Here is a 136,451-nt window from a genome sequence, read left to right on the forward strand (position 1 = left end):
TGAAGGGGACTAAAAACCACCTTGTGGGCAATGCCCAGGCCCATGATCACTGACCACTGGCTTGGGGTCTCAGCAGGACTCTTCCACGAAGAGAAAGGGAGGGGCCCTGGAGCTGTGGGTTCAGATTTGGGATTTGTGGCAAGAAGGGAATTTTCATAATCTCTGATGGAGCCACAGAGGATCGGGCTGTGCTGCAAGAGATGTTTGGCTGCATGTAATAGAAAGCCAGCCAGATTACAACCTTAAATGGAAAAAATTAGATGGAGCCTCTAACAAGAAATTATATCTACCCTCTAACATGCAATACACACAATACAAAATGCAAACAATACCTAAACTGTACAACACGAAACGTGCACGTATGCTGAAACTAAAATAGGCTCTTAATGTTTTTTCTTTGTGCAAAATTCTGACTGTGCCTGTGGAGGCTGAACATCTCCCTCCCTCCCGCTCTCTCTGCCCCTGTCTTGCTGGCCCACCAAGAGAAGGGAAGCCCCCCATTTGATGGAGTCAGGTGGCTGTGGGTCAGACACTATGTGGTGGCAGAACAGCAGTGCGGTTCGGTGCAATAGCTAGGAAATCGCGTTGCTGGTTCAAATCCTGTCTCTTTCCTTTAACATCTCAAAGCTTCTTGGCTTTCTTTTCCGAGATGATGAACACCGTTGTCTGTTTGACCCTGAAGCCCAACTTGGCTCGGAAACCTCTGTTAGGCTCGCTACACTGCGCTGCAGTTCTTAATGATGAGCACGAGGTGGCGCCACTGCTCCAAACGTGAGGGAATCTCATGAATTGGCTCTAGAGGCCCGATGCAGGAAAATTCGTGCAAGAGTAGGCCTTCCTTCCCCAGGCTGCAGACACTGGCTTCCCTCCAGCCGTGGCTTCATCAGGAAGCATTTCCAGAATGATGTTCGGAAGACATCTGGTCTAATTAGCATATTACCCTTTCATCATATATATACTATTCTCTGACTCACCACAACAACAGCTATTATAAATTAAACCTTTACTACATGCCAGGCCCTGCACTAAGCACTTTACTTGCATTATTTCATATATTCCTTACAACAGCTCTATGATTTGAAACTGTATTTTACAGATAAGAAGCTAAGAGTCAAAACCAGGTCTGTCTGCTCATCTGTCTTCAAATCCCATACTCTTTTTTAATTTTTAAATCCTCACCTGAGGATATTTTTCCATTGATTTTTAGAGTGGAAGGGAGGGAGACAGAGAGAGAGAAACATGGATGTGAGAGAGATAATTGATGGGTTGCCTCCTGCACACGCCCCTCCCAGGGCCGGAGATTGAGCCTGCAACCGAGGTACATGCTCTTGTCCAGAATCGAACCTGGAACCCTTCAATCTGCAGACCGACACTCTATCCACTGAGCCAAACTGGCCAGGGCAAAGCCCATACTCGTGACAATGTCTTCAGTGGATGGCACAGACTAGAGGCTTGGAGGCTGCATTTGGCTGGCAAACTTGTTTTGGCCAGCATGGTGCCTTAAGACACATTGGACTTAAAGCTTGGGGCTGTGCAGACACTCGCCACTTAACAATAGTCCTCGCCTCATTGGTCCAGGAATGAGACCAAAGTTGGAGGGAGAGCCATCTGTCCCTCTTCAGACTGGAAGGGTCTACCTAGGGCCAGCATAATGAAAAAGACCCGCCCACATGATTTCAAGACTTAACAAATAGAAAGCTAAGAGCTACCAGAGAGAGGGAGAATGCAAGCAACATGCCAGGAAGAGGGGAACAGGGCCGCATTAGATTTTCCAGCAGCCATTGCAGAAGCTAGAAGGCAGTGAGGCCTCAGCATTCGCAGAGAAAGTGACTTTCAGCCCAGACATCTTCGCTGGTCAAACTATCAGCCGAGTGTGAGGGGAGAACAAACACGCCAGAAGACCTGCGCATTTCTTTCCCATCCGCCTTTTCGTAGAAAGCTACCCCCAGCTGTACTCCGGCACAACAGAGGGTCAAAATGAGAGAGAGGAGAAGACGGGACCAGCGAGAAGACCCTTCGGGAGAGAGGAGCAAAGGGATTTGCTCAGTAGCATTGGAAGGAAGTTTCCGGCGATGGTGGTGAGGCTGTGAGAAAGCGGGAAAACTGGGCATCGAGTGTCAGTCCATAGGCAGAGTAAGTGCCTAGTGCTGTGAGATTTGGGGACAAAAGAGGGACACAGGAAAATTACACACGAGAAGAACAAAAACAAAAACTTAAGAGAAAAATATGAAAGAACTCAACTTGGCCCATCAGTAAACATGAGTTTTACATAATAATGATGTCAACCTGGAGTATTGATTTAACCACACCTATTAGGGAGCTTCGTAGGGAGGACAGGGGGAGAGGAAGCAAAGAGGGAGGTGTATGGGCACTAAATCCTTTTTTTTCCACAAAAAGAAGCGAGTAAACTTAAACTGATGTGTCACAAATGAGTGACCTATACCCATATTCCTACCAGGAACACCAGCAGCTGGGGTCTGGAGCAGGCGGCCTCCTATTTACAGGGTGAGCCAAGGTACCAAGGGAGGCCCTGCCCAGAGCCCACCATCTCCCTCCTCCTCTCAGAAGCTCCTGCAGCGGAGGGGCCATGGGTGTGCCTGTGTCCAGACCACACGGTGTGCACGCCCAGCTCCGTCCACCTCCCTCTGCACGCCCAGCTCCGTCCACCTCCCTCTGCCCTGGACGACACCGTAGCCGCCTCTCAGGGGCAGGAAGACACACCCCAGCAGCCTGGAGAACTGGCCGCAAGCCCTTGTGGGCCCTGGGAAACGCAGTGTGGCTCAGAAAGGTGGAGTGCTGCAGGTGGCACGACTCCTCGGCTCCACGGACCCCTAGCCCTGTAGGGAGGGCGTCAGACAGGACGGGACCCCCAAAAGGCAGAACCTTGTTTCCTGGTCTAAGGCAGCAACCGAAAGCCCAGCCAAAGTTTCTGCGGCATCTGTGGTTCTCAGCTGGGGTGGTGTTTCCTTCTAGAGGTCAGCTGGCAACGTCTGGGGAGATAGTTGGTTGTCGCCCCTGGGGGACCGGGTGCTACTGTCACGTAGCACGGAGCGGCCAGCGATGCCATTAAACTTCCCACGACGCACAGGATAGCGCCTCCCGGCGCCCTCACTCCTCCCAAACGAATTACCCAGCCCCGCTGTCTGTAATGCCAAGGCTGAGAAACCCGATGTGTGTGTGTGTGTGTGTGAATCTGGAGGCCAACACACTTGGGGTCAGACTCTGGCTCTGCCACTGACTTGCTCTGGGACCAATTGTCCCATCTCTCTGTGCCTCAGTTTTCTCATTTGTAAAATGGGGTGAATGGCTTTTATATATCAAATGAAACGGACTTGATATATAAAATGCCCAACACTTAGTAGGCCCTCAGTAGTGTTGTAGGTGTTCCCTCAGATCAGCGGTTCTGAACCTGTGGGTCGCGACCCCTTTAGCGGTCGAACGACCCTTTCACAGGGGTCGCCTAAGACCATCCTGCATATCAGATATTTACATGACGATTCATAACAGTAGCCACATGACAGTTATGAAGTAGCAACGACAATAATTTTATGGTTGGGTCACAACATGAGGAGCTGTATTTAAAGGGCCAGAAGGTTGAGAACCACTGCCTTAGATGGAGGATAAAATAGATGCATAAAGAATGTGAATCAAGAAATAGCAGATGGAAAGAGACTTGGGGTGGTGATCACACAATACAATATACAGACGATGTGTTATAGAATTGTACACCTGAAACCTATATAATTTTATTAACCAATGTCACCTCAGTAAAAAATAAATAGGATATGCATATTTATTTGTTAAATAACCGAGGAATGAGCTTGAGGAGTTGAGTGTGTGGTGAGCTGGTGGAGTCGCGACGGCGGAGGACAGCGTGTCGTCGTAAGCTGCGTGACACGGCTGACTTTTAAGCTACGCACGTGTAGTACTGAGGTTTTTAAATTGAAGTCAAGGACCTTGGACTTTAACATTCTTCCTCCCATGTGGATGCTAATTGCTGTTATAAAACAGCATGAAATGACTGTGTCGGTGCCCCACGGCACGATTTCACACTGCTGAGCCCGCGGTCCTGCTGCTCCGGGCGCCGCGGGGCCCTGCCTCGCTCTCCCGGCCCCTCCGCGCCCTTGCTGACTCGCAGAGGAATCGTTCAGCTCAGGCGCCATCGGACGCCACAGGCAGCTTCACCAACAGGACACGCCTCACAGTCCGGAGGCGGGATGCCCAGGATCAGGGTGCCACGGGTTTTCGTGAGAGCTCAGGTGGCAGATGGCTGTCTTCTCCGCGTCCTCACAAGGCAGAGAGACAGAGAGACAGACAGAGAGACAGACAGAAAGAGACAGAGAGAGAGAAGCTCTCTGGTGTCTCTTCTTATAAGACAATGGTTCTCAACCTTCCTAATGCCGCGACCCTTTAATACAGTTCTTCATGCTGTGGTGACCCCCAATTTCATTGTTACAAATTGAACATAGTTAAAGCATAGTGATTAATCACACAAACAATATGTAATTATATATGTGTTTTCCGATGGTCTTAGGAAAGGGAGCAGGCGGCCTCCTATTTACAGGGTGAGCCAAGGTACCAAGGGAGGCCCTGCCCAGAGCCCACCACCTCCCTCCTCCTCTCAGAAGCCTCCTGCAGCGGAGGGGCCATGGGTGTGCCTGTGTCCAGACCACACGGTGTGCACGCCCAGCTCCGTCCACCTCCCTCTGCCCTGGACGACACCGTAGCCGCCTCTCAGGGGCAGGAAGACACACCCCAGCAGCCTGGAGAACTGGCCGCAAGCCCTCGTGGGCCCTGGGAAACGCAGTGTGGCTCAGAAAGGTGGAGTGCTGCAGGTGGCACAACTCCTCGGCTCCACGGACCCCTAGCCCTGTAAAAGGGTCGTTCGACCCCCAAAGGGGTCGCGACCCACAGGTTGAGAACCGCTGCCCTAGCACATCCTGACTAGTACATAACACAAGAAACTTTACCTTCTGGGTAGAGATTAAATAACACGACCATAATCACTGTTTTAAGAACTCTGTGTGTGTTAACTCATAGTTACAACAACCTTTGAAAAGGAAACTGTTACCGTCCCCAAGTTACACACGGGGACACAGAGGGTAAGGAACTCGCCCGAGGTTATACCACACAGTAGGCAGCAGAGTTGATATTCCCTGGGGCCGGCTGCGCCCTAAGCCTCCCTCCCTCCCTCCCTGCCTCCTCACCCTGCCCCCCCCCCCAGCCCCTTCTCAATGAAAGGTTGCTCTCCAGCATCTGGTGGGTTTGGGGTTATTAGTTTCAGGCAATTTGGGGAGCAGAGCTAAGAAACAACTGATGTGTTGGGCATTTTTTAAAAATTTGAACCTGTAATAGCATGTCAGATCTTTTCTGCATGTGAGTTCTTTCAAACTTCCTGGTGGGATGTGGAAATTCGTATGGGAGGGATGATGGCTGGGTGATTTTAGGGTTATCCAAGCCTTCCTCCTGGGGCGGACGGCTCGGCCTTTACCCATGCTGTGCCTCCTGTGAGGGTCCCCAGGCCTGTGTGGGGGGAGGTGTGAGATGAGGAATTGAAGCAGGTGCCCTCGACGGGAAGGGCACGTGGTTTTGATCCCTGGACCAGCTCCGTGGACCGTGGGCGGTCTGCAGGCAGGACCTGAGGGCCCCGCAACGTCAGGGGCACCGTCAGGGCCAGGCAGGAGCATGTGGCCCTGAGGTGTGGCGGGCCCAGGCCACAGCCTGGCCTTGGCAGATGGGGGGTGCCACGGCCGCAGTGGTACCTGGTCCTTTATGAGCCTGTGGAACCCAGGGTGTCAGCTTTGGAAGCACAGGGCCCGGGGGGCGGGGGGCGGTGCAGGGGGGCCATCTGTGGCAGAGGCCTCAGTGCTTTCACGGTGGGTGTGGCACTGGGCCCTCGCGGCTCCCTGGGCTATGGCCATCACCGGCCCTGGATGGCCTAGAAAGGAACCTGCAGACCCTTCCCAGGGAGAGGCTGCTTTGTGAACATCCCTCGGGCCAGGTGTGGGCTGGTTTCAGGGGCGGAGTCTGTGTTTGCAGGTAGGGCCCGAGCCAGTGAGAGAGGGACATTGCCGATGACATGGCCCCACTGCGCTCTGCTGGTATCACAGTTTTCCCCAGAAATAGGCAGAGCCCAGGCGGGGGTTCTGGCCAAGTGACTTACCTATGGGGAGGGGCGCTCAGAAGGCGAGGGAGGAGGCAAGTGGCCGCAGCCTGGCCCTGGGGGGCTCTGGGGCGGGACTGGCGCCGTGGAGTTGGCTGCTCCTTTGCTTGGTCACGAGCTGGGGGCAGCGCTGGGGGAAGGCGTCGAGGGCAAGGACCGGACAGAGTGGGCAGCTGTGCACAGTGAACGGCCGACACGCAGGAGCCGGGACGGGCACTGGCGATGAAGGGGTCTGGGTCGGGGGGCGAAGTTTACTCCACGGCCCCCACGTCAGCGCTCTCGGACTTTCCACGGACCCCTCGCTCTGTTCCCATTTCCTGGGCCACCGGACGCACCCACTTGGCAATCCCCTGCCCTCTGTAGGCAGGGCATTCGGACGCAGCGTGGGCCTCTCTGAGCAGCCCTGGCAGCGGAGAGGCCAGCCTTGGCGCCTGGACGTTTCCAAAGGACTCCTGGGCTCCGGGCGAGGCGCTGGGGGGCCGGCTCTGCCTGGGGGCAGGAACCCAGAGCCCGCATCGTGTTGCTTCGGGCTGTTCCTCCAATGCAGAAGCAGGAGTCGAGTACAGTGGGCCTTGACTTACCAGTGTCCCGACTTACGAGTTTTTTGGGATACCAGCTGTCTCTCGGCGGATTTTTTGCATTGAGTTGGCAGAGTAAGTTGAGTTAATGAGCTCCTTAACGAGCTTGGTCTCGGAACGAATTAAACGCGTAAGTCAAGGCCCCCTGTATTAAACCGTCTAAGGCGTCACCACGTTCCTGACAAGCTCCTCAGAGGAAGGGAATTGTAACCCCATGAAATAGTTATGCTTCATGTTGCAAAGATGTTACCGCCATGACAGTGTGTTGCTTTGTCTGTTGGTTAGGTTTTCTTTTTTAATTTTTAGTTTTAGAGGCAGAGAGAGAGAAACATAAATTTATTACCCACTTATGTATGCATTCACTGGTTGATTCTCTCTTGTTGTTGTAAATCCTCACCAATGGATGTTTTTCCATTGATTATTTTAGAGAGAGTGGAAGGGAGGGGGAGAGGCAGAGAGAGAAACATCGATGGGAGACACACACATCCATTAGTTGCCTCCCACACGTGGCCCAACCAGGGCTGGGGATTGAGCCTGCAACCAAGGTACGTGCCCTTGACAGGAATTGAACCCGCGACCCTTCAGTCCACAGGCCGATGTTCTATCCTCGGAGCCAACCCGGCTGGGGCCATGGGTTGATTCGGGTATGTGGCCTGACCAGGGATCGAACCCTAAACCTTGGCGTATCCGGACAACGTTCTAACCAACTGAACTAACCCGTCAGGGCTGGTTTTTCTTTTTCCAACGTGGATTGCAAAATGCCCTCCAGTGAGGAAAAGGCTCACAGAGAAATTGCACCCCATTTGGGGCTGAAGGGGGGGGGTGTTACGTGATTGGAGGATGGGAGGCCCCGAGAGCTGCCAGAGAAGTGGGGGCTCCTCTGTCTAGGTCACCTCAAAATAGCTGTGTTGGGCCCAATACCCTCAGCCTCCTAACAGCCCCTCCATTCCAGGCATTGCTGTTTGTTCCAGGTACAGCTAAAGTGACAGAATTATTACTCTTTTTGAAGTAGCACTACCTGTGTGGCCAGCACCCTGCCCACACCCATTTTCATCACCACAGGAACCCTATGTGTTCCCACCCTTATCATCCTCCTTCATTGATGGCAAAACTGAGGCCAGAGAGGCCCCGTCATCAACAGACACCCTCGGGGGCGGGTGAACGGGCAGGTGAGACTGTACCCGAACCCGACTGGCATCAGGGGCTCTGTCCTGGCAGAGCCACCGCCGAACGCCACACTTTGGGCGGCCTGGCCCTGGCTCACGAAGCGCAAGAAGAGACAGACCCGTTTTCAACGTTTCAGAAGTTTTATTATAAAGGAATCTGAGAGAAGCACTGGGCACTGAGCCAGGCGGTCGCCAGGGCCAGGAAACAGCTGCAAACACGAGGAACCCAAACCCCCACCAAGCCCCAAACCGCACACACTTTCTGATCAACTGCATTTCTGTCCTCAGGTCTTCTTCATAAATAGACAAACGTCGTCGCTGGCAATTTTAAATAGACGGGCGTGTGGTTAAAAGAAAAAGCGCAAAGCCTCTGAGTGTGGCGGGAACGGCCGGCTCGTTGCTGCACAGACGACGGAACGGTTTGGCGGCCGCTCTGTGCACGTCTCCCTTAAGATAAAACTTAAAAAACATGTGCTAAGGGTCATAGAAAACGCTTTTGACCTTAAAGGAAACTACTTTCCTCCCCCCCGCCCCAAAATAATCTTACAGATGTGTTCAGCACAGCTCTAAAACACGTAGTCAACTACTCACACAAAGCCAACAGTGTATGGGTTCATAATCTCCTGTTCAGGCTGTCACACCATATGTGCGCGTCTGTGGCCGGGCTGGCCCTGCCCCGGGCATCTGGGTGGGTGTCTGTTGGCAAGCGACCCCTACAGGGGCAGCCCACATGAGCTGGGCTGGGCCCAGACATCCAGACATGGGGTACGGTGTGCAGGACGAGGAGTGGGGTCCACAGTAGCCCTGGAGCAAGCGGTCAGGGGGCAGGAGGTGCCTGCAGGTTCTTTGGGCTGGCGGCGGGCGTTGGGCGGCCTCTGCAGAGTCTGGTAAGAGGTCGAGGAAGAGACTCAGCCGTGGGGCATTAGCGTGTCACTGTTCTCTCTTCGGGTCCCCTGCTTCCTGCCAAGGCCTCTTTCCTGCTGTGGCCCCTCCGGCAGCCTCAGGGAGGAGAGGGAGGTGGGGTTAGGTGAGGTAGAGAGATTTATCCCTGGGGAGCAGGCTGTGGGAGAGAGGAGGGGCTGTCAGAGCTCACGTGACCCCACCCGGCGCCACGGGCTCTCGGGGGGCCTGGACACTGGGCCAGCTGCTCACCTGCCCTGTACCCCAACCCTGGATGCAGCCCTCCTGCGATCCCAGCAGCCCCCCCCCCCCACCTCAGTGCTGGGGAGGTGGAGGCAGTGTGTCTGTCCTTCTAACACCACCATCACTCTAGGTTAAGTCAGTGTTTCTTTTGTAAATTTCAAACAGAATTAAAGGCGAGCAGGTGCTTTCTGTGTTTTTTAAGTCGGGCCCTCATGCCCTGATCGGGCTGCTCAGTTGGTTAGAGCACCGTGCAGTTACACCACGTGTTACACCCGGTCAGGGCACAGGCAGGAATCAACCAATAAATTAATAAATAAGTGAAACAACAAGTCAATGTCTCTCTCTTTCTGTCTCTCTCTCCCTTCCTCACTTTCTTAAATAAAAAAACATTTAAATTTTTAAGAAATATGTTAAAATAGGGCACTCATTCACGACAACATAGATGACCCTTGAAGGCATTATCCTCAGTAAAAGAAGTCAGACGAGGAAAGACAAGTGTCATAGGACCTCACTTATATGTGGAATCTAAAAATAACATCCCCCAAACAAAACAAAACAAAACAAAACAAAACAAGCTCATAGATACGCAGAGCAGACCCGTGGTTGCAGAGGCTGGGTGGGTGGGCAAATGGTGGAGGGAGTCAAAAGGCGCAAACTTCCAGTTATACGAAGGTGCTGGGACGTAACGCACGGCACAGGGACTACAGCTAACAATGCTGTGCTGCATGTTTGAAAGGCGCTAAGAGAGTAGATCTAACAGTTCTCATAAAGAAAAATAAATTACAGCTGTGTGTGGTGACGATGCTCACTGGACTTATGGTGGTGACCATTTCACAATACATGTAAATATCGAATCATTATTGTACACCTGAAACTAACAACGTTATACATCAATGACGCCTCAATAAAAATGCAAGCATAAACCAGGGCACTGCTGGGGTCTGGCCTCCCTGTCGGGGGGAAGCTCGGACATGCTGTGAGGGCCCACTCAAGACCCCGCCCCGCAGTGCTCTGGCTCTGGGGGAGGGCTGAGTGCGAGGAGCTGTACCTCTCAGGGTCGGGGAGGGCATCACTGCTGAGCTGCCAGCCCACCCAGGTAGACCCTCTCACCAGGCACAGCAGAAAGGGGGGCACATGCCACGTCTGCTTGCTCACCAGAGGGCATGGCAGGGTGAGGACCGGGAGGCGGACAGCTAGGGCCAGGGCAGTGGGCACCGGCAGCTAAGAGGGCCACCTGTCCACCACATCCCTCCCGGCTCTTTCCCGTCCCGTCATCCCAGGCCTAGGGCAGCACCCACGTGAACGGGGCGAGGACCGACCTACAAGTGCTGATGCCACACTCCCCGCTGGCATAACTGCTGTCCCAGTCTCCGCTGTTCCTGGGGTTGGATGGGCCAGGGGAGCGGGATCCGGAACCGCCGGGGAACTCGGAGATGTGAGGGAAGTCCTGGCGAGGAGGAAGGAGGAGGCAGGTGAGCGAAGGAGAGAGGACGGGTGCATGTCTCAGGCAGCCAGGGTGGGACGGGGACTGCCTGTGCCCGCGGTGTTCACAGGGCACGCCCTCCACTTGCACACGTCTCCGCTCTGCCGGGCATGGCATGCTTTTCCTTTTCCCAGCGGAGTGCCTTTTAAAGAATTCAGCCAGGTCCTGGCTGCACCATGTGGGGGAAGGATTTTGCACTCAGGGCCTTTCCTTTTTTGGGGCAGTTTCCCAATCTGTTCCTGGGCTGAGTGACCGCACGAAAGTCTTGGAACAGTGTCTGTGGCACCATTACTGGGGTCAGGCCTCGAAGGCTTTGGGGAGAGCCAGGGCCAGGGCTGACCTGGCAGAAACCGCCGTGGCCGCAGCCCCTCAGGCCAGACAGACAGCAATAGACAGAGGATGAGAGGAGGGGGGCCTGGAACATCTAAGGATCCGAGCAATCTATCTGGCAGCTTGTCAACTCCCTGCCCCCGCGAGTCCATGACAGATAAGGAGCACCAGACCCATTTCACTGACATGGTAACTGAGGCTCCGAGAGGTAAGGTGCCCAGGCTGTGGTTTACATAGCTGGTGAGCGGTGGGGCTAGTATCTAACATCCTGAGCTGCCCGCCTCCACAGGGACCCCGGAAGGGCAGGTTTCTACTCAGCCCTGCTTACCTGTGGCCCTGGTGGTGAAGGGCTCATCGCCAGCTGCACCTGGAGTGCCATGGGAGTGGGCAGGACAGGAGGCTGGGGTGCTGGGGACATGCTGACAGGTGGGCTGAGGAGGGCGCCCTGGGCGTGAGGGGGCAGCGGCAGCTGCTGGTGCAGCGGGGGGCTGAGCGGGAAGGAGGGTGGTGGTGGCGGGGATGCGCTGAGGCCTGGCAGCAGCGACTTGGAGCCCAGCGTCCGGGCGAGGCTGGCGGGGGTGGCCCCGCTGCGGAAGGCCTGCAGGTCCGAGGGCGTCAGGAAGGAGGCCAGGCCTGGCATGGCGTACATGGGCTGCTTGGGCGGGAGCATTTTGGCTGGCGGGTTCACCTGGGCGCTCTTGGTCTCACCCTGGTCCGGGGAGCCCTGGAAGGGAAGAGACACCGGTCACTCTGGAGAAGACGGAGAAACCAGACTTGGGCCGTGAGACCAGGAGGTTCTGCAACCCACTGACATGACCCCTGGCTGGCTTTCTGGCCCCTCAGGGGATATCTGTAGAGCAGTGGTCTCAACCTTCTGGCCCTTTAAATACAGTTCCTCATGTTGTGACCCAACCATAAAATTATTTTTGTTGCTACTTCATAACTGTAATGTTGCTACTGTTATGAATCGTAATGTAAACATCTGATATGCAGGATGGTCTTAGGCAATCCCTGTGAAAGGGTCGTTCGGCCGCCAAAGGGGTCGCGACCCACAGGTTGAGAACCGCTGCTGTAGACTAACAGAGATAATTCTGAGCGCTTAGTGCACTTAGCTCTAACCATCCAACCAGCCCTGTTTTAATCCTTGGGGCTCCCCTGCCGATGGGGGACCCATGCTCTGCAGCCTGGCCAGTGAGGCCAGCATCACCCAACGGGGCTGTCCTCTATTTTTGCTCCTGCCCAGCCTCTGTGCGTTCGCATGTGCTGTTCCCTTGACTTGGAGCACCCTCTCTGCTTGGCCCTCTGTGACGTAGCCCAGTTGCCATGTCCTCTGTAATAGCTTCCAGAAACAGCCCTGCCCCCACTTGGGCCACATGTCCACCGCCATCCTGGGCCTCCTGCCTGCAGTGCTGGTGTTGACCGAGGAGGCCGACAGTGTGGTCAGGGGTGAAGGCCGAATTTGAAGAGTGGCCAATCGGTTTGACTCTTAGTACAGCAACCTAACACACTGTATAATTTCAGGCAAGATGCTTCACCTCTCTGAGTCTTGGATTCTTGTTGGAAGAATTAAATGAAACGAGATACATGTCAAGTGGCCAGCATGAGCCCGGCACATAGTAGGTGCACTGGAGAAGTGACCTCGGTGTCCATCCTTTCCCGTGGGCCTCAGTGCCTGCTCCACCCCTCAGTGGTCCCGCACTTTACGGGCTGTGCCTAGGATTCCAGGGGTTACCTTGGAGACCAGGCTAGCCCGGTAGGCTGCCAGAGCCTTCAGATATTCCTTTTTCGCCGCTTCGGTCTTCCTCTTGTAGGCCTGAAAGATCCAAGACATGAGCAGCCAGGGGAGGGGTTAGGTGTTCAGCCTCAGGTCACACTGCTGGGGGCCTTTGCCTGTGAGCTCGTTCTACTCCCAGTTTTCTCTGGAAGCCCCTGAGAGGGCCCCAGGCACGTGGTCAGGGGTATAGGAAAGCCCTGGTCTGACCCCAGACTCTGAGAGCTGGAGGACAAGATGGACTGGCATGTTCTCGCTTACCTAACAGATAAGGAGGCAGGGGCCCAGGACAGTTAAGTCGCCAGGGAACACAGCTGGGAAACAGCAGAGTTGGAAGGGACCTAACTTCCCATCTCACAGATGGGCAAACCAAGCCCAGCAAAAGCCCCTAGTTCTAGGCTTCTCAAGTCTGTCCTTGGCTCTGGGACCCCAAAGCCTCAGGGCTACGGCCCCGAAAGAGATGGAGACTCACCTGCTTCTGCTCCTCTCCCAAGCTGTCCCACATGGAGGCCACGATTTTGGACACGTCCCCGAAGGTGGCGCTGGGGTTCTGTCCCTTTATGGCGGCCTGAGTGTCTCTGAAGAAGAGCGCGTAGGCGGACACTGGCTTCTGTGGCTCATTGGGGTCCTTTTTCTTCTTCTTCTTTGGGTTCTTGGCCTTTTTTCCCGGGTCAGCTGAGGGTCTCTTCTCTCCCGACATCTGCCCGGGTGAGAGGAGTCAGAAAACTTGAGATGTCCAGGGACTCCTGCCAAAGGGGCCCCGCCCCAGCCGCAGGCTCAGCAGGCCCACTCACGGGCGGCAGGCCCTGCTCACACACAGGCACTGACCATCCCAGGTTTGAACACGGAAGCTTGGGCCACACTGCGGGGCCAATCACTCCCCAGGTTGGGGAGGCAATGGACAGGCAGACAAGACAGACAGACGGACCGACAGACACACATTCTGGACAGGAGCCCTGGACTTTCTTTGTTTAACTCATTAATGACAATCAGCATGATGGTAAAGTTGATTCAGAGAGAGAGAGAAACTGGTTAGTGCCCTATAGGTAGAGTAATAAAAGGATCACTTTCAGGACTTCGTTTCATCTTCTCTGCTGGACAGAAGTCACTTGCACCTCTACAGGGAAAAATCAGTCCGCCTTGTAATCAGACAGAACTCGCGTACGCCCCCATCGCCTTTTCCTTGAGTTAACCTTTACCGAGGATAAAATATCCCAGTCAGTAATGAAGAATAAATCAACATAAAGTGACTTAACCTCTCCATGCCTCAGTCTCCCCACCTGCCAATGGGAGATAATCATGGCACCTGCCACAGGGAGTTGTGAGGAGGATCACATGCGTCAATACTTACGCGCTTAGAACGCTGGCCCACGGGAACTGTTTTAGAAATGTTTTCTCAATAAAAAAGAGAAGGAAAACCACCCCTGCCTGGCCTGTGGTAGAGACCAAGTTATCGTGGTGATGGAGCTGGACCAGGATCCAGAGGTGCCCACCCCAGCCAGGAGGTCAGGGTCTCTGCCAGATGGCGTGGGCGCCATGGCTACTGCCCAGGCCTCTGCGGGGCCACCACGTGGACAGAAGAAAGAGGCAGGACGTGTGGGATCAAGTCTTGATTCTGCCACCAGCTCGTTGGGAGGCTCCCAGCAAGCACGTCCATCGCTGGCCCTTCTGGGCCTGTTTCCTGCCCCCGTTCCCCCGGATGCTCCCCAACAGGGAGGGAGGCTTGGTCAGTGTCAAAGCCTGGCCAGGGCCAGAGCCTGGGCAGCTGGTGAGCTCACATCCTCACGTGTGCAGGGGTCATGTCCCCAATGGAGGGGTCATTTTTAGAGCCCCATCCCAAGGTCAGTGCTGCCCAGAGGCGCCCTCTGCTGGACCACACATTTTTGCCAGAATATGCCACTGAAACGGCCCACTGGCCATTTGGGAATAAGACTTCATTTCCTCCCCAAATCCTCTACCTCCTTGTTTTCCAGCAAAGGGTCTGTTTAGACTCTTGCATCTTTTCTATTGGTAGGTGATGCCTGTTTCCATGCAGGGCCCGTCTTCCTGCTGACGGGAGGGCATCCCAAGGCTTTGCATGGCCACCCTACCTACCTTGAAATGCGCTTCCGATTCCTCCTCCTGAGTTGAGCTGGAGGGAGAGGGAGTCGCTGACTTGCTCCCTGGGGGCGACGGGGAGCTGTGGGCGATGCCACTCCGGATGCCCATCTGAGAAATGAGCTGGGACTGGCTGAGGGCACTCATGTGGCTGGCCAGCATCGCTGGGCGACCGAGCAGGGGCCCTGGCCGGCCCGAGTCATAGGCAGCAACCTCTGAGTGGACCATCTCCTGGATCTGAGAGAGGAGGACAGGGCATTTTGAATTAGAAAGGACCCGTCCTGCCCCATCTTCATATCTGAATTGCGGGGGCCCCGGGGAGGGGCATGTAGGTGAGAAGTGGAGGGTGGTTTCCCAGTGGATCCCTCATAGGTGAGTGCCCTGCAAGATTTGGTGCACCCATGGGGGGGCCTGGCACCTTGACAGTTTGCCATTCTGCTGGCATTCAGCCTGGACAGAGGATCAGCATTTCAGCCCTCGCTGGAGCGCTCGGTCCAGCTGACAATGAATCATTTTATGAGACTGAGTCTTCCCTCCTGGCACATGGTACGTCTCTGCATTTATTCACTATGCAGCATGATAGCAAAGGACAGGCCCTGGAAGCTGACCTGGTTTGGGATCCTGGTGCAGTCACTTATAAGCTGGGTGACTTTGGCCAAGTGGCTTAACCTCTCTGTGCCTTGGTTCTTCATCTGAAACGTCTGGGTAATAATTAAACCTACCTTTTAGGGCTGTGAAGGATTAAATGAGCCTAGTACATAGTAAGCCCTACATTGTATGAATAAGGGTTTGTTAAATACATAGAATAAAAAAAATCCCCTTAATGAGTTTTGCATTTTTCTTCCTGTAGCTCAGTAATATTTGTATTAATTATTCCCTATGATATGTTCTAACTGGTTATTTTGGGGATACAAGGAAGCTACTGATTTTACATGTAGGCACTTCTCATACTAAGTACATGTTGAGAATAGTGTATACCTTTTGCTTTAACACTAGAGATACCACACTGTTCAGCGAGGCATACCAATTTGAATATTCTTTCAATTGTTTTTATTTTCTCTGCATCTGCGGTTATTTTCTGTCTAATTTCTCATCTCAAGTATCTGTGTTTTCCTCTCACTTTTTCTCTACTAAGCAGGCTCATGGGTTTTCTATTTTATGATGTAGGATTTCCATTTTCTCCCCAAAAGAATCAAATCTCACATTTTTTTTTGATCTCTCTAATCCTCCTCTGTTTTCTATTTCTTTAATATCATTTTAACCTTTATTGATTCCTTTTTCTAATTTTTAAAGATTTGTTACTGTTGCTTCCCTCTCATTTTAGTTGTACTTTTAATTCAGTTCTTTGCATGTGGCTTCTCAGCTTTCAGGTCTAAATTAGAATGAAGCCTTCCCTGACCACTTTGTCTGAAAATCCTAACCCCCTAGCTTTATGTTCCATCATCATATTGTTTGTTTCCTTCCCAATTTCAAGCTACAATTATGGTGTCTGTCTATCTGTTTGTCATCTCTCTTCCCCTCTGGAAACTCGATGAGCAGAGGACTTGTTCACTACTGTATCCCTAGTGTCTTTGGTAGTGCCTGGAACGCAGTAGGGCAGTACTTTAGAAATATTTGTTAAAGGATGGAAAAAGGGAGGGGAGGATGCCGCTCCCCGTAGGTAAAACTCCCCAGCTGCCTCTTTTCTTGAGAAAGTGATGGAATGAGAGTTGTTTATGCAGCAGCACAGGGCACAACTGGCGAGAATTGGAGATGTGACATTAGTTGGCTATTTCCTTCTTTGATTGAGACTTGGGATAGGACATAGTCATTCCCTATCGAGTCCACAATCTCCTAAGAGTTTAATGAGCAAGATGAGATTCGATCTTCTCTGAATCTTTTTTTCCTCAAGTTTCCTTTACCTTCCTAGCAAAGAAAGCATAAATAACACAAATAATCCAAATAAAATCCCCCTTGAAAGTACAGAATAAAATGGTAGAAGAATAAACAAGGATATGTAAGTAAAACAGTTTCCAATGTATAAAAATATCGTTTAAAAATCAGAAAATTTAATCCATTCATATCATATATATAAAAGGCTAATATGCAAAGTGTCCCCTTGGGAGTTCGACCCGGAGACCAGGAGTTCACTCGCTCGCTATGATGTGCGGTGTGCTGACCACCAGGGGGCAGCGTGGAACGAAGGAAGGCCCCCGCAGGCAGCTGGAAGGCCCCAATTGGCCCTGATCGCCAGCCAGGCCTAGGGATCCTACCCATGCACGAATTTTGTCCACCAGGCCCCTAGTTTATTATAAAGATAGAATCATTTGTTCATAGATATTACAGTTTGTTTTTTTGATTCTTTGAGTTTCCCCGATCTTTCCTTTGTTGATCAAATTTTATCTAGTGATTTTTCTCTAATTCCTCATGTAAGAAGAAAACTTAAGCTTTTAATTTTTCTCTCTATCAGTGGTTTAGGTTCCAGATGAATGTTTTTTTGCTTTTCAGTAAATAATTTATTTCAATCATTATTCTGACAGTTATATTATGTTTCATACCATGATAACAACAGTACTTTGACATTAACTTTGGATTTTGCTATTTTCATTGCTCACACCACTGCGTTTTTTTATACCATATATCTCCCATATTTCATCTATTTTAATTCATTTCTCAATCAAAGGTAATTGCCTAAGTAATTTTTTTAACCCAAAGCTCCTTTGAAATAAGAAAAATTTGCATGAGGCTATTTTTGTATGTAGGCCGCACTTATTTAATTTTGTCTGATGCTTGGTAAGCTCTTTTGAGTTGAATAATTCCCACTTTTTTCAGATAAGTGATATTTTCTATGGTTATTTTTTGGATTATTGCCCCTTTTCCACTGGCCTTTTAAAAAGAATTTTCCTGTTAAAAATCCATTTTGAATCATCAGGTCTTTTATCTTTTCGGTCATAATTTTGAGCTCTTTAATGTCTCCCTTGGATTGGGGGAGAATATCCTGTTATTTGATTATCGGTTTTCACTGCATTTTAAAGTCCAATAATCACATATCTTACCTAAAAACAATCTTTCCTGATTTCAAATGTCTCTCCTCACATTGCACGACGTAACTGAAGTCTGTAACTCATGAGCGGTTCCCCCCATTCACTGGAGCAGGGGCTTCAGAATGGACCCCCTTCAGAACTATCGTTTTTGTACCTGTATCTATTTCTATTTCTAATAACTAGATCAGCACCTTGCACACAGAAAAATCAAATGCTTGTTGGTCCTGTTGAGTAAAATTAAAGAGAGAAGAGCGGAACTGGGTGTGATCTGGGAATGATGTCAAATTTAGCTCAGTGAGTCCAGGGTCACCATGGAGGGTGGGTGGGACTCTGGGCCACTTCACTCCTGGTTACAAAAATATTCTCAATAAATGGGCGTCAGGCCTTTCATGAATGTCTGCTCTGTGACGGACATAAGCAGACAGGAGAGCTCTGGGAATGAGAGAGCCCCCCTGCCGCCCCCCCCCGCCCCCCCCCCCCCAAACACACAACTGCTCTGCAGGGCCTCACAGCTAATTAGGGAGACAGGCCCCTACATAAAGAGAATATATGGCTGGTTGTTAATAGATACAATCCAACAAGACATGGGTACAGCCATTACGCATCCTAGATTTTCTAGGGCATTGAAGATTTTTATCCTAATCTCCCCAAAGTAGAAAACATGCCTCTGATGTGAGGTCTGAGGATATCACCGGCGTAGGCGCTGGAGGGCCCGGCCCAGATCCTCTCACCGTGCCGCTGCGCCCATGTGGCCCCATCCCCTTCTCCAGACAAGTGTCACTGCCAAACGGGAGCTGCCTTCCTCCAGAGGCTATGACACCCCACACCCCACGCCCCACCCCGCAGCAGACCTCAACCCCTGCTGGACTGACACAGGGGCACAAAAATCCTTGCCCGCGGTGCAGGTGAGCCCCAGAGCTCCCCACGCCCAAGGCCAGTCCTTGCTGGCTCCTTCCTCTGTAGACCCCGATCCCTGCAGCCCCCTTCTCCTGAGAGCGCTCCCTCAATAAACAAAGTCCACAAGAACCCTCAGCTCGGGGTCTGCCCGAGGGGCCTCACCTGTCATCCTCCACCAGGCCCACTGGTTCCCCCGCTTTCGGGGACTGCATCCCACCAGCACCCAATCATGCTCACCCCTCTCCTGGCTTTAAGTGGAAACCTCCCTTACTTCCACGTCTAACAACTTCTGTCCCAACCTTCTTCCGTGCAGAACCATCATCCTCACTGCCCCCGGGACCTCCCTCCCATCAGCGACTCACCTGGCGCGGGTCTTCAATACCGTCTGTACCACTAGAATCATCTTCACCCTCCTCTCCACCATCCTCCCGGGGGAGCAGTTTGTATTAAGTACTTAATGTGTGCCAGAAACAGGGCTAACTGTCTCTATTGTAACACTGATCGCTAGGAGGTAATACAATCACCCCCAGGTGAGGAATCACATCTCAGAGAGTTCAGCACTGGCCCATGGCCACAGGGCTACCGACGGGGAAGCTGGGTTTCTCCAGGCCACCACACTTCCTCTCTCAGCGACTCTGTCTTCCCCGAGACACTCCCTGGTCCTGGACTCCTGGGCTTGCTGCCTCCCCTCACAGCCCTCTTCCCTCTGTCCAGGGCCAGCTCTTGGCTGTGGGCTACCTCTCTAGCCAGTCCTTCTTGGTCTCCTGCAGTCCACCCTTAAGCACTGGCATGCCTCAGGCTCTCTCCAACCCCCTTCCTTTCTACACCCCCAGCCCGCACTCACCACCACCTTGAGTCTGTGGCTGCTGCATGGTAGGGGGCGATGCCTGGTGATGCCTTTAAATTCTGATCTCTCACCTAAGAAAGTGTTTCATTTAAAGCCAATGTCAGGCTTTAAAAGACAAAAAAGTGAGCTCACAGGATGGATACACAGAAGTGGCCAGACAATGGCCATCCCTTCACACATTCTAGAACAGTGGTTCTCAACCTTCTGGCCCTTTAAATGTTGTGACCCAACCATAAAATTGTTTTTGTTGCCACTTCATACCTGTAATGTTGCTATTGTTATGAATCGTAATGTAAATATCTGATATGCAGGATGGTCTTAGGCGACCCCTGTGAAAGGGTCGTTTGACCCCCAAAGGGGTCGCGACCCACAGGTTGAGAACCACTGTTCTAGAACACCTCTTAGCTCATAGAACCCCTTTCCCAATTAGAACCCACCCTGCTCTGCCCAGCACGCTCAGCAGCCATTGACTTTTTGCCCTAACCAGCCATAGCTGATGCTGTTTATGTCCTGCCCTTTGACCTTGGAGGACCCCGATTCCCTGCAGAGGGTTACTGCACCTGTTGATGGCTTCCTGCCTCTCACTGCCGGGAATGATGAGCAATTAAGGCCCCAGGAGTCACCCTCAACCTCCGCTTCCACTCCCCTCAACGGGACAATTCTGAGTTGTGATCCATATGCCTCTTGGAGGGTCTGCAGCAGGATTGCATCCCAGTTGCCACGGTGATCACAACTCATCAATCCACCCCCTACTGGCTTTCTTCCCTTCCAATCTCACCTCCCTTCTTCCTTCACCGGGCTTCCTGCAGACTCCCCCCAAACAAAATACTTGCACCCACACCTTTGTGTCAGGGTCTGATTGAGGGGGATTCCAAAGAGACGCCAGCCCTCTCTCAGCCTCCTGCATGGCTTCCCTGAGCCCAGGTGCCATGCTGGCCACCAGAGAGCCCTTCTGGAGAATGAAAGGTCTCCCCGCTCAGAATGTTTCTGTCGCTCCCCAGTGGCCGCTAGCCTTGTCCTCGCCTTGTAAGACACCCACAGAGATTCGTGCCGTCTCGCTGGTCCTACCTCTCCAGCCCCTTCCCGGAGCTCCCGGGACATGCGGGCTTCTCTCTAGGCGGAGCCTTTGCCCTGCGGCTCACTGTTCCTTTCCTCGGTGTCATCCTTTGAGACTCAGCTGAAATGTCACCTCCTCAGAGAAGCCTTCCCTGACCTCTCTCTCCTCTCTTCTCCTCTGGCCACTGCCTCTTCCTGAGACTTTCCCAGGGCTCAGCATGGTGGGTACCAAGCATCTGCTTATGTGCAGACACATAACGTGCCTCCCCAGCCCTGGGCAGGTTGCCTGGCGCACCGCTGGCACTAACGAGATGTCTGGTAACCAACTGCACCACGCCTCCTGCTTTCTCCTGGAAGCATATGGACACGTCCAAGAGCCACGCGTGCACCCTCTCCAGGGAGGATGAAACAGAGGAAACAGTAACGAGGAGCCGCTGTGAGCATAATTGGTTCGCCTGGCTTAATAGACGCTCAGGGTTCAGGAACACCAAGGGGCTTTCCGCCAAGTCCCCATCCGCAAGCCCTGTGGAGAGCAGCCCCGGGTGCTGCAGGCCCCCACACAGTAGGGAGAGAAGGGGAAATCGCACCTTTCTCTTTCCCATCTTCTGCAGGTTCACAAAATGAACACCCTGCCTGCTTCCCCCGAGGCAGGACGAGGTGTCGGTGGACACAGCCTCACACTCGGCCTGGGAATCGGAACGCCTCTCCGGAGGCCACAGCGGTTCTGCTCCTTGTGGCCCCTCCCTGAAGGCCCTGCCTCATTCCAGAGGGTCCAGAAACTTCTCCCGAGCACAGTCAGATCCCAAAGGAAAATTATCAAGCCACTGAGAGCAGTTTACCGTCCCTTCCACTGTCTCAGAGCAGACCTTCCTAATAGGTCATAGCCCTTTTGGTGACACTAGTAATAACGACAATAATACTTGCTATCACATTTAGTGAGGCTCACTGTGCGCCAGGCACTTCATGAACAAATCTCTGACAACAGCATCGCCCCCATTTTACAACAAAGACACTAAAACTCAGAGAGGTTAGCCACTTGCCCAAGGTCACACAGCGAGGAAGTAGGAAAGTCAGGATCCTGGCTGTTTCTCAAGACTGGGGTCTCCTCCCTGCACCCACACAGACCCTCACGGCTCTCCTGGAGGGAAAGGTCAGGACACACAGGGCAGCGGTGAGGATGCAGCGAAAAGGTAAGTTAGCACAGAGCCCAGCACATAGTAGGTGCCCAACACAAGGAGGTTTCCTTTCCTTCATTCAAACCTCCTGAAGGTCTGAGCTTGAACCTAATCTCAAATGGGCTACGAAGAGGTGACAAATGCTGGAAGTTTCTAAAATACGAGAGAAGAGGGAAACGAGGAGGAAAGCTCCAATGATGATAAAGATGACAGCACAAGCCTGGCACAGGGGTGCTTCACAACCTGTGTTACATTTATTAGGTCGGTAATTGGCAAACTTCTATAAACGACCAGGTATAAGATATGTTGGGCTTTAAGGGCCAGATGGTTTCTGTCATAACTACTCAACTCTGCTGTGGTAGCGCAAAATCAGCCCTAGGCAATACGTAAACCAATGGGTGTGACTGAGCTCCAATAAAGCTTTATTTACAGAAACAAGCAGAGGGCCAGATTTGGCCTATGGCTATGGGTTGACAACTGCTGTGTTAGTCAACTGTTGTCAAATAAAAAGAAATACTGGTTGAAGCACTACCTTTATTTGGCAATTACCATCTGCCGGGCACTGATCTCCGCACTGTTCTCCCGACCACGTTGAATTCTCAGCCAGCCATGGGACGAAAGGTGTGTTTATTATCAGCATTTTACAGACTAGGAAGCTGAGGTTCAGCAAGGGAAGGAAATGTGCCCCAGGCCTTTAGAGCTGGGATTCAAATCAAGGTCTGTCTGGTTCCCACCCATGTCCTCAGGCACTGTATCCCCAGGTGTGCTGCCCCTCAGCTAAACCCCGCCCTGGACACCACTGGGCCCTAGCTCTGGCTCACACTGCAGCCTCTCTTGAAAATCAGAAAGACCTGGACTGGTGACAGAGATCTGGTAGTTGGCCACTGAACTCCAAATCTGAGCTTCCGTTGCTGTCTTGAGCCTCCTTCTCATGCCCTTCACTGGGCCTCTGCCTTGAGCTGCTTTCATCAGAACGACCTCTGTGGTCATTTGAGTTCTCTAATCCTCTCGGGTCCCCAAGACTGCTCCTGCTACTCATTCACTCATTCACTCATTCATTCATTCATTCATTCATTCAAAAACATTCCCTAAGAGCTCTTATGCCTGAGATTCTGGGCTAGATGCAGGAGACCAAGATTAGACCAAAAGCACCCACCTGAGTGCAGTCTGATGGAGGAGGCGGAGATGTGCCCACACCGTTGTAACCAGTGCAGCAGCACAGGTGTTCAGAGGGACCTCAGCCAGCCAGAAAGGGGTCAAGGACTGGACAGCCAGAAAGCCTTTCCCTAGGGCAGTGGTTGGCAAATTGTGGCTCGCGAGCCACATGCGGCTCTTTGGCCCCTTGAGTGTGGCTCTTCCACAAAATACCACGTGCAGGCGTGCACATACAGTGCGATTGAAACCTCGTGGCCCACGCGCAGAAATCAGTATTTTGTGCAAGAGCCACACTCAAGGGGCCAAAGAGCCGCATGTGGCTCGAGAGCCATTGTTTGCCGATCACCGCCCTAGGAGAACGCTCTGAGCTGACTCCTGAAGGGGCGGTTTGCAGAACAAGACGGGGTTGTAGGGTGTTCCCTGGAGCAGGAGCATATGCACGGGCACAGAGGCATGGAGCCGTGTGAGGGTTAATTTTATGTGTCCACTGGACTGGGCCAAGGTTGCCACGACATTTGGTCCAACTTTATTCTGGGTGTGTCTGTGGGGGTATTACTGGATGAGATTAGCACCTGACTCCATGGACTGATAAAGCAGGTTCCCCTCCCCAGTGTGGGTGGGCCTCATCCAGTCAGTTGAAGACTTGACTAGAACAAAAAGGCTGAGTAAGAAGCAACCTCTGCCTCGGCTTCTCCTGCCTTCAGAATCGGCTCTCCTGGGTCTCCCACTTGCTGACGGGAGATCTTGGGACTTCTCGGTCTCCGTAATCAAGTGAGAAAATTCCTTTTAATATCTATCTACCTACCTACCTACCTAAACTATTTGTCCTGTTTCTCTGGAGAATGCTGACTAATATAAGTGGCATGATGAGCTTTGCAAGCTGCCCATCATAGCCAGGAACAGCTAGAGTGTCAGGAAGAGTGGGAGGTGGGGAATTAAGGGGTCCCCAAGGTTAGGACTTGGGGGGCCGGTGTGTTCAGCAGAGAGGGACCGTGCCTGCAGGTGCTAAGGGGATGGCCACAGGCTTCAAGCAGAGGGTGTCAAACCCAGGGCTGTGGCCTGTGCCGACAGCTGCCGGGCAGTTCTGGGATCTGCAGCAGAACCACCTCCCTGGGGAAAGTGGTCTCAGGCCCCTGGGAAGCAGCAGAGACACTGTGTTAGCTTCCTATGGCTGCTGTAACATGACAGCACAAACCCAGGGGCTTCAAAGAACGCAAACTCATTATCTTCCAGTTCTGGAGGCCAGAAGTCCAGGCAGTCTCAGTGGACTCCAAGGGAGAATCTGTCTAATTCTGTTTGTTTTTTGATGGATGCGGTGCTTGTGCCTTATCTCCTGGCCCCGCATCACATGGCCTTTCCTTTCTCTGCTTCCATCATCACATCAGCTGCTCCAGGTGTTGGACTTGTGGGCAGTTAGACAGACATGCGCAGAGCAAGGACGATGGGCCAGGTACAGGAGGTCACCAGGGTGAAAGCCCAGGCTGACTAGCAGAGGGCAACTGTAGGTGGGAACTCACCCCAGGAAGAGCTTTCCTCCCCGAGCATAGCACCGGTTTGGACCCCCTGACCTTTCCTCCCTAGAGATAACACGTAAGCCTCAGTTGTATTTCAGCTCCAGGCCCAGAAAAGCAGCAAAACTAGACAAGAGACACCATGGCTGACCTCAGGACCAGCTGCACTGGATAATGACCCCGCCCTGGCGCCGACCAGTTAATCAGTGGAGACCCTGACCCTGAAAAGACACACCTGGAAAGCTGCTGAATATTCTATTGAGATCTTCCCCTGGGACCTCCCCTAAAGTCTCTGCCCTTAAAACCCTCCTGGGAGCACACCTGGGCCTCTCTCCCCCCCCCCCCCCCAGGTGCGTTACCATTACCCTCCTCACTCCTAAGTTCCTATGGCCCTTCCTTTGTTTTTATCATTTGTTTCCTAAGCCCAGATCTCTACGAATTACTTTTTCCACCTCTGTGATTATATATATAATTGGAGAGGGAAGGAGAGGGAGACAGAAACATCAATGATAAGAGAGAATCATTGATCGGCTGCCTCCTACACACCCCCTACTGGGGATAGAGCCCACAACCTGGGCATGTGCCCCAAATGGGAATTGAACCCTGACTTCCTGGTTCATAGGTCGATGCTCAACCACTGAGCCATACAGGCTGGGCGCCTCTGTGATTTTATAAATAAAAGTTCTCTTGCCGAAACCGGTTTGGCTCAGTGGATAGAGCGTCGGCCTGCGGACTGAAGGGTCCCAGGTTCGATTCCGGTCAAGGGCATGTACCTTGGTTGCGGGCACATCCCCAGTGGGGAGTGTGCAGGAGGCAGCTGGTCGATGTTTCTCTCTCATCGATGTTTCTAACTCTCTCTATCTCTCTCCTTTCCTCTCTGTAAAAACTCAATAAAAAAAAAAAAAAAAGTTCTCTTACAGTTTGAGTCTTGGCTCTGAATTCTTCCCTAGCCAGAACTCAAATATCGAGTTCTTGAGTCTGGTCTGACCCCACCAGTCTAACACCTGGTGCTCTTTGGGCCGACAGCAGACTCTCCAGTCCCCTCTTATGAGGACTTGTGATTATATCACTGGGCCTACCCAAATAGTCCAGAATAATCTCCCCATCCCAAGAATTTTAACTTAGTCTCATCTGCAAACTCCCTTTCCCTCTGTAAGGTAACATACAGGCCCAAGGGATTAGGGCGTGGGGGACATCTTGGGGGGATTATCCAGTCTTCTGCACCCCAGCTACCCCTCCACGCCAACCTTTCCAGGGGCGCACTGCTCTGGGTTTCCTCGGGCTTTCAGAAGCAACTATTTGAAAATCATTTTCCTTTAGGACGAAAAATTCCAGCACAAAAGAGGAGAAAAGAAAGCCAATAGGAAGCCTTTCCCAATGGGAAGCCTTCCCTTCGCCCAGAATCCTTGCAAGTATTTCTAATAAACTTTCATGCTTGGCGAGAGATTCTTTGCACGCTGACAAATTTCTCCTGAAATTTGAGATGTCTTGTTCAGAGTAATAGCTACAGCGCACAGGTGCCCAGCTGCTATTGTAAAATCAGTAAGCATTTAATTGAAACAAACGACTATAATAATAGTACATTATCCCTGCAGGCCAAGCGCCATCACAGTTTTAATTATTGAGTTAAGAGTCAGACTAATTTATCCTTTAACGCAACAGCCCCATTCCTGGTTACGCTGATCATCCTGTTATGAATATGTAGGCACCAGCAGGGAAGGACGTGAATGCAAAGCAATTTGTCCCCTTCTGGCTGGTGTTGTGTTGGAAGGAAGGTCTGCAAACACTGGGCGCTGAGACATTGGTCTGGGGTTACCTGCCTCGGGGTGAGAGATTTCCGCTCAGGTTGGGATGGGGCTGTGTCCTTATGCTTCCCACCTCTGGTGCACAGGCCCACACCTCTGCTCAGCGCCTGCACCAGCTCCCTCCTTCACTCAAGAAGATGCCTAAGGCCTTACTAAGCAACAGACACCTAGAACAACCGTCCCCCCCCCCCCGCCCCCCCGCCACCTGCTACCTCTCTGGCCTTCTCCCCTCTGTTTCTCCACCCCCTCCACTCCACACCAGCACGCTCACCTCCTTCTACCCTTTAACCAAGCGTGTCATTTTGCCCTCTAGGGGACACTTGGCAGTATTTAGAGACATCTTTTGGCCGTTACAACTTGGAGATGCTACCGGCATCTAGTGGGTAGTAGACCAGGGATGTGGCCAAACACCCTACAATACACAGACAGCCCCGCCATGGAGAATAACCCCGCCCAAAATGTCGACAGTGGCGAAGGGTCTGATTTAGGGGGATCCCAGAGACCCCAAGCCCTCTCTCAGCCTCCAGCACTTAACCACACACTTCTCCCCAATCTTTGTGCACTGGCCCCTTTCTCCGTAACCTACCAATGACAGATGTCCTGCGGCCCCTTCCATCCAGCTACCTTCCCAGTTCCTATTGAGGGTTTAGTACAGCGGTTCTCAAGCTGTGGGTCGCGACCCCTTTGGAGGTCGAACGACCCTTTCACAGGGATCGCCTAAGACCATCGGACAACACATATATAATTACATATTGTTTTTGTGATTAATCACTATGCTTTAATTATGTTCAATTTGTAACAATGAAAATACATCCTGCATATCAGATATTTACATTATGATTCATAACAGTAGCAAAATTACAGTTATGAAGTAGCAATGAAAATAATTTTATGGTTGGGGGTCACCACAACGTGAGGAACTGTATTAAAGGGTTGCGGCATTAGGAAGGTTGAGGACCACTGGTTTAGTAGGAACTTAAGACTTTGGTTTTTTGGTGTGTTTTTTTTTTTTTTTTTAACTGCACAGGTATATGCATTAGAATCCTTACAGTTTTCTGCTAGTGCTCTGGTTACAAAATTGTATAGACCTTGAGAGGTTTGCCCCAGCTCCATTTTTTTCTGTAAGCTCTGTTATTTTTAGTATTTTGCAGGTTTTTTAGGACTGCATCTATCTGCATTGTATTTATTAAGCTGTTGCCTTGTGTCAGGTGCTGTGCTGAGCACTGGGATTCACAGTGAATAATGCGGGTGAGTCCCCATGGAGCTCACAGTCCCATGAGGGTGCAGACACCGATCAATTCCACACCCAAATCCACATGTGGTCACAGGGGTGAGTCGTGCTGGGAGGGAAGCCACCGGCCACTGTGAGGGTGTCAAATGCAGACTGGGGATCCAGAAAGGATAGTGGATGGGGTGAGGAAAGGGGGAAGGATGAGCTTAGAGAACCAGGCACAAGCCAGGCTGGGCAGGGCCTGAGTGCCAGATGAAGACCTCTGGCTTCATCCTGAAGATCACTGGGAACCCAGAAGGGTTTTAGGCAGAGCGGTGACTTGAACTTTAGAAAGGCCAGCTTGGCAGGTGGCAGCTTCCAGGTGAGAAGTGACGCAGCCATCACTGGAGATTCAGATGGAAAGAAAGAGATGAGTGTGAGAGATGCCGTGGGTTTGGAACTGGTGGTCATGGCAGGTGGTTAAGGATGACACCAGGTCACTGATGACATCCACAGGCTGGTCCAGGGAAGGAGAGACATGGCCAGCCATGTCGGGGGTGGGGGGACTGGTCAGCGGTGAGCAGGCTGAGACTGGGCACTGCTTTCAAGTGGGGTCGGCAGGTGGGGATGGTTGATTACATGGTCCAGTGCCCAGAGGGGGACCAAGAAGTGGAAACTGACCTGGGTCCCCAGTGGTACCAACCATAACCGTGGAGTCAGGCAGAGAGAGATGCAGGAGGGGCCTGCAAGGAGGCCAAGGAGAGGCGGTCTGAGAGCAGAGGACACCAGGAGCATTGAAGCACCACAGTCACATCAGGGTAGCAGAGGAGGGGGAGTTTCAGGAAGAAGGAGGTGGCCGGCTGGTCTAATACAGCCAAAGGTCAAGTGTGATAAAGGCAGCATGTGCCCAATGCCTTTGGCAAGGAGGCCACCAGGGCCCTGAGTGGAGCCGTTTCATCGTCAGGGGCGGGCAGAAGCCAGCGTGAATGGAACGGGGAGGGGGGGGAAACACAGACAACCGGGACCGAGGACCTCCCTGGAAGCTCCCCTGGGACCCTCAGGGCTGAGATGGGACAGCAGGCAGGCGTCCAAGGACAACTTTCCACTCGATGCTAAGGGGAAAGTACTGTCGTGGAGGGCGGGTGCTCCGGTCACAGAAATGCCCCCAAGGGACCTTAACGACAGCACTGATGGCCACAGCCTGGCCACGATGCTCACGGCCATTCTTAGCTTTGGTCTCCTGGGAGGCAGCTGCTGTTCTTCCCAATTTACAGCTGAGCGAATGGCGTCTCAGGGAGGTGACGTCCACTGGTCCCTGTCCGCAGCTCATGCGGAGCAGCGCCAGGTCCCAACTCGGGTCTGCCTGACCCCAGATCTGAGCTCTTTTCCCCACTGAGGGCATCGGGGTGCGGTGTGGGCCGGGCCGGCAGGGACAGAGTGCCCGAAAGGACAGTTATCACCACACAGAGTCGGCACAGCGTATCTGTCCTGTTTTGACTACTGCTGAACTCTTGGGGAACTGTTGGACAAAAACAAAGGAACTGGCTGTAAGGCAAGGCTGGGGGTCCTGAGTCAGCAAGACGTCCCTGAGTGTTGGGGCGGGGGGCGGTTCTAGGACTTCAGGATACATTGCGGCCAAGGCAGGGACGAAGCTGGGGGAAGCACCAAGGGAAAGATCACAGGGGATGAGGGTGGTCCTGCAGAAACTGGGGAGCCTGGTGGCCATGAGTGGGGGTGGCCTGGCAGGTCTCCTGTGCTCAGGGTCAAAGGTCAGGAGAACTTGGCGGCTGTGATGGGCCAGGGTGAGCTGAGGAGGTGGAACTAGCGCCCTTGGTCTCAGAAGGCAGATAACCAAATGACCTGTCTGAGCGTGAATCCTCCCTCTTCCCAAATCTGACCTTCGGTTCCTATTTGGAAGTGGGGAGGGGAGGGCTGGTACCCTGGCCCATGGGTTGGGATCCTGGCGCTGCTCCTGCAGGGGCTGAGACACAATCTGGGAGGATGCGTCTGCTTATCTGGCAGGAACCTTTGCCTCTCCATCTCAGTGGCAGGGAGGGTGTATTTTACTCCTTTATCTCGTTGTCTGTCTGTCTGGAATGTAAGGCCCATGGATCAGGGATTGTCATCTGCACGGGGCCTGGGAGAGCACGTGGTACAGAGTAGGGGCTCAATAAACGTTTATAAAATAAATGAAAAAGCACATGAATGAATCTTGATGAGGGGAAGCTGAGAAACTTCATGTCTTGCTCAAGGTCTTGTACCTTTAAGCACCAGAGCCAGGGTTTGGGTCCAGAAAATGGGGGGTATTTCCCCTCCAGCTCCCCATACACAGGCACCTCTTTCCTATTACCAGTCCAGCTCCCCACCCCTCAACCCCCAACCCCCGCCAGGCCTCTGCCAGGGACTGCCCTAGACCCCCGTCCTCAGCATCTCTCTCTCTGCGAGGGGCAGCTCTGATGCCCAGCTGGCCCAGCTCCCTCCTCCTGGAACCCAGTTTGCCTCTCTAACCCCTACTCACTTTTCAGTCCTCAGCTCAAATGTCACCACCTCCAGGAAGCCTTCCCTGGCTCTCCTACCTAAACCAGGGTCCCTGGTTATTGCCTCTCATGGCATCTTGTGGTTTTTTATTGACCTTGACATCACTGCAATTATACACTCACCCTCGTGTGAATGATTCCAGTTGTGTGCTCGTCTAGGAAGGAGGGGACCTGCTTTGCTCAGGGCCACTTCCCGGGTGTCCAGCCCCAGGCCTGCACACAGCAGGCACTCAATAAATGTTACAGGAATGAGCCTGATAGGCCTCCCCAAGCTCCAAGTCAGGCCCATGGATTCGAGCCCCTAAGTGGGACTTGCCTCCGCCATGCCCCTCTCCAGCCATGCCCCTCTCCAGCCATGCCCCTCTCCAGCCATGCCCCTCTCCAGCCATGCCCCTCTCCAGCCATGCCCCTCTCCAAGGGTTTGAAGTATGGCATGGCCAGACTCCTGCTTCCTTCAAGCCTCCTCATCCTGCTCCTTACCGGCCATCCACACACTGCATGCTGCTGCCTCTCTGCCTATGCTGTTCCTTCTGTCAGGGCTGCCTCTCCCGTCCCCACACCTCGCCTGTTGTGCCTCTGGAGACCTGAACGACCTTGACCAGCCACTCCATCTCCTGGGCTTTCTCACTTGAGGGGCTCTACAAGGGGCAGGAGTGGAATCAGATTTGCATTCTGGAAGCTACACTGGAATGAACAGCTCACGAATGAACCAGAGGGGACAGACAGAGCAGGGAGACCAGGCCAGGCTTCTGCACCAGCAGGACTGTGACAGGATGTCTGAGCTGGATGGGCAGTGGGCCTGGGGCGGGGCGGTGAGGCGGGAGGGATTCAGGAGGCAGGCTCAGCATGGCTCAGACTCCTGGCAGGTGTTCAGACCCCACATGAGAGGGGAACACAAGAAAAGGGAAGGGTTCCTCACCTCCTCCCCTTAACGCTTAACATTCTCCATTGTGAATTAGCACACACGCTAATTAAAACCATCTTTCCAAAGAATTTATTATAGGATATTCCAAGCTAATTATAAATTCTCTGTAGCTGATCCCGAGCAGTTGGCTAATGTGGTGCTGAAATCTCTTTGGCCACCCTCGTTTGAATTATTCATCCAGCCCTGCAACAGTTGTGAACTGTAATTTAAACAGTCAGCTCATGAATATTCAATCAGCACAACAAACACTGGTGTGTTTTACTGCCTGGCCGCTCAATAGCTCAATATTTTGTATCCTTGCCCGTGTTTACATGTGTTCATGAACTCCCGAGAAAAGCGTTGCCTATTGCAGTCCCTGGTTAAGCCGAGATTGAAATGCCCAGGAGAGGACTGGAGGCTGCAGGCCAATATCCAATATCCTTTCTTAGAAGGGCTGCGGGTGGTCAGGCCGGAAGGGTCCAAGGATGGGAGGCCCCAGAGAGGGTAAGGCCTGGCCTGAGGTCACACAATGGATCCAAGGCAGACAGGATTCAGAGTTCTGAGGTGGTTCCCGCTGCCTCATCGGCCACAAATTAATTGGTGCAGAGGGCTGGGGACATCTGTCCCGGAGACAGTGTTAGGAACACAGAGGAAGCCAGGCATTCCATGCAGTCCAGCCACTTCAGGGCAATGGCCGGATGCTGCCAGAGCAGGTACAGCGGCTCTGGGCAACAGGCTGTTTTAGAATCCAGGCTGATTCCAGCCTTAACAGTCAGAGTTCCCACCCCTCCATGGCCAGCTCAGAGGGATACGTGTCCCCTCTCCCGCTGTCAGCATTAGGACCCCCACAGGCTGTAAATAGTTTCAAAGGCTCCACAAATAGATCCTCACTGATTCTCACACCCCTCCTCTGAGGCGGACACTAGGATGAGTCGCCTTGTTACAGACGAGAAGACTGAGGCTCAGAGGGCTAAGAAACTTGCCCAAGGTAGAGCTCTCCTCTTCTCCCTCTCCTGACAGCACCCCCTCAAGAAGTCATTTTCACAACTTTTAAGGAACTCATCCCAAGAGAATTTTATAATAGAGGAAAGTCAGACACAGCCTAAATGTCTGCCAATAGAACGTTATTTACATTTACAACGAAACATCCATTGCGACATCGGAATGTTATGCAGACCCTAAAAATAAGGGCATGAACTATAATTACCGACAAGAAAATACACCCATTACAGACTTGCAGACAATGGGCAGGTCTAGAACAGACAAGAGAGCACAGGAAAAGGCACCATAGCATGGTCCCATTTATGTCAGGTATATGTGTGCTAGTATAGTGCACAAAGGTCTGAGGGCAAAGATACTTAGCAAGTGGGTAGCTTAATCCTGGTTATTGTGGATGGTGAGGTTTTAATGATCTTTTATTTATTTATGTTTACTTTTTTTATTACAATGAACAGGTGCCATTTTTAGAAAAATCAATAAAGCTATGTTTTTGGAAGAATTTTGTATTCATTTCAAAAATTATAGAATAAAGGCAAAGCCATACTCCAAAAAGATGTACAGCCATACATGTTTTATTATTAAACAATAAACAAAAAAAGTGAACTAAAGAATCTAAAATAAAACATTTACACATCTACAGAAAGAAAGATTAATAAACACAAAAGGAGAAATGAATAAGTTAAGAAAAAGAGAAAAGTAACAGAATTGAAACATAACTCTGATGGCTGGTTCCCCGAATAAAATTAATAAAGCAAAGTAGATAAGCGAGTAACAGGGATAAAGCTCTGGTAAAAATACACATGAAATAAGAGAGAAATTATAATACACAATTTTAGGGATATGAGTGGGGAATAAGCCTATAAAAATTATAAGATAATACTATATATAATTCAATGGTAATAACTATAGATCTCAGTGTAATAAACTTCATTTTATGAAGATGGTATAACCTGTATAATGGTTATGTAGATTATAGTATAACCTGTATTCTGATACAGAATTATGAGAAAGCTATCTTATAAAATGAAAACTATAGATCTATTTCACTAGAAAAATATAAAAGAAAAATATTAAGTTAAATAATAGGACATTAAATCCAGCTTCATATTAAGAAGTATATATGTATATGTATGTTTCAATACGTAGGTATACATGTATCCCATAACCAAGTAGAATATATCAATATTGGGGAATCTATTAATAAAATTAATCACTTCAATATACTAAGGAAGAAAAACTTTATGATCAGCTCAATACATACTTAATAGGCACTGGCTAAAACTCAACAAAAAATTATAGGTAAACTGAAAGATTAAGAATTTTTTTAAAGTATGCTTAAGAAACTGGCTTCAGCCTGGCCAGCATGGCTCAGTGTTTGAGCATCAACCTATGAACTAGGAGGTCATGGTTTGATTCCTGGGCAGGGCACATGTCCAGGTTGCAGGCCGATCCCCAGTGTGGGGCATGCAGGAGGCAGCTGATAAATGATTCTCTCTCATCATTGATGTTTCTCTCTCTCTCTCTCTCCCTCTCCCTTTCTCTCTGAAATCAATAAAAATATGTTTGTTTGTTTGTTTGTTAAAGAAACTGACTTCAAGCTAAGGTTGGATTTCATTCCCATTAAATTGGGGGAGAAGCAAAGATCACTGGTCACTGAGCATCACTAGTTAGTGAAATCTGACCCAAAGCAGTGAAACAAAAAGCAACGAATTACAACCACTAGAAAGCATCTATATAGATGTGATAGAATTTCTAGAAACCCCCAAAGCCTCAAATTCTAAGAAGTTAGAATTTGAGACAGTCAAAATAAGTAAAAGGAATACATTGATTTCTTATTTACTCATAAAAAGTTAGAAAACAGAGTTGAAACATTCTAACCACAAAGCAATGCAAAAATATAAAATTCTAAGGAATAACGTTTATAAGAAATATGTTGGATCCATGTAACTGTAAAGAGAGGCAAATTTATTTAAATAAATGGAGATTCACATAGTGTTTCTGAATGGGACCACTCAATAGTAGGATGACATAAAATCTCCCCATTTTATTGGTGGATACAATGAAATAATTTCAATATAAAAAATGAACGGTTTTTGTCGAAGTGACTTAAAAATTCATCTGGAAGAAGAAATGAGTGAGATTTGTCAGAAAATAGTTGAAGAGCAAGAACTGTGGAAAAGTTGTATTGCATACTTCGAAGCCAGAGGAGTTTAGACAGTGGTGTAAGGACATGAAAAAAGAAAATAACGGAAAAGTGAAGAAAACCCATGTATTTTTTTAGAATATTTCTGTAGCATATTTATTTAGTAACAAATCAAGTCAGTGGGAGAAAGGATGACTTTTAAGTAAATGATATTGATAACCACTTAGCATTTGGAAAAACAATATTAGAACCAATGTGGTATTTTATTGGAAAAGGGCTTCCTAGGTTCTGGAAAAGGCAGAAACCATAAAAAAAGAACACAGATTTAGGTAAAAGAAAACGTGGAAAAGATTTAAAATTAGAACAACAACAACACCACCATTAACTAGATGAGAAGGAAATAAGCTGAGAATAAATATTTGCAATATACATGACAAAAGGGATGATATCCTTAATATATAAAGAGCTATGCTAAATCAATAAAATTTCACAAACGCCCCGATGGAAGGTTGGACAGTGTGAGAGAAAAGACCAACCACAAGAGAATAAATTAAAATGTCCAGCTCCTGTGCTGGATGGATGCCATTGCTACAGCAGATTAATAAGGCCTGGGTACATGGTACATGACCACTGATGTGGAAAATGCAACAGAGTCAGTGTGGCCCAAAGGGGACTTGGGAGCAGAGATCGCTTGCCTGTGGTGGGTACCCCCTAAGGCCCCCAGGGAATTGACCTTGTCCCTCAATACTTTGGCAGATGAATACCTTGGGAGGAACTAGGAAGGATACAGAGTTGTCCATGTGGGTTGGCAGGGAAGAAAAACAAAGGCAGCTCATACACAAAGTGCTTAGAGACAAATAATAGCATTGCTACAGCGACCGTGCTGAGCATTTTATAAGCATCACAGCATTTAATTTTCAAAACAGCCCCTTAAGGATTATTAACATAGCCATTTTACACATAAGAAAACTAAAGTTCAGAGGGGGTGGATAATGTGCTCAACGTGGCGAGTAGCTGGAGGAGCTCGTTTCAATTCAGGTGCCCAACGCCAGCGACATTAATTCTGGCAAAGTGCTGACCCCTTTCAGCAGGGCAGTGACACCACGTGAGTGTCCACAGTAAGGGGCCACTGTGGCAGTCATGCCCAAAAGAGCACTGTCTCGTGTCACTGGCTGGACACAGGTCGCCAGCGCTGTTGATAACGGCTCAAGTTGCAGCCTTCTGCCCCGTGCTGGGGCACAGTGGCCACGGTCCCTACCATGCTTGGGGATCGCTTTGGAGGAAGGAGTGGGAAGACACAGCTCCAGTTTAGACCAAGGTCCCCATGGTGGACAATAGCAGGAGGATGTGGCCAATTTGCTGGCTACCAAGTAAGACTACGTCATTCATAAGGCAGATGAGAGAGCAGGGAAGAGGGGTCTCAGGGGCAAGGACATGGGGGCCGAGGTACTGGTTCCCAAGGGAGAAGAGGAGACCTGTGGGATGGGGAGTGACCGCCTCAGGCTGACCCTTTGGGCCCAGATTCTCGGGTGGGGGCCCCACCCTCGGCTGGCACGCAGAGATCCCAGCGATCTCCCTGTCCTGGGTTTTCTTCTCTTCTATTGCACTCTTTCTAATTCTGCACAGTGACCCACGAAGCCTCATAAAGATGAGATGTTTTACAATCAAGGGAGAGATGACCTGGCCCCCTTCTCACCACGGGCTGGGGACGGTCATGCCAGGCTGTCTGTTTCAAAGCCTGTGCCCATAGGAGGCATGAGGGGCTGGGAGGAGTCAGGAGCCACAGGCAGAGCTGTGGGCCCTCTGGTTTCTCTGGGGGGAAAGTTTGCACCTGCAACAGATGTGCGGAAATCCTCAAGGCAAACAGGACACAAGGGGCAGTTCCGTGAGTCCTGAAAACGTTGGAGAGTTCAGGACTCAGCTGAGGGTGACGGCCGCCCCGGGAGCCTTGGTTAAGCCTGGAGCTGGGCTCGAGGGTGGGGCGTAAGAAGCCGTGTCAGTCACAGGTTCCCAGGTGAGGGGGACCCTGCTGGCCTTAAGACCTCATTTTAGATGCAGATGCTGCTGGAGTCCCCCAACCCCCACCCAGACCAATTCCTGGAAGTGCTGGCTGTCAGAGGCTCACAGCTGCCTCCCTCTCCAAGAACAGCCCTTGGCCAGTGAGAGCCGTCTTGCCTAGAGAGTCTTGTAGCAGGCACACTCCCATTCCAGCCGGTCACCCATGACTGACTCACACCTCACACTGGGGACAAATGCCGGCAACTCTGTGGTCTAATTCATGCCTGAGAGCTCCCTGTGGGACCAGGCCCACCTTCCCCTCCTGCACGGATCTGAATACCGTCCGGAATAGCTCGTTTACTCCTTGCAACAGCCCCCGGGGGGCACTGTGGCACAGAGAGGTTAAGTGGCTTGGCTAAGGTCCCACAGCTGGTGACACATGCAGCTGTCTGGCCCCGGAGCACTCCCTCCCAACCCACCAGCTCTCCGGACCTGACCATGGCTCTGATCTGCCACCCCAGTGACAACAGCCCCCTGCAGGGCCCATCCATGAAATGCCTTAGAGACCTCTCTCCCTTGATCTCTACCACTCTCCTTGGTAATCGGGGCTTTGTCCCATCAACAGATGAAAGAGTTGAGGTCGGGAAGAGAGAGTGCCCTGCCCTGCACAGTTGCTAGTGTTGGCAGACAGGACGGGAACCCAGGTTTCCCGACTCCAGTCTCTCCATCCGTTTCTGGAAGAACTAGCAACGGCTTATTCAGGACTCTTCAGGACGCCAGCATCCCAGGCCCACACTCCATCCAACAGACCAGGGGCGGGGTCTGACTACTCACCCCAAACTCCTCCCCTTTTCCTTTGCTACCAAGACTTTGGGAAATGGCCATCCAGGCTAACGTTTTTGCCCCTCCCGCCTATCTCAGTGAGAGCTCTGACCACCTCACACTGGACGGACGGAGGGACAGCGGGACAGGGAGACAGTCCCACCTCCCGGCTCAGAGGCCCGGGGGCGGGGGTGAGAGCTGCCTCTGCACCATGAGGGCGTAAAATACTTGAGGTCAAGAGAACAAGGCCCTCCTGTTCCCTCCACAACTTCCTGGCTGCGGTCTCTGGACAAGCCCCTTGCCCTCTGCGTCTCAGGAACACATCTGGAGCCCAGGGTAACCCCATCTCCTCTGAAGTCAGCGGGAGGGTTAGATGAGAGAAGGTGGATGCTACTCTAAGACAGAAAAGCCTATCCAGCACCCACTGGCTTACCTGCCAACAATGACATAACAGCACTCTAGTCTGTGACGTGTTCTCAGAGGCAGCCTTTATTTTTCATTCATGCATTTGTGTGTTCCTTCAGTCAGTCTGTCAACAAACTCCTCTCAGGCACCTGCTACATCCCCGACACAAAGCTAAGCAGTATTTCAATAGCACAGCCACCCTGTGGGTTAGATCGCATCTTACTTAAGGCTCAGAGAGAGAGTAATGGCCAGGATCAGCCAGCACGGCAGGATAGGAACCCCAGGACTCCAGGCTCCGGTTAAGTGCCAGGGCGTGGACAGCAGGCTGCCACCATCACAGCCGGGCCATGGCCCGACCAGCTGCTGTGCTAACGTCTCCCAGAGGACGCGCCTCTCCTCGAAATGCTCCTGGCCCAGCGGTGCATGGACACCGTCTTCGGCAGCTTTAACATGTAGATGAGCTTTATTTGTCTTGTTGGCGTTTATGAAGACACCGGGTTCCAAATGGACAAAGCCGCAAGATGAGAGAAAGAGCACCCGAGACTGGCTTTTTATTATCCAGCCGGAGCAGAGGGAAATGACTCCAATAGATCTCAAGTTTATGTGCTCCAGACACTCCACGGAGCCAGCGACGGTCTCTCAGCAATGCCGGCGGTACATTAAAAGCTCATTTTCCCCAACATGGCACTGAATATGCAGTCGGAGCAAAGAGCCATTATACAGGGTAATATCGGAGCTGCAGCTGACGAATGTTGCCGCGATTTTTCCTGAATCCTCCCTCATGACTCAGGAGCCAGTCTCAGAGGGAAAGGTTCTGGGCCAAGCTTGGCACCTCGCCCAGAATGAAAGTTAAATGTCTGGCCTGTGCAGCCTTCACAGCCAGAGGGTCAGGACTCCCATTAGGAGCCTGGCAGGGGGTTGAGAGGATGGGCACCAGAGGGCGCCGAAACCTTCATAATACATCACAAGCTGTTCTGTGAATCCCAGCAGAAAGGGTGGCGATTGGGTCTGAACAAGAAAGTGTAGGCAGGTATGATGCTCCCTCCTCTCAGGCTTCTGCTGCTGTCCTCTGCCTTCGAAGGCTTGGCCCCAAGGTCACCACCTCCAGGAAGCCTTCCCTGCTACTCTTCACCTCTGAGCTCCTCAGTACTCATCTGTTATTCATTCCTAGCAAGCACCTTATGCTTCATGCTGTGGTTACTTATGAATTTGAATGGCCTGACTCAGAGTCGGATAAAGTGGGTCTCAATCCTGGCCTAATCACTCCCTTGCTCATTCATGCTTTCGTTCACTCATTCATTTGAAGCCTGTACAGGTGAGCTATGGGGTACATAGGCTGGGTAGTCAGCATGCCTGTGTTCGAATTTTAGCGCCACCATGAGAGTTGTGTAATCAAGTGGTTTACCTCCCCATGCCTCTGATTCTCCTCTGTGAAATGGCCACGATGACAGCTCCTCCTTCTCAGGATGAAGGTTTAAATGAGATACAAATAAAAAGGGCTTAGGTGGATGCCAAGCACATAATATGTGCCAAATAAATGTTAGCAAATTTTAGCTGCTGATAATTCATCCATTCATTTAGGAAAAGTTCACCAAGAGGATATGGGGTCACACAGGTGTGGTCTTTACCCTCCAAAGATCAAGATACTGTGCCACAGTGAGCATGGGCAGCGTTCCACGGCATGGACCTCACAGTTCTATTCTTGGAGACGCTCTGCTCTTGCCTGGCATGAGGGTAGTGAGGCTGAAGTGAGCCAAGTAGACACTTGGCTGCCGTTACCTGTCCCCCTCCCCCAGACTGAGTGCCCAGGACATCTTTGAATCCCCCGTGGCTTACGCACCACGCTGCAGGCAACCTCCATTCACACGGAACACAGCCTGAAGGGTGCAGAGAGTACTGGGCTTAGAGTCAGAGGCCCAGGTTCAAGTTCCAGCTCTACTTTTTTTCTCACTATGTGACCTTGGACAAGTCATCTCTCTCCTCCCATTCATTCAGTCGATAAACAGCCACTGAGGGTTATCTGTTAGGCAGGCCCTGCGCTAGATGCTGGTGCCAGAGACAGACATAAAGCATAGACCTAGCCTTCAGGCTGTCCCAAGCTGGCAGCACAGACAGGAATCTAAATGGACAACTACCGGTTGTCATGAATTCAGGCTGATCCCACCTCTATTCAAATTTTTTAATTTACTGTTCATCATGGCTTTTTGTGGTAATTTTATTTATAAAAATACTATATGAAAATACTATTAATCTTGATTACTGAGCGTTTTGGCACTCCCTTAAGTTTTGTGATCAAGTCCAGTGTCTCACTTTCCTCACCTTCCTCCCTGCCCAGATCATCCAGACAGCCTCAGAGAGAAGATGACTTCTGAACTGGGTTCTGACGCAGGAATAGGAGTTCACCAGGTTGACAAGGGAGAAGAGCCCTTCAAGCACAGGGAACAGCAGGCAGTGGTTCTCAACCAGGGGTAATTTTGTCCTCCAGGGGACATTTGACAATGACTGGAGACATTTTAAATCTTTATTTCGACTGGGGGAGTGCTTTTAGGGCCCATGAATAGCGGGCAGAGGCCTGGCTAGCCTACAATGCACAGGACATCCCACAGCAGAGAATTATCCCCCCCCAGAATGTTGATAACGCTAAGTTGAGACACCTCATGCCAAAGCACAAAGATGTGAAACCTCATGGCATCAGGCTACCATGGGATGATTCCTTGGCCTCTCGAAGCCTCAGTTTCTGCATCTGAAAAATGGGGATAACAACAGTTCCTACTTCAGAGGGTGGTTGACAAGAGGCAATGATACCAAGTCTGTGCACAGCAGGTGCTCAATAAATGTCCTTTTTTGAACACACACTTCAAACTTTAAACAGTTCTCCAAAGAGACAGCATCCCAGAATTCCAAAGGAAACTGGGACATGGAAAAGAACACATTTTGTTCTTTTCCGACCTTTCTCTTAGTGAAAACCATGAGTCTTATCTCTCCGCAAACGCAAGCCTGTTCACACAGAGCTGGCCTGTGTTGGCTTATCACTGGCCTGAGTTTTAACAGGGAGTGAATTTTTATGACCAAGTTCTAAACCTTTGCAAAAGCCATTTTTAAACTAAAAAACGCTGACAGGTTCTTAACTACTATAGCTGCTAAATTAAGCATGAGGGAAGGGGGAAGGGGGGGTGGGCATGTGAAAGAAAACAAAAGTGCCCTAAAAGAGTTAGTGGAGGTAAAATAATGTTCATTAAAAATAGAAAAACAAACACACAAAAAAACCCTTTTGTGTTCAACTTCGCACTCGTACATCATAATGTTCCAGTAAAAGGCCATTTCCCCCTGAGATAATAAAAGAATTGAATTTTTCCTTATCGGTCATCTATTTTTCTAGCTGAAGCTATTACTCCCGCTCTGGGGTTGCTAGGCAACAAGAAATATTAATAGCAGCTTTTATTAGCTTAGCTTTTGCAGCCGAGTACCAGAATGAGAAAATGGGAAACATAAATGTGTTACATAAATCTTTCAACCTTTCAGAGCCGGTGTTACTCTCTGTTTTCATAATGATTTATTGAAGTGATGGTTCATTTATGAGAAAGAGGAGTGTAGGATAAGAAAACGGAGCAGTCCCCTGAAGGAGTGTTTGGAAATAAATAATTATAGCAGGGGAGCAAAAGCTGTTTAAAGTCATTTTTCTGAGTTTTATAAAATGTAAAAAGACATATTTCTTTCGCTTACTGCCTCTGAAAAACGGGAGGGGGGAGGGAGTTTCATCTGGACGCTGCCAAACATAAAGGAACCTCCAGGCCTGGGGTTACCCCCACTGGGGCCCTCAGAGGCCCATTTGGGAGGTGAGCACTCCCAGTGCCACTCCCAGGGGGCAATGAGACAAAAGCATGGCACCCAGGAAAAGGCCAAGCAGGAAGTGCCCTGCGGACCCCTGCTTTCGCCAAGGTGGTCCTGCCCTTTGGTCACCCAGCAGGAGGAGTTGGGGTTGGGACCTTCTCTTCTTCGCAAGCGGGGGGACTATCATTCTGCTGTTGCCCTCAAGCTCCGCGCCCCGACCGAGGTCCTGGTGGACTTCATATGCCCTCCCCCCCCGCCCCCCAGATGGTGCCCTCTCCCCAACCCCAACCACCTCGGTGTCTGATCCACCTCTGACACCCACCTCTTGCTTGGACCAGCCCCCCACTGGGGAGCCAGCCTGACCAACTGCCCCCAGCAAAGCCGACCCCCAGCAGGTCAGGCTGGACAAACGAGACTGAAGCCACACAAACCCTGTCAGTAAAATGAACCAATTAATAAACAGAGTAGTTTACATTTATTGAATGCCTACTGTGTGCCAGGCACTGGGCTGAGTACTTTTCCTACAGCTGATGACTGAATCTTCCTGAGTTCCTATGAGGCAATAATATTGCCTCCACTTTACAGATGAAGAAACTGAGGCTCAGGAATGGAGGGTAACACATGGTGCAGTGGGTTTGAACTTGGGTTGGCCTAACCCCAAAGCCCATGTTCCTAACTACTAGGTGATGCCATACGTCAAAAACAAAAAACAAAAAACCACACAAAAAAGCAAAACTTTATCACAGTAGATTACAAAAATGGCTACACATCCCTGCCTCCCTGCCATGCCCTTCTGCAATATGACTCTTCCATCAAGAGGTGGGGTCCATTTCTCTCCCCCTTGAATCTGGGCTAGACATGTGACTTGGCTAATGGGACAATAGCAAGTAAAGATTTGAAAAGTGCTTGCATATTGGGGCCTACTCTTTCTTGATGCTCTTGGAAACCCTGTGATCACAGCCATGTGAACAAGCCCAGGCCACTACGAGATGAAAGACCTGCAGCCAAGTCATCCCCATTGGCCCCAGTGGACATTGGGCCAATTGCCGAGATGTGAACAAGGCCATCCTAGACCCTGCTGTCCCAGCCGAGCTGTAAGCTGACTCCAGAAATCAGCCAAGCCAGTCCAGTTCAAAAGAACTACCTTGCCCTAGCCGGTCTGGCTCAGTGGCTGGAGCACTGGCCCTCAGACTGAAGGGTCCCGGATTCTATTCCTGTCAAGGGCATATACCTCGGTTGCAGGCTCAATCCCTGACCCTGGGTGGGGTGCATGCAGGAGGCAACCAATGCTGTCTCTCTCACATCGATGTTTCTCTCTCTCTGTCTAGTCCCCTCCTTGACACTTTAAAAATAAATAAATAAATGGGAAAATACCCTAGGGTGAGAACTAACAAAACAAAACATAACAAAAGAGCTACCTTGCTGCCCAACAGAATCACAAAAAATAGTCAAAGTTCATGGTTTGCTTTAAGCCACTAAGTGTTGAGGTGGTTTTGTTACACAGCAAAAACTGATACAATCCTAAGACAAAACAAAACAGAAAAATTAAGGGCAATAAAATGACTGGGTTTGATTGTGGGGATCTCAACTACCACCAAGTGCTGAGGGTCTTTGGTCTCTTTTCCTCAGTCTTGGGAGGGGATCCTCCCTCATCTCAACCTGTGAGAATCAGAGATAGACCAAGTCTCCTGGGGGGAAGAGGGATGAGGAAGAAGAGGGGGGAAGAAGAGGAGAGAGAGATTGGAGGGGAAAAGTAGAGCACAGGCAGAGAAGAGGGTAGGTTTTAGGGGGAATTTAAAGGAGCTCCCAGAGTCAATACACAGGCTGCGGCCCTGAGCCCTGAGCCCTGAGCCCTGAGCCCTGCCCCCAGGCGCCAAGCCCTAACCCAGGCTCGCCCATGGGAACCATCTCTAAAGCAAGGGGTGAAGAGGAACTAAGGTACTACCCAGCCCTCTCCCACAGTCTACCCCAGGAGACCAGCCTAGAGAGACCCCTTGCTTGGCATGGGGGTTTTCCTGGGCCACGGCCCCTGCCCTCTCCCAAGGACCAGTCCTGGCAAGATGCTTTGGGACAGGGACCCAGAGCACAAAGGGTCTGCCAAAGGTGTAAGGTCCCCAGGGAACTTGTCTGGGAGCAGCAAGCTTTGTCCCTTCCCAGGATAACTCCTCTAGCACGCAGGGCTTTGACCCAAGTTCATAAGATGTAAACGCCAGGTCAGAGGCACGTGCGATCCTGCCAGTGGAAGGTCTATCTGACCTCACACCCATACACTTGTCCAGCGAGTCAGAGCTGACAAAGCCACTATTCCCATTTTTCTAGGTGTGAGTTTGCCAGAGTTGGAATCCCAATTCCCATTCCCTAGATGGCAAAACGTGGGCTGGGAGAGAAGTGACTTGTCTAAGATCCCAGAGGAAGCAGGCAAAGCTGGAGGAGAAGGTTTGAATGACAGCTGTGACCGTCCCCTGTATTAATCGAGGCCAGAGACGGGACCACACAGCTCCAGTGACCCCAGGGCTCCGCCTTGGGAAACCCGTACTTCCCGAATCACCAGGACCCACGGCTGGTGCAGGGAGAGCTGTGCCAGCACTCATTTCCCGTCAGGCCCCGTCTCCACCTGCCCCGGGCTCTCCGGGGTTTCTCTGGTCCTGCAGGGGTGCAAGGTCCCCGGGGAACTTGGCTGGGAGCATCACGCTTTGTCCCTCCCCAGGATAATTCCTCTCCCGGGTAAACCAGGACTATAAGCTTGAACATTTCCCAAGGACAACTCCAAAATAAATTATTTCAGACTTACCAGAGGCCCCTTAATAAATTCCACTCTTCTGGTTTCTTTGGGTATTTTAGAAGCTGATTTATACATACAATATCTCTCTCAAAATGAGACAATCAACACAGGATAAAATTATTGAGTTATGAAAATAGGGGTCAGATGGAGGTGCAGCGCTTTAAATTAAACCGGCAAAATATATCTTTCATACTAAATTGACTCTTTTTGTCTTGGAAATGAATGTTTAATCAGTTAAGACACAGAAGTCGAGGGAGAAGCCTTCAGCAGATTTAATTCTGTGAAGGGGCCCTGTTCCACCACTGTACAGGATTCCCGCCCACAGCCATACCCTTAGAGCAGAAGGACCGACTCCCATGCAGGTCAGGAGGCCGCTAGGGCCAGGGCAGCCTCTGGGTCAGAGCCACAGGGACTCGGCATTCATGAGATGGATGTCAGACGCCTTAGCCCCACCCACGTCTCCAGGGACAATATGCATTGCAGTCTGTGCAAACAGTGTCTGTGGCATCCTGCCCATTGGGGCACCTCGGTGCCACCTGTGGCCCCCCCAGCCCAGCTGCTCCAGCCCTCAAATACCTGGTAAAACTGAGAGGTGCATGGTAGGGGACAGAGCTGGACTTGAATTCTGTTGGTTTTTGTGTTTTTTTTACTTAATAGTTGTGTGACATTCATTCATTTATTCATTTATTCATAGAGCCTACTGTGTGTCAGGCCATCACTTCCTAAAGGTGCCCCTTCTGGGTACACATAGCACCATACACTGATCTCATCGGAGCATTTACTACATTTTCAGAAATGGAGTTTTCACTCATCTCTCCCCCGGCAGGAGGAGTTCTTTAAAGGCATCTCATAGGCCCGGGCTCAGGACAATGCCTGGTCCCTAGTAGGGGGTCAATAAAGGCTGCCGCACAGCTGATCACCGGTAGGTTGAAAAATGATCCCCTAAGCACATCAGGTCCTAATTCCTGGAACCTGTAACTGTTACTGTATTTGAGGGGGAAACCCAACAGTCTTTGTGCGTGTGATCAAGTGAAGGCTCCAGAGCTAAGGAGATTCTACTAAATTATTCCTAATGCCATCACAAGCATCCTTCTAAGAAAGGCAGGGGGAGATTTCACTGACAAGAGAAGGTGACAGTGACGTGAAGACAGGTTAGACGGATGCGGCCACAAGCCAAGAATATTGGCCACCACTAGAAGCTAGAAGCAGCACGGAACAGGTTTGCCCCAGAGCTTCCAAAAGAAGCTCACCCTTCTGACACCCTGATCTGGGCCCAGTGATACTGAGTTCACCTTCTAGCCCCCTGAGCGATGAGAAAGTCTACTTCTGGTTGTTTTAGGCCATCAAGTTTGTGACTATTTGCTAGAGCAGCCACAGGACACTGATACAGTCACCTACCTGGTCGGAGCCTCCATCTCCTCATTACAGTAATACCTACCTCACTCGGTTTGGGGAGCATTATGTGAGAACATGTTTGTAAAGCCCTCTGCATGGTGCTTGATTCCTAACAGGTGATGACACACATTCCAGCATCACCCACACAGAATGCACATCCATCCACGCACAGACACACACCTGCTTCCTGCAGCTCTGACAAATTTAAGAATTTGTCTTCACGGTGCTTGTCTCTCTTTGCTAGAGTCCCGATAGACAGACATGTTCTTACCTGGCTTCCTAATTGGTCCAGGAGCCCTTCCCTGGGTGAAAGACTTGGCTTATCTTTCATTACTTAACAAGGGAATATAAAACTCAATGGGCTCTTGAAAACGCTGCCTAATGGAAGAATTAAAGCAATCTGAATTTGTGAAGCATCTTTAACATGAGCTTGTTTGAAAGAAATCTGGAGAATGACTGCAAAGTGGCTATTTGGACCGAGCCCAACAGAAGCATTTCCTAGGAGGAGCGATCAGGGGGTCATCTTTGATAAACAGATAACATCTCTTGTAATTATCAGAGCTATAATAACCAGGTGACCCTACAAAGTACCCGAGAGCCTGTTCCTTTAGCTAAATGCGACTGACAGGCACACACTACCATTTAGTTACAGTGGGAATTCACTTTTATTGATACTACTACTAATAGCAAATATCCCCCGATGGTTTACTCAGTGGCAGACATTGGCTAAGACTTTGCCTACGTTATCTCAGGTACACTTTACAGCAACCAGGAGGTGGGCACTATGATGATTCCAAGACCAGGGAACTGAAGTGTGAGAGCGGAGCTGAGATCTAAGGCAAGTCTGTAGGACGCCGGAGCCCGCGCACGGCTCCACATGGTCGCCATCGATCACCCAAGGCCTGTGACACCGTGGCCCCAACCACAACCATCCTCACCTCTGCACTCACAGCCCTACCCTGGCTCGTGTTTGCATAAATCCCCGAACTGGGACAGTCTAGTGGGGGAAGCTTTTGTTAGGAAATTGGCTGCCAAGCAGTTCAGGTACAAGCATTCTGTCAAAGTGGAATGAAAACCATAAGGCTGTGGTATCTTTAGTTCTCCTAGAGAGAGAAGAGGAAGCTCAGGCCCTGCATTATTGATGGGCCCACAGAAAACTGTTCCTCAAGAAATGGAGCATCAATTTCCACTGAGCTCTTTAGCCAGACCTCCAACATTATAAAATGTGGATCTTGAGTTGGCTTCTTGCCTCCCCCCTCCTTTCTCTCCTTTTATTTCTCACTCAGATTTAAAAAAACAACAACACAAAAACATAAAGTGGATTGTATTGACAGTTTCACAACTTGGATATACTAAAAGCGACTGAATTGTACACTTTAAATTGGTGAATTATAAGGCATAGGAATTAGACCTCAATAAAACTGTTAAAAATAAAAATTCAGGTAATTTATACTATTAAAAAGAATACAAAGAATGCTAAACAGGGTTCCAGAAGTGAGCAGGGTGAAGACATCCACTTTCCTCCATGCCCATCCCCATAGTCTGCAGATGCCCATGCAAGCAACCCAGAGCCCAGACCCTGCACACGAGCACAGGGTCCTCATCAAGGCACTAACATTCTGCTTCCCTGCCAACCCGCTTCCCCGCTGGAACTGGCGGGAACTATGGTGAAACAGCAACTCACCGTGGGCAGCTGGCCCGACAGCAGGTGGCTGTCTTGGGCCAGCATGTTGGACACCATGATGGCCGGAAGGTCCATGGCCTGGTAGGAGTAGGCAGGGAGCAGTCCGTTGGGCGCGAGGCTGTGGCACAGCGAGTGGTAGCCAGCTTCGTGGTCCCCCAGGTGCAGGAGGGATGGTTCTGGGAGGTTGGGAGGTGTTATCGGGGGGATCTCATAGTCTTCGTTGCTCTCGTTCTGGCTGTTGTAGGTCTAAAACATTCAAAGGGCACGTTGTCAAGCGTCAGTGACTTACAAGTGCAGGACATGCTCGACAGCACCAATAACAATGGTGATAACAAGATGGCCCCCTGGTCAGACTCCTGCCCCGTCCCCAGATGGGTGCAGCCTCCTGCTAGAAGGTCTGTGTACCAACACCTGCCCTCCTGGCGGGGCCAGCTCCTGTTCACCTGCTCTGTTTTCCCACCAGATCTGGCCACGACAGCCCACCATGAATCCATTGTCCCAGCCCACCTATTTTACACATGGAAGAACTACGCATCTCACCATCCACCATGGAAGGACAGTGGCTCACCCCAGGTTAGTATATGAGTTGGAAATAAAGCTAAAGTATCCTAACTCTGGGCCTGTGGTTTTCCAGGGCAGCAGGACGACTTTCTCTTATGTGCTCCCAATACTCGGCCCAACTGGGTTCTCTCCTGGTCTTTCTCACCTTGAACAGTACAAACTTTCTCCTCGAAGCACAAGCTAGGGGCCATACTAGAAACCTCCCTTTCTGATCCTGATTTGTTCATTTTCCCCCTCATTGCTACTCAGACCAGGATGTCCCAATACAATGTTGGAAAGAAATGATGAGCATTCCCTCTACTGGAAGATCTGCCCCACCCCTTGCTCCCCCTTCATCTGGCTCATTCTTACTCATGCCTCAGCAGGTTGGTGTGAATGTCTTCTCCAAGACTCTCCAGAGTAGGTCAGATCCCATAGTACATCCCCAGGTTGCCCTGCATTTCTCCTTGGAAGCACTCATCGACCTTGTGGCTAACTAACTTCTTGTCTAATTATTTGTTTAATGTTTAACATGAGTTCTGCCAGGACGGCCCTTGTATGTCCTGTTTTCCAGAACCTGGCACAAAGTAAGAGCTCCAAACCAATTAGTTGAATGGATGAATGAGCCAGTTCCTAGGGCAGATGCCATAAGCACGCATGTCGGCATCCCACCTATCCCTCATGATGCCCTGTTGTTCAGGAGGCAGCATGGCGCAAGCGGTTAAGAGCCAGAGAGCCTGATTTGAATTCTGGTTTCTCTGCACTAGCTGTGTGACTTTGGGCAAGTCAGTTAACCTCTCTGTGCCTGTTTCTTCATATGTGAAAAGAGGGTAATAACAGTACATACCACAGACTTGCTATCAAGAGCAAATAAATCAGTACGTGCAAATTGCTCAGGACACTGGAACATAGCCAGCTCTCTCTGTTGGTTGTTATTGCTGCTGTTGTGTTTGCCTGGAGTTTCAGAGATGTTAAGAAACTTCTCCAAGGACACAGAGTGAGTACACAGCAGCCCATGCACTTGTTTTCCCCGCTGTGAATGTTCCTAACGCCTCACAACACTGGTCTGTGCACCAAGAGGTGGTCTGCCTTCAGCCTAATCATGGAGATAGGCTGGGGCTGATTCTCTTTAGATGGGACTCAGCCACCAGCATCGTATAACTCAGAAAACAGGAGTTCCAGGAAGCCCTCCTCAGCCCCCTACCCATGTACAATAAGACTCCCCTCCTCTCATCCCCCCTTGCAGCCCGCTGTATGTGCTCCCTATAGTATCATTGCCTCCTGAAATTATGTCTGATTCTCACTTACCTTCTGCTGCCTCCTGTCCCCCAGATCTCTGGCTCCATGGGGGCAGGGGTTAAGGCTGTCTTGTCACCAGTGTGCCTGGCACACAGTAGGTGCTCAATTAGAAGGTGCTGAATGAGCACATGAAATGGGGAAGTGCACCAGGCTTTAGATTTAGACCTCACCCATGTGTCTTCAAATCTATCCCTCCTGACAGATCCTAAGTCCCTACGTGACCTATTGTTCATGTTTGTCAGTGTCCCACCTTCCGCTCTGCCCACCAGCACCCAGAACAGGTGCTGGCACATAGCACGTGTCCCGTGGATACTAAATGGCCGCATAAGTCCATTCCTTTCACTTCAAAACCAAAACCTCAGCACACTGGAACCGGCCCAATCAACCAGAAGCCTTTTGCAAATGTAAGCATATGTTGTATCAAAATATTGGAATAACACAGTTATGACAATTCATTTAAAGAGGCAATTAGCACACTTAAAAATAATTAGACATGCAAACACGTACATGCCTCCTTCGAATGCAATCAAACTCTAAATACGTGACAACTGAAGACCAACCCCTTCTGCTACGGACTCATACTGAACGCCTACTGTGTGCCAGGCATCAGACCTGGCTTTTCGACATGCACTGTCCACGTAATCTGTATGAGTTCTGCAAAGAAGTGGTGATTCTCTCCATTTTGCAGACAAAGATGAAGCTTAAAGAGTGGAGGTGTCACAGAGCTAGTGAGTCTTGGGTGGGATTCACACCCAGGTCTGTGACTCTGAATCCAGCATTTTCCCACACTCCAAGATTCCCACTTCGCACTTCCCCTGAGTCAGAGACGGCCACACAATGGTGCCTAATTTGCTCTCTGGCACCAGTGTCCTCATGAGAATGAAGAAAGGGATCCAAGTTGTAAGAGTTCTAGAAGCTAAAATTATTAGCAAAGCCTTACAGGGAAACCTCTGGAAAGAGCCGTCTCTCCCTTCCACCCGCTTTCTCACAAACCCACTGCAATCACATCTTCATCCCACCGTCCACCAAAACTGCTTGGCAAGGTCGCCAATAACCCCTGTGTTACTAAATCCAATGGTCAGACCTCCGTCCCCACCTGACCACCTTGATCTTCTTGGCAGCATTTGACCTAGCTGTCCACCCCCCTCCCCCTGGGAACAAATTTCTTCACCGGCTTCTGGGGCACCACACATGTTGATCTTCCTAAATCGCAAGCCATTTCCTCTCCATGTCCTTTGCTGGTCCCCATTCTTCCCCCCAACCAAGAGTGCTGATGTGTCACAGAGCTCAGATTCCAAACGTCTCCTCTAAGCACACTCCGTCCTTTGTGCTGTCATTCAAACCCCATCGATGTGCTGCTGACTCCCCAGCTCCCACCTCCAGCACGAACCTCTCCACCGAATCGCGGATTCACATAGCCCACTGTTATCTGACACCTCTGCTTGGCATTTAATAGACTTCTCAAACTTAACGTGTCCAAAAGAGAACCTGCCCATCCATGGTCCTCCCTTCCTCAACTAATGGCAAGTCCAGCCTTCTGGTTGCTCAGGCCAAAGGCCTTGGGGCTATCCTGGACTCCTTTCTTCTTCTCACATCCTACACCAATTCTTTCAGGAAATCCTACTGGCTCCATCTTTGGAATAAGTATTAAGGTGTGACCACTCTGGCCGAAGCCATCATCCTCTTTATGGGAGTCTCCTCTCTGATTGCCCTGCCTCACCTATGCTACGGTCTGTTTTCACCCAGGGGCCAGAATTCTCCCGTTAACATGTAAGATCGCATCGCTCCTCCGCTCACCACCCTCCAGTGGCCCCCTTCTCACTCCCAGTACGAACAGGGTCTTTAGAATAGCTACCTGGTCTAGTGCCCCCGCTCCCACCTCTGTGCCTTTCACTTCCTTCACATCACCTCCTACTACTCTCCTTGTTCATGCCACTCTGGCAAACTAGGCACGCGTCTGCTTCAGAGCCTTTGCATTGGCTGTTCGCTCTACCTAGAGCAGTGGTTCTCAACCTTCCTAATGCCGCGACCCTTTAATACAGTTCCTCATGTTGTGGTGACCCCCAATTTCATGGTTACAAATTGAACATAATTAAAGCATAGTGATTACTCACAAAAACAATATGTAATTATATATGTGTTTTCTGATGGTCTTAGGCGACCCCTGTGAAAGGGTCGTTCAACCCCCAAAGGGGTCGCGACCCACAGGTTGATAACCGCTGCCCTAGAGCATGCTTCTCGCAAATATTCACACAGCTCATTCCATTGCCCCGTCAGGCCTTGAACTCAAACATCTCCTTCTCAATGAAGTCTATGCTCACTGTTCAATTTAAAATTGCAAAACATTGGCCATGCTCTAGTATTTCCTTTTTATCAACTGTCATCTTCTAACATTCAATATATTTTGTCTATTTATTGTGTTTATTAATTATTATCTGTTTCCCTCACTAGAATGTCAGCTCCATGAAGGAGGAGGTTTTCATATGGTTTGCCATTGCTTTATCTCCAGTTTCTTCAACAGTGCCTGGCATGTAACGAGTGCTCAAAACTATTTGCTGAACGAATGAACTAATGAATGAATGAATGAATAAACAAACGATCTACTCACCAAATGCCAGAAGAAATAGTGGTAAGAAAATGAATGGATTGGCTGACCATGAAGATCCCCTGTCTAGGAGAAAGCTTATTCTTGACTCTGGCCCAAGGGTAAGACTCAGATTGTTTGATTCAGTCCAGCATTCCTCACTTCATGGAAGTGGTGCATGAAAAACTATAACTGACTGTTCTTTGTGGGAGTGAGTTGGGGGGGGGAGGGGAGGCATTGAGGCAAATGTCAGGGCCAGGAGGTTGCCAACACGCAAGGTGGTAGAGAGCTCCATACCAAGCAGATATGGGTTATGCGGCTACTACAATAACTTGTTCCTCAATTCCTCCATTTGTGCTTCTCTTTCCAAATCAACTATGGGATTCAAAGCAAAGCAACGTGGCTGGGATCGAAGGGGACTTGAGAAGGAGGCTATTGGGTTTTTCCTGCACCAATCCAGGGAGGGAAGAATGCTGGATGGATTCAAATGGCCTGTGGCTTTCCCTTGGGTCAGAGAAGGGTAAGCCTTCTCCTAGAATTCCTAGGAGGAAGGGTGTTAATAAAATATTGAAGGCAGCCTGGCCAGTGTGGCTCAGTGGTTAAGTGTTGACCCAGGTAACAAGAGGTCACCAGTTCAATTCCCAGTCAGGGCACATGCCCAGGTTGCAGGCTACCTCCCCAGTAGAGGGTGTGTAGGAGGCAGCCGATCGATGATGTTTCTCTCTCATCGATGTTTCTATCTCTCTATCCCTCTCTTTGCTTCTCTCTATAAAAATCAATAAAAACATATTTAAAAATATTGAAGGCAATGACTCCTCAAGGCATGGTAGAAAATGGGCAGAGGGTAGCCCTTTCTCTGTTCCTGGGGAGGTGGTGGAGAGGAAGAAATCTGAGAACATCCAATGGACCAGAAGCGTGTTGCAGAGATAAGTGTATGTTCTACAAAATTCTCAGAATAAATTCATTCACTTACCACAATAAAATAAAATGACAAAGGAATAGAAAAATCAATGCTAGGAAGTAAAAAAATACATAAATTCTTTTAAATAATTATTTCTGAAACAAATACTCAAAGCTTAAACTTCGAGAAAAAAACGTAAACCCAAGAGATTCCTAGGAGTGGTGAGCTGAAAAAATCAGCTGTTCCTAAGATAACTGCAGGATTTAATGTGACAATTTTATAGATTCCTAAAATAGAAGAGGTATGGGATTATAAATTTAATAATGATCACAAACTAAAAACCTAGAGGATTTCAGCTAGAAGTTGTGCCGTTCTTAAAGGAGAAAATTACAGATACTGACCAATTATTGATATTGCAAGGAAAAATATAAGTTTAAATACATTTGTTACCATTTCTTAAGGTAAAATTTACATTAAATAAAATTTACCATTTTAAAATGAACACCTCAGTGGCATTTAGTACATTTACAATGTTTAACAACCATTATCTCTATCTAATTTCAAAACATTTCATCATCCCCAAAGGAAACCCCACACCCATTAAGCAATTTCTCCCTATTCCCCTGCCCCCCAAATCCCTGGTAACCACCAATCTGCATTCTGTCACCTATTCTGGATAGTTTACCTATTTTGTGTATAAATGGAACCATACAATCTGTGACCTTTTGTGTTTGGCTTCTTTCGCTGAGCATAATGCTTTCAAGGTCCATCCATGTTGTAGTATGCATCATTACTTCATTCCTTTATATGGCTAAATAATATTCCAGTGTATGTATATACCACAATTTGTCTATCCATACAGCCATTTATAGATATTTAAGCTGTCTCCAACTTTTGGCTATTGTGAATAGTACTGGTTTGAGCAAGTATGTACATCTGAGTCCTTGTTTTCAATTCTTTTGGTTATATAACTAGGAGTGGAATTGCTGGGTCATATGGTAATTGTATGTTTAACTTTTTGAGAAACCATTCAAATTTTACATTCAACCAGCAATTCAGGAAGGATTCCAATTTCTCCACATCCTCACAGACAACACTCAGGGCCCACTGTTTTCATTATAGCCATCCTAGTGAGTGTGAGGTGGTATCTTGTTGTAGCTTTGACTTGTAGTTCCCCAGTGACTAATGATGTTGAACATCTTTTCATATGTGTCTTGGCCATTTGCATGTCTTCTTTGGAGAAATATCTATTCAAGTCTTTTGTCCATTTTTAAATTAGGTTGTTTGTCTTTTTGTTGTTGTATTGTAAGAGTGCTTCTTGATGTATTATAGGTACTAGACTAGACCCTTATAAGATATAGAATTTGCAAATATTTCTCTCCCATTCTGTAGGCTGTCTTTTTACTTTCTTTGTAATGCTCTTTAATGCACAAAAGTTTTTAATTTTGATAAAGTCCAGTTCACCCATTTTTTCTTTCATTGTTCATGCTTTTGATGTCATATCTAAGATCCACAGCCAAATCCAAGGTCATGAGGAATTACTCCTATGATTTCTTCTAAGAATTTTATGATTTTAGCCCTGAGACTTAGGTCATGGGCCCATGTATATGGCATGAGGTAGAGTACAACTTCATTATTTTACATGTTGCTATCCAGTGGTCCCAGCACTGTGTGATGAAGAGCCTGCTCTTTTCCTATCCAATGGTCTTGGCATTCTAAGTTCAATTGACCTTAGATATTACGGTTTATTTCTGGACTCTTAATTCTATTCCATTGTTCTAAATGTCTATCCTTATGCCAGTACCACACTGTTTGGAATACTGTAGCTCTGTAGAAATTCTGAAGTGTGAGCCATCCAACTTTGCTCTTCTTTTTCAAGATTGTTGTGGCTATTCAGGGTCCCTTACAATTCATATGAATTTGAGGATCAGTTACCCCATTTCTGCCCCAAAAGGCTGGTGGAAATCTGATAGGAAATGCATTGAATCTGTAGATCACTTGGGTAACATCACCATCTTACCAATAGTAAATCTTTCAATCAACAAATATGGGGTACCCTTCCATTTATTTAGGTCTTCTTTAATTTATTTCAGCAATGTTTTATGGTTTTCAGTGTTCAAGTTTTTCACTTTGTTGGTCAAATTTATTCCTACAGATTTTATTCTTTTCAATGCTATTATGTATGAAATTGTTTTCGTAGTTTCCTTGTGGGATTATTCATTGCTGGTGTATAGTAGCACAGCTGATTTTTGTGTATTGATTTTACACTTCAAACTTCGCTGAATTTATTAGTGATTTATTGAAATTTTAAGGGGAAAAAGAAATTCCACACCACTGGAGAGAGAAACAAACAAACAAACAAACAAAATGAAAGGGGAAAAAATAGAATCTAATCAATCTAACAAAAATCTGAAAATAAAAATAGTAACGAACTATGAAACATGATAATAAAAACCTTCATAAAATGACAGTACTAACACTAAATATTAGTAATAACAATAAATATTGATGTTTTAATTCCATTATTAAAAGAAAAATTAATATTTTGATTAAAATAAATGAATCTACTACATGAGATTTATAATAGCCACATATAAAATAAAATGACACAAAAGGCTAAAAATTAGCAAATATATCAGGCAAATAAAAAGCAAAAATGGAAAATTTAATAACAAATTAAGTACAATTCAGGGCAAAAAGCATTTCAGAGACCAAGTGGAATACTTAAGTTGACAAATGATATAATCCACTAAGAAGAACTGAAAGACAAAAATTTTTATGTTGACTAATAAACCACAGGAATATAAAATGTAAAATACTTTTAGAAGTATAAAGAGGATTTAATAAAACCACTAACACATCTCTGCAAAAATGGACAAATTAATCAGATAAAAATCAGGAAGGATAGAAGACTTGCATAACATAATTTCCCCTCTTGATCTGTTCCAATATTTAAAGAATACATATTATTTTCAAATGTACATGGAACAGTTAAAACACATGATCATGTACTAGATACACAGATCATCTTGAACTTTTCAAAAGGTTGAAATGATACAGACCACACTCTAGGCCAGTGATGGCGAACCTTTTGAGCTCGGCGTGTCAGCATTTTGAAAAACCCTAACTTAACTCTGGTGCCGTGTCACATATAGAAATTTTTTGATATTTGCAACCATAGCAAAACAAAGACTTATATTTTTGATATTTATTTTATATATTTAAATGCCATTTAACAAAGAAAAATCAACCAAAAAAATGAGTTCCCGTGTCATCTCTGACACGCGTGTCATAGGTTCGCATCACTGCTCTAGGATCTAAATGCACTAACCTAGTTTTTAACAAAAAAACAAAGAAGGTAGAGCACAAAGGAGCAGAAAAAATAATGAAGGGAGGCAGATGCTCCTAAAAACTTAGGTGCTTTAAGAGCAATCTTCTAAATAGCTTTGGGTTACAGAGGAAATCACAACTGATATCACAGATAATGAAAACACTGCCTGCAAAACCTGTGAGAGATGAACAATGGAAAGTTTATAACTTTTCACCTAAATACATTTACTAGAAGATAAGAAATACAAAATAAATGAGCTCAGCACTCAACTCAAAAAGCTAGAAATAGAATAACAAAATAAACCAAGTGTCCGTTGAAGAAAGAGCAATAAAACAGAAAACACATTTTAGATAATCTAAGGAAGAGCTGCTTTTTTGAAAAGGCTAACAAAATAGTAAACCACTAAGAAGAAGAAGAAAAAAGCTCTTTCATTCTTCTTTAGATACCCTAAAAGGAATGAAAGATATATTGATTCTTTGAAAATCATTGAGTTCTTTTGTAACACAGTATAAGGCTAATTTGCCTAAATGTTTATTATTTCCAGCTTAATTCTGTTGTTTAAATCTTCTACATGACCATTCATTTTCTTTCTCTGCTTGATCCATTGGTTTCTGAGAGAGGTATGTTAAAAATGTCCACCATGATTGTAATTTTATCTATTGCTTCTTGTATTTCTGTTCAATTTTTTTTTGCTTCATTTATTTCAGACCTATGTTATTAAGTATTTACAAATTAATGATCATATCTTCTTGGGGAAATATAATTTTCATTATTCCATGGCTTCCTACTTTATCCCCATTAATGGTTACTACAAGGTTCTCTGACTGACACTTTGACTATCCATTTCCATCACCCACCCCAACTCTGTATGAGAGCAAGGCAGACGATTCACTGAGGGAACTGTAGGAGGGTGATTTGACTTTTCTCCCATCCTGGCCTCCACTTTAAAGTCAAGTGAGAAAGGCCCCAGGAGCACAGCTTGTGGGGACTCTGAGTACAGCACAAAAAGGAAGTGGCATCGCACTCCCTGGCAGAGTCTGGTGAGAGAGCCTTCAGGAGCAGCCACCTTGCGTCCCCAGAGTTGAGAGGCTCAGGAGTCAGGAAGACACCGTCGCTGGGAGGTTTTGGAAGATGGAGGATAATAGGAGCTGCCTTAAATGAAGAGAGAGACAGAGATAGAGAGAGAGAGAGAGAGAGAGAGAGAGAGAGAGAGAGAGAGAGAGGCAGAGAGCAATCTGCACGTACATGGGTTGCCAAGCAAAGAGGTGGGAGTTGCTGAGGGGCAAGTGAAAGCTAAGGAAGACAGGCAGCTGAAGGCAATCAGAGGGCCCCACTCAAGACAGTAGCCTGATAGGGTTGGGGACCTCAGCAGCAGGAGGTATGTCAGCAGAGTGAATCCCCAGTTCAGCGTGCCTCGTGGAAAAGAGCCAGCATGAGACAGCCTGCTCTATCAGTGGGCACCAGTGTGGCCATCAGCGGCAGGCCATCAACAGTACCAGTCGGCAAAATGGGTGACCCTGGTCCTTTAATGACACTGCACCCTGTCCTGATCCCAGGGTCTCCCGCAGCTGCAGAGGACCACCCCAGTCCCCACTGCGGATTTCCGAGACCACGAGCTGAGGGAAGAAGATGCGGGGGTGTGGTGGGGGGCTCCTCTGCTTTCTTGTACCCTGTGGAGTCCAGCCCACTGAACAACCAGAAGTAACAGCGGCAATACCTTAAGTTCACACAGGATTTATGGGTTCCAAATGCTTTTAAGTATTTCAAATATTTTCCCCCCAAAAGCTTGGAGATTCTTAGAATTCATAATCAGTGAGTACTATTTTTTGGATCTGCAGAAAGAATGGAGGGCCTGAGGGAGTGTCAGTCCTGACACTTACTTGCTGAGGGACCTTGGGCAAGTGATCCCACCTGCTCACTCCTGACAGCTGAGAGTCACTGGAGGAGACAGATGTGGAGACACATGACAGGCAGTCACCACGATTCCCTCCTCCCTACCCAAGGAAGGGAAGAGAAGACCTGAGGTGTAAGCAGAGGTGTTCAATATCTCTTCCATTTTGAAAACTGAGGTTCAAAAAGGCAAAATGACGTATCCAAAGTCACATGAACAGCATTTATGGAAACAAGGACCAGAAGCCTATCCAAAGCCAGCGTGTGCTCTACCACTATTCACACATACCGGTCCTCGTCAGCCCAGGACACTCCTGGTTTTTGCCTCTTGTCCCAGGGTATTTTTTAAAAAATATGTTTGTATTTATTTTAGAGAGAGAGAGGGGGGAGTGAGAGAAACATCAATGTGAGAGTAAAACATCGATCAGCTACCTCCTGCACGCCCCCTACTGGGGATCGAGCCCGCAACCTGGGCATGTGTCCTAACCGGGAATCTAACTGGCAACCTCTCGGTCCATGGGACGGTGCCCAACCAACTGAGCCACACTGGCCAGGGCCGAGGGTGATTTTTAATAGTGCCCTCTTTCACTTTAAAATCGTCCTGGTTTGGACAATAAATAATATAGCCACCCTACCATCCTACCATTTGAACACATAAAACCCATGCCCTATAGGTGAACATCTCAGCTAAGGGACTGTCCTTCAACTCAGTGTTTTCTGACTCTGTTTCAAAACAAGGAAAATGGTACCTTATCCAAACCTGAAACCCAGTCCAATGGAGAGGGCACCCAGCACTGTGACTTATTACATGTACAGTGATTTTACAAATTCAGCGGGGAATGAAATGCAATTTTGTCAGGCTCGTCTGTGTCCATAATAACCAAGGCGAATTAATCATCTTGGATAATACCCTGGTGTCACCCGTCCCAGAGATGTTTAATAGAATCTGATTCATGCCTCGCTGTGCATCAGATCGGCAGTATTGCCACACTTCTGAAAATCAGTACAGTTATGCCTTCTTGTTGGGCTGTCATTTTCCTGCTCTAAAAATGCTTCTTAAAAAAAAAAAAAAAGTCCTTGCCATACATAAACGAAACGGGAGTGAAAACACCATACTGTTAGAATTACATAGGGATGCTGGAGGAGTGGGGGTAGAGAACGTACTACCTTTTAAGCCTCTGTTTACAGGCAGAACCTCCCGGCCGTGGCGATATGGGTCAAGGAGGCCGTATAATGCCTTCCCGTTACCGAAAGGACCCGGACATGCTTGCATCAGAGCAGACGGAGGCATCAGACTGAGACAATGACAGTCCCCTTAGACATGCGTTTTGTTTACTAAAACGGTATCTGGAACAAACGTGATAATCCCCCTGTGTTCTTGCTCAGAAAATAATCTGAGTCCTTTTAAGTTTCAGACAGCGTCCCGGACTGATGCCCCGTGGAGGGAGGAGGTCTAGAAAAATGAGCGACTGACCGTGGGTTTCCTACTTTAGGAGGACGTAATCCCAGCAGAACTGAAGGAACAAGGCAGGGGATGACTTGGGGCACAAAACTGGAGTGCGGGTGTGGTGTGAGCACCAGGCAGTACCCTGTTTTACAGAAAAAGAAGCTCACTTTTCCAACTGCCTCTGTGACACTTCCCCTTAGATGTCCTAGAGGAGAGAACTTCTTCTGCAAAGGTCCAAATAACAAATGGTTTTGGTTTTGTGGGTCAGTCAGCTATTCAACTCTGCCTTGTAACATGAAAGTAGCCATAGTCAATTTTTAAAAAATATATTTTTATTGATTTCAGAGAGGAAGAGAGCGAAACATCAATGATGAGAGAGAATTATTGATCAGCTGCCCCTGCACACCCCACACTGAAGATTGAGCCCACAACCAGGCACGTGCCCTTGACCGGAATTGAACCTGGGACCTTCCAGTCCGCAGGCCAATGCCCTATCCACCAAGCCAAACCAGCTAGGGCCATAGTCAATATTTAAACTAACAGGTGTCGCCGTGTTCCAATAAAGCTTTATTTACAAACAAATAAGAGGGCCAGATTTGGCCCATGGGCCATAGCTTGCTGATCCCTTCCTAGGGCTGCTTTTGCTTCCTCATATAACTTTTACCATCTAAAAGGAAATATACTTGATTTTAAAAATACACTTATTGCCTGTTCCCTTTACTAAAATATAAATTCACTGTTTGGTTGCTGATTTTCCCAAGGGCCAAAGACAGTGCCTTGCACATAATAGGCCCTCAATAAACATTTGCTAAATAAAATAATACATGAATGACTCATAGAGGTTTTGGACTACTGTGTTCACAGTTATATCCAAGCACCCTGAGCACTGACCAGCACACAGTGAGTACTCAGTGAATATGTTTTGAGTAAATGAATGAATGAATGAATGAATGCACAAATTCATTGATTGGTGCTGCTGTAGCACAGGGCCGGGTGGGCTCTGTACCACCTTCTCTGTAAGCTCTAAGAAGCCAGGGAAGGTCTGAAGTGGCCTTCCCCTCAGAGATGCTGCTCAGTACGAAAATATTCTAACTTGACTTCTGAGGGTCTCCTGGTTCCTCATAGAAATCATCTCCCCATGAAGGGTTGAGCCCCTTCAGCTATGCCCCTGAGGGACTGTGACCTTGGGACTGGGCCTCAGTGACGCCATCTGTGAAAAGAGGGAGTGGACCAAGGGATTTTAGTTCATGTCTGTACCACTGGTTTGCAGGTAAACAGCCAGACACGAGGCAGTGCTGATGTTAAAAGCATTTTAAAATGATGAGTAGGCTCTCCAGTTGTTTCCGTGCTAAAATAGCTTCTGGGGGAAAATTATGTCTATTTGCAGCTTTTTTTTCCTTTTCCATTTCCACCTTTTGAAAACTACAGAAGTAGCATCGCCTAAAAATACGCCAGGCCAGCTGCCTAGGGATGAAGGTGCTGAAGTTCTCAGAGACGGCCTTTGTGAAGTCCTGTGATCTGTGCTGAGCAGGGAAGCCCCCAGGCCACGCTGCTCTGGGGACACTGGCCTGCTCAGACCCTTCCAAGGCTCGCTGCCTTCGGAGCAGCGTTCCAGTATCTGTCTGGCAACCAAGGCCTCCTGGACCAGATCCTGCAACGTCACCTGATGCCAGGCACAGTGAGCCCACTGCAGCCCCCAGACACTGCCTGCTCTGGTATCACCGGGTATCACCAGGTCCCTGAGTGTGCCTGACCCTCTGAGTGAGCCATTGTCCTCCCAGGTGATACCACTCACCCTCAGGACTGTCACAACACCCTTCTGCCTTCCCAGTTGGCAGCACCAAGGACTGGGCTCAGGACTCTAAGCCTGCTCTGAGCAGAACGGAGAAGGCCTCCTCCTACAGCCTGAACCCCATGCTCCTATTAATATGCCCCTGAAAGTTCTATCAGGAAACTGCCATCCAGACACCATTCACTCCTTAAGGTTTATTGATCCCCCTCTGTGAGCCAGGCTTGTGCTATCCTGCTTCTGTGCAGCTTTGGGGGGAAAATAGTAACATCAAGAATTTATATAGCACTTACCATGTGCCAGGTAAACCCCTGCTTTATGTACTTTCAACATGAATTTATTCATCTTCACACCAACTCTATGAGCCAGGTGGTATTATTATAAGCATTTCACGGAGGAAGGAACGGGGACACTAAGATGTGGAACTTGCTGAAAGTCACACAGCTAGGAAGGGACAGAGCTGGGATTCCCACTCAAAAGCCTAGCTCAGGGGATCGGAATCCTGCCAACAACTCCACATGAGCTTGGAAGCAAATCCTCCTTCAGTCAAGCCTGCAGATGAGACCACAGCCCATGAGCAACACACTGGCTGCAGCCTCACGGGAACTCTTGAGCCAGAGGCACCCAGCTAAGCCACACCTGGATTTCTGACCCACAGGAACTACAAGACGATTAATACGTGTTGTTTTTAAAGTAACAAGTCTCCTCATGAACTGGCACTCTTAATGACGATGTGATTCTGCCTCTTTATGACCAGGAGGTTCTGACTGAGGAGGTTGGGGCCGAGATGCTGCATGTCCAGCACGCCCCTGGGGATGCTGCCGGTCCCTGGCTCACACTGGACAGCAAGTCCTCAGGCCTTCAAAGCACAGACTTTGACAGACATACCATGGTTCACACTCCAGTTCTGTCACATCCCAGCTAAAAACCCCTGACCTCAGAGAGGTGACAAGACCTACTTACAAAAGGTCACATAATAAATTAGAGTTACCTGAAGCCACAAACAGAACCTTGTATTCTGACTTCCAGTCCAGAGCCTTGAAACTGCAGCTAAACCCACCCTCCTGACTCGTCTAACTAGTCTAACTAAACTACACTACTGGGCCTGCCGCGTGTTGGGTGTGTGTGCATGTATATCCCCGTATATGTCTATACACGTGAGTGCATGTGTCTGCAGACAGGTACAAACGCTTGTACCAATGTGTATGTGACTGTGTGTAAATGTCAGCACGTGTGCCAGTGGATTTGCAAGAGTTGTTCATTCATTCATTCCCTCCCTCCTCTCTCACCAAGTATTAATTCAGCTCCTACAATGCCAGTCTAAGAGGGAGGCGGCCATTAAAAACATAACACAAATAAAAATCTCATCTGTGTATGTGTGTGTGTGTGTGTGTGTGTGTGTGTACTGCTCACAACAACCCCAGATCCAGGTGCTATCATTACCTCCATTTCACTGAGGAAACTGAGCCCTGAGTAACTCGCCCAGAGTCACGGAGTGATGCTTAACATGCGAACAGGTGTCTGTCAGCAAGCATGCCTGTGTGAGCATGACGGGGATGTGTGCTCATATGTGTGCACGAACGTGTTTGCATACAAGCTAGTGTGTGTGTGTGTGTGTGCGCACTTTTCCAGAGACATCTTCAAATATTCCATAATCAAGATTTTCTGGCACCACGACATTGTGTCACAAACACACACACCCAGGCACACACACTTTAATTTTAGGTGTTCATGTGGTCAAACCTTTCTGAAAACTCTGTCCACAGAGAAACGGGTGTGAAGGTCAGAGCCTGCAGAGCTGAGCAAACCCGGGAATCCCATATCACCTGTTTCCCAAGGGGAAGCCCGGGCTGGAGCAATCTCACAGCTCGTCATCCCTTAGGAGGCTCACACCATCCCTCCCCTCCCAGCAAGTTCAATAAAGTGCGCAGGCTGTCAAGGGCTGGTCATCCACACCGGGAGTGAACACACTGATCGACACAAGATGCAAATGAGCTGATCTGGCCAGGTCCCCTTTCCCACCCGCCACACCTCAACATGGAGACACTTGTACAAATGCCTTAATGAGTTTTTTACTCTTTATTGAAGCAGAGGATGCCAATAGAAAATGCACAAGTCATAGTGTACAGCTCAATGATGAATCTTGCCCAGGCAAACAGGCTTGTGTAAACAGCACCCAAATGAAGAGAGAAACCCCTACCAGCATCTCTGAGGCTCCTCTAGGCCCCCCAGTCCCCATCCCACCGGCATAGCCACAGTTAGAGTTCTGTCACCGTGGGCCAGCTTCACCTCTGCGTGTGCCTTATGTAAATAGAACCATCCAGAAGGTGCTGCATTGGTGCCTGGCTCCTTCCCTTCAACCTGGTGTCTATGAGACTGGTCCGTATTATTGCGTGTGTTATAATTCACTCATGCTCATTGCTGCATAGTATTCCACTGTGTTAGAATATTTTGCAATCATCTACCCAATCTACTGTTGATGGACACTTGGATTTTTGCAGTTTTGTGCTTTATAAAAAGTGCTGCGATGAACATTCTTATATGTCTGGTGAGCAGATGACTGCATTTCTGTTGAGTGAACCCCTAGGAGCTGAATTACTGGGTCACAGAGCTTTAGGCAGTTTTTCAAAGTGGTCATACAATCTACCCAGCAGTGTGTGAGGGCATCAGCCACTCCACATCCTTGCCAACTTGGTGTTTCTGCTCTGTCCCATTTCCTGCATTGTGGTGGTGGTGGGGGGGGGGGCATTTCAGAAATCAGAATGCTCCCCACCTTCTGCTGCTCGTCCCCTCCCATTGCTACTGCTGGTCATTGCTGATTGAGTCCAGCAGCAGCAATAAAATTACAGCTGCTCTGCGCTTACTTATCGCACAGATACACCACCTGCCCTGAGGGCCATCCCAGCACAGTGAACGGCCAGAGTGGCACAGACCCCCCCCCCCCCCCAAAAGACCCTGAGCTGTTACACGGAGCTTTAAGGTCTTCTTGCGGGGACTTGGATGAGGACAAGCCCAACTCAGTGCAAAGCAAGGCTTCCGCAAGGCCCTGCTTCCCCATCTCCCTCCCACCTGTCGTTCCCATGGTCCCTCTCCCTGCCCTTCCCCAGCTGACACAACCTCCCCCCGGGCTATGCACCCCAGCGCTCCCAGGACACCCAGCTCCGTGCCCCTGGGCGATGGTTCAGACTCTGCCACCAGGCGAGACCCCAGCCTTGAGGGTTCCTGGGCTGGATTTCTATTTCCCTGGCATGCAAGCCCCATCTCATTCATTCCACCCCAGCGCTGTATAAAAAATGGCCACAGAAAACAGGAGCTACCAGGCATTTTCCTCGCTCCTCCACGAATGTGTTTCTCTTCTCTCAACTGCAAATTGTTACAACAACAAAAACTTTATCAAGCTCCTATCATAAGCAGCACTGTCTGAACTGGTTACTTAATACCCACTTAACCAGTCCTCTTAACTAACCTACACTCACCTAACTAGTCTAACTAAACTACACTACTTAATTAAATTGTGTCCACTTCTGGTTTTCTTAACTAACCTGCAAGGGAGGTAGTGACACTCCCATTTTTACAGAGGTGGAAAGCGAGGCCAAGGAGGTTAAGTAATTTGGTTGAGGTCACACAGTGAGAACAAGGCAAAAGCAAGAGTCCCCTGGAGCACAGATCCGCAACGGAGTCCCTCGCACTCCACACTCCCACGGGAGCTGGCAAGAAGGATGCCAGGTCTGGCAGGGCAACGACCTCAGGCCTAGACCTTTGTTCCCATCAGAGCCACGGGCTTTGAGTATATAAGAGACAAGAAACTGGCTGTCTGGACCCCATGAAGGCCTTTTCATGTTAATGAGAGTGAGCTATGCATCAAGGGGGCTTGGCAAGCCCAGCTGTTCCCTGAGCGCTGGGCTGGAGGGTGGTCAAATGGGCAGAGGGGGTGGGAGTGAGGGTGGCACATCTTCAACAGGCTGAGAATGATCAGGAGGGGAGGGTGCGTTTCTTGGCACATTTTAAAAGCAAGACAGTTCCAATATCATCGTTCTCATTTCAAGCCTTAACGTAATTTGATTTTCATGAGATAGAACAGCTGAGTGCCCTCCCCTCTGCTGATGTTTCTGATGCTGCATTTGACTCCCGTGCCCACCACGTCCCGGATGGGTGGCCTTGGCAGGTTGTTTGATCACCTGAAAATCAGTTTTTCATTTACAAAACGGATACTTTCACAGACCTCATGCCAACTACCATTTGCCAGGTACCAAGCACTACAACGTTGGGTATTAATGTATCTTACTTCTCCCCACATCCCTTTGAGGAGATTCTAAAGACAAAACGGAGGCTCAGAAAAGTTGGTTCAAGGTCACCAAGCCATGAAATGTCAAGATCAGAATGTGAGCCCAGGTCTGTCTGTCTTCTGTGTCCTCCTTATAACTCACCGGACCAACAACACCTCTTTGAAACCTCCCCTCAGAGCCTCAGGGCCGCCCCTCAGCGCCGGCTCACCCAGGTCGGGGAGTCAGTCTCTGGTCTGTTGGACAGATCACTGTCCCTCCCTGGGACTCAGGTGGATGGAGGAGGCCAATCCCTTGGCCACAAGACATAACCTAGAAGGTCCTGCACCCATCAGCCCCCATTCACAGATGCAAAAACCAGGGCTCAGAGAGGGCAAATGGCCCACCCAGGGGCCCACACAAGAGGCTGAAGAGGGCCAGACCCAGGCTCTTGATCCTCCAGAAGCTAAGGACCAAGCACCGTTCCGGACAGGCCCCGCCTCTGGCCTCCTCTCTACTCCTGGGTCACATGTGTGGTGATGAGTAAATGTGTTCAATCAGGGACTCTCCACCCTCCCCAGCCTAGACCCAGGCCCGGCAGAAGATGCTAAGGTCGAGATGGCTGGGCATGGGAGAGGCATGCTGTTTTAAAGAAAATCCTTGAAATCCCATTTCCACCTCACTGCTGCTCCCTCCCCCACCCCATAAACTTCCTGCACCATCTTCATTGTTTCCATTCCATTTAGAGAGAGTGAATGTTTCCAGGGATTCAATTTCTCTCATAATAGTTGGAAGGAAACAAAACTATATGCTGTAAACATTCACTGCATTGTATGAAAAATGTCTTTATGGCGGGGGAGGTGCAATAAATGCAGACAAAGGCCCCCCTCCCCCAAACCTGCCCCCTGATGCCTCCATGCCTGTGCCCTCAAATATTTCAACATCTCATCTCACAGCCGGGAATCTAGAGCTTTAAAATAAATATATTTTCCGCCACTGGAATGCAAAATTAAGATTGGTGAGGTGTAAGTGCCAACTCTTTCTCAGCACTGAAAACCAGAGAGGCTATTCCATTTTTCTGAGCCCGTGTGTAAGGACTGATGTGAGGAAGCTCATTAGTTCAGTCTGACATCTACTCAATTCTTTCCATATACATAGGAGGATGGGGTTTCCCCCTCCTCGCATTTTATCCTCCAGCTGCGCAATGATATTAAATTTCATCAGATTTGAGCAAAATCTATGGTCTTGAAACCGTTTCCTTTAAGGCCCCTCATATTTATTCAGAATTCATGAATCATGTTCCGATAACACAACCATAATTATTTTTAAAGTGTGATGTTTGTGGCTTTAATAGGAAATGCTTGCAAAAGGCCTTTTCTGTTTGATTGTTTGTAATCTTAGCAGTAATCGCTGCTGTTCCCTTCTCTGCACCACAGCAGGCGAAACACAATTTCATTTTAATATGAATCGCGAGCCCTTCACCCAGGTTTTAATTAAAGCAACAAAAGCCATGTGGTCTTTGCCCTTTAGGAGGTACACAGACTCAGAGGCCAGAGTTACCAAGCCTAGAATCTTAGATTTCGACAATGGCAATGGCAGGAGAGCCTCCTGCCTCTCAGCACATTGGATGGGAAACATTTTTGTTTGTTTGTTTAAAAAAGACTCCATCACCAACCTTGTCTTTTGTGTTGCGGTTTCCTCATCTGTAAAATGGGAGAGCAACAGTGTTTACCCGATAGAGCTCACAGGATGCAATGAGACCAGCTATGGAAAACATTTAGCCCCAGTGCCTGGGCCCAAGGAATTGTGCTGTACATGTCATTATTGTCGGCCTCATTACTATTCAGGGTTGGAAAAAGCCAACACGCCATCTACCCTCATTATCTGCATGAGGAAACTGAGGCTCAGAGAGATACCAACACAGGAAGAGGGTATAGAGTGGAGCTGAACCTGAACTCGGCATTCCCGGCTCTTTCCCCATTCTGGGCATCTTACACTGCCCCCTGCTGGAAGGAGGATGCGCCTTCAAGGCCACAAGGACAAGTGCCCAGGGGCTGCAGGCCTAACTCTGACCAGTTCCTGGTCTTCTGGCCTCGTGATTATACCACTGACCCCCTGTAGGTACGGAAATCTTGGCCTCTGGGATACGATAACTCCACTCCGGCACATGTTCTGCTGGTATGCCTAGGAAGGGCCCATGCTGGGCACTGCTCACACCTGGCAGTGCTCCTAATGGTGGTATTCACCACTCCATAGGCCTAGGATTACCCAAGGAGCCCCCTGAACCTTACACCCTACTGAACAGTACCTCTCCCCTAGCACACAACCACTGGGGCCACTGGGACTCCCACTCTAAGAACAACAAGTCCCCTATTTCTCCAGATGCTTCTTAGAACACACCTTCCCCTCCATCTCCTGCCACAGTGGGAACCTGTCTCCTCCACATGTTCTGGGGTGAGCTGCCCATTCCCCACTGCCCACGTACCTCAGGTGGGAAGGCAGGACTGATCCTCCTCCCTCTCCGCTGCCCCAACCAGACCACTATCACCTTCCCTGCAAATCCACCCCACCCCACTCAGCTCCACCAGCATCAAGCCACTCACGCTGCCCCCACATCTCCTCCTTGTCCCCTTTCTCCATCGTGCTTCCGGCCATCAGCTCTGGGCTCCAGCTTCTCACCCACCCCACGCCAGCACCAGCCTGGGTCCCTTTAGCAGCCACCATGCTGCTGCTGGGCTCTTGGCTCCTCCGCTCCCAGGAGCTTCGGCTCCGCTCTGTCAGCTCCCCTCTCCCTGGACACACCCAGGAGCCCGTCAATGCCCAGCCACAGCTGCTCACCTTTGAATCACCACCCCACGTCCACTCTGTGACTAATGTGTCCTCACCATCTGGCTCCCTCCCTCTTTCTCTCCTTACCCCGCCTAGATTCCCTGATCCTTCACTTCAGTCTCTCTTTGGGGCAAGAAAAAGCTTGTGTCCTTTGGGTACCATGCCTGGCAAGTTCCCTGCCCTGGATTTGCCCAACTGTCTGCACCCACAGCCCCTGCACCAACAGCTCAGTCTCTCATGTGCCACAACCAACATCCCGGACCTTCTCCGCCTCTCAGACCTCCAGGGCCAGCCCATCAACCTCGCTGAGGAAGCGATGCTTTCAGATGCAGCCGCCCTCTGCTCTGAGCCATCCCATCTACAAAGGTACTCTGTCCAGCTCTGAGCAGGACCCACCCACTCCCACCTTCTCCCAAATCCGAAACCATCAAGTAACCCTTCCTCTCTTGAACCCTGAGCATTACCCTCTCTTTTGGACTCCTTCCATCAAAGATTAAACATTCTGAAGACCCTCTTGTCCTTCAAAAAAAAAAATCTCTTCTAAGGAGTCCTCATCTCATTGAGTTAAGGCCCTCGCCCATGTCCTGCACAGCCAGACTTCTCACAGGTTGTCCATACTTAGTTTACATCCTTACCTCACCGCTCCTCCACCCACACAACATCCTCTACCCATCAAAATTGCTTTTTTTCCAAGGGCTCTCTTTCTAGAGCATACCCATGCCTTTCCCCCTTAGGGATGTATCTCTTCTCTCCTCCTAAATTCTAAGGGTCCCCACAAGGCTTGCAACTAGGGGAGCAGTGGGCAGAGGCAGCTCGTCCCGGGCTCACGCCTTGAACCTGTCTCCCAGGGCCCTTTTTCTCTGCCTTTGAAGTCAGCTAACAGCAAGCCCGTCTTGGCTCACTTCTGTCACAATGACTTTTATTTCTCAGTGAGTTCATGCAGCTCATGTGGCCTACTTCTTTCTTATAAAGTTTCTAAAAAGCCAAAGAAGCCCACCTAGGCTCTCAACTGTTGATTTTTTCTGTCCTAAACCCTTCCTTCATTTCACTGTCCCCAGCTGTAACAAACATACTCTCAAAATCGCCTGGACTTGTGGTGTGAACTCTTTCCTGCCTCAAGTCAAGAACCCACACACTGCCGCCTGGCCAGAGGCAGACCTGCCCCTGACCCCATCTAGCATTAGAAGATAGTTTGAAAGTAAGTTTTAATTTTTTAAAATTGAAATAAGTTTTAATTTTTTTCAAAAAAAGAACAAAAATAAACCTGCTTTCTCTGTGGTCCTGGGTAGCTTCCTTTTCCTAAAACTATTAGACACATTTTATCTCAGCCAATCCCTCAGAAGCATTTGAGCCTCTCCTTCTTGTTTAAATTTTACATAACTTTTTGAAATTATAACAAATCCCTATGGTTTAAAACCCCTGAAATGTAAAAAGGTACAGTGAAAAAGTCTCTTTTCTACCCTGTCCACCTGCCCAGTTTCCACATCATGCACACACAACATGTACAAACACACACAGAATTTACAAAGCCAATGTTACTAGTTTCCATGTGTCCTTCCGGAGTTGCTTTAATCAAATCTAAGCACATAGAAATATACATTCTTATTGCCCTTTTTTTGCACAAGTGGTAACATACTGTACTTATTGTCTTCAACCTTGCTTTTTTCAGTAAATAATGTATCTAAGGAACTTCCATATTTCTTCCATTTCCTCATTCTTTCTGACAGCCACACAGTATTCCACTTGACAGACGTACGGAATTTCTTTAATTAGTCCCATATTATTGCAAATTGGGTTGTTTCCAATCTTTTGCCATTATTAACAATACCAAAATGAATAATCTTGAATATGTCATTTCTCATGTGTGCGAAGGTATCTGTAGGATATATTTCCAAGAAGGGAATTGCTGGGTTAAAGGTTAATGCATTTGCAATTTTGATAGATGTTGCCAATTTGCCCTGCATAGGGGTCACACCAACTTACTTTCCTTGCGTTATGTATGAAGTGCCTGTGTCCCCACAGGCGCTCCAGCAGAGTGAGCGTGTTATCAAACCTTTGGATTTTTGCCACTCTAATGGGTAAAAAAAAAAAAAAAAAGTAATTTTGTTTCTCTTATAAATTGTTTTTAGCATCTTTTCATATATTTAAGATTCACTTGTTTTTCTGTAAATGCTTGGTACATATCTCCTGCCTGTTTTTCTACTGGGTTTTGAATTGATTTCTAAGGACTTTTTACATGTTAAAGAAATTAGTCCTTTGACTATATTGTGAGTTGAAAATATTCTTGCCCAATTTTTCATTTGTCTTTTGATTTACTTACGCTGTTAAGGCCATGCAAAAGTTGTTTTTCATTAATTTATGGTCAAATTTTTAAGTCTTTTCTTCTAAGACTTTGAGGCATAAAAAATGTCTTTCCCACCCCGAAGTTGTAACATATACCTCAAAGGCTTTATTTCTGGTGCCTTTATAGTTTCCTTGAGCACATATAAACCTTTCAATTACTTAAAGTTGATTCTTTGATAGGGAAGTAGCTGTGGCTCCAACATCATTTCTCCCCAGATCCCTTCCTCCTTCTTGGAACAATCTGCCCTCGGCTTCTAAGACTCCATGTTCTGCTTGGCTGGCACTGCTTCTCCACTTGTTTCACGGTCTTCCCTTCCTCCTCCACTTTGTTTTTAAATGTGAGAACCCAAATGTAAGGGTCGTTGGTCCTCTGCCCTTCTCACTCTCCCCTCTTTCTGCAAGTTTCAGCCTGTCAAGGTTTTAATACCTCCAAGTTCACTTCCCACAGGAGCTCCAGAATCTGACAACTATCTACCTCCTTGGACAAGCCTCTCAAATGTAACATGTCCAAGTCTGACCTCACCAAACCTGCTCCTCCCCAGCTAAGAAAATGGCACCACTGTGCTGGGAAATGGGTCCACGCTGGACGCCTGAGTGAGAGGCGCCCTTTCTCCTCCGTTTCTCTGTCCCTCCACATCCATCATCGTCAAGACCTACCAACTTGATTTCCAAAACGTATCTCAGATCCAACCACTTCCTTCCATTTCCTCTACCACAATCTAGGACACATCACCCTTTCACTTGGCCTATTACACACCCTCTTGTGTGGTCTCCCTGTATCCACCTTTGCCACTGAGAGCTTTTAAAACTGCAAATCTGATCATGTCATTCAATATCAATCTCTCTCTTTTCTCCTTACTAACAAAGCCTAGTAACTTGCTTTGACTAACTGAATGTGCTAGATATAGTCATGTTCCAGTTCTCTCTCTCTCTCTCTCTCTCTCTCTCTCTCTCTCTCTCTCTCTCACACACACACACACACACACACACACACACACACAGAGTTTTTTCAATAACTCCTAGGACAAAGTCAGAAATCCCTAGTAGTAGTATTTAGAGCCATGAGAGTGGAAACTCTACCCACAGCCAGGAAGGCTGTACTGAGGAGGTGGCATTTGCGTGTCCCTGAGAGAACAAACAGGCATGTGCTGGGTGAATGGCCAGGGGATGTCTAGCAGAGGAAAGAGTGCACACAAAGGCTCAGAGTTAGAAATGAGCACCAGAAGTGAGCAGAGATTTGTCTTCCGCAACCAAAGTATTGTTTATGGTAATAAAAACAACAGAAACAATAAAGTGCAGCACAGGAAATATAATCTATAATATCGTAATAACTACGCATGGTGCCTGGTGGGTACTAGAAATACTAGAAATAAATTTCTTTACAATATACTTTGTAAAGTATAGGATTGTCTAACCACTAGGCCAGTGATGGCGAACCTTTTGAGCTCGGCGTGTCAGCATTTTGAAAAACCCTAACTTAACTCTGGTGCCGTGTCACATATAGAAATTTTTTGATATTTGCAACCATAGCAAAACAAAGACATATTTTTGATATTTATTTTATATATTTAAATGCCATTTAACAAAGAAAAATCAACCAAAAAAATGAGTTCCCGTGTCATCTCTGACACGTGTGTCATAGGTTCGCCATCACTGCCCTAGGGTGTACACCTGAAACTAATGCACAATAATAGGAATGTAAACTGTCATTGAAAAAATTTTAATGAAAAAAAATAATAAAATCACATCCTCAAGTAATTTAAAATGATAGCAAATTAAGTTACAAATAATTTTTAAAAAATAATTTAAAAAAATAGAAGTAAGTCCTCAAACAGAATGTCAAACTACAGCAGGAAGGCTGGGGAGGGTTGGGGGGGGGGGGCAGTAAGAGATCAACCGAAGGACTTGTATGCATGCATATAAGCATAACCAATGGGCGCAAGACACGGGGTGGGGGCCGGGGGGAGAGCATGTGCGGGGGTGGGGGCGGGTAGGGGAGGCTGGGGTAAGGTCAATGCGGGGGGAAAAAGAAGACATATGTGCTACTATTTGTAATACTTTAAACAATAAAATAAAATGCAAAAAAGAAGTCCTCACTAGTTTTATGGAACTACTTCATAATTTCATGGGTTGGCAGTTTGGTTGGGTTCAGCCAGGTGGCTCTTCTGGTCATGGCTAGTGATGGCTCAGGAGACTTGGAAGACAGTGACTTACTGAGAAGTGACTTGGAAGAAAGGAAGGGCGAGGAGCAGTATGGGGCAGGAAGGAGCTGAGCGAGGACGTTCCGGGAGAGCTACAGAGTTGGTCTCCCCTTGAGACAAGGGGCCAGGTCTCCCCACAGCCCCTCGGCTCATGGCTCCCATTCGGCAGAGGCCAATTCTCCAGAGAGGGGGCACTTGGGAAGAGCTGGCCTGGCCTGGTGAAGGGAAACGGGGAGGCACAACAGAATTCACAACACACACCTCATGGACCTCTCACAACAGCCTCAGGGCGGGTGTGGCTCTTCCCATTGGACAGGAAGCTGGCATAACTTACCGAGGGCTCCTGGCTGGGCTGTGGAAGAGCTGGGATTTGAGTGCGGCCTGCTGAGGTCCCAGGCCAGTTCCTTTCCTCTTTCTACGCCTCCCAGGTCACACAACCAGGAGCTAGGAACCCCTGTAACTCCTGCCGGCTCTGCTCCCAACTGGGGAAGAGCTGATCTCTACCAGGCCCTCCACCCTCCGAAGATGCTGATGGGCCAGAAACCATGCCTGAGAACAGCAGCAGGTCTCAGACCACCCAGGCAAGTCTAGTACAAAAGAAATGCAAGCTCCGGGGAGGAGGAAAAAGTGATCATATGTAAACGCTAAAGCTGCTATGCAGGAATTTTGTGGAGACTTGCAAAAGCCAAACAATGGAGCATGAATTTGCAAAAGAAACTTCAAGCCCAAAAGAGCTGGTTTGAAAGTTTTTAGAGGAGGATACAGTTGGCTGATGTATATCCTGTCAGAACCTCTGTCTCAGCTGCAGTTTCTAAATAAAGAAGATGGGGTTTCAGGAAGAGCAGGTTTTCAACATGATGAAAATGGATGTTCTAGAAGCAAACATCTCCCAGAAATGGCTTCCAGCTGATGTCCAGAGCTTTGCACATAATAGCTGCCCAATAAACATTTGCTAAATGGGTAAACATTGTACTTAACTGTATTTATAAACTGCATTTTATGCCATTTAGAGTGTTTATCCTCTGAATCCTCTATTGGCTACAAAGACTTTCATTTTGCCACATGTTTATGTCAATCCTTCAGTAGCTGGGAGAACACATTTCCTGCAGTGGATGAGGCAACACACGGTGATTGCATGTTTGTGTGCAAATGTCGTGTGTGAGTTCAAGCAAGCACTCCAGGGAAAATACTGGAAAGAAATATACAGAATTTTTGCCATTAAGAACTAGAGGCCAGTGGAGCCCAACCAAGCCACTGGGAGCTGTAGGTCCCAGAGAGTCCATTATTCCTCAGCAAAACAGCATGAATAACATGCCACAGGTTTCCCATGTGCTAGTTTGTGGAAAGACCACAATACTTCGCAGCACCTCCCATTAACAGGTGGAGTCTCTTTCCCCATTCCTTGAATTTAGACTGGCCCTATGACTTGCTTTGACCAATCGAAGGCACTGGAGGTAGTCATGTGCCCGCTCTACGCCTAGACTTCAAGAGATCCTGCAGCTTCTGCTCTTCCTGCTCTGGGAACCCTTCTCCCACTGCATGAACAACCTGGGGCTAGCCTGCCGGAGGACAAGAGACCATCTGAGTAGAAGTGAGTCCCTCAGACTAATCAGCTTACAGCTGACCTGGCAGCTTCCTGCTGCCACTTAAATGATCCTAGCCAGGACCAGAAGAGCCACCTGGCTGGACCCAACCAAACTGCCAACCCATGAAATTATGAAGTAGGTAAATATTTACTGTTTTAAGAAACTAAATTTTGGGGGTGCTTGTTATGCAGCAAAAGCTAACTGATACACTATACGAAGTCTATATTATAATCACCAAATCTATTCACAACAAGGTTGGCTCCTGCCACCAGGTGGACTTAGTCAATCTCAGGGGATCCTGGTGTCTTCTTTACAAAGTTCTAAGTTAAGAAGACTCTCTGAGTGATGGCTCAGGAGACTTGGAAAGACCCTTGTGAGTCCAACCACCTCATTCCACTGTTAGGAAAACTCAAGTCAGAGAAAAGAAGGAGCCACATCTACTCATTATGCAAATCTTTCTTGAGTGCCTTCTATATGCCAGGCTTTGTGCTGCAATGGAGGACACACCGTGAAAAAGAGAGACCAGACCCTGCCCTCTTGGAGGACAGGGTCTGGAGTGCGAATCAGATGTTAACCAAGTCATCGCACAAGTAAGCAGACAACCACAAACAGTGGCAGATGTCGTGAGTTAAAAGGACACAGTGCCATGAGAGAGAATCATGTGGAGGGGACCTAATTTGGATTTTGGGGTCACCAAGAGCTCTCTAAAGAATGACATTTAGGCTGAAACAAGTTGGTGGCAGCCTTGAGGTGGGACTGGAGCTCTCCACATACACAGCAAGGTAATGTGTGCAGCTCTGAGTCCCAGCTATGCAGGTTCAAATGCCAGCTGGACTGCTCCCAGGATGAGTCAGTAAACACCCTTGAGCCTCAGTCGCTTGATCTATAAAACGGGGTTAATAATAATGTCTCCTCCTCCTCAAGACAGCCTGCAGCGAGGGCCCTCCCCGGAGTCCCAGCCTGCAGTGAGGAAACTCCCGGCATCAGACTGTATGAGGATGCTCCCAGCTGAAAAACACCTTAATCTTCAGAGACCAGGCTTTCAGTGGAAAGTCAAATCTCAGCAGGAGAAACCCACGTGCCTTTGCATGAGGTGTACGCCTCCACGCCAACGTATGCCCCCATGGGTGCTGTGTGGTGGCAAGGGTCCGGCAGCACCAGGGAACATGTGACATCTCTATTCAGTGCTGCTGAAATTTTCCCCTCTGTGCATGGGGAATACGGACAACACATTTGGAGTTTTATCCTATTTTTAGTAATGGTAGGTGATTTACAGAAAACACTGTAGTCCTGGTTTATCATCCCTTTTAAGGGGAGTCAATTGATATTCTTAATTATTCTGCAAGAGGACAGTGGTGGGCTGTGCCCCCACTCTGTACCCCTCCCACCCCAGAGCAGCTTGGCTCCAGCCAGCCCAAGGCTAGACTCCCCCCACCCAACTCAGAAAGGACGGCGCACCCACCTGGCTGGTTGATAGAAGCTCTGGGTTCCCGTCACTCATCCCCACGTAGGCACTGTCACCATCGAACTGGAACACAGAGAGAGAAGAAGCTCTGAATAGAATGTTCTCAGGAAGGCCCAGGAGAAGCCAGAGGAGGCCAGGGGACTGGATGCTCGGAGGGGAAAGAAGCAAAGACGGAGCCCAGGCTTCCCTGTCAGCAGGGATCCCTCCAGGGTGGAGCAGCAGCCCCAGCTCCCTGAGGGTGAGCATCATTCATCACACGTAGGACGAAGTGAAGAGAACCTTTCTGCTCTTTATACCTTGTCCACAGAGGTGGCAGCCTGCCTTGCCTGATACTGAGCTCCCCATCTCTGGAAGTATGTAAATCTCTCTCTTGGCCAAAATGACCACAGGCTACCAGCGAGAGTTGGAATTCCACATGATGGAGGGAAGCTGAGGTCTCCAGAGCTTTGGTGTCATGACAGCCTGCCCGAGATGTGCCCTCCAGGTCTTACCATCCTAAGTTGCTCTGCCCCCTCACATTTGCCCCTTAGGCCACCGCTGGCTGCAGGCAGTGAGGACTGTGGTAGGAACCATGTAGAGGAACTACAGTCCTATGTTCTGAGAAGCTGCCAAGCCTGGATTCAGGAAGAGTTCTGTGCAGAGGGAGCAGGTGCAGTGGGAGAAGCGTGGGCTCTGGGGCCACTGGCTGCCCTTTTCCCTGATGTGTCACCTTGAGCTGGTGACAGAACTTCTGAGGTTCCTTATTCATTGAACGGGGATAATGAGAGTCCCCTCTTCATGGGATGTTGCACTGACACCAGCAGAGCACCTGGTTCAATTCCAGGTAGTTCCCTTCCCTTAAGACAGGTGACTTGGACCATGTTCCCTAGAAGCAGAGCCTGAGTCAAAAATTCAAATGCATGTGGTTTGGGAGAAGTACCCATTAGGAATAACCATGCAGGGAAGGAGGGAGGTAGGACAGGGCAGTGCAAGGAGCTAAGCAAAGGATGTGGTCTCTGCTGGAGACTTGCTGCAGCCTGATCCCATGGGGAGCTCTGCGCATGAATTGCACCATCCAGTTAGTCCCAGCATGAAGAGAGAGGCTGGCCTTTTGTAGCTCCACTGGCTGTGGGCTGCCCCTAGCAGACAGGTGGAGGCATAGCCTTCTGAGTAGGGCGGCCCCTGTGTGGCCAAGGACAGCTCGCCAGAGAACTGTGCCAGCTGTGAGCCATTTGCAGCCAGAGCTCACGACAGGTGGGTGATGGCTGTGCTCGCTAGTGAAGTGTCTGGGTGGGGCGCCAACAGCAGCTGGCCATTTTCATTGGAAATTTCATTTTATTCCTTAGGTCCATGGTCGGCAAACTGCGGCTCGCGAGCCACATGCGGCTCTTTGGCCCCCTGAGTGTGGTTCTTCCTAAGCCTTAGGAGTACCCGAATTAAGTTAATAACAATGTACCTACCTATATAGTTTAAGTTTAAAAAATTTGGCTCTCAGAAGATTTCAATCGTTGTACTGTTGATATTTGGCTCTGTTGACTAATGAGTTTGCCGACCACTGCCTTAGGTGATAGGCACATGGTTCAAAATTCCCAAAGTACAAAAAGCAACAGAGTGAAAAATCTCTTGCCACCCCACCTCCCAGCCATCCGTTGCCTCTCTCCAGGGGTAGTCGCTGCATCTATCAGCTTCCTTTATATCCTTCCGGAGATGGCCCGCATGTATACATTTCATAGTCGTTTCTTTCACACACATAACAGCATATTATACACACTGTTTTGCACCTTATGTTTCTCCTAGCAACACACCTGGGAAGCCTTATTTTTATTTTTGGAATATGTTTTTATTGATTTTTTTGAGAGAGAGAGGAAGGGGGAGGATAGAGAGATAGAAACATCAATGATCAGAGAGACTCATCGATTGGCTGCCTCCTGCATGCCCCCCATTGGGGATCAAGCCCGCAACCCAGGCCTGTGCCCTGACTAGAAATCAAACCAGCAACCTCCTGGTTCATAGGTTGACGCTCAATCACAGGGCCACGCTGGCTAGGCTGGGAAGTTTTTTATATCAGCACACAATTCTGTCTTCTGGTACTTAGTACCCCACGGGAGGGACGTACCATATACATGGAACTGGTTGGGCACAGGGCAATTGAGTTGTTTCTATGAATAGTTTTGTGCATCCATCACTTCGTCTGTGTCATCGCTGGGTCCAGCTGTGTGTGCATTTGTAACTCTGATAGACATTGCCAAGCAGCTCTCATGGAGGCTGTGAAGGTCCACACTCCCACCATCAGGCACAAGATGTCAGTCCACCCAGACCCACTTCAGTCAGAGCGGCTTTCCTCACAGCCGGCTCAGAGGCCAGCCTCCACCACCACCACCACCAGCCCCAGGTCCCCTTGCCGCCCTGCTCCTCCCTGTTCTTTGCTCCATAGGCCCCTTTATCTTCTAGCATCTCCATAATTTACCAAGTTCACTGCTTATAGCTGGACCCTCACACACATACTAAAATGGAGGCTCCCGGACACCTAAAATAGTGCCTGGCACACAGGAGATAATAAATGCTTATGGATGGGTGGGTGGGTGGATGGAGAGATGGATGGAACACATTATCTTTACCAGGGCAGTCTTCCCATCAAAGGCAGTGGAATTAGTGGTTACACCGAAATGCCTTCCCAGCACAGGGACAGGCAGAGATCCTTCCGTGGCTGCTGAATTAGCTAAAGAAAAGGCCATGTCATGCCTAGGATCCGGGCAGTGACTCCAAATGCATAGCTCCGTCTACACACTGGATATAGAGCTCACGCTTCAAGGCCCTGCTCAGAGATCACCTCCTCCAGGAGGTCTGCCATGCTGTCACCTCCTCTGACTTACAACATAGATTGTCTGCACGTCTGTCTTCTGCCCGTGTGGGAGCAACATCGAGGCTGGCACAGTGTTCTGGTCATCTCCAAGTCCCAGCACCCGCCACAGGCTGGCATCAGAAATGGGACTGTGCAATGGGCAGGGCAGGGAGCTTTCAACAAAAGCTCCTGGGTGTCACCTGGGCCATCTATTACTTTGATAAAAGTGAAACTTTTTTTTAAAAAACCACATATAATTTACAGGTATGTTCTAAAAGAAAGAATGGAAATGGAGGGAGATGACGTTTAACCAGGTACTTGAAACATTTGATAAACAGGAATCCAACAGTGCTGTCTGGGTTAAAAACATGGGCGTATGTACTGAAGGAGAAGAGGGAACGATGACCCCAAAGGCCCGTGTGGTGGCCCATCCGTTAAACGCTGGCCGGGACGGGGCCACCCTGAAAGCAGGGGCCTGTGTGCGTTCTCCCTCGATGCACACAGCAGGCACTCATCAAACCCGAGCGTACCCACCACCGAAAAAACTCTCCGTCAAGGTCTCATTCAAACCTGCAACAACCTAAAGCAGCAGGCGCTCTCTTCCCCGCTGAAAACCGAGGAAACGGGTGGAGACCATAAGCAGTTGCCCGATGGCGCAGGGGGGGAGAGGCTGGACTTCCGGGGGTCTGTCTGCCTCTTCGGCTTGCTCTCCGGCTGGGAGCTCCTGGGCAGCAGGGACCAGGCTTTGCTGCACCTGCACTGCATAACCGACGATCAGCTCGGCCCTGGCACACGCTAGGTGTGTGAGGAGGATGTGTTAGTGGTTCGGGAGGGAGGACTTGTCTGCAGTGAGCAGCGGGGAATGGCGCCGGGGATGTGAGCCAGAGAGACCCTGGATTTTGATGTGTGTGCTGGGGGTAGGAAGGCGGTCGGGCAGTGGGTCCCCTGACATCACCAGAGCCTGCCTCCAGTGGGCTTACTCTTTCACGCGTCTCCTCCACATGTGGCAGTCAAGCCTGCTTCCTGCTTTTAAGGGGCACCTGAGGAGTTGGTGGCAGATCTCAAGGCAGGGCCTGGGTCAGCCTCCATTTGGTCACCCCGGAGCCTGGCATGGGTGCTGGGAGCACACGGGGCTCGGGACCTGGCTACTGAGCAGCCATGAGCAGAGCCCTGAGATGGGGGGACACCCTTTCTCTGTTCACCTCTGCCTAGGGTGGAAGGGGGGAAGAAAGGAGAGGGGGGGACCCCAAGAGCTCCCAGGCTTCCCAGGGCTTGTCTCCAGGGCACTAAGGCCTGGCTTACCCCTCAGCCTTCCCCCTGAAGGGTCCTTTCTGAAAGAAAGAACTTACAGGTCACAGGGAGATATCACTAAGCCAGCCTCTGTGCTCACAGCAGGGCCACCTCCTTCTCTGTGTGCACAGGCATGATGGGAACACCACATCCACAACCACCACACAGTGAGTGCTCAGTGTGTGTGTGACCACAAAGGTATACAACGTATACAGTGTGCCCAAGCATGGTGACCGCATATGCACCACAAACCAGCGGGGGCCCATGTCACACAGAACACAGCGTTCAACGCAGCACTTAGTCACACATGTACCACATCCATGGGTTACACAAACCAACACAAACAGGTGTGTCCACAGCATAAGCATGAGTGTGCACATATCAGAGACCATTTACAGGCCTGAGTACACAATACACAGCATGCACACATGGGAAAGAGGGGAGGCCCAGGTGTGTGTAAATACACCATGTGCAGCCGTGTAAATATAACTCACATGGATGTGCACCCAAACATGTACGGCTTGAGCAGGTAGAGACATACAAAGCAAAGATGCACATGGACTTACAGTCTGTGCATAGCTCACAACTCATCAGTCCCTCAGTCAAAAACCTCTCTTCACACCACACAGCCCTCTGTATGCTTTAAAGCGTGAAAAGAAAAATGCAGAGGGACAGATCAGTCTAAGAATTTCCATGAAGCGCCAGAACCATCCTCTTCGCACTGACTGGAATAGATTAATTTTCCCCGTTTCATATTCTAATTATAATTCCTTTTCCCATCGCCATCCTCAGTCCTCATTACAGCTGGAAGATTGTTCTGCAAAAGCCAGGCCTTCATCTTCTCTTCCCAAGAGTTTTGTCATGGAAATGAGTTTTGGAATCTGAAAGAACCCACATTTTTGCAAACATCGAATGTGGGATAACCCTTTCATGACAGCCACCAGGGACCCAGTTCACAGAGGCTTCTAAGGGGGCTTTCTCTCCCCACGCTGTGCAGTCCCCTTGGCCAGAGGGGCTCCTGGGCCCCTATTCCAACAGCCCCCACCCCATCTAGATCCCTTTTTTAAAAATCTTTATGGAAACTGAGCAAACAGGCAGCCAAGGTGAAAGGTGAGAAGCCCCGATCTTAGTCAAATGATGCTGGCTCTACCTGAGCCACGTCCGGCAAGCTCCTTAACTGCTTGAAGCCTCAGTCTCCTCATCCTTATGGCCTATAGAGCCACTTATTCATAATAGGTATAAATTAAATATCTGTGGGATGAACAAATATGGTAAGTGGGTGGATGAATAGATGGAAGGAAGGGAGGATGGATGGGTAAATAGATGGATGGATGGTGGATGGTATAAATCACTGTAAATAGAAATACAATTCAAGCCACATGTGCAGTTTTAAATATTCTAGTAGCCACAGTGCTCAAAAGTCACATGTGGCTGGTGGTTGCCATAAGGCAGGAAATAATAGGAATGGATAAAATGAGTGAATGCATGGTCAGTAGGTATATGGGTGGTTGGATGGATGAATGGACAGATGGGTGAGAGGGGAAGATGAATGGTTTGGGGAATGAATGGGCGAGATGGGCCAGTAGGTGGATAAAGAGGTGACACCACAGCTGGGTAGATGGAATCAGAGGATGGGATGGGTAAGTGGAATAATGGATGGATAGGCAGAAGGGTGGTTGGGATGTGTGGATAGTTGGGATTAGAGGGATTAACGGGTGGCTAGTGGATGAGATGGAATGGCTGGGTGAATATGAAGAAATAAGTGGATGGGAAGAAGATTGAGATGGTGGGTGAGATAAACAAATAGATGGCTGGGATGTGTGTGGGGGCTGCCTGGGTAGATGTCTGGGATGCCTGGGTGAATGAAATGGGTTGAATGGGTGGGTGGGATGAATTGTGGGTAGATAAGTAGGTCTGATATTTCCTCCTCACTCTATTCATGCTTTCCCTGGACAATGTCATGGTTTCTCTGGGCTATGACATGTCACTGACTCAAATGTTCATCTTTAGTTAAGTTCATTCCAGATTCCAAGATACAGTTTCCCCTGGACATCTACCCCATTTGGTCCATGAGCATTCTAAATTCAACACACCCAACACTGAACTCATGACATATGTGTAGGCCTGCTCATTTTCCAATGCTCCGCCATCATAAGAGAAGGGGTCACCTTCCACACAGTGCCTCAGGGTGACTCTAGACCCCTTCCATCCTACATCCTCCTAATCCAATCACCTGCAGAAGATTTCTGCTCAGCTTCTCTCCGCCCCCCCCCCCCCCCAACACCCAATCCATCTTCCACCCTGGCTATCACTAGGGATCTTTTGGCAATCACTCCACTGCTCAGATCAAAGCCCTGCAGTGCTCCACATCATGAACCCTGGCATCCAGGGAGCTCCATGACAACGGCCCTGAGTCTCAGCTCCTACAGCATCCCCAGTGTCGCAGGAACCTCCAGCACCCCTGCCTTTACGTTGTCCCATCATCAGCCTGGAGCACTCTACTCCTTCTCCTTTCCTCAACCCACTGAAATCCAACTCTTCTTAGGTCTGTTTTTTTCTTTTCTGGCAATGCACTCCAACCTTAACAGTCTTGCTTGCTTCTATAAACCCATATTCTTGGGCCCAACCTTAAAGCTTCTATCCCAAGTCAGCTTTGGACTTAATTCAACTGCCCGGTCTAGTGTGAAATACTGGGCAGCACCACTGACTGGCGAATCAGAGTATGGATTGGTTCCACGACTTATTAGCTGTGAGTGACCATCTCTTTGCCTTAGTTTCCTCGCCTGTAACAGGGTACTGATGGCAGTTATTAATTCCTGCCTCATAAAGCTTTTTATATCTGTTATCGGATATTAAATATGAGTTAATATCTATAACATAATGCTTAATAATGGCAATTACTTTTGACAGGTGCTTAATAAATGTTACCTATTATTGTTATTATGTGCTAAACTCTCATCCCCTCATCAGCCACATTCCCTCAGTCTAGCAGAGGACCATGTCTCCTATGTCACTGAGCCCATCCAATACCCCCTGCCCCAACTCTCTGCCCGTCCCCACATTATAGCACACCCACCCTGACCTCTTTTCCTTTAGACTGAAAAGGTAGAGTGTCTACCTCCTGTTCAAGGTCAGCTCTTTCACCTTGACCCTGTCCCTCCCATGTTTTCCCCTCATTCATTCCCACCCTGGGTCCTGGTCTAAGAACTGAACAATATGAAATCAGTTGGTTCCCTTGTTGTATCAGGTACTAAGTACCTACAATGCACTTCGTCACATGCTCCCAAGCACTGGGGATTTACAATAAATAAAGTTTGTCTCAGGCACTGAAAAGCAAAAACAGGAAAGGGGGTGTGAGGTTACAAAGGGGACTCCCGACTGCCATTGTTCGCTGACTATACCTAGCGACTGCTTACTATGTGCCAACACTGGACTGGCCCCAGGCATACTGTCAGGGTGATGACACAGCCCCTGCCTTGAGCAGCCTCCAGTCCTCTGAAGCAGCTTGGGAGAATGAAATCTTCAAGTCCGAGAAAGGAAGACAGGCCAGCCTTTGGCCATAGTCCCCATACTAGAACGAGTAACTGCAAAACCTGTGTGAAGCCCATTCCCATTGGTCAGTGATCACTAACAGTCTTACTTCGATAGCTACGTGTCCACACCTGGGGGTCAGCCAGTCTCAGGCCTCCTGCTTCTGAAAGTCTCCCATCCCAGGACCCTTTGCTTCCCCAAATGCTGCAAAGATCATCTCTTGCTTGATTTGGAGGGACTAGCTTTGCAAAGCAGCAATGAATTCAGCATCTTGTTTCAGATATCGAGTGATGCCAAACCTCTGACATCTCTGACAAACGTGACCATGGCAGGATGAGGTTATCGCAGGGGAGTGGAAGCAGGGAGGAGGGCCTTTCAGGAGAGGCATCCAACAAAGGTGGCTTGGAAGCTCCATGATGAAGCTTGGAGGACACCCAGGAGTTGGCCAGGTGAAGAGCAGGGAACATGATACCCAAGGCTGATGTGAGCACCTACTGTATACCAGACCTCAGGCCAGAGCTGTGACTGGCTGTCTCACTGGAGCCCTCCCAGATCCCAAGGTTGCATGACCAGCCGATTGTAGAGACGAGCAAGGTGATGCTCAGGGTGGTGGGGGAACTTGCCCAAAGTCACACAGTCTGTTAGGAACCTGGCCTTGACCCCAAGTATGAAAGCAACAGTTGTTCTGTAGAAGCTGCTGCCCCTCCCCTCTGCACAGACACACAGATCAAAGACCAAGGCTGCACAGCATCAGCCCAGCCAGTCACAGACACCGAGAGATGAGCCTCACGAAGATCTACAGAGGAAACAATCAAAGCCGCATACACTGCTCCCTCCAGCCCCCACAAGGGGCCATGAGAACACTCATTCTGCACAGATAAAACACGGTTCAAAAGATAGAGGCAGCGAATGTGCAGCTGCACGCTGGGCCCTGCCGAGAGTGCGGTTTTAGGTGGAAATCTCACAGAGATACACATCAAGACCAGAAGATGTTGGGGGAGGGGGGCAGAGAGGCGCTGCACAGATGGAATGGGACAGGGATAGAGCCCCAGGCTCAAACCTGGACCAGGCCCTGTGTGCTTAGCCCCAGGCCACTAGCACCTGGGGAAGGATGATAGCACAGCAGTTAAAACATGGGCTATGCTGCCAGGCTGCCTGGGTTTAAATCCCTGGCTTTTCAAGCTGTGTGACTTTTTAGCTAAGCTACTGTGTCTCAGTTTCCTCATCTAGAAAATGGGTATAACTACCCTTTAGCCTAAATACATTAATATCCAGAAAGTGCTTAGAACATTGCCTGGTACAGAGAAGCACTTAATAATTATTAGCTATTACTTATGCTATTATTTAATCCTCACAACAACCCTATCAGGGTGCTATAATTGCCTCTCTTCAGTAGATGAAGAAACTGTGGGGCTTCATGCAAACTTTTAAGGTTCTAAGCATGGAATAGACTTCTGGTGCCTCTAGCCGCCATATATAATTTGAAATAAAATTCATAAATTAAAATCTTCATAAGAGAGTCCAACTGAAGCCTGATTTTCCCCATGATGATGACTTCACGCTTTCTTCCTGAAAAATCAAATATCAATTTCTTTCCCCCAAATAAAGAAGTTTTCTCTTTATTGGTGGTCCTGCTTTGTCAGATATAACACACTTTCTTAGTGTGCCTGTTGAGAAATATAATCCAGTGTGATGACTGAGGCCCAGAGAAGTTAGGCATCTGCCCAAGGCCACACAGCCAGGACATGCCCAAGCTGAGTCTGCAGCCCAGGCTGCTGGCCCCTCCATAGCCCACACTGGCTTCTCACTCCCACCATTTGCAAGCTAGTGACCTCACCACTCTGGGCCAGGGGCTCTGTGTACCTGCGAGGGGGAGAGCCTGCCGGAGGCGCTGGGAGCATGCCTCCTGAGCAAGCCCAGCATGTGGCCACTGCAGGGCCCCTCCCCATGGCTGAGAATAGCCTCTGTGAATGGTGCCACTTGCTTTAGTCAAGAAAAAACACTGAGAGAGTGAGAGTAAACGCCACTGATCACTACAGCTCTGGTGGCAGAGGGCTACCAGGAGGCTCCCCAGGATGTGGGAGTCACTGTCCCCATATTACGGAGGAGCAAGCAGAGCCCTCCCACCCGGCTCCAACCACATCATGCTCCTTCTAGACCTGCGCTGCCTGGAATGGTGGCCACCAGACACATGTGGCTGCTGGGCACTCAGAACGTGGCCAGTCCAAACCGAGATGTGTGTAAGTGTAACATATACATCGGTCTCAAAGACTTATTACACCAAAAGTGTTAAAAAGAATGCAAAATACCGCATCGATATATTTCTATTGAATATATGCTGAAATGATAAGATTTTGGATATATGAGGTTAACTAAAATATATTATTAAAATGAATTTCACCTATTTCTTTGTCCTTTTTTTAATGTGGCTACCAGAGCATTATAAGGTCCATATGCCATTTGCATTATACTTCTACTAGACGGAACTGATCTAGATGCCGGCCCAGCCACCCTCTGCTCCACACCCAGAACCTTGGAAAGAGAAGTGTCCACATCAGCAATAGCTGAATCCAAATCACCTGATAGACATGGGGAAACTGAGGCCCACAGAGGGAGCGGGACTTGTTTCAGGCAAGAGTCTGGTACAAGGCATTCACTCATTCAACAAATGCTCATTGAGTTCTAAGCGCTGGGACACAGCAGAGGACAAAATAGGGAGCCACAACCCAGCACAGGGGTGGCATGGTGATGACGCCGGCTTCCTCACCTGGCCAAGTCCCCCTGGGACCAGAGCAGCTGGACTTGGCACCAACCTCTCACCTCCCCACAGTCAGCCCCGATCACAGAGCTCACAGACTGCAGCCCGGAGCTCCAGCCCTGACCCAGTGCAAACACACCGCAAAGGCCATTATCCAGCTGCAGCCGCCAAGACGGCCGGAGGGCAGGACTGCCCAGTGGGCACAGCATGGCCGCCTGGCATGCCCGTGTCTCTACCTACTGTCCGCATTACCGCAGATTTATGGCAAAAATTATCCTCTCTCTCGGTTCCATTTAAAGCCATTTGGAGCTCACTCCCATCCCCGATTATAAATCTAATTGCACATTCCAAACAGACAAGTGCTCATTAAGCTTTAATTATGCACATGTTGTTTTCAACAAACATTTTCATTTGGTCGCTCTGAGGGGGAACGGTTCCAACGGGGCTGCCTGCGCTGGCAGGAGCTGGGCCTGCAAAGTGGGTCAGGGCGTGGTGGACGAGGCCATCCAAGGGCAGGGCCAGGACCCCTTCAGATTTGGTTCATGACTTTAATGACCCTGCGCCGCCTGGCTCCTGCTGCAGGAGATGCCAATGTGTGTGTCTTCTCAGCTCGTCCCACCTGCACCCACAGTGTGTCGAGTCTCGCCTACGCTGGTGCTAGTGGGCCTCTCCGGGGTGGGCAGGAGAGAGGATAGGGACCCACACTCCCAGCTCTGACCCATAAACCCATTCCCACTGGAGCTGGCTTCTTCAACGCCTTAGGGCTTTTCCCTGCTCCCACCTGCCCACTCCTCCCCTGCAGCTGAAGCCATCTTTCCTCAGAACAATCTTCCATTCCCATTCAGTCATTCATTCATTCCACAACTATTTGGTGAGCATAGACTTGATCAGGCAGTGAGGGGCCAGGGGGGATCACGACAGAGGAGGCCCCTTCGGGCTCTGCCCAGGTCCCTCTCCTTCAAGCCCCAACTCCCCGCCTGAGGAAAAGTCCCAATTCTTTATTGTAGCACTCAATGCGCTTGGGAGCCTGCCCCCTGCCAACCTGACCGGCCAGGCTGGCCGCCGTGCCTCTTCCACCCGCCCCTGCTCTGCCTCTCTGAGATGTCTTGGGATCGCTGCATGGATCACAAGCCCCCACGCGTCCAGGCCTCCACAGCTCTGTACTCCACCTGCACCTCCCTTCTCTTTCTTTTCCCTGCAGTTCCGCTCACTCCCATGCTGCCCCCTGCCAGGAAACCACTGCTGACACCCATCCCAGGCCAGAGGGCTGCCCCTCTGCTGGGGACCATCTACGAAAGCATTGGCTGGACCAAAACACCGTAACCAGCTGCCCCACGTCCACTTCTGAGACCACCCCACCGCACTATTTCCCCAAAGGACCATCCCCCAAAGCTGGAGAGAGGCACTCGTTCGCTGTGTGGCCTTGAACAAGGCCTTCCTCTCTCCGGCCTCAGTTTCTTCATCTGTGTGTGAACGGGTTAAATGGGCAAGGCTCTCGGCGCCTGGGCAGTTCGGTAAGTTTAGACTTTTGTGGGTTTTCCAGAGCTAGACCTTCCTCTTCCCATCTGAACAGTGAGAGCTCCACAACCTGCCTTCAGACGTCCAGCCAGGCCCCTCCAGAGCACAGCGTGATAGCCAGGGCACGTTTATCATGCGCAAATGGCACAACCTCAAAGATGGGGCACAGGGATCGTGCAGAACCCTAAGGCTACTCCCCAAAGAGCTTCTGGAAGTACAAGCAAGTGAAAGGAATGTGTCTTTTACATGGATACCAAGATCCATTCAGCCCTAGCTGGTTTGGCTCAGTGGATGGAGCATTGATCTGCAGAATGAAGGGTCCCGGATTCGATCCCAGTCAAGGGCACATGCCTGGGTTGCAGACTTGATCCCAATAGGGGGTGTGCAGGAGGCAGCCGATCAATGATTCTCTTTCATCACTGATATTTCCATCTCTCCCTCTCCCTTCCTCTCTGAAATCAATAAAAATACATATTTTTTAAAAAGACCCATTCGGCATCTGTGGTCACCTGTGGTTGTAGGGAAGGGTCCGGAAACACGCTGAGATGAGGCAGGAAGTTCACTGGGGAGCCTGCAGGACAGTGAGGAGGACAGGGCAGAGGGACGAGCTGAACTGTGAGAAGCTCACAGTGGAAGCCTCAGCCTTCACTGAGTCTGGAGCTGGGATGGCTCTGCAGAGATGTCCCAAACTGAGGCAGGAAGCCGAGCCATTGCATTCCCAAGTGGGCAGTCATTGGATCCAGGCCGCCCTGGCGGAGGGTGACTGATAGCCTTGCGCAAGGCCCCCTCCTTCCACCAAAGGCAATACCCAGAGAGAGCTTAGCCGTGAGCCAGGCACAGCCAACATTGTCAACGCTGGCAAATGAGTGTCTCAGTCAGGTAGAGATGTGGGTGACTTACAGCAGCATCCCCTACAGCGATGATCATCTATTCTCGTTTGGACAACATTTACATAGCGCTTATCAAAAGCCAGGCGCTCTTTTAACTGATTTACAAAAATTAGCTCATGTAATCCTCACAAAAGCCCTATGAGGCAAGGTACACTCCTCAGGCTCCCATTATACAGAAGAGGAAACTGAGGACACACAAGGTTAAGTGGCTTGCCCAAGGTCACACAGCTCGTAAGTGGATGGAGTCAGGATTCAAACCCAGGAACTGGAACTGGAGGGAGTCAGGATTCAGAGCCCAGGCTCTAACGATGAGGCTGTGCCTCTCTTGCGGTCTTGCCCTGCCGCCTCACAAAGACACAGAGCTGTCCACTTGCAACCTCCTCCCCAGAGGCTGAGCTGTGGTCAGCGGTCAGCGGCCCAAAGCCTCAGGTCACCCGGCGCTGCCAGTATTTGTGCCTGACAATTATCTATCATCTGAGCAGTTGGGAATAAGTCCCAAAACAGATCCTTGCCAAAGACAATTAACTAACAGCCACAGGAGCGTACGTCGGGTGGGACTGTGGCACGGGGTTGGGGGCGGGGGGGCAAGTGTGGCTGGGACAATGAGCGGCAGATGATCTGGAAGATATTTTCTCCCCAGCGCTACAAAACAAGCCGCAATCATGCCACAAAGGGCTTGTATTGTTGAAAGGGAAATATGTCAACGACAGTGTTCAATCGTGGGGCGGTTAAAAAAAGAAGGGAAAAAAAAAAAAACCTTTTGAAAGTGTAATTTGACCTAGAAAGGTTTTCTAGGTCATCTGAACTTGGCACTTTTGCATCTAACCCCAAAACCTAACGTAGACAAAGTACCACGTTCACTTCCTTCTGCCAGTACCAGATAACACAGGAAATGATATTTGTAAACACTGCGGCTGTGTATTTAAGTGCTGTGTTAAAATCTGCCTTGGACCTGGGAGCCTAGAGAACACTGGGGCAGCCCAGTTCTGGAAGCCCGTGGACCAGGGTTCACGCCCGACTCCGCACCTACAGCCGCTGTGTGGGGTGGCAGGGGTCCCACCTCTCTGATGCTCAGACTCCTCTCCTGTAAGAAGGGAATGGCCCTGGTGGGGGTGTCCATACCGCCTGGCAGTGCGTGGGCACCCCGAGGTGCCCTAGAAAGGCAGGGCCCCCTGTTCACCCCAGCTGCCCTCTGCTCTTGACTGTCGAACTTCCCTGCCCCAGGCCTGGGCTCTCCTTAGCAACCCTGCACCACAGGAGCCAGGAGGGCAGTGGGGTGGGGTGGGGGGGTTCTGTACTAATCGACCTTTTCTCTCCAGAAAACAGACAGAGAGCAAAACTTGCTTCAAGGCACATCAGATGCCAATGAGTTCTTCTACTTCATCTTTACTACCAAGCCACCAAGTGTAAGATAAACCATAGGGACTCAGAGACCTTCTCATGATCCCACTGGGGAAACCGAGGCCCGGGCTGGTAGACAGCCCACAGTTACTGGCAATAGCATGCCAAGGGTTATAGTCACCACATTACCGGGTCCCCAAGCCGTGTGTGTCCAGAAGAAGCCAGATTTAGCTCAAGGATGTGGGGAGCATCCCTGCCTACGCCAAGCCCCGACTGACCACCTACGACGTACCCAGCCACCTGCCAGTCTCTGAAGGGACCAGGGGCACAGAACAGATCTCCAGGGAAGCTTGGGGTCCACGGGGAGCAGAGGCATTAGCACTGATGACACCGGGGGTGCAGGGCACTAGGTGGAGATAGGCCAGGTGAGAGCAGTGGATGTACCCCTCTCAGGCAGAGGGACCAGAGTGAGCAAAGGCTAGGCATCCGGGAGGATGATAAAAGTGGGGTGTATGCTGCGGGGAGGGTTGTCTAGAAATCACTGAAGTGGGGCTACCGTGCAGAGTGGATGGGGAATCAACATTCACTGGAAAGAAAAAAGGTGAGCAATGTTTCTAAAAGAAGAGTCACGCTGGGCGCCTAGTGTGGCCGGAGAGTAATCAAATGTTCTGTGAAGCAACAGTTCAATCGTTAAAGCCGGTGGCAGTGACGTGGATGGAGAACTTTACATCAGTGGGACAGAAGGAGGAGGGCAGAGTCAGACGCCCTGCATGGAAACGCTACGGTTCAGGAGGGCGCTCACTACGGGCCCATTCCCATGGGCCGAGCCTCACAGCCCATATGTCACTCGGTCTTCGCGACAAGCCTATGAGGGCGGCATTATGACCCGCTTAATGGGGAAGAGGAGCCTAACTGAGGCAACGTGCTCAAGGCTCGCAGCCAGAGCGGGGCAAAGCCACAACCTTAACTGCGAGCTCACACACTCACACCCCCACCCTACGTTGCCTCTCCTTTGGACAACAAAGAGACAAAGACCAATTATTTAATCAACAGAATGGGGCCAACAGGGTTAGCCTGTTCCCACTCAGGAACACTGAGCCAGATACCCGCTGCAAGCCGCCCACCGAAATGTCCTCGGAACAGATTAAAGGGTTAAATATAAAAAGTCATGTTTTAGGGAAATATCAGAAAACAGAACAGAATGTTTATCAGATGTGCGGCGGCGGGATAGCTTCCTCAGCCCTCGAAGCAATCACGGAGGAAGGGAGATTGACAGATTCAAATACACACGCATTAATATCTTCTGGAGAAGGGAGCATAATAAAGCCAAACGGGAAAGGACATCAGACTAAGAAAATAGCACCAACTAGGAGACAGTTAATATATACGACGCAGAAATGGCTCCGTCAAATTAAAGAGACAGCAAGATGCCGAAGGACACAAAGACATGACATAAGCAGGAAAGCCACACCGGAGGCAATCAACCCAGAAACACACACACAGAACAAAATATACACTTGGTTCGGTGACAAAGGGGGGGACCGCACATAAACACAGACATTATAGTGAAACGGATACTTCCCACCTCCGCCATCAGGGAAAACAGTTCCTAGTCTACTGGGAAGCAATATGGCGGCCACCCCCTCTATTCCATCCCCCACCCCCCACCCCAGGCAGAGAGCAGGGTAGACATGGACCCAAGACCCCTGCCCACTGCCTCAGGAGGCACCCCCGCACCACAAAGCCCATCAAGCAGGACTGCCCACTCCGTCTTGCTTAAAACAGCCTTCTGTTCTGAGTGCTGGGGAGGGTAGCAGTGATGGAAGGGACGCCGTCTTTGTCCTCCTGAAGCTGTGGTGTAGTGAGGGGAACAGGACTGAAATAAGTATATTGGGGACCAGAGTACATGGGAGCCCATAGCCTGCTCAGAGAAGGTGGGTGGCTTCCGAGCAAATCTACCTGCTGGCTGAACCGAATTGGCCAGGTGAGGGCAGAAAGCACCAAATGGAAGGGGGAGGGCAGTGGGAACAGCATCTGCCAAGGCGGAGAGCTGGAGAGGGGGGCTCATTCATTGGAGAGGAAGGCAGTGAGAGCTGAGATGCAAAGGCAAACAGGACCTTATCCTGGGAGCACTCAGGGCCACACTGGGGAGCTGCATTTTAGAAACTGGCCTCTGGCTCCGGGACGAAGGATGGGTTGGGGAGGGCGAGACTGGAGCCTGTCTAGGAAACCAAGCAGAAGTTGCTGTGACGATCCGGGCTGGGACCAGGAAGCAGGACCCTGAGGGAGAGCCTGGGCAGGGAAGAAACATCCAATAAAGCAATGAGGATTAAAACAGTGTGTCAGTGATTCAGAAAGAGAAATCTACATCGGCGGTAGAAAGGGAGCCGGATCAAAACCACGACAGGCCCCAGTGTGTTTTCCAAATGCAGAACCCCGAGTCTGAGATGAATGAGAAGTGCCAAGAGCAAGGGATCCCCAGGAGTCAGAAGAGGGGTGACTCATGCAGCTTGCAAACCCTAATTTCCTCTCCTTGGTCACACACTTCCTCCTGATTTCTTTTTCTGATGATTCATAAAAAAAATTTTGCCTTTTAAATCAAACCAGAAATGCTTGCACACCTGGGCTCATTCTGCCCAAGCTTTAACCTCTGCTCCTGAGCCAACAAAACCCAACTTAACCCCAGGTGACTAAGAAGACACTGGTTGCCGAGAAACAGAGGAAATGAGGTTTTTGGCTCTGCCCTGTGCCCCACGAGGGTCCTCAGTGGCAGCACACAGATCCACAGACCATTAGTCAGAACCCAGACTTTGGATTTCAGATGAGGGTGTTTAGAGCTGAATCAAGCACTGGGCACACATGTTGGGAGACCATCCTTCTATATCCCCATTTTACAGATGAGGAAACTGAGGCTAAGAAAGGTAAAGGAAACTGCCCAAGGTCTTTTGTCTATTAGGTGGCTGAGCTGGGATTCAAACCCAGACCTGATCTCTTTCCACATGTGCATGTGGCCCCTCAGGCTGCTAAAATGTCAGGCAGAGTTTTCACATTATGGAGACTACGGGCTGCACTAGGACTAAACCAAGAGCAGGTGTAACAGGAATCAGTCTGCTCCTCTTCGGGCACTTGTCTCCTCATACAAGTCCAGGAGCATCTGGCCATCCTCACAGGCCCAGAGCTCCCTGCATCCTCCACAGACACGGCCCCAGCCCCCACAGGTCTCAGAGTCCACTGGGGGAGGCAGGCAACAAACAAGCAGAAGATGACTCAGGCTGCCACACGAAGGATGGATTCTGTGAGACTCCATTATGTGAGTCTCAGTTTTCTCATCTATGTAATGGGCTCATAAGAAACCTTGTGGCCCTAGCCGGTTTGGCTCAATGGATAGAGCGTCAGCTTGCAGACTGAAGGATCCCGGGTTCAATTCCGGTCAAGGGCACATGCCTGGGTTGTGGGCTGGATCCCCAGTAGGGGGTGTGCAGGAGGCAGCCAATCAATGATTCTCTCATCATTGATGTTTTTCTCTCTCTCCCCCTCTCCCTTCCTCTCTGAAATCAATTAAAAAAAAAAAAAAAAGAAACCTTGTGAAAGCACTGCCAAGAGGTTCTTGGCATAGAGTTGATGCTTAGAGGGTGGAAGAACAAGGCCTGGGTTTTTGCACCTAATCACAAACCAGGAGAAGTCCATCCTGTCATCCATAAGTCACTCCCCTGCTCAAGACCCTTCGGAGGCCCTGCTGTCAGGATGAAGGCCCACACTTCCCCCTTGGTGCCCAGGCCCTGCTGGTGTCTCCAGCCCCAGCCCTCCCCACCTCCCACAGGAGCGCTACTCTCCTGCCCGCTGAACCACGCCTGGACGTGCCAAGGCGCTGGGCCTGGAGCACAGGTCTCCTGTACACTGGCATTGCTGTCAGTCTCCCCTTCCTTCCTACAAACACTCGGTGACCACCAGTCCCAGGCCAGCCCTGTCCTGAACACACAGAGGCTCTGAAAGTGGCTGAGGGCATGTATGTGGGTGTGTACATGTGCCCATGTGTGTACATGCACATGAAATAAGCATCCACACAAACCCAGCCTGACCCCCTTTTGCTGGGCTGGCTCTTCCCCCTTCACACGTGCCTCTGCATCCCAAAGGAAGATTTATTGAGCATTTGCTTGGTGCCAGGCACTGTTCCAGGCCCCTGGATACAGCACTGACTAGAGATCCCTGGAGCTTCCCTCTTGCATTGGAGACAGAAAGCAAACAAAAAGCACGGTCAAGAAGTCACTTGCCCCGCAAGGTAGAAGGTTCTAAGAACTACAGGAAGCAGGTGAGATGAGCCCAAGTGCTGGGATGGAGGACCTGCCAGTTAAACAGGTGGTCAAGGCAGTCCTCACTAAGAAAGTGACAGTCGAGCAAAGACTAGGAGGAGGTGAGAGAGTGGGCCAGGCAGGTATGTGGGGGAGAAGCGGCCCGTGCACAGGCCCTAGGGTGGGAGTGTGCCAGTGGAGAGCAGCAGGGTGGGCAGAACAAGCCAGGAGCGAGGGGAGGAGAAGGCAGGGGGGAGGCAACAGGGGATGGAGCGTACCCCACAGATGGCACTCGGCTACCCCTCCCCAGAGAAAGGAAGCCAGCACTTTTTCCGAGGCCTTATCTGATGCTGTGGTCAGAGGAGCCAGCGAGGGCAGGGGTGAGGCTGCAGAGCTCTGCACACACATCGGAGGAACCTCAGCGGGGCCTCTGAGCAGCTGACATCCGCTCGGCCTGCGGCTTCTTCCTGTGGCTTCTGCATCTCTGGTTGCCCCACGGCTGCTATTTTTGCTCCTGTTGGGGGTTCTATGCAGGGCTCTGCTGTGGACAGTACTGGGGGCCACTGGGCTTGGCCCCTCTTTGGGTTTGCTCCGCTCAGAGCAAATGTCCTAAGTGTCTTCGGGGACAGTTACTGTCCGGCAAGTCGGAAAGAAGAAGGCGCTGGCTGTCGGTGTCATCTTGTCACTCCTCACGGCCCTCCAAGCTCAGAAGGGTTAGGTGGCTTGTCCGAGATCACACAGCCAAATCAGACCACAGGCTGAGGATTATAATCCAGTCGGTCTAGGTCTGAAGGCACTTAATCTGCAAGGATCTCTGCACTTTCTGTCCAAATTAATGTTCCCAAGCAAGGACTCTGTGCTATCCAGGCTTCCAGAGGCGGGAGGATAAAGACGCATCATCGCGGTGTGCCCCTCAAGGGCATCTCAGGACTGCTGGGGAGGACTTGACGGGGTGGGCACAGGAAAGGGTCCCTGGCCCAGACGGTTGGAGGTGGGACGGGGGGCAATCGGAGAAGGCTTCGGGGAAGCAGCGATGCCACGCTCTGTCTACAAGAATAAGCAGGAGTTTGAGGGATGGAGGAAACCCTGCTTCTAGACCAAGGGGCTGCATATACAAAATCGAGAAGCATGACAGCTTGATCAGTGGGAAGGGGGCTTTCGGAAGCAGCAGGGCAGTGATTCTGCCTGGCAGGGAGGAAGCAGCTTGCTGACTTCAGACACTGAAATGAGACCTGTGCCCCAGGTGGGCAGATAGAGGGTATCCAAGCAGATCCCGCAGGCCACATGGGACATCCAATCCAAGGCTATAAGCAGGGGCGGGGTTCACAGAGACGCCACTGGCTGCTGTGAGGAGAGCAGATTCCACGGGGGAAGGTGGAGTCATGGAGGCCTGGGGGATGCTCCCAGGTGAAGGGCGGAGAAAATGGTTGTGCCCTGAAGTTGGAGCCAGCAGGGAATGAGGCACCTGCAGGGAGTGGGACAGAGAGGGGAGTCAAGGATGCCTTAAGCCAAGAAGTGGACAGTCCTGGTGCTCACCAAATGGGCATGATGGTGGAGGGCATGTCCGGGGGAGGGGTGTGAGTGAAGGCAAGGACCTCTTAAAGCCACTGTCTCCTTCCATGAACCCTCTTGGGTGAGGACACGCAAATCAAAGCTGCCTTTCCATACGACGCCCCACCCTTGAGGGGCTGCTGCTCCTGTGGCTCCGCTGTTCTGCACAGGAGGTAAGCCCCGGAGAAGGTGAGTGAGTGCGTCGCCTACCTCAGAGCCAGAAATCACCGATCCAGGCCCACCTGATCCCACTCCCGGGCTCAGCCCAGCACACAGCGGGAGGAGACCCCAGGCCCCCTGGGAAAGGCCGCCAGGGTCTGGCAGAAGCGGGAAGCCACTCCCGGCCCATGATATGCCAGGGCTTCACGTGCGACTGTCCACACACGGGAACATTTGCCAGACTGAACAGAGAGAGATGGGGCCGCCCGGGCCGCCCCGGGGTCCTGCTGGGGCCATCAGGGCTGCCGGCTGCCGCGGCAGAGCTGCCTCCTGGGCTCCCAATTTCATTAATTACTGAATAGTAGGGTTTGTGACTGCACGAGGCAGCAGGGAGTGGAGTCCTCACGGATGCCACTAACCGAGGAAGGAAATGAATTTCAAACATGACGCTCACCGTCCCCGGCAGGTGCCACCACAGCCCTGGTTTCCAGCATGGAGTGGAACAGTCGGGGTTGGTGGGCACAGCCTGAATTACTTTTCTGGGAGAATCAGAGACCAAAAGGAGGCGAAGAACTTGCCCAAGATCACAGAGCAGTTACATAGCAGGACACACACATATAACCCCGGCCTCCCACTCCCTGGGCACCTTCATTCTGTCCATAAATATTCAGTGGGTGCCCCCTGTGTGCAAGGCCTTGTGCCGGCAGACACCCGGGTCCCCTCACCAGGAGGGGAGCACATCATTATTTACTAAGCACCAGCAATGGGCTTCCTAGATCTTATCCCATTTAATCCACCCAACAGTCCGTCCTTCTGTAGGCAAGGAAACCCCAGCTCAGAGAGGTAAGGCGACCTGCAGGGTCCCACAGCAAGCAAGGACAGGGCCAGGGCTCACAGCCAAGTCTTAAACATGGGTTCGGCTTCTGTTCACCGTGCTTGGGGTGTGAGGGGGGATACTCCAGCCACACCCTCTCTTCCAAAATCACCTCCCTTGCAAGGCCGTCCTCCCCGGCCAGCCCAGGGCTCTCAGCAAGCACTGGTTCTGTGACTGGCTGTTCTCCCGAGACCCCAGCAACGCAATGCTGGTGACTAGTATTCAGTACGCTACTCAGAAAGTGTCCAAAATAAGAGTCAGTTCTGTTTCAAGACAGCCAGTAAGTCCCTGTTCACCCCTCTCCCAGTCAAGAGCCCATGAAAGTCACCAGAGAAAGTCCTATCAGCCAGGGCCAGGAAGCATACTGTCTGTCGCCTTACAGTCGTGCTCCCTAAAAAGAAAAGCAGAACACAGGGTCTCTGGCTATAAGCACAAGAGGAAAGCTCCCCAGGACACACACACACACACACACACACACACACACACACACACACAGTGTGAGCCATGAAATCCTCTTCCCGAGCACAGCTGGATGTTCTGGGTCATTCGTTCATTCATTCATTCATTCATTCATTCATTCACTCATTCACATTTATGGAGGTCCTACTCGGTAGGCAAAGTGTTAGGCTGTGTGTATGTGTGCACACACAAGCATATACACACATAATCATCCTAACAGAGGGAAGTAGGTATCGATGTTCCCATTTTATGGATGAGAGTAAGTCTTGCAAAGCTCAAGAAGCTTGCGCTCTGTCATTAATTGTATTTGGGGCCCAGCGGGGATTTGAAACCTAACCCAGGCCCTGGTACACAGTGGGCACGCAACAGCTATTTCCTCAATGGCTGGCTGGCTCCACAGCCTCCCAGCAGACCCGGAGGCCTGTGGTCTTTGCTCTTAGACCCCGTGTGGAGAAAGTGGAGATCACCCAGGGGGCACAGCAGCCCATTTCTTGGTCTCTCTTGGTTTGCCCGGGGTTTTCCAGGCCTGACTGCGTCATTTCCATTTCTGGGACACACGTGCATGGCGCAGATTTTCAACAAGGGCTGTGGGAAATCAGCACCAGAAGGGGTCAGGCTCCTGCTGCGCTGGGTGCAGCCCTGTCAACTGCGACAAGCCCCGCCCCCAACTCAGACAACTCCCGTCACAAAGACAATCTCTAGCTGGGGACGGCTGGAAAATGGCATTCATGTTAGGTCCCTGCATTCAAAATCTGTCACCTATTATGTGTAGATGTGCTTGTCCTCAAATCTGTGATGCTGTCCTTCCTCGTTTTTTGCTGTCCTTTCTCCCACAGAAATGACAACAGGTGACCTCAACTGGTTATTTTTCAATACCCTTAGTGGACAAAAGAAAAAGGTGGCACTCACCAAATTTGGGGAGGAACTTTTATTGATTCCACAAATTCCAAAATCAAATGGAAGAGGCAGTTCGAACTTCATTCCTGGTGACGTCCCCAGCTACTCTTCACCCCGCCTTCCTTGGAGGGCCCTTCCCACGCCTCAACCCAGGTATTTTCTGGGCTTCTACTCACATGCTATCCCCATCATTGCCTTGGAGTGGGCTGGAGTCCCTACCCACACTTGGCCAGGCCCACTGCAAGGTATGCTGAACGAGTGAGTGAATGAATGACTGAACCACCAAATGCTTTCTGAGCACCCCAGGCAGCTATCATACTCTGGCCACCCATGCCCTGCTGTCCAGGGCCAACTGCAGGCCTCCTGGACCTTCTAAAACATCTTCGTTCTACAATGTGACAAGCACCAGTCCAGGTCCCTGCCTGTCCCCACCCAGGCATCGTCTATCTCTTCATCCCACAGTGACCATCTGACCACCTCCACCCCAGGAGATGGCAGGCACCCCCTGATTACCTTCTGCTGAAACACACCTGCAATGCACCAGTGTCTTGCAAGTAGAAGGAGCCCGAGTCTCATTCCACAGAAGCCCAGACAGTGAGAGAACGCGCCCACGACAGCCTCTGTGCAATTCTGCTGCATAATCAGCAGAGAAAGAGAAAAAAATGCCAGAAATAGCAAGCTTTGTAAGCCTCCTGACAACTCTTGGTCCTCTATTGGCTGAGGGCCCAGCACCCCCACCCCCATCCCATTCCTGTAAGGTGAAATGGAAAAACCTGTTATTTAACCTCTCTTATCAAAATCCATCTTCTATCCCAATTTGGGCCATGTGTTCAGAGCTCCTGGCAGCAGCAGAGGAGGCAGCCTGTGTATACAGCTCAGCATCACTGGTGGCTTAAGAGCCGTCCCCACTCACCCACCGCCTGGGGCGTAGGGCAGTGGGTGTTGAACGGGAAAGGCTTCCAGAGGCCATTGGGTGGCACCTGTCCGTGTGTGGAAATCATGTGCCTTTTCATTCAGCAATTAGACTTCTGAGCACCCCTCCTGCGGAAAAGCCTGTACTCATGTGCTCAATGCGTGCCCACAAGCGTCTGCACAGAGAATGAGAGGCAAGGCAAACGTCTAAAATCGGGTGGAGGGAGTGGACTGAGATACATCCATTCTGTGGAACATGATGGAATGAGGAATGTCTGTAGCTGCTGACCTGGAATCAGTTGGGAGAAAGTCAAGGGCACGACCCTCTTTGTATAAAAACAGTAACTGAATGTGTGTGTGTTTGGATATGCACTGTGACAATTCCCAACTGTTAATAGTGGCTCCCCCGGGGAGTAGGAGAAGGAGGCATTTTCAGTTGCTTTTTTCTCTCTTGTTTCATTTTTTTTTTAAATTTTCCCCAAGCATGTATTATATTTGTAATTTTAAATGAAAACACAAGGGCCTCCCCTGGTTCCTTCCCACTCCTCTGAAGGCAGTCGGCCAAGGGCCAAGGTCACCTACCACCGACTGGACCGAGCTTGGGACAGAGCGGGCACTAGGGATCCCCCTGCAGTGTCCTTAGCTTCCACACAAGAGCAGTTAGCCTGGGCTCCAAAAAGAAGGCAGATTTTTAAGTAAAACAGAACTGGGTTCAATCCCAGCTCTGCCTGCTGACCTGTTAACTTCCCTGCGTCTCAGTTTCTTCATCTGTAAAATGTGGATGATAGGCCTCTGACGTGCCATGTACTGTGCTGGGCACTACTGAACCAATTTTAATTTTTTTTTTTTTTTTTTTGGATATTTCAGAAACACCAGAGGCTGCTGAGGAAGCATCGCAGATCAGAGAGCATCCGGGACTGAGTAAGAGGAGTTCTGGGGAATCATCTCACTACTGAGCACTTGTAACAATAATAAATGAGGTGCAGAGAGAAGGGCCTAGGAGACAGCCAACACCGAGTGATAAAAGGCTGGTACCCGTGTGCCTGTGTGAGGGGGCAGTGAGGGGATGAGAAAAGGTTCCAGGAAGGAAGAAGTCTTGCTTTCATGCCTCTGTACTTTTCTCATGCTGTTCCCTCTGCCTGGAATGAGCTTGCCCAGACCTTCACAAAACTGACTCTTCATCCTTGGTTCCTACACACATATATCCTCCCTCCCCAGAGAGGGCGGCTCTGATTTCACCCGCACCGGATTTATCTTCGTGGCACGCTCCTGCAGCTGATGGCTTCTGGTTGTTTGTTTTGATGGTTTTTATTTCTATGTCTATTGTGCATCTTCCTCGAGATGCTGCGAACTCTTTGATGGCCAGGATGACCTGTCTCATTCATCTTCAGGCCCCACCTCCTAGCACAGGGCCTAACACACAGTAGGTTCATAACAAACAGGAAGTACACACAATCTGTAAGTCCAAGGCCAAGAGCCAAGCACACGGAACTTGCCTGAGGGAAAGGGAGCTGCGCATTTTGCACTGTGACGGAAAGATGGATGGAAATGTCAGACATACTGAAGATTTGGGAACACACCCACAAAGCTGATGGGTGAGAGAAGAAATCACCCATGAGTACTTATGTAAGCTTAAGGTGGAAAAAGACGTAGTAGGCCCAATTTCATATGAACAAGGACATTTATTTCTTCATTGCAGCATTATTTGTAAGAAAATGGAAATGACAATAAAACCCATTGACGGGGATCGGTTAAATAATCACAGCTCTCTGCACAATGGAATACTAGGCAGTCATGAAAAATGACCGGCGTTTACTGATACAGAAAGAGGCCCAGATTTGCTTGTTGAATGCTGAACTGGCTCGCTGGAAACCAGAAACTCTGATAAGCGAAAAATATAACTGATAGTTAGAGAAAGCATGAAGGTAAAATTCCCTCGATTATCACTTATTCATTCACTCAACAAACACTTTCTGTTCCTCTGCCTACTCCCTATTCCATACAGGGCAACATGTGAACTGTCCTTGCCCTAAAAGACATACTTCCCAGCTCTCGTAAGCAGGTGAGAACTTATGATGTAAGGGAGGCAGTGCTCACAGCTACGGCCCCAGGGCCATCAGTTGACTGAGGACTTTACGAAAAGGGTGCCATTCAAGCTGGGATTCGAAGGAGGGACAGAGTTGGAAAGAGAGCAGGGAGGAAGCATGTTCAGAGGCAGAGGTGGGACAATAAGGGGCAAGTCGCTGCACTCTCCGTCACTCACTAAATGCGAGCAAGTGCAGGAAGCGAAGTCCGTGGGAGCCGAGCCTGGTGACAAGAGAGTCTGGATGTGATTCTGCCACATGTGCTGGAAGGAGGTAATCTGGGTTGTGACCATGCTGTCACAGGTGTGCAGTGACAGAGCAGTGTCCTGACCATGAGGCACTCACCCTGAGAGGGTGCCCCACCCCCCATGGGGCGGGCAGGGCTGGGCCAACTGCACCCACCTGGAATGCGCTTAATTAACTAAGGCTGAGGCAGCAGGACAAACCCCAGTGTGTGGGTTTCTTCATTCTGCACCATTTGGGCCAGGTACCCAATGCTGGGTGGAGGGGGTCCCAGCTCCACAGACCCTTGGCTCGGCTCCTTCTGGGGAGAAGCCAGGGAGGGGCCGTGCACCCTGATGGAACTCAGCACTTTTTAGTTTTAGTTTTAGTTTTTGGATTTTGAGGCAGTTCGATGGTTCAAAACAAAGAGAGATGACTCAGCTTCCTGTGGAGGAGCCACGGCCCTTTGGAGAAGATATTTCTGTTTTAATGCTTCTCTCATCTGGGCCAAAGAGGCAGCTCCTCCAGGCTGCCTGTTTTCTTGTTCAGCTGTTCCCAGAGGGAGGAGCAGGAACAGCAGCCAGGCTCGGGGTGTCGGACCCCCTGTGTTGGAATCCTGGCCCTAGTCCTACTCACGTAGAGGATCTGGACAAAGTTATACCCTCTCTGAGCCTGCGTTGATTTATCTTAAGGCTTCCTTTCAGGCTCTCTGTGTGAAGCAGCCATCGCCTTTGGAAAGGGTCTGGTACAGTGCCTGGTGCAAAGTAGGTGGACAATAAATATCACTCTTCATAACAACAGCCACTGGTGCTGAGGTTCTACTGTCCTGGACTATCTCATTTAATCCCCACTCTGCCCAGCACAAGTTCCCATTTTACAGATGAGGAAACTGAGGCTCAAAGCAATGAGTTGGCTTGAGTTCTATCTTCTCGTTCACGAGGGTCCATGCACATACCCCAGGCCAACTTAGAATTGAATCTGCGCAAGCTTTACCTTTCTGTCTGACTCTCTCTGCACCAGCAGCCACATGCCCGCCAGCCTCTCACTGTCTTTATCTGCAAAATGGGCACAATGTCTGAGGTTGTTGAAACCATCTAGTCAAGGCTTGATGAGAATAATTCCACGAAGAGCACAGAAACCTTCAACAATATCACATCATTGCTTCCTCTGGGACCAGGAGAGGCCAAACAAAAGCTGTGTTCTTCACATGCAACATCCAGGGGGTGGGGGGAGGGGGCAGGAAGCTGTTTGGAAAACCGCTCACAAGTCTAGAGAAAACCCAGAAGCTGAGACAGAGGTGTGAGCTCACACAGAAAAAGGAAAGGGCTTTTAAGTGGGCCACCATTCAGATGGCCACCCCGCGTCATGATAGTAACACAGGGTCTTTCAAACCTTTATCTGGTAACTCACGTAATTTTTTTTTAACTTGGTGCAGGTGAACACAAGGGAACCCAAGACAGTCAGAACCCAAGTTTCTAGCCCCTCCCCCCCACCCCGAAGCATATGCTGACAGAGCAACCTTAATAGAAACTGACTAATTTTAAACCCTGTGATTACCAGGGCTGATTTCCATGGAACCTTCCTTTCACAGCACCGAGAACCGCTCACGGGTGGTAATTGCCAAGTTCAATTTTAGCTCTGTCATACCCAACCATCGGTGCTAACTACGGTGGCTGCTTCCTTGCCAAGTAAGCTGGAAATAAAGTCGGCTTTGCTGCCTAATTTCACAATATTGTGATGCCTCCGTCGGCACCTGTAAGTGCTGAGAAACTACAAGCTTCTATTAAACAAATCTCACCCAAGGGAAGTGACTGAAGCCACTCTGCGTCCCGAAGGTGCCCCGCCAGGACCCTCACGCCCACTGGGACGCGGTGGCTGCTGAACCCCATGTGCCTCCTCGCTGAGCATGCCGAGCACCACAGGGCCATGCTGTGCGCCTGAGGACGCACCGAGCCTTGTCTCCCTTTATCCTCTGGCATCACCCCCTCCATCCCCACAGCCCTCCCAGAATTCGAATTCACACAGATGGTCAAACCAAAGGGGCCCTCATTCATCCTCCCACCCCACTACTCTGCGGGGCGTATGCACAACGCCGTGTGCCAGCTTCATTTTGTCAAACAGCCCCACTGGCCTTGGCATCTATCCTATTATTAAGCAGCTTCCAATACCCCCACCCCAACACATACACACACACACACACACACACACACACACACACACACACACACCCCTCCCCCTGCCTGGGTTCTGACAGCAGAACTGTACTCTGGGCAAGCCCGGGTGTGTTTGGGCTGACTTTGTGCTGACTTCAGTTTTTACCCAGAAACTGACAGGAGCTAGCTGTGACGGGGCACAGGGATGGGAACTCTGCCCTCAGGGGCCCACTACACAGCAGGCAGGCACCAGGTACTGTATACCCACGCCTTCCCCAGGACCAGCCAGAGAGGCAAGGGACCAGGGCCTCAGCCCCCTTTTTAAATCTGGGAGACCGAGGCCTGAGAACCTCCGCGAGGCTGGTGAGAGACATTTCTTTTAGCTTCAAATGCCAGTGAAGGCTGTGCTTCCTGTGAGAAGCCGCCAAGCCTCTTCTCCCAAAGGAAGAGATCATGCAGTAAACCCATTTCCCTTTTCACTTGTCCTCCAGGAAGCCCAGAGCCAGACTTGCAGGCCAGTTGCAAGAGCTGTAGAAGCCTGAGCCAACCTAGCTGCTTTCATTTCCCACCTAGAATTTGTTTGATTTTATATTTTCTTTGGCTCTAATTTTGTAAGGGATGATATATACTTTTATATCTCATACGCATTCTTATGAATAAGTGACCAAAAAGAAACAAGCCACGCCAAAAGCAAGACTCAGAGAAGTTAGGAAGGTGTCCCAAGGTCCCACAGCTGGCCCAGTGTGTTTGTCTACCTGGTGTTCTCCCATTTCCTTCCTCCCCTCCTCAACCAAAAATGCACTCTTTCCAGCCACAGTGGCTCTGAGCCCCCATTCACCCAAAGGCAGAGTGAAAACGAGTTCTGTAGCATGAAGACCCGGTTCAAACCCCAGCTCTGCCACCTACTAACCATGCCCCTTTGGTAAGGGTGAATGTCTCCGTTAAGTGGGATATTAATGCCACTCCCGCTCTGCATGTCTGTGGAGACTGCAGAGCCCACTGGCCTCGTGCCCTCCCTCCCACAGATTTCCAGCGTTTCACTGCCCGCCTCCAGCATCGTCCTGGCAACTCCTTCCAGGGTCTCAATCAAGAGATGACAGAGGGAGGGTGAGAGTGGGGGGTCGTGAGGGGGGGGATGTGCTCTAATTTATCTCATTCAAGACAGGCTTTCTGGAATGGGACTGAAAAATAAAATTAAATAATAAAATTTGAGGTTGATGTGAAACCCAAAGTCCGTATTTATCTTCCCAGAACTTCTCAGTCCTGTCTCGGGCAGGGTGGGAGGGCTGAGGTTTCCCCGTGGGCAGTCCCACTGCTAGGAGGCATCTGGTACAGGCCCTTCTCCTGGCCAGCGGGATGGGCTGCGGCCCCACGTGATACATCCCGGTTGCCATGGTTTCTGCTTATTCTGGGGAAGACAGCTTCTGGAACATCAGGGCCTGGTAAAGAGTGTTGGCTGCACTCTGACTGTCCACTCACCGAGGTCCCCACGCCGTCTCGACTGCACACAGGCTCAGCATCACTGGGACCTTGTTAGAAATGCAGAATCTCTGGCCCACCCCAGATCTACCGAGTCAGAATCCACGTTTTAACAAGACCTCATGCCAGTCACGGGCAAATTAAGGTTTGACAAGCTCTAGCTTGAGGTCGGTAGTTACCAGCCCACTGTGGAGGTCATCTAACTCGGATGGTATTAACCTGTCCATCATAGCTCACGTGGGTGTCACCCAACCCCGACCATCGACTGTGGAGGTGAGCCAGCTGATATGGACATAACCACCCGACCACCAGCGGTGTGACCTCCATGGTCCCGCTCTGGGTGAGTGTGAGTTCCTACATTACCGAGGTGGAAGCCCCATGTCCTTCTGGTTTGAGCTCCGAACCCACACACTTTTTACTCAGTCAACAAAATTCTACTTCTCTTCGAAGCCACAGAAACCAGTCCCAGTGTTTACAATAGTTAATTAAAGCCTTTACCTCTACCTCATTCTTTTTAAAAATATATTTTTATTGATTTCAGAGAGGAAGGGAGAAGGAGAGAGATACAAACACCGATGAAAGAGATACACTGATGGGCTTCTTCCCGCACACCCTCTACTGGGGATCAAGCCTGCAACCCGGGCACGTGCCCCGACCGGGAATTGAACCTGGGACCTCTTGGTCCATGGGACGACACTCAGTCCACTGAGCTACACCAGCCAGGCCGCTACCTCGTTCTTAAAGGACTCCACCCCCAGCACCAGATAGCTGGGTAGGGGGGAAAGGTTCCCCAAAAGCACCCCTGGGGGAGGTGCTGGAAAGAGGGGTGGATGGGCTCTCCAGGGCCCCACAGGATGCAGGGAGGGGGAGCAAGGCCGCTGACGTTCCTACCTGGAAGCAGCAGCTCCTGGCAGCCCTGAGTCAGACACCCCTCTTCAAGAGGCCCATCCCGCTTACCCCAGGGTGTGAGCCCCTGGCGCCCCCTCCACGGGAATGCTCATGACCTTTGCAAAACTGACTGCAATAACCAAGTCCTATGTGCTGAGCAGACCCCAGGGCCACCTCAGAGTCTGCAATAATCCAGACCTGTGTTTGGACAGGAGGCACCCTGCAAAGCTCGGTCAACTCTGCCTGTCGCCCGAGGAGGGAAGCGGTTCACCTTTTGCTAATCGCCCTAATTCATTTTTTATTATGAACTTTCCTGTTTTCTATTTGCCATCTGATTGAAGATATTACCAAAGGCATTTAAACAGCATCGGACTGTACCACAATGGCAAACATAACTCTTTTTATTGAAATCTGCATTAATGTACATATAATTCCCTCATCACAAAGACCTCCTGGTCCACAGGTGAGACTTAAGTGAAGGCAGATTTGGCGAGAGGTATATACACAATGGAGGGTTTTTCAACAGGTAATAAGCCATGCAGAAGGGTGCAATAAATCGGGCGCGTTCTCGTGCTATTGCTGAACACGTATGACCCTCTTGGAAAATGGCAGGACACCTTAACAAGAGCCATAAAAATGCTCACTCCTTTGACAGAGAAGCTCTGCTTCGGCCCATAGCCAACAGCCTGAGTGTTACCCCTGACACCCCATCTCTATAACACCCCCCATCCAACCCATCCCCAAATCGCATACATTCTCCCTCCTAATATCTCCCAAGCTTCTCCATGACCCTCCATTCCCACCCTCCACTACATGCCACACTGGGATGGGCCAACAGAGCTTTCCACGATGATGGGAGAGTTCTGTATCTCCATGGCCCACTAAGGGCTAGTCTAGAGGCAAGCATGTCAAACTCAAAGGCTAACACGGGCCAAATAAACAAGGTTTAAGTTATGTGGGCCACAAAAAAACAAAAGCTTTGATTTTCATAGAAATGTAGGTTTATTTCGATAGAGACATGCTGAATACAAAGGGCTGAAATAAATGAGTCATCGTTTTCATAAAATAATAGAGCATTTTAATAAAAATTAATATTTTTTCTTGAACATTAACTTACCAGACACTGAATAACTGCACAAATTAATAAGCGTAATGCAAATAAACCTATTTTTCTTGTTCTCTGAAAGCGAAATATTTCCTGTTGCACACACCAAACAAGTCAGTCCAAGACTAATGGCGTGTGGCAATCGGCTGCTAAAGTATTCGCTCGCTGCTAGTATTAGTGGAGAGAAATGGTGTGCCTGCGCGTAAGTCGTGTAAGGGAAATGAATGCAACACGATTATAGTAATCAGCCATTAGCGAACGTTGTAGTTCATTATTAATAATTGTATATAACAGGATATTGTAAAAATTAAGTTACGAAATTTTTATTGAAACGTTTCTTACATACCATTATATTGGCTGGGCCACAAAAATATTCATTGTGGGCCACGAGTTTGACATGCTTGCTATAGGAAGATGCCTGGTGCAACTGAGGAATGAAATCTGATTGGATAGGATTTTACATTTAAATCACCACATGTGGCTAGGGCTACCCTATCAGATAGGGCAACCCCAGCCATCACTGAGCCACTCCTATACCACAGTGATCACCGCACAACTGTCTTCCCACATCCACTCTTGCCCCATCCAGTGTTTCCCAAGGGGCAGCCACGAAGATTGCTCTGAAATGTAACACACCTCAACTCCCACCATCCTGGAGGTAAAGCCCAAGCTCCTGGACACGGCGTTCAAGGCCCCATCTCCTGGGGACAGAGAGCAGCCCAGCTCCTAGGGGGCCTCTGGTGCGCCAGGTGCTGGGGTGGGGCAAGGAGAGAGGCCTGCGGAGAGCAGCCACGGCCTCCTGAAGGGGGCGGCACTTGAGCAGAAATTTGAAAACATGTCTGTAGGAGTTTCCCAGGTGGAGGGTAAATGCTGAGACCAGAGGCAGTTACCCTTGCTCCCATAGATACACCCATGAGCAAACGGCAGAGCCCCGCCCTCGTGAAGCTGGTGGCGGGGGTGGGACATAAACACTAAACGTAATAAATAGGTAAGTTACACAGGTTGGAGGTTGGAGGGGAGAAGAGAAAGATGGGTAAGAGGCTTCTGGGGGACCAGGCTGGGGAGGAGCAGCTTGCAGCGTTAAATACTAAGCCAAGTGCCCAAGTAAACACTGTTCTTGAGTCTGCCTGGGGAAGAGTAACAAGTCACTTCTCCCCGTTTCCGAAACATAGCCTTCGTCACTTACCGTTTAATAAAAAGGAAGGGTGACCATTTTAGGAGAAATGTCCCCAAAAAGTGCTGCTTGCTCAACAGAAACTTCCTCACGGACTAGAGAGAGACTTGTGGTCCCTGAAGGCCACTCTGGCTGCGCCCCAGATACCCCAACCCAAGCCACCGGGAGTGACGCCTTCCCCTGCAAACGGCAAGGTCGCTAACCTTAGGGGACGGGAAGTGGACAAACAGGGTGGCTGTGCCGAGGCCCGCCAGCCCTGGCCCCGGGAGCCAAGCATTAAGAACCACAATGGTGAGGATTTCCAACATCAACCCTCTGGACTCCCGTTTCCGTTTTCTTCCTTGGGCTGGGCTGGAGGTGAGGCATGGTGTTCCAGTGTTAATTCACAGGTACTAGCACTTGCAGCCCCCAGGCACGGTGCCTCTCACACAGAGGTGTTTATGCCTCCTGGCAACGATGCCCAAATAAGTAAGGCCCAGAGAGGGTGAGGGCATTATTCCTGAACACACAGCCCGGGATATGTCACAGCGGCCATCTCTGGGAATTATAACCACCACCTTGATTCATTCATTCCGTCAACAGCTCTTTATTGAGCACCTACTACAAGCGGACACCATGCTAAGGTGCTGGGACTCAGGGATGCAGCAAACAAACACGACTCCAGTGGTTTGAAAGCTCACTGTCCTCAAGGCGGAGCAGACACCCAAGTAATCTCACCGATACCTCACACATGGGAGGAAAATACACTGGAGACTATGACAGAGAATCATGGGGGAACTGCACAGATTAGGGGGCCAGAGTCTTTGAGAAAGTAAGGAAAAAGCTTAGACCTGAAGGATGAGTAGGAGCCAGCCATGCCCGCAAAGGGAAGGGCATGTGCCAGGCCCTCGGGCAATAAAGAGTAGGGATGGGGGTATCTGGAAAACTACCCAGGCCTGGGGAGCTAGATTGGAATCAACAGGGGGAGGGCTGGCTTTGCTCAGCACGGTATCCCCAGCACAAAGCCTGGTGTGTTGGACAGGCTGGCAGAGCAGGCAGGGGCTAGATCACACAAGAATCCAGAGGCCAAGGAAGGCCTCTGATGTTATCTACACGCTAGGGGAAACCACGGGAAGGTTGTAAGCAGAGGTCGGATAGGTTGGTAAGAGTTCACCGAGCCACAAGGGAGACCCACTGGGCGGTACTGCCCAGAGAAATGACAGGATCCAATTTACACATCAGAAGGATCTCGATCGTGGAAGGATCTTGATCGTGGCCGGGATGGCTCCTCAGCTCATCCTGATGTGTGACTCGTGGTTACTAGATAGTAAATGCCCCCAATGCTAAGCATCCCCAGCCAGTATGTGGGAGGTGGCCGGCCACCTTTGAGAAAAGCAAGACAAAGCAGCAAATGACAGGACGTGTTGACAGGGCATCAGACAGATGCATGGCTGTCGGCAGATGGAAAATCGTCCCAGAGAACGCCTCAGCAGGGTCACGGCTTATTGTTAATGTCGAGCCATTAGGAAAACACAATTATGTGCTTCACTGATACTGTAAGACATAATCCAAGATAGCGTGCAAACATTTAGTGCTTCATCCAAGAGAGATGAGACAACTCACAGAAGAGCCCCGGGAGGAAATGCTTGTACTGCACAGGTGGGTGGCCAGGCCCTTCAGTATTAAAATCAAAGCCTGGCCCTTAGGCATCCATAGACATATTTTGAAAGGAAATTAAAAATGATCCCAGGTGCTTAAACATGCATTATTATCTCATTTAATTTCATAAACAGGGAAGCACTGTTAACCCCATTTTGTAGATGAGGAAACTGAGGTCCAGAGATATGAAGTAGCTTTCTAAATGCCCATGCTCCCCTCTCCAGCCTCATCACTTGACACTGTCATCTCTTCCTGTGCCTTTGCACATGCTGTTCCTTCTACCTGGAATGCTTTTCTCTACCTTCTTCATGTGGCAAATTCACCTTCAAATACAGGCCCATGTCTCCTCCTCTGAGAAGACCTCCCTGACTACTCCCAGCCTGGTGTGATGGCCCCGCACCCATTTGGAATTGCTTATTTTTGCCTGTCTCTCTATGAAGACAGTGGCTCCTCAGGAGCTAGGACCAGGTGTTAGTCACCTGCCCATGCCTGGCATCTAGCACACAGCCCTGCAGACAGCAGGCAGTGAATGTTCTTTGGGTAGCTGAACAAATGAATGAATAAGTGAAATAACTCATTAAGTTAAGGAAGCCAGGATTGGATCCGAGGCCAATGATCCCAAAGCATATCTCTTGGCCAGAATGTGTATGTATCTTCTATGGATCAACCAGGAACTGTACAGAAACATGGGATATATTACAAAACACACTGAGGGGTTCGTTCCTCCAAATAGAGGCCAAAAAGCACCACCCCTCGGGAGAAAGAGAATGCGAATCTGAGTAAAAAGCTGACCAAACCCTTTTCCCTTTTGCACAAGAATTTCACCTTTGTTATTGCCTAGCATAATTCCCCTGGAAATCTGATGAAGTTGGGATGTTAACTACGTTACTAGGCAACTCTGTTTATGTAAAAATGACCCCTGGTTGGTAAGTTGCATCTAGACTGGAAGAAACTATAAATAAATTATAAATATCTGATAAAGAAGCCACGCTTTAGGTTTTCCTGAGCACAGTGACTCTTGAAACTGGCACGCCCCTTGCAGGGACCCTTAAAGGAAAGAGAATGAAACTGCACCAAACAGGAGTCCTCTGGGGAATAAGCCAGGGTGGCTTCCCAACTCACCCTCTGTGGGTCTCGTTCCCTTGCCCCTGAACTAAAACCTGGAATGGGGGTGGGGAGCCTGCAAAGATGCACGCCCGGCCCCCTCTGTGGGCGACTGCAGAGACCGAGGAGCAATCATGTGCTCTGCTGGCAGGTGCTGATTCCTGTCCCAGCTCCTTGGAGGAGACAGGTCCCAAGTGTCACCTGTGTGAGTCTTGTGAGTCTGAATGTTTAATGGGACCTTAAAGCGTCCCTGTGGGAGCTGCAGTGAGACAAAAGGGAACCAATACAGGAGAGAAAAGAGACCTTCCCAGCCAGAAGCACTACACCTATTCTGAACTGGGAAGCTCCTTGGACTCTATTGTTTATTTAAAAAAAACTGGGATGGAGCCCACACTCGCTGTCCTTCGAGGGGCCTCAATGGCCTGAATAGCACCTGGCAGCAGGAATGAGGGAGGGGACGACTTACTTGATGTCCCAGAGGCCTCACCACAATCTGAGATGCAAGTGAAGGTCACGTGAGGAAACAGGGGCTCCATGAACTTAAGTGACAGGTCCAAAGCCACACAGCCTGCAAGTGCCAGGTGAGGAACCCAGGCACTTCCACTGAACTCGAAAGTCACATTGGAATCCACTATCTGGTTTTGCATAAAAATTAACTTACAGCTCAGGAAGACTTATAGTACAGAGAAAGCATGGGGGTGGAGGGATATTTTTAAAGAATATAGGTAGTACCCAATAGGCACTTGATAAATTTGCAGAATAAATTAGCGACAAAAGGCCCAGGGTCCATCTTCCACATTATCAAGTTCAGTTCAAGCCAAAGCACAGCACAACGGAACAGCGGAGTGTATGCATGAGATTGATCCTGGGCGATGTTCCTGGGTTGGATTCACTTCCAACAAGTCTCTAAATCATTCCTGCAAATTAGGCCCCACTCTGAGATAAGCACGTATTAATTAGCTCTAATGTGGAGGCACTCTATTAGCAAATGATGTTTGTAGTTGAAAACCAAGGCGGGGGGCCTAGCTGGGAACCCCCTGGGCCCTGGAAGAGCCAATGCACCAACAGCAAAAACAAGGGCAAGCTGACCCCACTCCTCCACCCCTGCAGAGGGTGGCGCTCCTGGCACCTGGCGGGTGGAGGCTGCAGGGCAGAGGGGCAGAGCGCGCACAGGCCAAGCCCAGCTCTGCTGACCACTCCTCTGCCGCTTTTTGAAACCTGACCCATTTGGAGCTCACCCACAAAATGGGGACATATGTGCCTATCATAGTTCTTATGAAGACTTAATGAGATAATACGAGTGAATGTACCTGAGATGTGGTGAGAGCTCAGAGAATAATCTGTGCTTATTTCTATCCCACTTTTCTCCATAAAATAGAATACATTTTAAAAATTAAAATCCATTAGCGGGGACTTTTAGTTCAAGATGGCAGATACAGCACATACATTTTACCTCTCCTCTCTTCTAGACCCCCACTTTTCCCCTTTATTGTCTAATTTCTTATTTCTGTGTATCTTATGGAGAACAAAAAACAATTTTTGTTGTTGTTAATCCTCACACAAGGATATTTTTTTCCATTGATATGTTTAAAGAGACTGGAGAGGGAGAGAGAAAGAAACATGGATATGAGAGAGACACATCTACTGGTTGCCTCCCACACACACCCTGACCTGGGGCTGGGGATCAAGCCTGCAACCCAGGTACGTGCCCTTGACCAGGAATCGAACTCACAACCCTCTGGTCCACAGGCTGACACTCTAACCACTGAGAAAACCGGCCAGGATCAAAAACACAATTTTTAAAATAAAGAATGGGGATACTCAGTATAAAAGGGGGAAATGATAGAAGAATGAAATGCAATCAGGAGTGAGTAATGAGCAAAAGATGTGCCATGATATCCTGTAATTATGGCTCCAAGGGACCCACTCTTTTGCCTCTGACCTTCCTGGGAGCTCAGAGATGGTGAAGGGCAAAGCCATGGACACTGACCTACATCAAGGCGGAGGCAGGGCAAAGAGCCTCTTGTTGAAGAATGTGACAGGACTCCAGCCCCAAGAGAAAGCCATGCTGCCCTGCCCAGAGGTGACCCCCTGAGGCATGTCCCAGAAGCTCATCAGAAACCAGTCTGGAGTCCTCCGCACCACACAGGAAAATGTGACATCACAGCCCAAGAATCTAGACTCCTTCCATGGACTGTTAGGAGAATCTCCTTGGGCCCCAGAAAATTCCATTGTGATCTTTTTCACTCCACTCAGACCTGAGAAGCAGTTATCCTGCAGCTCTCACTCACGCCATGAAATAGAGAAGAACCTTCAGTGAGTGACTCATGGTTCTTGGAAACAAGGGGAAGGTGAGTCTTCTCCCCAAGATGCATCCCCTTGATATGGTGGCGCTCCCCTTTCTATGCATTCATCCCCCAACTGCTGGGAATGTCATCGCTGGGCTCAGAGCTATAGCTTCCACTGGGAACTGCTCCCTGCCACAGGGAACTATCACAGCCACTGACAGGGAGGGCAAGAATCTAAGGCATGGGCAGCCCCCTGGCCTCCATTTGGGACAACTCTGAAGAGCCGGCCTAGCTCCAGAGCTCCCGGTGAGATGCCTTCATTGGTTACCACATCCTGGGCCAGCATCTCCCTCTGATCAGTTAAGCTTTCCTCACTCCCTTAGAGGTGCACCTCCTAAGAGCATCCCCCCAAAGAAACCTCCCACAGCAACTCTCCAACTGAGTCTGTGTCCAGGGAACCCAATGTAGGAGTCTCTCCAAGGTGAAGGAGACTCCCCCATGACCTGCAGGCGGCCTGAAGGAGGCAGGAGTCTCCGGGATACCTGACCATGTCCCCGCCAGAGCTGCATGCCCAAGCCAGCAGTACATCCCTGTGGCCCTACGGCAAGGAGGGACAACCCTCCCATAATCTAGTCTAGAGCCGTGTTCTCTAAGTGTGCCTCCCAGCCCTGCAGCACTGGCATCATTGACTAGTTAGCAGAGCGCATTTTCAGGCCCTCCTCAGCCCTGCTGAGAACTCTGAGGTTGGGGCCCAGCAATCTGTGTTCTAACTGCCCTCTGTTGCACTAAAGCAGAGCATCCCTGGCTACTGAGGAAAGTCAAACACAAGTTATTAAACTTTCCCATCAGCAGGAGACCAAGGCACAGTTGCTGACAACAGTCTGAATCCAGCAACAGCAAACACTCCATACCTGCACCACACTTCGGGCTCCAAGGAACTCTGCTACTTAAAACTCCCCAGTCTGGCCTGAGCCATTCTTCACGATGGTCTCTGCTGGTGTCCCAGCTCCCTGCAGGCAGGCCTCCCCACCCTAGGCTGACAGTAACCCCAGACCACCCTCCAAGCCACCTTGGAACGGCTGCTCCCTCTACCTAGAATGCCCTTCCACCACTCCACACCCGCCCCCATGTGGCCTCTTGGCATTTCTTGTAAGACTCTGCCCTGTGAAGCCTTCCCACGCCCCTGGCACTGTCGCTTCCCCAGACAAGTATATGTTTAATTATGAATTTTGAGTTACATATAAAATGAAAAACAAATTACAGATCCACGCAGCCTTTCATCCAGGAAGGACAAGTTTCCCCTTGAGTCACTGAGCCTTCGGAACATGGCTGAAACCCCCAGCACACAGTAGGCACTCAATAAAGACCTGTTGAACACCTGTAAACCAGCAGCAAACAGGTAATTACATATTGGAAAATTGCAACGTTGTTCATTCTAGCAGACACCAGAAATCACAACTGTACAAGAGCAAGTTTAAGCTTCAGGATAATTGATCAGAATTTATTACCCTGTGTTACACCACATGTTTTCGTAAGATATAAAATTACAATTTACCACGACTCATTAAGTTAATAATTACTTACCATATGTTTTTACTGCTGCTCCTAACCATGCTGAAAAACCACTGTGTAGGTTTTGGGTCCATGTAAACAAGATGACTGTCAACCACATGGAGAATTTACTGACAGAGAGACACAGAACTAAAATACTGGAGAGGAAGCAAGAACCCTAAACCTCTGCCACTCTCATCACCTTTGCTGTCTACTTTGCCTGCACCACGCTTCCTAGATCTGTGGTTCTCAAATCGGGGCGATCTTCTCCCCCAGGGGCTACTTGGCAAAGTCTGGAGACATTTTTGGTTTCCATGACTAGAGAGGGGCTGCTCCTGGCATCTCGTTGATGGAGACCAGGGCTGCTATAAAACATCCTATCATACATGGGGTGACCGCCACAACAAGGAGCTATCAGGTCTAAAATGTCAATGTGCCGAGGCTGGGAAACACTGTTCTAAATTAAAGGGAACTCCCGTATCTGCTACTTCAATCTGAGCTTCCTAGCAATACTATGAAGACGGCATTCGGGCCCCTGGTACAGATGAGGAAACTGAGACCTGCAGTGGCTACGTGATGTGCACGGGTCACCAGTCCACGCCAGTGAACGGGGCAGCTTCGACGTGAACCAGTCTTCTCTGCCTCCCCTCCCACACAGATTCAGGAAGGGAACAGAAAGGCGCAGAGGAAATGAGCAGCTCCCTGTCCATTCATAATCCTGAACAGTCCAACAGGAGACCTCTTAAATCAGAGGCTCGGGAAAACCCAATCCAGAGGCCAAGGCTTGGAAACACCTGATGTGAGGAGGCCACCCTGCACTGGGGGGATGGCCCGTCCTCCAGCAGCCCTCGCTGAAACTAGGCTCCCCTGGCCTTTTAACTTTCAATCGCGCTGCTCTTTGTGAATAGAAATGAACGCATTTCCTGCTGGGCTACGTGCTGTACGTGCCTGATTTCCAACCCTCTTAGCAGGCAGCCCCACAGGGGGCAGGGGGTTGATGTGCCCATTCTGCAGAAGAGGACACTGAAGCACAGGGAGCTTATTGACTTTCCTGTGCTGACCATGGTCAGGCAGCAGGCAAACCCAGGTCTGCCGGGCTCCAGAACATACGCTGCCTTCCTATTCTGAGACCAGTTCTAGTAAATCAGAGAAGCAAAACAGATGGCCCTATGGAGTCACACAGAGTTGGCAGTCACACTGTAGGAGAGTCCTTGAGACAAGGTTGTGGCCTGGGGCGTTATCCTGCATGCACAGACTCAAATCTGCTCATCCCGACGCACTGGCTGCTCCCTGTGCTGGGCTCTGTCCCGGGGGTCTTCTCTATCAGGGATGGCCCCCTAAGAATGATAGGTCCGCCAAAAGATAGCTGGCCCCAGCCCTGTTGTAGACTCAATGTGCTCACCACAAAGTCTTCAGATTATGAGCCAAACAGATGCTAAGTTCCTCAAGCCACAGGGTACAACAGGCTACCCTGAATTCATTCATTCATTCATTCATTCATTCAGTAAATACGGGGTGGGACAAAAGTGAGTTTACAGTTGTGAATATGGGAAACCGAGTTTATTCTTTTATTATTATTGATTAATTATGAACAACTATAAACCGACTTTTGCCCACCCTGTACTTATTGAGCACTTATGTGCCAGACTTATGGGGATACAAAAGTTAAGGTAGAGTTAGTGGTGACTGCCCTGTGAGGACTCATCATCATCCTCTTCCTTGCTGGGTACACTACAACAGTTATAAAAGACATGCCCAGCCTTTATTTCCTTATGTTTCCACACCACAGCTCCCCATCTCACTAGGCTCATAGTCACTGATTTGCTCAAAGAAGGCCACTGCCATGCTCAGGGTCAGCCAGTAGACTGGGGGCAGCAGTACCAGGCCTGGGCTACCCCTCCTGAGATTGGTAAGGTACAGAAGTGTGATTCTAGAGGATCCTTCAGGACAGGCTGGAGGAGGAGCTATAGATGGAAAGTGAAAAAGAACCCCCTAACAGAGATGCAGGCATCCTTCCAGAATTCCCTGGGACCCGCCATCTCAGCTCAGAGCTCACCTGGCCCAGGGCTCTTTCCACATCCCACCCACATCCACCTGCACCCCTGCAGAAAGCAGCTGTGGGGACCTCACCCAGCAGGGACACTGAGCAGGCCCCACGTATCTCCAGTCCAGATAAGGTGGGAATAGCAATTCCGACTTCATGGATTTTTATCACAGGGGACGCCATCATTCATAGCCAAACTTGTGCAGATCCCATCCAGGTACAAGATGCTGTTTCCAGAGCTGTGTGGGTGGGTGAAGAGTTGACTCATTCACGCACCAGCACATATTTCCTGAATAATTATGGGTCAGGCACTGTGCCAGGTGCTGGGCATGGTTCTTGCCTGCTGGGAGCCCACAAACAACCAAACCATTACTACCTACAGCGTGGTTGCTGGACCAGCAGCAGCCTCACCTGGGAGCTCATTAAACATGCACGTTCTCAGGACCCCAGCCCAACTGAATCAGAATCTCTGGTGGGGGAGCCCAGAAATCTGTTTTTAAAATCTTGCCAGATGATTTTTTAAAAAAATCTTGAGAGAGAGAGAGAGAGAGAGAGAGAGAGGAATATCGATGTGAAAGAGAAACATCGATCAGCTGCTTCCTGCACACCCACTACCAGGGATCAAGCCAGCAACCTGGGCACGTGCCCTGACTAGAAATAGAATCGGCAACCTTTTGGTGCACAGGACGATGTCCAACCAACTGAGTCACACCAGCCAGGGCCAGGTGATTCTTGACGTGTACAGAAATCTGAGAACCACTGGTTGAGACCAGAAGGCTTTCCCCAACCTCCCTACTTGCAAACCAGCACCTGGCCTTGGCACTCCTAACCCTCTTCCTGGCTTCATTTTCTCCATAACTGTATTGCCATTGGTCACAATACCACACATTTCACCCATATACTTATGACTTCCATACTATATATCAGCTCCAGGGGGCAGCGATCTGAGTTTGTTCAATGCTCTAGCATCGATTGCCCAGCACAGTGCCTAGCACAGAGAGATGCCCAATAACTGTTGATTGATTGATGGATGGCAGAACATGCTGAATCCCATGCAGTACCAGTTTGGGGTAGCACGGAGAAGAAAGAAGGTGGTTGGCCATGGATCACTGCATGGGAAAAAGTCATACCCAGGGTGGCCTTGAAGGATGTTTGGAGCAGTGATGAAAGATGCTTAAAACACAGATGCTAAGCCTCTTACCAGGATAGGTTCCAGGTGGTTGGTACCATCACTATGTAATTCATAGCTGGCATGTACCAAGGACTATCCTAGCTTACATCCTCATTTAACCCTCCCAAACCTCCGAGGCAGGCAATGTTGTCTTTGGGAGAACAACGAAGCTCAGAGATATTAAATTATTTGTCCCACCCACAAAAATACTTGTATTAGAATGTTCACTTTATTTATAATAGCTCAGTCTGGAAACAAACCCAATATCTATCATCAGGTGAACAGACAATGCAATTGTGCTATATCATACAATGTAATATAACTTAGCCATAAAATGGAACAAACTATGGATAGACACCATACAATGAATCTTAAAGACACTGTGTTGAGCAAAAAGAAGCCAGACAAAAATATATGTGCTGCAAATGAAGTTCTAAAACTTAAATATACTTCGTACACTTAAACTGAACTTGAACAAAGCTTGATAAGAGAAGTCAGATATGCAGTTTCTTCTAGAGGAGGGGTAAGGGGTATATAAACTAGAAAGGAGTATGAGGGAACTTTCTGGGATGATGGAAATGCTTCTACTAGTATATCTGGAATGGGATGGTGGTTGCCATCAAAACCACTGTCCACTTAAAAATTTGCATTTTATAGTATGTAAATCATATCCCAACAAAAAATGAGCTAAGAAACCATTCGCCCTGGGTCACAAAGACACAATGGAGGTTTGAACCCAGGTTTGCCCAAACCAATGGCCTTTACATACGTCTGCCCTAGTGGAGCAGGGAGCCTCAGGCCATGCCCAGTGTGGTGAAGTGCCCTGCCAAAATCTGAATGAAGGGTATTCACAGTTACCCTAGGAAGGCTGTCACAGCTCCCCAGTCCCCCAACCACAACAGAGACTTGTGGGGAGGCCAGATGAGTGTCAAGCGGGGAGTCAAGAAACCTGCGTTCAGGCCTCAGCTCTGTTCTCTTCTTGCTATGTAACCCCTGAGTAAACTACTCCATGACTCAGTTTCCCTTCTGTGAAGCAAGGAAGGAGGGGATCGATGGTTCCCAGAATGGTGCCCCAGATCCTAGGGGCCACAGGACCACAAGCACCTCTGCTCACCAAGGACTGTTATTTTATATGCAATAAGTAATGTGCCTGCCTCACATCTTGGTAAACTATTTTTTTAAATGCATGCTAATATTATTGATTAATAAAATACACATCTAAAGCAAAAATAAAACCATAGCAGCGTTTTGCCATTGTGTATTTTCTCAAACAGGAGATACCAAAAGAACAGCCACTGCTCATGACTTTGGTTTAAAGAGGCTGGAATCTCTGTGTAGAGGATCGCTAAGGGGACAGTCACCAAGGGAACAGTCGCCAAGGGCCCTTCCAGGTCAACTGCGCAGTGATTGTCCGGTATCACTTGGGCAAATGCTTGCCCTTGTGTTTCTCAGGCCTGGGTCCCTCGGGGACAAGCCTATTGTCTGGACACCAAGGACCCAGCCCCCAGTGTGCGGCCTATGTCCTGGTTCTGCAGCCCCATCTACGGCCCCTAAGTGTGGCCACGGCGGTTCTGACAGTGACCAGCTGAAGGAGGGAGCCTGGGCATTTCCCTCCCCATCAGCTTCTGGTCAACGCCCCATCCCCCAACCACCACTACGGAAGGCCCCAGTCCACCTGGGATCTGCTTCTAACAGGCCTCTGACCCACCCCTAGCTGAGCCAAGTGACTTGCCATGCCTCCCATGCCACAAGCCTGAAGGACCGAGAAGCATGTCGCACATCCAAGTGCAAGGTCAGACCTTTCTTTCCCCCATCCTCCTGGCTCAGCTGGCCACCCTCCTCCACCTGGACACACCCTCAGCCCTGGGACAGGTGTGGGTCCTAGACCACAGACAGAAGCCAGAATCACCAGTTTCTCATTCCCTGTGCCTTTCCCTCCCGGCCAGGGTTTTCACACGGGTTCCTGGTGCTGAGTCAGAGCTTTACAGAGCATCAGGATAGAGCAGGGCCTTGGCTGAGTGCCGCCTCCCAAAGGCTCCCACACGGGACTGCCCTGCTCTACAGAAACACCAGCCCCCAAAGGAGGACTCCCTGGATGAGGGACACCCACCCACCGAGACTCTGAGGCACAAATTCCCAGTCCCCAGACGTATCCCCAAACCAGAGGCTGGAGCCTTGCCAACTTCATATTTTAAAAAATAACAAAACCAAGGGCAGAAGACAGACCAGCTGCCCCCACACCTAACTGTCGTCTCCTCCCTGAAGACTCCACTTGCTACTTTTAATCAATTTTTCCTCCATCAGATTGGAAACAGCCAGAGAACCAGCCTTCTCCTCAGGACACACACCATCCCCCTCTTTGGCTTCCAACTTTGCCGGTCACCGGACAAAAGATAATCACCGCCATCCTGGAGAGCCCTCACTAGCCGCCCACCCCCACCCCGACCCCCTCCCCCAGGCCGCCCCAGGCCCTATGGCCCCAACCCCACGTCCCGCCAGGGGCAAACTGCGGAGGGCTTTGCCAGGGCTCCTCCAGCCGCTCCCCAGGGCCTCGGGACGCACTCAGAGGCCCGGCCGAGGGAGCCCCGCGTGCCACAGCACCCCCCCACAGCCAGCGGCCGGAGGAAAAGCCAGGGGGTGGGGTGGGGTTTAGACCCTGGCAGGGCCGCGATCCCACCGCCCGACGCGCACTCACCGAGCAGCGCCACGGAGCCCGCGCATCTGCGCCAGGGCCGCGGGGAAACCCACGCGCGCCGTTCAATCCGGGCTCCGAGTGACGAAGAGCCGCGCTCGACTCCAGCCGGCCCCGGACAGATGCACCGACCCGCGGACGCACGGACAGTCTCGCTCCTAACTAAGTTTTAAAGTTTCCTCCCGGGCGAAGGAAGAGACGCAGAGGGCGCAGGTGCACCTAACGGACCCGGGCTGCGGGGCGTGGGGAGCGCGAGTGGACGCCTCCTGTCCTGGGCTCCAGACATGCATCGCTGCGGGAACCTGGCGGAGGTGGGGGGAGCGGGTCTAGTGAGGGCAGGGCGGCGCCCCCCACGGCAGCCCGGGCCTGGAGGGACGCCGTGCCCGGCTCAGGGAGGGAGCAGGCCTGGATTGGCCATTGCAAACTCGGAATCCGAGGCCCGCCGGGCAGGAACAGCCAATTAGTCAGCGGCCCAATTAGTGCGCCGCGAAGCCCGAGAAGTTGGACCCCGACGCGCGAGGGTGGCTGACCCGGTGGGGGAGGGGCGGCGCGGGGCTGCGGCTGCGGCTGCGGCTGCCCCTGCGTGACCGCGTGTAGCAGTGGCCGTCAGAGCGGTCAGTGTGCCCGAGGGTCACCGTCCCTGGGCGGCTGTGCGCGGCGGTGTGTGCCCGTGGGAGTCGTCGGGAGTGCGAGCGTTTGGCTGTCGGAGCGCCTTCTTTGTGTGACCGTCCCCAGTTGTGGCTGGGCGTGACCGCGGGCGGGCGGGCGGGCGGGCGGGCGTGGAGCGAGGTGTGTGGCGTGCGGGTGACTTGCGCGCGGCGGTGTGACCGTGTGTGCATGTGGGCGAGGGGCGCGTGTCACTGTGCGTGACTGCCAGGGTGGCTCGGGCGGGACGGCGAGGCTGCAGGCGGGTGCGTGGCTGTCGGTGTGACCGCGGGTCCGCTGGTGAATGAATGGAGGCTGTCGGGGGGCATGGGTACTCGCGAGTGTCCCTGTCGTCGCGTGAGCGCCTGTCGGGGTGACTTCTGCCTGTGATGAGAGCAACTCGGGGCGTGAGTGTCACCGCAGGGATCCGTGCGAGCGGCGTGTGCCCGTCGGCGGGGCTGCGGTGTGCGCCTCTCCGCGCGTGGGCGCCGCCGGCACCCCCCTCCCCCGCGTGCGTCCCCGAGAGGACGCCGCCAGGTGACTCCAGCCCGGGCTCCAGCCCGGGGCGCTCGGGCTTCGGCCGGGTCCGAAGGCGCGGGCCGCCCCCCGCGGGCCCCCACCGCCCTACCTTGCCGCAGTGGTAGTAGTCCAGGTGCGCCAGGCCGGCCGGCTCGGCCCCGGGCCGCGCGCCCACCGGGGGCGCCGAGGGGTACAGGCGGACGTCCATGGCGGGCGCGGCGGCGGCGGCTCCGCGGGCAGTGCCTGGGCGGGCGGCGGGCGGCGGGTGGGAGTCGGTGTGAGAGCGGGTGTGCGAGCGTGGGGGGCGGGCCGGGGGCGGTGCCCGGCAGAGCGCCCCGCCCCGCCCCGCCCCGCCCCCGCCCCCGCCCGCGCGCGCGCTATTGTTCCGGCCTCGGGCGCCGCCGGGGGCAGGGGGCCGGGGCCGGGGCGCGGAGGTGAGGCCCCTCCTCCTGGCCGGGCCACCGAAGGGTCCCGGGCCTGGCCGTCCGCCCGGGGAGCCCGGGAGGGCTGTGCGCCTGTCCAGGAGACCCTTTCCGTCCCGCCTTTCGCCACCAAGAGTGAGAATAGAGAGAAGCCCCTAAGCCACTCCTCCCCAGAAGTGGGGCACCCCTCGCCCTAAATAGTTAAGGCGACAATGGGCCCCACGCGGCTTGGAGTGGCGGGGGAGAGGGAGGAACACCTTCGGAGATGGGTGCTGTCTGGGGTGGGGGTGGGGGGGCGAGGGGCTGCCTACTTGTCCCACTGATCCGAGTCCGTGCGATAGGGGCCCTGGGAGATTGCTTGCTTAAACTCTCACTTTACAGAAGAGGAAACTGAGGAAGGGACCTTTTGTCAGTTATGGAGCTCCAGATGCATGGGCTCCGATGCCTCCAGAGTTTCCAAGACGGAAACCACTGGGAGAAGGCAGAAGGATGCTGCCCGCTTTAATGACTTGGGGGGGGGGGGGGTATAGGAATGGTCTAGAAACTGAAGTTCTCAGGAGGGGTCCAGAACCTGCCCCACCTCATGGGATCCTAGACAGAAATGGATGGCTCCCGTGGCCGGGCAAGAGGTGACTGAAACAGGTCCCTCTCGAACACCCACAAGAAGCCCCCTCACTCCTCACATCACCTGTGGGCAGCTGGTCTGTTGCTCCTCCCCTTTTCATCCAAGAGTTGTCTGCACTGGAAGTCTGCACTCCCTTACCTCCTACGGACCGCTTCACCACTGCCTGGCTGGGGAGAGCCAAGAGGCCGGAAGTGGGTCAGGATGGAGCAGCGGATGCTATTTGGAGAGAAGGGAGTGAGCCTTTTGCTCACTCAGGAGCCAGCGTGGAACTTAGCGCCCAGCTGCTACTTGGTCCTCTATTTGTGAGGTGAACATAAAAGGTGCTACATAGCAGACCTGACAGGCTAACGTGGGGGGGGGGGGCACCCACAAGGCAAGCCTAACTCACTCAGTGATGGAAAGTGACCACATAGGATGATGTGATCATAAATTCCTGATTACATTCTAGGAGGAACATTTCAGGCCCATAGCTTCTTTAGCAAGGTCAGTTATTACCTTAAGCAACCCCTGCCCATTATTTTACATTTAGGATAACATACCTTTGAAATGTCAGAGTAATTTTCTTTTCCAGATCCCTCAGAGGCACAGCCACCAGCGCCAGAGCACAAAACCACAGGAGACCCCTTATTGTTTCTTGTTGCCTACACACCACCTCTAATTACTATAATTGTTTAATGTAAACTCTCCTGTACCCAGCAATGTAAAAGAAGTGTGTATCTCTCCATTTACTTTTTTCCAGTCCTAGAGATTTCCCCACATTGCTTTCTTCCACTTCCTTAAGCTACCGCCAATGGACTTCATGTAACTTTCCTTACATTCTCTCCTTTAATTCTAAATGCATAAAAGGAACTGCAAAACAGCCATTCTTCAAAGCATTTTCTTAATGCCTTGAGATTTTGCTTCTGGGTCAGGCCTCAGATTTGACTCAAATAAACTCTTATAAAGTTTTTCTGTAGGTTTGGACTTTATTTTGTCAACAGTGGCCATAAGGATCCATTAATACAAGATATGTCTGAGAAACGTTTTCACCAAAGATTGTGGGACAACAGAGGGAAATTACAGCTCCAAAAGGAAAAAACTAGTAAATAAATTTCAGCAGTCATTGTTTCTAGAAATACATGGCCATATCTCATCAGAAGGAATTTCCCACTGGCTCCTTTCCTTTTTTCCATCTGGACATCCAACTGACCCAGCATTATTTGTTGAAAAGATCCCTCCCCCGGCCACTTCTCTGCAGCATTAACTTTGTCATAAATCAAGTAGTCCGTGTGTGCATGGGACTGTTTCTGAACTCTCTAGTCTGTTCCATTAGCCTGTTTTTCTCTCCTTGTGCCATTCCCACACTGGCTGGATTACTGTAGCTTTTGAGTGTTTTAATGTCCTATATAAAGTCTACCCACTTTTTTCTTCAAGACTGCCTTGGCTGTCCCTGGCCTTTGCACTTCCATAGAAGTTTTAAAATCAACTTGTCTGGCCCAGCAGCATGACTCAGTGGTTGAATGTCGATCTATGAGCCAGGAGGTCCCGGTTCAATTCCCAATCAGGACACATGCCTGAGTTGTGGGCTCAATCCCCAGTGTGGGGCATCAAGGGGGCAATGATCAATGATTCTCTCTCATCGCTGATGTTTCTATTTCTCTCTCCCTCTTCCTTCCTCTCTGAAGTCAATAAAAATAAATATTTTTTTAAATCAGCTTGTCTATTTACACACACACACACACACACACACACACACACACACACACATAATCCTGCTGGAATTTTGATTGCTATCACATTGAATTTTTATTTTTTATTTTTTTTAAATTTTATTGATTTTTTACAGAGAGGAAGGGAGAGAGATAGAGAGTTAGAAACATCGATGAGAGAGAAACACCGATCAGCTGCCTCCTGCACATCTCCCACTGGGGATGTGCCCGCAACCCAGGTACATGCCCTTGACTGGAATCGAACCTGGGACCTTTCAGTCCGCAGGCCGACGCTCTATCCACTGAGCCAAACCGGTTTTGGCACATTGAATTTTTAGATCAATGTCGGTAAAATTGACATTTTCAATATTGTCTGTCTATCCATAAACATAGTATGTCCCTTTCTCTGTTCAGGGTTGTTTTTTTAAGGTTCTCCCAGCAATGTTTTGTAGTTTTCTATGTAGAGACCTTGTACATTTTTTATTAGATTTAGTCCTGAGTGTTTATGTTTTGGGTACTATTATCAATGGTTTCTCTATATGGTGTTTTATTTTGTTTGTTGCCTGTATTGCATGGTGGCTTTAAAACAAGTCAACAAATTCTTTGACACTCTTCCTAAGGGGTGGAGTCTAGTAGCCCTCCTCTTTAAAATGGTTGGTCTTCGTGTTGTTGTTCTTTTAATAAATAGAATGTGGCAGAAGTGATGCTGCATGACTTCTGACTCAAAGTCAAGAAAGTTGATGTATTTTCTAACTCCCTCTCTTGGGACATTTGTCTTTGAAACCCTAGGCCACATGCAGAGACCCTGAGACAAAATGAAGAGGAAGATGACTAGCCAGTCCTCAGTAGGGCCAGCCCCTGCTATTCCAGCTCCATCCACTGTCTGAATGCAACCATATGAAAAACCCTGAAACATCCAGCTGAGCCCTTCATGAATCCAAAATGCACAGAAACCATGAGAGATGATTAAATGATTATTGCTGTTTTAATCCAGGAAGTTTTGGGGTGATTTGTTACTCAGCAATATAGGTCTGGAACGTATATAGAAGTAGACTTTTGTATAATAGCAACATTGCCAAATTCAATTATTCTAACAATTTGTAGATTCTTTGGCTTTTAATATATATATATATACCATATTCTATCTCATCTGCAAAAATGAGTTTTAACGTTTCCTTTTTAGTCCTTATACATTCAATTTATTTTTCTTGGCTTATTACACTGGCTAGTATTGCTAGTACAATTTTGGAAAGAAGTAATGATAGCAGGCATCCTTGTCTCATTCCTGATCTCAAAAGTAAAGCTATCAATATTTCATCATAATTATACTACTTAGTGTAACATTGGGAGGTTTTATATGGGTGTTGTTTTGTGGTGGGTTTTTTTTTTTTTCCATTTTGTTTTGTTTTCTGTAGATGCCTGCAATGTTGTGCATTAGGGAGGTCAATCTTCACAGCCATCCTCTGGGTCAGGAAATAGGATTGCTGTGGCCATTTTATAGATCAGAAGAATGAGGCCCAGGGAGGAATGCTCAGCATCACAGTGTTAATAGCAGCACTAATTAGCAGTACCTAAGTCTGAAGATCCCACCTGGAACACAGCACCAAGGAGGTGTCTGGGAAGTCTTGCAGTGAAGCCCGGCAGGGAAGTTATGCAGACCCCAAATCTTGGACTTGCCCTCTTATGTTGGCAGTTGATCAGATAGGAAATTGATGACTCAGTTCTCCCAAAGAAACACCCAGCCTCATTTATTGTCCTCAGGATGGAGGTAGGGCTTGAGCCAGCCGTGGGCAAACTACGGCCTGTGGGTTGGATCCGCCCGTTTGAAATGAATAAAACTAAAAAAAATAAAGACCGTACCCTTTTATGTAATGATGTTTACTTTGAATTTATATTAGTTCACACAAACACTCCATCCATGCTTTTGTTCCGGCCTCCGGTCCAGTTTAAGAACCCATTGTGGCCCTCGAGTCAAAAAGTTTGCCCACCCCTGGCTTGAGCCCTTCTTCTCTCTTCCTCTTAACCCTATGTGGGATCTGTGAGAGCAGAGCCCCAGGTCTCAGACAGTGACCAGCTGGCTCAGGACAGCTTGGTCATGCCTTGCCTACAACAACCCAGTTTGGGAACCCAGAATATCTGCTTGTTCATCTTCTAATTCTCAGTTTTTTGTATCATAAACAGATATCAAAATATAGATATAACTTACTATGTTTTATTATTATTTTGGTGCAGCAAGGCAAACACATAAGGAGACAGTTGCCATTGAAAAGATAGTTTGGCCGGGCTAGTATATCTCAGTGGTTCAGCATTGACTTATGAACCAGGGGGTTGCAATTCAATTCTGGTTAGAGCGCATGCCTGGGTTGTGGGCTCAATTCCCAGTATGGGGCGTGCAGGAGGCAATCAGTCAATGATTCTCTCTCATCACTGATGTTTCTGTCTCTCTCCCTCTGCCTTCCTCTCTGAAATCAATAAAAATATATTTTAAAAAAGATAATTTGTTACAGTTCCAAAGAGGAGGGGGCATGCCACCCCCTGGGGGACCACAGGGGAAGCACCAGGGTCAGTCAGGAGGGAGAAGGCAGAATTGTGGTTTATGCAGGAAATAATGGATGAGGCCGGTAAGCAGAGTTAGGGTTGGCTAATCTGAATAATTTTAACAGGCTCTAGGGCCAAGGGGCTGTCCCTAGTTGTCTGATACCTGTCCCTCAGTGATGAGGGCAGGTGGCCTGGGGTATGAGAACTGGATGAAGGAGGTGGCTGGTGGTGTGGGTTCTGGATTGTTTTGTTTACATTGGAAAAGCACATGCACAGGAGAATTGTTTACCTTCCCTAACCCTGGAAGGGTCTGTCTTCAAGGTCCCTGTTGTCAAAGCATCAAATACAGAAAAGACATGGTTAATACATGTGGTCACTTACCCATGTATTACCTAATAGTCCCTCTCCAACCTTACCTGGGGAAAGTCTTGGCTTTAAATAAAAATGACCAACCACTAAAGAACAGCTGTGGCAGAGGAGCTAAGGTCTGTTCATAAATGGTCTGCCTTATAATAGAATTGTGCTTCTCCCACTTGAATTTAGGTATGACCATGTGACTTGCTTTGGCCAAGGGAACATGAGTGACGTGGTATGTTACTTCCAGGTGGGAGCTTTTAGGGTCTGGGTGTACTTAACCCCATTCCCTTCTTTTTTTTAACCCTAGCAAATTCCAACTCATTCTTTAAGACCCGGTTCAAGTAACACCTCTTTGGTGAAGACCACCAAGACTCCAACCCAGTGCTCCCATTTGCTGTTCCGATAACCATCTGCACACAGGACTATTAATGTCGATTCCACCAAACCATAATAACACGTTGCCCTATGAGTGTCTCTGGGGCAGGGGCAATGGCTCACTCCTTTTGGTGCCTCCAGTGACTGGCACAGGGGCCTACACCGCACGGATGCGTTATGCCCTCCTCCAGAGGAGGCGAGCTTTCAAGTGCCTTCCCATCTAAGCACTCAGGAGCTCAGGAAGAAGGAGCCTCCAAATTATTCAGATTCCAGGGTACAGATGGGCCACATTTGACAGTGACTGGAGTCACAAATTAGCCGGTAAAGTCCAGCCCTATCTGCCCCTCTGCCTCTTCATTCCCAGGAGCCAGCGTGCATAAGAGCTGGCTCAGGTTAAGATGTAGTGGGATAGGTAAAGCCAGATTGGGGTGTGCAAAATGGAGGTTCCCTGGGAAAACTTACCTCTCTTAGTCGGGGTCCTCCAAAAGTCGATCCGAAGAGAAGGATCTTATTGCAAATACTTTATTGGAGAGTGATTCCCAAGACACACAGGCAGGGGAGTGGAAAAGGAAGACAAGGAAAGGAAGATGGTCAACGATGGGCAAATTACCACCGTGGAGAATTGAGGTTTAACTCCATGGGGAAATTCTGGAAAACAAGGTGAAACATGTACTCAGAGTTATCCCACTTGAGAGGCAAGGAGTTGGGGTCTTTACCCACCAACTCCTGGCAATCGTGGTTGAAGGCTGCTCCCAGAGGGCATTAATTCCCAGACAATTCAGCCTGCTACGCAGACCAGGGCTCTAGCAACCAGAGGAAGACATTAGACAAAGAGATGCAGGTTTACAAATGTCAGAAGTTGGGGTTCCATGTGCTGAAATGGTGAGGTTTGTGTGAATGTGAATGGAGCACCTGTAGTGTCTGCTGCAGGGCTCAGATCATCTAATAATAGAGAACTCTGCTTTCCTTAGGTAGTCTCGCTTCATATATGTCTGCTGCATACATCTCCCTAAGGAACTTAGTTGAGTGGGTAGCTATTATCTGGGGCAGCAGTTGGCATTAGTGGGGTCCCATCCATTTTACCCACCAGCAGCACTCCAATCTGTTCCAAGGGTAGGGCCATGGGACACCCGGCTCTTTCACCTAGCTAACTCCCACTCATCCTACAGTGATCATCTCAGCGTCAACTCCTTCAAAAACCCTTCTTTGTATTCCCATTTCACCCTGTACTCTCACCTCTTTCATGTTTACTGCACTGTAGTTAGTTGATTATTTACTTGCCTATCTCCCCAATTCAGCTGTGAGCCTCTTGAAAGCACAAATTATGTCTTGATCATAGTTGAATCTTTAGTCTCTGATATGTGCTCAAAAATACTTTTTATATGTTACTTTAACCAATATTTGCCAAATACTTCTAAGTGCCAGGTACTTTATATATTTTCTCTTTGTTATTTTCTTTTAAAAAGTTAATTATTTCTTTTTTAGCTAGTCACTGCAGAAAATTTGGAAAACCATGGAAAATATAGAATATAGAAAAATATAATCTAATGAAATAGACAAACCATGAGTATAATTAATTTAGAAAAGAAAAGGCTTAGGTAATAGATACAGGAGAGTTTTAAAACTATAAGATAATACTATAAATATATTTACATGAATATACTTGAAAAGCTAGAGGAAATAGGCAACTTTCTAGAAAACTATAATTTACCAAAATTTGCTTAAGAAAAACATGATGTAATAATCTAATTATAATTTTAGAAGTTGAATCAATTATCAAAAATTTTCTTCCCCAACTCAGACAAAATCAGTATAACCTTGACACATAAAATTTGGCAACAGCAGCACAAAAAATTCAAGATCAATTTCAATTATTAATGTAGAGGCAAAATAATTCTTAATGAAATAACTGCAAATGGAATTTTCAGCATATTAAAAAATAAATTACAACCCATTAGAAGTTCTGACAATTATCTCAGGAATTCAAGGATGGTTTAACATGAATAGTACCTACTAATATAATACATTATATCAATAGGTTAGAAGATAAAATCCAGATCATTTCAATAGATGCTAAGAAAGCATTGTAAACTATAACCAAATTGTGCCAATAAACTTTATTAATTGATGAAGAGGATTACCAAAAATTTACAATAAGTATCCTACTTAATGACTTAATGATGAAACATAAGCTGTGTGTTTATTGAAGTTAAAATCAATATAAGAATGACTGACTTTAACATTTCTATTTTACATCCATTCTAAGGAGTGCTGGACATGGCAATAAGAAAAGATTAGGAAAGAAATAATAAGATGATTGGAAAGGAAGAGCAAAATCAATCTCTCTTCTCTCTCCTCTCTCTCTCTCTCTCTCTCTCTCTCTCTCTCTCTAAAGATAATATGATAATCTATACAGAAAATCCAAAAGACTCTACAGAAAAACTATTTAAAAATAAGAGTGTTTAATAAGTTTCCTGTATACAAGATAAACATTCAAAACTGTAATAGTATTCCTACACATTAAGTAATACATATAGTATATATTCACATAGTGCATAAGTATTAATTAATATATCTCAGAAAAATATATAACCTCAATGGATATATATACACATATATATAAAGCAACATAGAAAAAGTATTTTGCTGTAATGGTAAGTGAAAAGCAAATGACAAAATGATGTGTGTGTGTGTTGTGTGTGTGTGTGTGTGTCAGGGATTGACTGGGAAGAATGAGGGAACTTTCTGGTGTGATCCTAATCTTCTATATGTTGATAAAGTTTTGAGTTACACAGGCAGATGGAGTTGTCAAAACTCAGCAAATGTTCATTTAAAATTTGTACATTTCATTGCATATAAATTTCAAGTCAAAAGAAAAAATGTAAACAAATATTGGACTCTAATTAATGATAAGTGGTCTGATGTATTTTAGGGGGAGTTAAAGGATGTCTGTGTTTGAAATTTATTTTAACAACAACAACAAAAGGATGGATTGATAGATGGGTAGAGAAATGGCTAAGTGGATAATTATGTGATAAAGCCAGGAGAGTAAAATGTTGAGGCCAGAATCTGGGTAGTGGCTATGCAGGCACTCACTGTAATATTCTTTCAACATTGTTTATTCAACTGTCATAGTAGAGTATTAGAAGAAAGTTATATGTTGTGGTGGCGATTGTGTGCAAACATTTATGCCTGAATATTTATGATGTTATTTATGATGTTTTCCCCTTTAAAATAGTCCTTCTTTCCTTCTCTGCCTTTCTCCCTCATTTCATCCAGCAAATAGCAACAAAGTCCAACGCTGGGTTGGCAGCAAATCCCTTCTCAGGTTCCACACCGGCCCATCGAGCCCTGCTCAGCCCCTTCCCCCGTGCAGGATCAGTTACTCCTTCCCATGGGCAACTGCTTAGACTGCAACCGAAAGCGCATGGATGTAAGGAGGTCACATGCACACGGGAACCCCACTACTGGCAACCTAGGACAGCAAGCACTGGATTTATCTTTGCGTCCCCTGCCCCAGCTCCTGGCCTCGTGCAGTGGATCTGCTAGGAGTGTGTAGGGAAAGCACAGACGGAGAGGAAAAGGTGTCCTGTGTCCCCCAGGTGGAATTCCAGATTTCCCCCCCAAACTCTCTTTAATGGTGTCCAATTGCCTTTTGGAGAAAAAGAACCCACAGCTCACCCAGGGGCCTCGGCGATGCCCTTGATGAGGCTTTTCACCAAGTGTTTCACCAAGGGAGGAGGAACCAGCATGCTGACTTGCAATGATGTTTGTTTGCTTGGCTGTGTGTTTATTGTTGGCTTACTTATTTTTCTCTTTTGTCTGCTGTATGGTTCCTTTAAAATATCCAGAGAAGGAAATCTTTATACATAAAGAAATTTGAAATTTTTGAATGCCCGCTTTCCCATCTGAAATGTCACTTGCACGTTAAGTCTGTGTCCCTGAGTTGCTGTGGCAACCTCTGCAGCACTCTTTGCCTGGGTGACAAAGGGGCCCTTTGTTAGCCGGGAGGCCAGGTCTGGGTGCAGGGACATCCTATTCAGCCCATCGCAACAAAGGAGCACACGTCCCACTCCCTGAGCAGGGCAGCCGCCCGCCCGATTATGCCTGCACTGTTGACAACCTTCCATAGGGAAACGGGGAAAGAAGCCCCCTATTACGGGCATCTTTGAACCAAAGTTGTTTTTTTTCTTTTTTCTCTTTCTGTGCTGCTTGCCATACAAAAACCCCTGCAAAGGGCCCCACTCGTGCTCCCGCAAAGAAAAACACTGATTGTGAGGCCTCCCTGGAAGGAGGTGGGGGGTGGAGGAGAGGCTCCCAATCTTAATTGAGTCTCTTAAACTTGGTTATTAAATGTGGCAACTCTAGCAACAGTGGTGAGGAGATGGGTTGTTCAAATTTTAGCAAGCAGCCTGGCCCTGGCCCTCAAAGTGGTCCTGATGGCCCCTGGCTCTGGAGTAGGCTCTAGATCCAAAAGCAAGGGGCTTGCACTAAGGGCAGCCCCCCCTCCCCCCATTACAGGGATGAGAGCTGGGGCTCAAGTGCCTTTCAGCCTTGGACTCTCCTTCTCCTTCAAAGTTGAAGCCCGAGGGGCAGTGCCTTGCCCAAGCTGGCTGAGCTGGTCCCCGAAGAGCAAGGCTGGGGCCCAGCATGTAGACGTCGGGGCGGAGGCTTTTCAAGGTCACAGGCTGGTAGGGAACAGCCCCAGGCCCGGGCTACAGGCCAGAGTCTCCTTCTGCTGCCAGATCCCTGCGGTTCTACCCCCACCACTTACAGGTTAAGCCCATTTGAGGCTCTTGTAGCCCCTTTTCCTTTCCTCTAGCACTGCTCCCACCAGAACCACCTTTCAGAGTTCTCTCTGAGGCAGTGTTGTGTGTGGACGTTAAGACTGGGAGCTCTGACATAACCAGGAACGGTGTCGTCTGTCTTAGTCACTGGGCATCAGGTGCCAGCACACTGCCTGGCACACAGTATGTACTCAGAAAGGATTTGTTGAACCAGTAAATCATACATGAATGAGTCTACAGTATCAGTATGGACTCATTTCATCCTATCAGGCCCTCCTAGAGGTTGAAGCCACGTTCCTCATGGAATTCCATGTCCTGCGGTCCTCGGTGGCCAGGTCCAGAGCTGGGGAAGGCTACCAGGATGACAGATGTGGCCCCTGCTGAGAGGCGCTGCATTCAGACCGATGTGTGGGCAGTTGAGGGCAGAGAGTCCCCAAAGGGGGTTACCCAGAATCTGTAGGAGCCGGGGGTGGCGGCTGCAGGAGGCAAAAAGGAAGGCTGTGAGGAGTGCAGAAGGAATTCCAGGATGAGGACACTCCCAAACAAAGGAATGACCAGGAGCTGCCTAAGCAACGAAGAATGCTTTGGTCAAAGAAACAGCCCAAGCAGACAGAGTGGTGTGCGGTAGCCTGTTATGTACAACCTTCCCTGCTCCTATGAAGCTGGTTATTGGTAGCGAATACGGGGCATGGCAGGGAGGGCCTTGATACAGGTGGAGAGGCGAAGCCAGAGGGAGGACCCTTTGAGCCAGGCTTCAGAGCTGGAAGCCAAGGGGACCATGCACAGCTGTATAGGTCGTGTACTGTGTAAAGGGGATGAGTGGCGTTGCCATCCAGCCTGCATTTAACTTTAGCCGGTGGCCATGGCTGAATCATTCCACTTAAAGAGGCACCAAGGTCAGCTTGCAAAGGCATCAGTAACTCGGGTGTCTGTTCCCAGGCACAGTGTCCTCAGTCCAATCTTCAAACAGAGTGTGTTGGAGGGAGGCGGTACCAAGTCCAAAAGGAGGCTGGGCAAGAATGAGGATAAATGAGAAGACCCTAGCGATTCATGGGGGGCCATTTGGGCTGCCAGTAATGTCTGAACACACAGCCCCCCCAACCCCCGCCCCCCGCAATCCACCCAGATTCTCCAGCCATCTGCACCAGTGGGTGAAGGCATTTGCAAAGGAGCAGTGGAAACTCTCAGCCTTCAAGTCAGTTCTAGATTGAGAGAGAAGACAAGGCAGGATGGGGCAGATTCTGAGAAAGGGAGGAGGTTCTGGTTCTGGAAGTCTCCATGGGATGGGGCTGGAGGAACAGTGAGAAGGCTGAGGATGATACAGAGAGGCCTACAAGTCGGACATATTAATTCAAGATGGACGAGTGGCAGTACTAAGAGGGAGATCATCTCTGGGTGCACCCTCGGCGGTGAGGATGGGATGTCTCTGGAGAAAGGGAAGTCCAGAACCAGAAGACTGGATGGGCTAGATCCCAAGGTGGGAGAAGACGACCTCAGGCCAGCAGCTGGACTCAGGGGTGAGGGAGCAGCCAGACCCTGGTCTTCTCAAAGGAGAGGGGTGAAATCTGTATTGTGTCCCAGATGCTCATCCCTGCTCCTCACACATGGTACATGAGCTGTAAACATTTGTTCCATCAATGACTAAATTGATAACATGAGTGATCAAGATGTTCTGAATAGCATCTGTCTATGTCTGAGAGATTTGGAAGGGAAGGAAGCAGGGAAGCGTGTGCAGGAGAGGAGTCTATTTGGAGAATATGCATCTTTTAGGGTAACATTAGATGATGTAACAAATACTCCCCAAATTTCAATGGTTTAACCTCACTGGAGAGTACAGTCTAGTTCAGCCGTGGGCAAACTATGGCCCACAGGCCGGATTCGGCCCGTTTGAAATGAATAAAACTAAAAAAAAAAGACCGTACCCTTTTATGTAATGATGTTTACTTTGAATTTATATTAGTTCACACAGACACTCCATCCATGCTTTTGTTCCGGCCCTCCGGTCCAGTTTAAGAACCCATTGTGGCCCTCGAGTCAAAAAGTTTGCCCACCCCTGGTCTAGTTGTTCCTCCCTTGGCTGACAGCTTTCCTCCATGTGGTGATTCAGGGGCCCAGGCTTTCTCTATCTTAGGTGCCACCATCCCTTAAGGCTTTGGAGTCCTTTGCCTCGAGCTGGCAGACAAAGGCAGGGGACAGCGAGAGGTCCCAGTTGCTTATAATCAGGAAATGATGCATGACTTCTATTTACCTTTCCTTGATGAGAACTAGTCCAGGGCTAACCTTAGAGGCAAGGCAGGCTGGGAAATGTAGTTCCAGACTGGAAAGTTACCTTCTGAAGGCAGTATTACCCCATGGATGGGCAGCACAGATTTTTGGCGCACCTACATGGAAAGTGACGGGTCTGTGAACAAATCGGAGGTTCGGGGAACAGATTTGTGGTAGTGGCCAAGGACAAGAGCAGCCACCAAGTGAGCCTTGAATGCAACTCTTGGCCTTGCTTGAGAGTCTATCTGGGACATGGAGATGAGTTGTGTGTTGGGGGGGGGGGGGGTTTGACTGTCTCACAGAAGGTAGTTACGGTATATCTGATCCTCACTTAGCTTGGGAAATGGAGCTCATCTGCTCATTATTCTTTTCTTTTTTTTATTGCTTAAAGTATTACAAAGGGTATTACATATGTGTCCTTTTTCATTATTCTTTTTAAAATATTATTATTAAATGTATTGGGATAACATTGGTTCGTAGCATTATAAAATTTTCAGGTGTACAAAGTTAATTACCTTAAGTTTGACCCTCATTTTTTACAGATGAGGAAACAGATTCAGAGAGAGCAAAGTAATTAAAACTGACAGGCAGCCTGTCCCATCACACTTCCCAGGCACGAAGCGGGAGCAAGCAGCCTTCAGGACTCACATTTTCTTTCCCCACCCCCCGCAGTTGGGAGGAGGGGCCTTTGTGCCCCAGCCCCGTGGGCGGGGCTTGGCCAGGCCCCCCTCCCCCCTCCCGCTGTGTCAGGAATTCTTCCCTTATTGCTCAGCAGCTCCGTTACATAGTAAAGATCTCTGAACATGTTGTTAAACACTATCAACCCTGTCCCTGTGTTCGTTACATTCCCCTTTGTCCTGAAGGTGGACCCAGACATCTTTCCCATCAAGAATTCAGTGGGACCCTTACAAAGTGACAGTGGATTAAATAGCAGCATCTATGATGAGATTTCCCCCCACACCCTCTTTTTTTTTTTTTTTTTTTTTTTTTTTTTTTGGCGCAGCACCAAAAACCAAAGGCCAAAAAGGCAACCGATCTCAGCTGCTTTGAAACAGGCTGTGTCCGTCCAAAGGTTGTTTCACTTTGGACACTGCGTTCGGGCCTCCTATTAAATTAACAGCCACATGAGGATCACAGGGCTGCGATTCCGGAGCTCCGCCCCGTGTCCAGCACACCGCAGGTCCAGTAAACCCAGGATACAAAACCGCCTGAGCCCTCTGAGAGGCAGCGAATTCGAGTTGGCCGAGAAAACTGTGATTTGTGATTTCCCCATTTATTTTTTTAATTTATCTTTGTTGTTGAAAGTATTTCAGATGCCCCCTTCCCGCCCCCCCCCCCCCCCATTGACCCCCTCCTCCCCACTCCAGCCCCTCCCCAGGCCTTTACCATACTAATGGCTGGGTCCATGGGTTATGCATATATGCATACAGGTTCATTGGTTAATCTCTCCCTTCCCCCTCATGCTTCTGGCTCTATTTTGTCAGTTTATTTTGTTCATTAGATCCCACATATAAGTGAACTCATGCGATATTTATCTTTCTCTGACTGGCTTACTTCCCTGAGCATAATAATCTCCAGGTCCCTCCATGTTGTCTCAAAGGGTAAGAGATTCTTTTTTATAGCTGCATAGTATTCCATGGTATAAATGTACCACAGCCTTTTTACCCACTCCTCTACTGATGGGCACTTGGGCTGTTTCCACATCTTAGCTATTATAAATTATGCTTCTGTGAACATAGGGGTGCATATATTCTTCCTGATTGGTGTTTTAGGCTTCTTAGGATATATTCCTATAATGGGATCACTGGGTCAAATGGAAGTTTTTTGAGGAAACTCCACGTTTTCTTCCATAGTGGTTATACCAGTCTGCATTCCCACCAGCAGTGCACTAGGGCTCCTTCTTCTCCACATCCTCGCCAGCAATGGTTGTTTGTTGATTTATTGATGGTAGCCATTCTGGCAGGTGTGAG

The 136,451-nt window shown here is 49.5% G+C and overlaps 1 protein-coding gene across 8 annotated transcripts; it reads right to left on the reverse strand.

The window, feature by feature from the left end:
• Positions 1-8,029: 8,029 nt before the first annotated feature.
• On the reverse strand, positions 8,030-121,695 carry TOX2 (TOX high mobility group box family member 2). Of its 8 annotated transcripts, none has more exons than XM_059707019.1 (9): positions 121,534-121,695; positions 75,375-75,440; positions 46,911-47,156; positions 14,729-14,968; positions 13,107-13,334; positions 12,596-12,676; positions 11,192-11,587; positions 10,374-10,497; positions 8,030-8,791 (listed from the first exon to the last, which is right to left on the reverse strand). In XM_059707019.1, the coding sequence occupies exons 1-9, from the start codon at positions 121,630-121,632 to the stop codon at positions 8,535-8,537; spliced, it is 1,737 nt and encodes a 578-aa protein (XP_059563002.1). In that variant the 5' UTR covers positions 121,633-121,695; the 3' UTR covers positions 8,030-8,534. The 8 variants fall into 8 exon arrangements, with proteins under 8 accessions (XP_059563002.1, XP_059563005.1, XP_059563003.1 ...); XM_059707022.1 differs by lacking the exon at positions 121,534-121,695 and adding an exon at positions 120,264-120,503; XM_059707026.1 differs by having other exon boundaries at positions 8,583-8,791; positions 10,370-10,497.
• Between the last annotated feature and the right edge of the window lie 14,756 nt (positions 121,696-136,451).

Source organism: Myotis daubentonii, chromosome 8 (genome assembly GCF_963259705.1).
Source record: "Myotis daubentonii chromosome 8, mMyoDau2.1, whole genome shotgun sequence".
In the NCBI taxonomy this organism is placed as follows: Eukaryota; Metazoa; Chordata; class Mammalia; order Chiroptera; family Vespertilionidae; genus Myotis; species Myotis daubentonii.

What these genes read in the sequence shown, in the direction of transcription:
- TOX2 (XM_059707019.1), bottom strand. Translation starts at nt 121,632, where the DNA reads ATGGACGTCCGCCTGTACCCCTCGGCGCCCCCGGTGGGCGCGCGGCCC. An exon ending in TGGGAGAGGAGCAGAAGCAG is followed by an intron (nt 12,677 to 13,106) that starts GTGAGTCTCCAT and finishes TGGATCTTTCAG; the next exon opens with GCCTACAAGAGGAAGACCGA. An exon ending in GGGCTAGCCTGGTCTCCAAG is followed by an intron (nt 11,588 to 12,595) that starts GTAACCCCTGGA and finishes CTTCCCTTCCAG; the next exon opens with GGCTCCCCGGACCAGGGTGA.